Consider the following 131,370-nt stretch of genomic DNA (forward strand, 5'->3'; position numbering starts at 1 on the left):
ACAACCTCGTAATTTATAAATAAATAAATAATAATCATCTGTTCATCTAATGCACGTCGTTTTCATAAACAAGAAGCTGAGGCGACAAGCAAACTAATTAAGAATGAGAAAGGGAGTTTAGTACTTCATGTGATAATGTGGTTTGGTTACTGTACATATTAAATCTCCCTTGTCCCCCGCAATGACTAATTACATTAATGCAAGCAATTGAATATCATGATCAATTCCCCTAATTCCCAGTACTAGTCTTATAGCAAATAATGCCACACTTTGATTTAAAAATAAATAAATAAGTTATAATTAAAATGGAATTTAAAAATGTCTTGATCTCGAGTTTATTTTTTCCTCTAAAGGGGATCGAGCAATAATAGCCCTATGTGTGTGTGTGTATATATATATAGTGCTGCTACTAGTTCATCTTCTCGCAAGGTCATTGGCTGAACATGATGTTACCTTCTTTCTGAACCGAACCAATCTAAAGCTGCTTGCAGGGACCAAAAGGAAAAGTTGTTCATGAGCATACAGTTGTGGAAAATGAAAAGAGCAAGAAAAAGAAAAGAGAGAAAGGGATCAGATGGAGCATTAATATAGAGAAAATTACTCAAACAATAATATTAATTAGATCACGATTATATACATATGCAGAGGGTATACTGCATGCATTTATAATTAGTAAGTTGAAACTGCCAGAATGCATATGACAAAGCTAGCTTTAGTTAGTTTAATTTTGGCATCTTCGAACGTACTGTCTGATCACATGTGGACACAGTTTTAAGGTAGCATGCCTATGTACGGCAATCCCCGCACTTTGCTTTGTTAAATGAAAAATTCATTCTGCTCCCATCAGGAACTGCAGTAGTACTACTACTAGTACTCTGAGGAGCTGGTAAAGATAAACATCGATCATTTCTAGATCGTACCGCATTGCAATATTCCATACAGCACACATTAAAGTTATAATAAATTAAGTTATACGTAGCAGCTAGATGATGAATATTTAACCATGTTTAAGTCTATATATGAAGGATTTAAGTGGTGCAAGATTAAATACACTACAATAGAAAGGCTCTTTTAGGATGAAAATTTTCATCCCAAAAGATAGCCATAAATTTTTGCGACAAAAAAAAGTCGTCCCGAGCTCGTTCCAACAACACTGTGCTAAAAGGTATATTGAGATGAAAATCACCATTTCGTCTCAAAAAATATCTTTTAGGACGAAATTGAAGGAAACCATTCGAACACATTCGAACGAAAATTTCTTTTATCACGGTTAAAATTCGTCCTAGAATATCATTCGAACGAAAAAAAATTTACGTTCAAACAGTAGTAACGTGTTTGAACGATTGCAAAATAAGTTCGAACAAAAATAAATTCATTCAAACAGTAAGAATTTAGCTTTGCGTTCGAACGTTAAAGGGTCAGATCGAATGGTATATGGGTTTGAACAGTATAAGTTATGTTCAAACACTACGGAAATAAATGACGTTCAAACGTTGTGTGATCGTTCGAACACTACGAAAATAAATTGCATTCGAACATTATGTTAACGTTATTTGGTCGTTCGAACGATAACTATTTTATTTAAAATCAATAATAGAAAACCAAATAGACATTCATAATATTTGAAAAAATATATTAGAAACCGTTTAATACTCACAAAAGTTTTATAATAAGTACGAACTAAATACATAACCGTGAGACTGGCATTGTTCGTACATAAATAGATAATTCCAAAATCTGTACGCAAAAGACCATCAGCTGCTTGGAGGCCTGTACTGTTGCATAAGCTGCTGCATTTGGAGTTGTATCTGTCTTCTGAACTCTTCTTGTTGTTCTTCATGTTGTTTGAGGCGCATCTCCATATCTGCTAGTTTTGCCAATTGAGCCTCTAACTCATTCTGCCTTGCAGTCAATTCTTCGATTTTGGAATTCGCATTCTCTAGCGCTATAGAAGTCATAGATGCATTCTCAGAAGAAGAAGAAGAGGGAGAAAGCTTTACACAGCGACCTAAACCCCTCAAATATCCTGAACGTTGACTCAGGACTTGTGTAAAAATATCAATATCATTTGTTGATAAATTTTGATCTGACGTAGATTCAGCACGTAGGGCAACCATTTTATCCTAGACATATATAAGATAAAAAATTAATATTGTCATAAATATTCTAATATATTTAATTAAAACAGGTTATAATACTTACATAATTTTCACGGGCATAAGGATGAGTCCACTCTCCATTACGATAAGTGAGCGATGTAGCATATAATTTTGTCAGATCATAATTGGTATCTGAATCTTGCTACAATAAATGTGTTAAGATATAAAGTCATTATGATTTATCCAAATAATTAACTATATCCAATAAAAAAAATAGCAATACCAATTTCTTAGAGAGGCAATGGAAAGATCTTGACCATGCACGATGATTAATCTTCAATTTTGATCTATTTATTTTGTTTATAGAACTTCGCTCCTGCAAAAAAATTGAAAATATTATAAAGCAAAATGACAAATAGGACAAGTAAAATAATTAAATTTAATTATATCTGATATGATGGATCCTCAAACATGTTACAAAGTTTTTCCCACTCAGAAGGTCGGACATCCTGAAAAAGATGTTGGCCTGCATCTTCCTTCTTCTCAAACTTATTATAATGCTCATGACACCTCGCTTTATATTTTCGGAATGCATTACCCATAAACTCTTCCACAGTCTTACGCTCTTCTCTCCGACCAAAATTTAATTCGAAATCATCATTGAAAAAAATAGTCACAAACACATTATCATTTATAATATTATAAATTTAAGTAAAATATAGAAATTTATTCTACTAAATCAATGTTTTAAACATTACCAAACAACGCTTCTTGATAAACTCTTTAACATCTTGGGGACTTTCTTCCATAAAGTCGTTGCCAAAGGTGCATAAGTTTGTGTAAGAACACCCACATGCGATGCAAGCCAAGCTACTGGTTGTCCTTCGCCCCCGGTTTGTTCATCAGGAATGTTAACCTTAATCTTACCTACCTTACGATATTTTTCCAACGTCACCCTTCTAGTGGTGCCTCGACCTTGACGAGATTGTACTGTAGATTCTATAAAATATAACATTGTAATCAATTTCATTTATATATCTATTATAGGACCTTAATTAATAACTTTTATGAGTATTATATTTTTACTTTATTCTGTAGAGTCAATCTCTAAAGGTGAGTCTGAAGGAGAGCTAGGAACATGTGGAGATGGGTTGCGAACTTCCTTCCTCTTTGGCGGCATAATTTCAAACTACTAATACATTCAATAAGTAAAATATTTGTCATCAAGTGTAATGTTAACATATAATTGGTTAATCATAATCTGTATCAGATTCATTTGACAATACGCTCTCATCATCTGTAGATACTTCAGATGATTCAACATTTTTCTCAACTGTCGCATCAACAATTTCAGTTTCAATATCTTCTCTATTTAATGGAATCATCTCATACTGACTCAAATTCACAAACAAATTTAAGGCGGGTTGACTCTCTTAGTATGCTTCTTGAGTAGAGGGGTTATCTTCTTCTTCATTTTGTCCTTCTGCCTGAGGGATAACATCATATATATTTCTTGGAAAATATTTTTGTACTACTCGCCATTGATTTCCTAATTTCGGGTCATTTAAGTAGAATATTTGAGATGCTTGAGAAGCCAAAATAAAAGGATCATCTTCATACCATTTTTTGATATATTAACACTAAAGAAATATTCATCATCACGGACTCCAGTACGAGGATTGCTTAAATCCCACCAATCACACTTAAACAGATACACCGCAAGCTCTCCCAAATATTTCATTCTAATTATATCAACAATAACTCCATAGAAATCAATATTTTCTCCATCATGACTTTTTTCGACTAGGACACCACTATTTTAGATTTTCCTATAACAATCTCGATCCATTGTATGATACCTACTTCCCCAATAAATACATGCAGAATATCGAGCAATGCGTCTCGATGGATCACGTGCCAATGCATACAGTTCATCCGATATATCATTTGGATTATTAACATGTATTTATACAACCTACATATTGAGTAAAGAATATATTATATCAAAATTTAAATCAATATTTTTTCATTGGTTATTGAGTAAAGCATATGTAATGTCATTACCTGTTCTTCAAACCATCTCGGGAACTCCTCTTCATGTTTCTGGTTTATATCATTTACTCCCAGTTCCTTGAGCACGTTAATATGATCACTAAAATTGATTATTACCACAAATCTTTTATATTCTTAGACTTTTTTTTAAGTAAATGAGTGAATTTAAATTAAGAAAAAGTTATAACTTCAAGTAGTTCTCTATCTCAGGGCAATTGTTCAGCACGTACCACTGAGCTTTCTCGAACTCTCTTCCACACAAGTCATAACCACGCACTACACCAATTGGACGTACTTGTTGAAAAAACACAAAAAACACATTCCGTTGTCTTACTTGGTCAACGTCAAAGTTTCTTTCCGGCCGATCAAACTGAGTGTCAAATCCGTGGAAATATTTGGAACAGAAGGTATGCTACTCATTGTCAATATATGCTTCTACAATTGATCCTTCTGGGCGGGCCTTGTTACCCACTGTACGTTTCAACTTTCTAAGAAATCATTCAATGGGATACATCCATCTATATTGAACTGGTCCTGCAAGTCGAGCCTCACGTGGCAAATGAATGGCTAGGTGAATTATGACGTCGAAAATGACGGTGGGTAAATACTTTCTAACTTATACAATATTATGGCAATTTCTCGTTCCATTCATTCAAAGCTTCTACATTCAACGTCCTAGCACATAAGTCTTTAAAAAATGCACCCAACTCAGTCAAAGCCACGCGCACATCTCTCGTCAAGTACTCACGGATACCAATAGGCAAGATACGCTGTAAGAACACATGACAATCATGACTTTTTAATCCAGTTATTTTCCAATCATTTGTTCGCACGCACCTTGTTAGATTTGAGGCATAATCGTCCGGTAATTTTATCTTCATTAGCCACTCACAAAATGTAACACTTTCTTTCATTGACAATGTATACCACCCAATCGGCATGTAGACAGACGAACCATTTTCTTGCAATTGCATTTTCCGTCTTATTCCCAACCGCTTCAAATCCTTCCTTGAGTTTATTGTATTCTTTGTTTTTCCTTCAATTGACATCAATGTTCCCAATAAGGATTCGCAGATATTTTTTTCAATATGCATAACATCAAGACTATGCATCAATTTTAACTTTGACCAATACTGGAGTTCGAAAAATATACTCTTCTTTATCCAATTCAACTCATTCGTAGCTCATTTTCTCTTTCGTTATTTTTTACCAAATTCATTACAACCAACATCTATAAATTGTGCAAGTACATTTTCGCCAGAAAAATATGGTGGAGGTTGGCCCCATTCAATAGTTCCATCAAATATTCTAGAATATCCACGCCATCTATGGTCACCAGGTAAAAATCGATGATGACCCATGAAACATAATTTCCTCCATTATGTAAGCTATTCAGATTTGGTATGTTTGTTACAAGTTGGACATGTCATTTCCCCCTTAGTACTCCAACCTGACAAATTTTCATAAGCGGAAAAATCATTTATTGTCCACAACACTACAGCATGCATCTTGAACGACTTGTTTGTTGATGAATCAAATGTGACAACCCCATTCTCCCACAAATCTTTCAATTCTGTAAGCAATGGCTGTAAGTGTATGTCTATATCATTTTCCAGGGATCTCGGACCTGGAATGAGCAAACTCATCATGAAATATAGACCTTTCATACACTTCCATGGTGGTAGATTATACGGTATAAATACAACTGGCTAAGTACTATGACTAGTACTCATGTTCCCTAACGGATTAAATCCATTTGTTGCCAACCTAAGTCTTACATTACGCGGTTCTTCAGCAAATCATGAGTGTTCCTGATCAAATTCCTTCCACACCTGGGAGTTAGCAGGATGTGACAAAATATCATAGTTCCTTACTCTGTCTGATGAGTGCCATGTCATGTCTACAGCCATTGCGCATGACATAAATAATCATTGTAATCTAGATATCAATGGAAAGTGGGGTACGATCTTTTGCAAAACATTTTGCTTGTTCGATGTCCATTTTGACTCGTGTCATATGGGACACTCGTTCAACTGCTGATCCTCTCGCCAAAATAATATGCAGTCATTCTTACATGCATGTATTACGTTGTAATCAAATCCGAATCCTCGTTTCAACTTCTTTGCTTCATAGAAATTACGAGGTAAAGTATTGTCTGTCTGCAATACCTCTTTAAACAACTCAAGTAACATATTGACTGCCTTAATAGATAATCAACATATTGATTTTATGTGATCTTACGGTAAATGACAATTTACTGTGTCTTTTGCATCATGGATATAGCTCACACTATAAATCATTCCACAATCGTGTAAAAGTGTTATGGCCCCCATCATTTGAGCTTGATGTGTCCGTATCACCTTCATCCATAAACATTCTCACACTGACATCACCTAACATTTGCTCCATATCCTCATCGTATTCATCTCCAACAACCTCTGATTGTACATCTTCATTGATCTCTTCTTCTTCATGTGGAGCCTCAAATGAAGTTGGATATGGTTCTCCGTGTAAGACTCAATCAGTATAACCTTTATCAATACATTTGACAAACAGATGCTCTTTCACCAAGTCTATCTTATGAGAATGCAAATTCCTGCATTCTCTGCATGGGCATCCAATACGCCCATCACCATCGCATATACCCAATGCGAACTCCAAGAATTTCTTAACACCTTCGGCATAGACATTGTAATTCTGACCCAATTGATCGCTAACTCTCATCTAACTCTTATCCATACCGACTATATTCATTACAAACAATCACGTGTGCATCAGCAAACAAGCATGTATCATATATCAATCAAGAAGTATGCCACCTTTCACAGGGTAGTTAGTCCTATCCCGTTCAGAATTGTAAGATCATAGTCGCCAACCGATGATCTATTATCTGTCACGTCCAACAAAATTTCGGCAGCATCTCCCCATAGTTATCCAAATATGCTCGTTTGGTTGTGTGCACTGATGATTAACACGTCGTTGCACCATCACTGAAACTGCATATCTGGAGAACAATGGATGAATCTACCAAAATCATAATGTTGGACGACAACAAATATAGTTCAATAGTTTGCGAGAATGATCTAAAGTTATCAATCAAGCATTCATCCGGATTGATAACTCTTGAACGGGTCTAAGGTTTATTTTGATGAACAAACAATGCAAGATATGCTAATATATGTCAAATAATAACAACATATTATTTATACAACAATACAACAAAAACATAATTATTAGGTATTATTTAAAGATTTAGTAGTATTTTAATTTAAATATTTGTATTTTTTTTTTAATTTAGAATTAACTATTTAAGTGTTATTAAATTCTAACTATTTGTATTTTAATTTAAAGATTTAGTAATATTTTAATTTACAAACTTCATTTTATTAATTTAGAATTAAGTATTTAAGTATTATTAAATTTTAACTATTTGTATTTTAATTTAAAGATTTAGTAGTATTTTAATTTACAAACTTCATTTTATTAATTTAGAATTAAGTATTTAAGTATTATTAAATCTAAACTATTTGTATTTTAATTTAAAGATTTAATAGTATTTTAATTTAAATACTTAATTTTATTTATTTAGAATTAACTATTTAAGTGTTATTAAATCCTAATTATTTGTATTTTAATTTAAAGATTTAGTAGTACATATAATTTACAACTATCCTTATATATTTGTATTCTAATTGTAAAGACATTGAGGTATAGTCTACGTTCGAACGGTGCTAAATTATGTTCGAACATAACATACACGTTCGAACGGTAAGACTAACACGTTGAACGGATTCATTCTAGATTTCAATCGTCTTTAACAACGGAAAACCCCATTAATCACGAACTCACATCAACACAAGCAACAATATCAAGGATTCAAGAGCATACAAATTTCCAATATCGTAAAATATTATATTCAAACTAAAATAAGAATATAAAAGACATACCTAAATTTTTGGAGATGAAAATGCAAGGAGATTAGATTAAATGCCATGCGAAGAAGCTCTCTAACAAGTAGTAATCCGAAAATAATTGAGTGAGATGAAAACTCTTTTGAGTTTGGGGGCTAGATTGAGGAAGAATTATACCTGGTGTCGCGAAGGGTCTCTGTTTTGTAAGAGACTGAGAGTGGCGCGCCGGAGGAGAGCGAGATTGTGAGATTCTGTCGTGTATTTGCAGAAGATTCCTGTTCACTAACCGTTCGAACGTGAAAATTTGTAGCGGAAAAAAATTTCCTCCTAAATTTTCACATTCGAACGTATAAATAGTATATTTGAACAGTAATGGATGCATTTCCGCTCGAACATTAACCGTTCGAACGTTTATTATTAACAGTTCGAACGGTTTGGTAAATGTTTACTAATATTTTTTTTTATACTATACCTTCAAAAAAAAGAACAACATTAATATATATATAGACCTATTAGATGATACTATAGTTTAGTAACATAGTAATATCATATTATAATATATAATCAATAGTGTCATCTAATTAGACTATAACACAAATATATTATGTTAATATATTAGACTATATAGATAATACTATATTAGACTATATATATAACATATATATAGTATTATATATAATGTCATCTATAGTACTAGCATATATAGTATCATCTAATTAGACATAAACACAAATATATTATGTTAATATATTAGACTATATAGAGAACATATATATAGTATCATATATAGGGTCATCTAATTAGACTATATAGAGAACAACACGGGACACTCGAGACTACGTCTTCGTGGACATGTTCCAGACCCGGTTGATCCTCAGAGAGATGCACAGCTGGGAGATCATGGAGTATCGGCTGCTGGGACATCCAGACAGACCGAGGCATCAGTACACAGCGCTACTCGTGAGGACATGGTCGAGGTCGTGCGTGCAGCGATCAGCGGACAGACATCAATGTCGATCGATGCAATGCGTATGGAGGTCCGTTCTGCTGTGTCTGAGTTTCGTACAGAGATTATTGGTACCATCTCTGAGTTACGTACGAAGCTTAATGCCATGTCTGCGACTTAGGTCACCATCAGTACTCGATTGACACATAGAGGAACGCTTAGCTGCAGTTGAGGAAATTTGCAAATAGTTGAGTTCTTAGTACTTTTTATCTTTTATTTATTTGTTTTTTTTTTTTTTGTTTTTAGAATGGACAATATTTAGTGTTTTGTAAATTCAGTATTTAATTATGAATTAGTATTAGTTTATATTTTCTAAACTAATTATTGATTGATATTATTCCTATTATTTAATTGATAAATTTTTTATAATTACAAGTTAGTATAAATATAATTCTCTTAAAAAAAACATATGATCACCGTTCGAAAGATGCAAATAACGTTCGAATGCTGAATATTGTACGTTCGAACGGTAGATCAATCTCCTGCTATAATAATTATACTTAACCCGCCAAAATGTACGTTTGAACAGTGCCTCTTTAATCATTCGAACGGTGAAAATTATACGTTTGAATAGTAGAACAATTTTCCGCTATAATAATATTACTTAACGTGTCAAAATGTACGTTCAAACGGTTAAATTTAACCTTTTGAACGTTAAAATATTACATTCGAACGGTATCATTATTAGGGACAAAATATTTCATCCCTAATTATCTCGTTCGAACGTGTTCAAACGATTTTATTCTTTCGTTATTTTTTTGGGATGAAAAATGAAATTCGTCTCTAAATCTCACTTTTAGGACGATTTTCATTTCATTCTAAAAAAAAATCGCCTCAAAAATTTTTTTTTATTGTAGTGAGAGTTAAAACTAGAGCCAATAATGAATGGAGAAATTATTTCTTTTAATTGCAGAAAGGCGCTCTACCTCGTGATCATGATCTCCAATATATACTACGTACTACTTTGCTTCGTTTTGAGTAATTAATTGGTACAGAGGATCATGTAGTATATTAATTTCTCTACAAGGCCGGCTAAATCAATAAGGTCGTCCAATGGTCGCCTGATGGCGGTTTGTATTTTATTTGAGGAATGATAACTATTGCTGCTACTCTTGACATGATTAATGTTATACTCTTTACAATTAATTAGGATAGGCCGGCTAAAAAGCTACATAGATTTTTATATTTCTTTTTTCTCTAGCATCATTTTCTCAACCATCGCTGTCTAAATAAAATTATGAACATTCCAAGACTATGCTTATATATGTACATGTTTTTCTCGTGAATTTCTGTATTGATGATCTTGTGAAATTAATTGAATTTTTTTTTTTTTTCACCACATAGGCAAAAAGGGTTAAATGGAGGAGAAGAAAAGTTAATAGTACCCTCTATCTGGATACATGTGATCATACAATAAAATAGTAACACCATTAGTTGTTGTGAAAATCTAAGTTGCCGTATATGTTATTTTATTTTATTTTTTTATTAATGATTAAGAAAGTGATTATTAATAAATTCTTGTATTTTTTTAAATGCTTAAGATGTTTGAAAAATATTTAGAAAGAAAAAAAAAAGATATAATTGCAATAAAGGATATGTCGTGCATGCTGAGGGCAGGGTAGCATTGTCCTACTTGTCGATGGGTCTCTCCTAGACATGATACATGCTGACCATCAAAACTACATGCGAAGAGGAATTAATAATAATATGAAAGAACCCAATCATAGAACATATACATAGCATAAAAAAATTTATAAATTATATATAGATATATAAAAATAAATCTATATAGAATCGGGGCAATGAATAGCAATATTGGAACTCGATCATTAATGATGATCCACCTAGCTAGCTATATAAATAAAATAAAAGAAAGGTCGTAACTAAATGCTAGCTACTGCTGACACCATTATTAAGCTACAACATGATAGACTTCTTATTGGAGGGTAAGTGTAAGTATATGATCTATGTCGTTGTTGCTTAGAATGAAGCTAGCCAGACTAAGGACAAGATGACAGGTTTAATAATCTCTTGATTTGTAGACTTTCAATACACAATCAGGTAGCTGTGTGGGGAACGAGGGGACATGACAAGACCATCAATCCAATTTATTCCATATTCCACAAATAATTGAAGCCGTGGAAAAACATTAAAAAAGGGAAACGGTGATTAAAATAATCAAACATTTAAATTAATAAAAATTATGGTGTCAAGGCCGCTTCGCGTATTAAAAAAAAAAAAAAAAGTTATTTCTTTAATAATTTGATTTGATTTTATTTTTTAAAAATGTGTCAAATTTATACAATTTAAAATTATATATAACATTACTCTTTAATTAATAGCTAATCACTCTGATATATACTATAAAAAAAGTGAGCATATGTGATCAATTATTTGCGATGATAATAGTTATTTTCGTAAAAAATAATTAACCATAAATAAATAATTTTTTTGTAGTGATATAACTTCTATATATATTTGCTTATTGGAATTCATATAACACGAGCACACGCACAACAAATTAAGTGCTAATTAAGCAGAAGTTTGCCGATGTAAAAGTCATTAATCAAAGATATTGGCCTGACATTAAAAAAGATCCAGCTTATCAAAATTTCCAAAATCGTGAAGCTGCAGAGTGATCCACTAATGACCATTTTTTTTATTTTTTATTTTTTAATGTGTGTATCAACAACTATCAGAAAATTCAAGTAGAGAAGAAGATGGTTGAATATAGAAAGATTCTTTTTTTCCAGTTATGGCCTCTGCGTAGACAAGTTCGGGTCCCCTCTACTCCAGCCATGGATAGTATTGGCTTACAGCTAAAACCAACAGAATGAATGGGATTCGCAAGCTATGATATAGGGGCAATAGCCACCTAGCTTGGAAAGCGTTTGTCTATTACACGTACAAAAAATAATAATAAACTCCAAAAAGGGAGAAAGAAAAATAAGGAACAAAGAAAAAGAATGACTGGACTGAATCATGAGCATAAAATACAATTAGCAAGCTAGCTAGGTGGTGCATAACTAAAAAGTTCAGCTTTATTAATTAGTACTGAAAAAACATGGAAATTAATTAATAAATTAGATCAGTACGTACCCATGAATGATTCAATATTGGAGCAACGCAGGCAATTTTCTCATTCTATCAACTGTAGCATGCATGCATGATCAGTTGGATATATAGTTTAATTATCTTTAATTTACATGATATATTGATCAAAATTATGCATGTATGCAATTCATGACATTCTTATATATAGCTAAAAATCTTAATTTTATCTGAAATTTAATTGCGAATCGGTATAAGCATTAATTGTATGGTTCAATTCTTAATGTAAATTTTAATAAATTTCATCATCTAATATTGTAAATATTGGATATCTTATATAACTTTTGTGAAATTAATTAAAAAAATAATGTCCACATGTGGGCCGGGGGAGAATCATTCTCATCAGTTTACATATTGTACCTTTGATTCCTAACACCTTATAACAAATGATTATGTTCTCTCTTTTTAAAGTATGAGTGAAAAAAGTAAATAAGGATATGATTGTTTAATTAGGGTATTTTATTTTTCTTGGGAATTTTTTCGTGGATGGTGGGACGAAGAATTAAACAGCCTACCTAGCTAGCTTGCATAAGAACCTTGAAACGAAGAAAACTTGTCCCCTTTCCAATCTGGAGAAAACCACGTGATTTGCCTTAATTCCTTCCTCTTAATTTCAATTTCCACTATCAATTAATATCTTACAAAGTAGTACTGTTCTAATGTTACGACTATTATATATAGTATGACCAGGCTCTAGACTAGCATATATAACTAGCAGAACTTTATATTAATAGTTGTACTATAAAAGTGTTATGTCTACAAGGAAAACCCATTACAAGAATATATTTCTTACAAAAATAACTATTTTCTTATAAAATGAGCTTGTTTTCGTCTCAAATAATTATTTTTGTCGTAAATAATCCGTCTTAAATGTTCATTTTTCTTATAGTGGTACTTCTAATTAACTTGTCTTAATGTGAGACGGCGAATTTTTTTATTAAGTAAAAAAATTTATATCTTGTGCCATACCACATGGAGACATGTTAATTTATAAAATGAGTACTCATCCACAAAGGAATTACATAAAAATAATTTTACAAATTGACATGGTTTTATATGATCCATTATATCTACTTTACAATAAAAATAATTTTATAATCTCATGAATCACATCAATCTACGTCAGTTTGTGGGATTACTTTTGTGTAATCCATTTGTGGCCAGAGTAATTCTCTTATAAAATTATTTTCTATAATTCTTTTTAAGGACCGAGTATTTCTCTTAATTGTGATCATCCAGTAGACTTGTATCTGTTTTTCCCTATTCTATTTTATCATAAAGCTAGCACCACTTGCTAGAACCATTAATCCCCTATGGCCTCCTAATTAATTAGGTGATCTTAAAGTTTGTTTCTTTATTTTCTTGTGATCACGAGTTTCCTTATCTTTTACATATCAGATTGCTTCCCAAAAAGCACAAATTAAGGCTAGGAAATCTTATTTACCAAATTAAAGGAGATCGATGCCGATGATTTTGGCTTTTCAAAAAACTAATGCTAGCACCGTTGAAAAAGTCGAAACAAACTAAACACTTATATAGTAACTCATGGGTTGAATGGAGGTTCAATATTGCTAATTTCAACTCCAACAGTAATATATAGTAAAGGCTCGAATTAACAAGTGTGCGAGAAAAGGAAGGAAACAAATTAATTTGTGAAATAATAGGGACAATGTGCAGTATAAAGCTAGGAAGCGAAAAAAAAAGGGGTAAATTGGAAAAAGTGATATTCTGATAAGCAAAATTAGTTATAAATAACAGAGAGTAAAAAGAATAAAACCGATTAATTGTTGACATGATCATTAGTTTTATGACATGTTTTGATGATCAAGTTAATTAATTAACTAATGTGTAGAAAAGAAAAAGTAACTATAATTAATTAGCAAATGCCTACGAAGCTATGCACTCCATGCAACACAGAATGAGGGGAAGAAAGAGGGATACATGACACTTAAATTAGACATGAGCAAGACATATGATAGAGTGAGATGGTGTTTTCTGGAAGTTGTTATGATAAGGATGAGTTTTGATAGGCCATGGGTTGAGCTTATCATGCAGTGTGTGAGCACTGTAAGATATTCAATTTTGATTAATGGAGCACCATAGCAAGAATTCTCACCCTCTAGAGGCTTAAGACAAGGGGATCCTCTTTCCCCTTATCTTTTTATCCTATGCTCAGAGGTGTTAAGTCATGTGCTGGATGAAACTGAGAAGAAATGTCACATTTTTGGCTTTCCTTTTGCTCGAGTGTCTTTGCTTATTTTTTTTTTAAAGATAATAGCCTTCTGTTTTGCAAGGTTAATCCATTAAAATAGAGCAGGTTATTCAGGCTTTTGAATTCATATGAAATAGCATCAGGTCAAAGATTAAACCTAGACAAGACTTCAATCTTTTTCAGCAGGAATACAAGACAACATGCAAAGGAGTCCAGCATTTCTACTACAAGGTTGAGAGTATCCAAGTCTTATGAGAAATATTTGGGCCTTTCTTCTTATGTGGGAAAACAAAAATTAATTACTTCAGGCCTATACTGGACAGAATCAAGAACAAAATGAGCAACTGGAAAGTAAGGTTCTTATCTCAGGCTGGCAAAGAAGTCATTCTCAAGTCTGTTATTCAGGCTATCCCAACATACTAGATGGGTATATTCAAGACTCCAAAGACCATTTTAAATGAGATCAATAGAATTATGCAAAAGTTTTGATGGGGGCAAAGGGAAGACAAATCTAAAACTCACTGGTTGTCATGGCAGCACCTAAGCAAGGCTAAATTGGCAACTGGACTTGGATTTCAAGACTTTGGAAATTTCAATCTAGCCCTACTAGCTAAGCAAGGATGGAAAATTATTCAACATCCTCACTCTTTGGTAGCTAGAGTTCTCAAGGCAAAGTACTCTATAGATCAGACTTTGTTAATGGCAAGCTGGGCAGTAATTTATCTTTCTTATGGAGAAGTTTTATGGCATCTAAGCAGTTACTTAGAGAAAGCCTAATTTGGAAGATTGGAAATGGTGAGTCTGTGAAGATATGGCATGACAGGTGGATCCCTCAACCAACTTCCTTCAAAATTCAATCACCAGTGAGAATTTTGGAGGATAATTCTCTGGTTAAAACATTAATTGACACTAATTGTAATGAATGGAAGGTATCTTTGCTGAAAGAAGTGTTTTCTGAGGAAGAAGCAGAGTTGATTAGCAAAATCCCCATCAGTCTTTGTATGCCCCGAATAAGCTCACTTGGAGATGCACAGGTAATGAAAAATTCTTGGTTACAAGTGCTTATTACTTGTTAGGAGACATTCAAGAAAGCAAAAAGGGGTCAATATTCCAGGAGTTCCTCTACCACAGGGTTTTGGTCTAAGATTTGGAAGTTGTAGGCCCCTAATGCAGTTAAGGTTTTTCTTTGGAGAGCATGTCACGGGTTTTTGCCTACAAAGTTGAATCTATCTAAGAGCAAGATTTTAGACGCTTCAAATTGTCCAATGTGCAACACAGATCAAGAAACTGTTACTTATGCATTGTGGTCTTATATCTCAGCTCAGGATGTATGGGGATCTTGTTCTAAAAGGTTTCAAAAGGGGTTGGTTATGGAGAAACCTTTCAATGAAGTACTGTCATATCTATTTTCTATCCTCAATGAAGAGGAAATTGAAGAATTGGTAGCCATAGCTTATCAATTTTGGAGGAGAATGAATAGTTTTTTTTTTTTTAGGAAAAATTTATGCCTCCATGTAAAGTGGCACAGTTGGCCCACCAAACTGTTATTGAATACAAGGATGCTGTGAAGAAATTGCCTAGTGGAGAAGCTCTTAATGTCCCAGTTGAGCAACAGTGGAGTGCACCTCCTCTCAATACCTTCAAGATAAATTGGGATGCGGCCATTGATAAATCACATTGCAAAGTGGGAGTGGGAGTTATAGTTTGAAATTGGGAAGGTCAAGTGGTGGCAATAAAAGAATATTGAACACAGTTGTGTGTTTTGAAAAGAAACTGTCACACCTTGTATTTCATGAGTAATGACTATATATACACAGCTAATGTTAACATAAAAGGAATGAACACATTAATGTTGCTTTGCTGTACAAAATATTACAAGAAACAAAATAAGGCAAGTAAAAAACAGAGTTGACTCTAGGAATGGTGCTCAGCCTTGATCATGGAAGATTTGTTGTGCATGATTTTCATTATCATCCGTTATGCCCCCTCAAGATGGTGCTCCCATCAGTGACGCCAATCTTGGACCGTAGAAATTGAAAACGTGGCCATTATAAGGCTTTGGTCATTAAGTGGGCAAGCTGGTCGTGGGTGGACACATGAGCGACTTGCAAAAGTCCTTTGCTGACGTAGTCCCTCACAAAGTGTAAATCAATTGCAATGTGCTTCATCTTCGAATGAAGCACAGGATTGAGACTCAGCTGAGTGGCACCAATATTATCACAAAGAATTTTTGGTGGTGACTTCATGGTGATCCCAAGTTCACAGAAGAGAGATTAAGCCATGCAAGTTCAGATGTGGTACTAGCGATGTCCCTGTATTCGGCTTCAGAGGATGAAAGAGCCACGACTCGTTGTTTGTTAGTGCACCAGGAAATAGGATTAGCGCCAAGAAAAATAATATAGGCTGAGGTAGATGTTCTATCATCAATACTCCCTACCCAGTCAGCGTCGAAGTATGCGAGCAAATGAGGTGCAGTCGAACGACGAAGCTGGATACGATGATAAATGGTATGTTTGAGATAGTGTAGGAGCCTCTTGATTGCTGTCCAATGAACTTCAGAAGGAGAGTGCATGAATTGAGCCAGCTTATTGAATGGAAAAGCAATGTTCGGTCGAGTTAGAGCAAGGTACTGAAGTGCACCAATTACACTTCTATAGGTAGTGCCAATAGCTGGGCTTGAACCATCATTAAGCTGAAGTCGATTTGAGGTGGCTAGGGGTGTGGTGACTTCTTTAACGCCTTCCATTCTTGTTTTGTACAAGAGATCATGCACTTATTTGTGCTGTGTAAGGAATAACCCATCGGAGGTGGGAATAACTTCAACTCCCAAAAAGAAATGAAGTGGCCCGAGATCTTTTAGAGAGAAATGAGCGCCAAGCTGCGTAATAATATTGGTGATAAAACCAGAATTATTTCCTGTAAGAATCAAATCATCAACGTATACAAGAAAATATGCCACAATGTTGTGTTGTTGATAGATAAACAGAAAGGGATCTGAAGCTAATTTTACAAAACCAATGCCACAAAGGCAGTCATGCAGAGAATGATACCAGACTCTCGGTGCCTGGTATCGAGATGGAATCATGATGAGGATAGGTGGAACCAATAAAACCAGATGGTTGGGCCATGAAGACATCCTCAGTTAAACAACTGTGAAGAAATGCGTTGTTCACATCCAGTTGACGGAGGGACCAACCATTCATTATAGCAAGTGACAAAATGATTCTAATAGTTGCAGGCTTCACAACAGGTGAGAATGTTTCCGTGTAGTCAAGTCCAGGGCGCTAATGAAATCCCTTTGCAACAAGACACACTTTATAACGATCAATAGAGCCATCTGGTTTACGTTTGATGTGAAAAACCCATTTTGAGCCAACTAAGTTCTGTCGTGAGTTGCCAGGAACCCACTTCCAGGTACCATGTTTGACAAGAGCAGTGAACTCCTCACTCATGGCTTGGCACCAATGAGGATCCTTGAGGACTTGATAGACACCAGTTGGTTCCAAAGTAGATGGAATTGGATGCTTGGTTGCAAGGTAGAGCCTTTTGGGTTTATAAATATTGTTCATGGAGCGGGTGACCATGCGAGTTGGTGGAGGAGGTCTTGGGTCAACAACTTGGTCAGTGGTTGAGAGAGCAGAACCATGCGCGAGGTATCACTATTAGAAGAAGAGACCCCAAGGGTGACACTAGTGCAAGGCAAGGACGACAGTTGTTGTTGGCTAGCATTTTCCAGTATGGAACCCGAGATAGGTGGGCCATTGGGACAGGATGTGGAGATAGGAGGCACAGAGAGGACAAGTGTCAGTAGTGACAGGATTGGAGACACAGACGAGGGTGTTGGTGCAGCTTGTGAGTTTGAAAAATAAGGAAAGACAGACTCATCGAAACGAACATGGCGTGATAGGAAGATCCTATGAGTGTTGGGATCGAGACATTTATATGCACTTTGGGAGAGTAACCAACGAAGATACAAGGTCGGGACTTAGGTTCCAGTTTGCGCTAAGAATACGGTTTGAGCCATGGAAAGCATAGACATCCAAACACCCAAAGTTTCAGATAATTTGGAAGGGAGCGAAATAGAACTTCGAAGGGAGATTTGAGAGAGTGCAGAGGTGTGGGCATCCTATTGATTAGATAGATGGCAGCCTGAAATTCCAAACTCCAGTAGGTGGGAGGAAGATGTGCTTGGTGGAGTAAAGTCATGCCTGTTTCCACAATATGCCGATGACGGCGTTCAACCACCCCATTTTGTTCAAGAGTGTGAGGAGCAGTGGTCAGATGACTTATTCCATGTTGGCTAAGATAGCCTCTAAGCGCAACAAACTCACCTCCATTATCAGAGTAGAGATGTTGATGGGAAGAGAAAATTGCTTTCAAGTATTGTTTTGAGTTGAGGAAAAATAGTGGAAACTTTAGATTTTAGTTTCATGGGAAAAAACCAACAATATTTTGTATGATGATCAACAAACAAAACATAGTATCGATATCCTTCAAGAGAGATGTGAGGTGCAGGACCCCAAACATCAATGAACAAGTATTCAAGTGGCAAGGAACTCGAAATACTAGAGACATGAAACGGTAACTTTTGACTTTTATTAATAGAGCATGAAGAACACAAGGAAGTAGAAATATGATTATTTGCTGGTAATTGAAAAGCTTTGATTAAATGAGTGACAAACTGCCTAGAGGGGTGCCCCAAACGGTGATGCCAAATTTCAGAAGAGACATGTGAAGTTGTGAAGGTTGCCTTCGGATTGCCAACATGACAGGAAGATGCTGGTAGTGTGTGTATGCCTTTTTCACATGGCCATTGCATTAGTGTCGCCCCCGACGTCGGATCCTTCACAAAGAAGTGATAAGGGTGAAATTCAAGAACAAGATTTTTGGTTTTGGTAAATTCTTGCACTGAAATGAGATTTTTATGGATTTCAGGAACACAAAGAGTATTGGTTAAAACAACACTTCAAGTAGGTAACTGAAATTTGATGGTGCCAACATGTGAAATTTGCAAACTTGATCCATCACCTATTATGATCTCATCGGTTCCATCATACTCTGAATGGATAGATAGTTTGGACATATCAAACGTGATGTGGTGAGATGCTCCAGAATCAACCACCCAAGACTTGTTTGCAGTAGAGCCAGTAGCAACACAGTTTGCGGTTGGAGAAGATGGATTCCAAAATTTTCTACATTGGCGAGCGTGTGACTCAGAGTAGCACAGAACTGACATACTATAGATGACCTGTTCGAAGAGGAATTTGAGTGCTGCTGCTGTGATGATCGCGGATGAGACCGCGAGTTGTGATTGCTCCTATTGAGTTTTCCTCGATGGGATGAAGAAGAATGAGTTTTCTTCTGGTGATAGTTGGCAGTAGCAACGGTGGTTTGCTACAGTGTCTCAAGACGATGAAGATAGGTCTCATGACTGACAAGTAGGTCATGCAACTCTTCAAATGTGAGGGGATTTTCACGGGTGCGAATGGATCTTGCAATATCACGGTATTCAGATCCCAAGCCGTTTAGAATGTATAGCGTGAGATTATCATTGGTAAGAGGAGAATCCACTAATGCTAGTTCATCAATAGTGGATTTTACTTGCTGGAGATAATCTGTGACCCTTTTGGCACCACGATTCAAGGACGTGAGTGTGTCCTTGAGTTGCATGACCCTCTTTCTGGAATGATTGGCATAGAGCCAGGTCAGTTTGAGCCAAGCTTCTCTGGAAGTGCTAGAAGCAGCAATAAGTGGCATGATGCTTTCAGAAACTAAAGCGAAAATGCCATTGAGGAGAAGTTTGTCTTGGCGAATCCAGCAATTGCGAGCAGCAAGAGCCTCTGCAGTGGGGTTACTCCCAAGTATGGGACAAGGATTGGAACCATTGATAAAACTCTGTCGGTCATACCCAATGACAAGGCTAGCAAGTTGAGCATGCCATGCAAGGAAGTTGGAGGAGGTCAGTTTGTAGGGAAGCTGGGCATGTGCGTTAATGGAGATGATGTTGGTTTCGGTAGGAGAGATGGGACTGTTGGAGTTGGTGACAGAGGGAGATGTTTGAGCCATAGTGGAAGTGAAAAAAAAAAAAAGAGACAAAATCAACTCGTTTAAGAGGAAAGGGCTCTGGATACCATAAAAGAATATTGAACACAGTTGTGTGTTTTGAAAAGAAACTGTCACATATTGTATTTCCTGAGTAATGACTATATATACACAGCTAATGTTAACATAAAAGGAATGAACACATTAATGTTGCTTTGCTGTACAGAATATTACAAGAAACAAAATAAGGCAAGTAAAAAACAGAGTTGACTCCAGGAATGGTGCTCAGCCTTGATCACGGAAGATTTGTTGTGCATGATTTTCGTTATCATCTGTTAGGCAACACTCGAATCTTAAAGGAATATATTTCCTGATGCACACACATGGGTGAATCCTATGCAGCTCTTAAAGCTTTGATTCTATGCCAAGAGTTAGGATTGCAAAAAGTGATTCTCGAGGGTGATGCATAGTCAATGGTAAATGACATTAATAGTTCTCAGAGAAGTGGGCCTCAACAGGGTTGATTATTAGAGATGTGAAAAACTGTCGGGCAAGATGTCTCATTGGCCTGTTAGATACATTCCTAGAATTATTAATGTTGTGGCTCATGCACTTGCAAAGAATGCACTTAAACTCTATGAGGAGAGCATTTTGTTGGAGGACATTCCTTCATGTATTCATTCTTTGATTTTCTAGTATGAATAAGAGCAATCTTTCCTTCAAAAAAAAAAAAAAAAAAATCTCGGAAGGAAGACCAATCTAATACCGGCCGTCAACCCATTTTCAATACCACGTGTCGTCCCCTCAAATCCAACATCAGTGGATCCATTGACCAATGTCAGAAATTTTGCAATATCATCGGCATGAGAAACAAACTTCTATATATGTTCTCCTTTGTTAGGGATTAATTAAGAGGAAGAGAATTAATATGGATATCTCCATTGGACCTTCGTAAACATCAAAGTATATATAGTGCATCCCAACTCGTTACAGCAGTCTTCATCCGCGATCCATAGCATCGCAGTCTGTCAATTGGATTGTATTGAAACCGTAAATCAAGGCAAGTACTCCTCCATGGTTTGACGAAGAAACGTTGAAAATTAGAGTTGGCCGGGATCAATTTATTGTGTCTATATTAATGATCCGTTTATTTGTATTTACTTTATTTACATTCACCATGTTTATTGTATTAGCTAGCTATAGAGTGTTTGTTTGGCTGATCTCCACCTCCTTAATTTTATTTATTTTTTGATCATGAGGCCAGCCAGGTAACTTTCTAATATTCTAGGAAAGATTGTCCAGTTTGAATGCATTAAGGGAATTTAGATGCTATGAGAAAATATATAGATCATTTCCTTTGATCAACTCTCTTAGTTTTGATTGTATTGAATTCTCAGCTTACCGATCAAATATAAAGCATGACATAGCCTATATAGCTAGCTAGTTCATGAGTAAATCATTCGTACAGAGGCATATATCCATATATATATAATTTGTGGTCCTTCAATCTGCCACTACAAATTCCTTTTAATTCAGTGAAAAGTTAAAACCTTAGCAGCGTATTGGATCCATTCCCAAAGGAAAAGAAAGAAAGAAAAAAAAAATTGAAAATTTCTAAATGTCACTGACCAGGAACCATTAAACAATATGCTGTCTGCACTAATTTATCATTTCCTTTTCGGTGATTGACAATTTGACATCACATAAGATAATAAAATTAATGCTTGTTTGAGCAAAATGTTAAGTGGATGTAGTCAGCCGTACACTTAATTAATATAAATCCACAGTATATAAAACATGTCCTAGAGAAGTGTGAGTTCGAGCTCTTCTGTTCCAATTGTTTCATTCCTTGTCCCAATGCACCAATTCCGGGCTGCTCTTCCTTCTTCTGAGCAATCACACTTCCAATGCCGTGGCCGAGGAGGATCAAAGACCAACGACTTCCCACGGTGACAGCATGCGGTTTTTTTGGGCTTCGTAAAATCTAAGGTTTCGATTAAATGTCCTTTTTCATCACGCAATCACATATATCCACAACGCAGTACTTGAACATGAAACTATTTTACGTAGAGAAAAGCTCTGATTTCATTACTAATTACAGTATTTTGTTCTGTGCTTTTTTTCTTCGTCACGATGATCAGTTGTCTGATCTCGGGGATTGGGCAACCCATCTTTGAAACTGGTCCGGTTTTTGTACTTTTCCCGGTTTGTTTTTCTCTGTCACTGGCCTGCAAACACGGGTTGCAAAACATGTGCACTTCTACTGAATCTCGAGGAATCATAAATGACGAGCCTTTGCTTCCCAAGGAGGAATGCTGCAATAATGAAGAAACAATGGGAGCAAGAAGCGAAGGCAGATTCGTTAATGGCTTTCTCCGATGGCTTCTACTGCTCAGTGGCTCATTCCGAACGCTGCCACTCACAGAGGTACTTTCTCTCTTTAGCATGTACACAAGAAGTGTCGCTGCTGTTGTATAGGCATGGAAGTTTAGAGTTCAGGACATGTTCAGAGCACAGTCATGGTCATGGGGCATGAAGATTGGATTATATGATATCATATCATAAATATATATATATATATATATATATATATATATATATATATATATATACTTTGGAACAAAACAAAAATAAAAAGGCACAAAAGGAGGATGGAAATCAGAACTCCTTCCATATCGTTCAGAATAAAGGGTCGAGAAAACTGTCAAACCTGTCATCGTTTACAATGAGAACCATTTTTGTAGTCTTGGATTTAGATTTTTGGGCAAGCGAAAGTTTTACAAGTGGGATTTATGATTCCTTGCCTTCTGGTGGTTTCATTTTCTACCATATAAAATCCTAAAGGAAAAAGAGATGAAAGGGGGGTGCAGGTTTGGAAAGAGACGCTCCATTTCCTTATAGAAAAAGTTGTCCAAGTTACCATTGCTTTTTTGTATTTTATTTTATTTTTTCAAATGTGTAAGTACGACTTTATTAGATTAATTAAGTGAGGGAGTGGCGGGTCCCGCTGTTCAAATACTTTCCTGCATAATACATCTTGCCTAGCTAATCGTATACATGTGAGTTCCGGACCGAATTGATTGGAGAATACCTAATTTGTTAATTTGTTTTGGTTGGGGGGTGGGGAGGCATAGGTTTGATATTTTTAGAGAGCGGAAAATGATGTACCATAGACTTTTTCCTAGCTTGTTATGTTTAATGAGGAGATAATTTCTTTAATTTCCGTTCAATTTATTAGGTAAGCCCGTTTAGATAGTGAAATAAGATAAAATGAATTGAGATAGTTTGTGAATAGTAATGAAATTATTAGTCAAAATTAGATAAGATGAGATGAGATATCATTAGACAACTCAATAAAACAATTTAATATTATTTGATTAATCCACTTTGTTTATACGAAGATGAATGGTACTCTAAATTTATTAATAGAAGAATACCATCTACAAAGAGAAAAACTTGGGAGTACTTACAAATAATCTACTTCAATAATAATGCGTTTAATTACTCAAAGTAATTGGAATTAATTGGACATCATGATCGATCTGATTGATTTTTTTTTCATCCTCTAAAAAATTTAAAAACCTCAACATATTTATGTAAGAGAAATTCTATTTACAATCCTGAGTATGAGACTGTGTGTGCATGCAGTCTCATTGATTAATAGGGATAAAAGGAGAAAAAGCCTCATTTTAAAAAGAATATTATTATAATTTTAAAATTTTTTTAAATATAACTGTATATGCTTGCCTGAATAATCCCCATTTGGAGATTGCATGTAGACTAACTCTTTCAATTTACATCTGTTATTGGTTGTATGCTCCATGTTTATTTTCTTTTTACATTAATATAGCGTACAATGGCTAGACTAGTTTATATGCAAGGATAGGATTACACAAAGAATTAGTCTACATACAATCGTCAAATGGGAACCTTCATACATTTCATGTGAGTGTAGTTAGAATAAGGAATCGATAGCCCTTTTCCTATTTGACGTTTTAAGTACCAAGAGAACTTTTGTTTTTGACTTCTTGGGACAAATTAAAAGATTTATACGAGTCCTGTGCAAACTTCTTTAAACAAAGAAAAATAGAAGCTGAGAAAAATTAACTACCATTCTCAATTTTTTCATAGGACTTGCATGAACCATTGAACCATGTATCTAGCTAGCATCCCCGCTGTATGAAATCCTCTACGAAATATTCATGTGCAAATAGACACGATGAGAGCAAGTTGGCGGTCATTGATCTGCCGTTAATAAATTGTGCAAGCTGTGTTTAGTGTATGGTCGTCGTCCCAAGTAATTTAGGGTTATCTATTATCTTTCTTGTTCCCTTTTCCATATGATCTCAAACGAATCCAATAGATTAAAGGTGGTAGAAACATGCATGACTTATAAGCTGGGGATCAATATCTTATTGGTTATATGCTTGTAAACTAAGTATATCTATACACGCTAATTTGAAAATTGGATTTTGTAAAGAGCATAGCATTTATATAGATCTTTTTCTGATTTGGTTTTATTCAAATCCTGCACTGACTTTGACCTGCTTAAGAATTCTTTCCCCCATTGGGAATTGGATAAATTAAGTTTGATTTAAAAATCACATGCCCAAAATCATGGTTGATATGGCTAGAATTTGGAATCTACATAACATAAGCCACCAACTCACCAAGCTTCTTTGCAGCTTTGACAATTGGATTGTCACTTGGCCAACCTTAAGTAAAAGGTTATTGCAGGTAGGTTTGGTGCTCATCATGCTTGTATGTGGAGGTGGTGACCAAAAATTCATGATCATAAGGAACCTGCATGATCACGCACTCTCCTTGCTGCTTCATTAATCCGAGCACTCAGTTGTGTTTGTACACGTTTCTAAAGAAGCCACACGTTCTGTATTTCTACTGAACTTGTGCACACTCTTTCTGCTTAGTGAACTCCTGCACTTGACATGCATTTGTACACGTTACTGATCGATGCCACGCATTGTGTATTTCAAATGGTCCAATTCCTATGGAAATACTTTGTCTTTTAAACTTCCCAATGATCATTTCCTATTTTCACTCTAAATGAACAATGTCATCAATTCTTGCAGATGGGAGAAGAGGTTCAAGCATTGGGGAAGATTGCAGGGCCCATCGTGATGACAACCTTGCTTTTATACTCGAGGTCCGTTATTTCCATGCTCTTCTTGGGTCGTCTTGGTAAAACAGAGCTGGCTGGCGGCGCACTGGCGATTGCCTTTGGGAATATCACAGGCAACTCAATACTCAAGGGCCTGTCCACAGGGATGGAACCAATCTGTTGCCAAGCCTATGGAGCCAAGAGATATTCAGTTCTCAGCCAAATGTTTCAGAAAACTCTGTGTCTCCTCTTACTCGTTTCCATACCCGTCTCAGTCCTATGGCTTTACGTTGACCCCATTTTTCAACGTTTAGGTCAGGACCCAGACATCACAAAAGTTGCAAAGGTTTACATGATTTTCTCCATCCCTGAATTGCTAGCTCAAGCTCACCTCTACCCACTAAGGATCTTCTTAAGAACCCAAGGCTTAACCTCCCCACTAACAATAGCTGCCACTGTTTCCGCCGTCCTTCACCTTCCCATTAACTACTTTCTCGCCACATACATGAAATTAGGGGTCAAAGGTATTGCACTGGCTATTGCTTTTAACACTGTAAACTTAAACTTGGGCTTGATAATATACCTTATTGTCTCTAAAAAACCGCTAAAACCATGGCATGGGGCCACATTTATCTCAGCATTTCAAGGGTGGGGGCCTTTGCTAAGTTTAGCACTGCCTAGTCTTATTTCAGTGTGCTTGGAGTGGTGGTGGTATGAAATTATGCTGTTCTTGTGTGGATTATTGAGTAATCCGCAGGCTAGTTTGGCTGCAATGGGCATCCTTATTCAAACAACAGGCTTGTTATACGTGGTTCCAATCTCTTTAAGTGGTGGTTTAACAACCCGGGTTGGCCATGCTCTGGGCGCTGGTCAACCGTCCCGGGCCCAATGGACAGCCATTATTGGACTTAGTGTGGCCTCTGCTTTTGGATTCTCGGCCCTCACTTTCATGATTATAGTGAGGTCTGTGTGGGGAAAGTTGTTCACAGACGAGTCTCAGATTCTGGATTTGGTTTCAGCTGCACTTCCAGTTTTGGGGTTATGCGAACTCGGAAACTCTCCCCAAACAGCTGCATGTGGGGTCTTAACAGGCACTGCACGTCCTAAGCTAGGTGCCCGGATAAACTTGTTTGCATTTTACCTCATCGGATTACCCGTGGCTATTCTCATTACTTTCGTGTACAATGTTGGCTTTCTAGGTCTATGGTTTGGGTTGCTATCAGCACAGTTTTCCTGTTTGTTTATGATGGGGTACACATTGATCCACACAGATTGGAGGTACCAAACTAAAAGGGCTGAGGAACTGACTCTTGCCATAGAAGAAAGGCCAGATAGGGATGATTTGGAAAGTGGCCTACTTATCACTGTTCCCTAAATTCTAAAAATAAATCAAGTCGGTCGATGGACCCATTTTTTGGCAGAGTATCGAGGATAAACCAGGATATACATAACTGAGTAAAAATTGCGTACACCTTGGTCATCGTTATACGCAATCTTGACGTTGAACAGATACAAAAAACTACTTCCATCCATTCATGTGGATCATGATCAAATGCATTGGTAACTCGTTGTCTAGGATATTCATATCTTTTTGCTTCATATTTTTATTTGTCCATCTTTGTAGCAAGGTCGGCGACAACAGAAAATGCGTTCCCTCCAATTAAGAAACACGCACTCGTACACGCATGCATGCCTTTCTGATTTCTTAATTCCCATGCATTATTATACATAATCTCTTTTTCAAATGGTACACTTAATTATATTGCGATTCGCAAGTAGCCAATACTGAGTTTGCGGAGGAAAGAAAAGGGAAGGACAATGCGTTATTTTACTCTCAGTGGCTTAAACTCCATCTCATCCTCACCGGTCACCTCGATCCTTCCGATACATGCATGCCAAACATGAATACATTACGTACCTTGCTAATGACTATATCTAGATCACTCTAATGTTTCAAAATTAGCGCTCGAGAGGATGAGAAGAAATGCAATTAAAATAATTCCAAGCCTGCAAATCATGTCCTTCAGTCCCATGCTGAAATTAATTTCTGTGAATTAATTATAACCCGGGGATATTAATGCTATATCATATTGCCTTCGATCGGCAGTCGATAAGAGCCTCGGGGTCATTTTGGAATGAAAAAATTTGGATAATATTTAGGATCATCGGGCATAATTTAATTTATAGGCACTTGTGATGTGATGAACAATTTGGTAGGAAGGGTGCACCACCCATGCGTGAGTGCCAGTGAGAAGTAGATGTTCGTTCACTCCCCAAAGTAAGATCTTTCGAGAGGAAAAAATGATGAAGACCAACAAAAGGTAAATTTGCGTCTATGGTAAATTGTTGTAAGAGATATAAGAACTTTCCTTAGTTTCAAGTACATGGAAAACGTCATTAAGATGAAATATTAAGAGTAGAGAGTATGGGTTGTCCCAACATGTTTGACACTGATCAGATCAAGACCATTGCCAACACATATATGATCATTGCCCGTATATTAATGTTCCGATATAATTACATTCAGATCTGCATGCTATAATGTTAGACTGTGGGTTGCTCTTAAATCGACACATGACTAGTTGTTTTTAGCTGAGTTAGTATCTACTAGGGCTGAATTATGTAGGATTCCCACTAGTACGGATGATAACAGGTTAGAGCTACATGCCCCCCCCCCCCCCCAATTTGTTGCAGACTTGATAGGTAAGTCGATTTTGAATTGAAGGTTGTTGAAAAACCACAACCACATCCCTACCTCCATTATATTCTTCAAAGCACCATTTGTTTGTTTGCCTCAGCCATATGAGTTTAAAGATCAATGGTTTCGAGAACAGTGATTTTGTCATAGGAAGAATGACTACAATAGTACCAGCTTAAGCATCCACCACAATTTGAGGAGACAAAATTAGTGACAGTACTGGCACCTCTAAGGGTTTTGTGTATAAGAGAAGGAAACAATTATGTGGGAATACTGGCATGCACCTTGGTCAAGAGAATAGATGTTTGGAAACCCATCTTGCGTAATAATGCAAAGAAGGAAACAGAACCCAGGGGTTTCGTAAGAACAATTGCAAGTTGATGAGTAGAGGGAACATGCAAAGTCCAAATGAGACCAGCATGGAGTTTATCACGAACGAGATTGCGGTCGATTTCAATATGGTTTGTATGCTCGTGTAAGACGGGATAGGTGGCAATGTGAAGCGCAACCTTATTATCACAGAAGAGTAAAGTTGGTTGAGGGTGTGGAGTGCGAATCGAAGATCCTGGAGTAAGTGGCGAATCTAGGTGAGTTCACAAACAGCAGCAGCCATGGAGCGATACTCTGCTTCAACAGATGGATGAAAAACCGCTTTGTTTTTTTTTTTTTACTTCCAGGAGATGAGAGAGTCTCCTATGAAGAAGACACAAAACCCATTGACAAGTTGGTGAGTGTAAAACATTTTGAGCATTAGGGGTCACGTGGTTTTCAGCGAAAATAATTGCTCTGCTAGGGTTTTCTTGCTCTCTGTGCGTCATGGCTGTCGCCGGGGCCCCCAAGGGCAACCCGGCACCGACGATGAGATCATGGTCGTTTGCGGACATGGTCACGCAGTCTCCTCTGCATTTACCCGAGGTGGACATCCTGCTGAGGCCTCCAAAAATGATAGATGCGGAGTTGTGTGTAATGTTCTCTCCAGAGGAAATCCACAAATCGGCTCAGCCTTTTGTCTTCTCTCTAGTGATGAAATTCTTGCGTCAACGGCCTAGCTTGGATGTGATCAGGTCCTTCGTGCGTAGCCGTTGGGGGCTGGAATCTCAACTCGTGGTTTCCAGTATGAGGAAACCAAGAAACGTGTTTCTCAAATTTTCGAAGGAGGACGATTTCCTAAAGGCTTTTTCTCGGGAAGCTTGTGATGTGGAAGGAGTGCCATATAGATTTTTCCATTGGATGACAGATTTCTCCGAAGATGTGGAACCTGCCTGTGTTCCAGTTTGGGTTATTCTTCTGGGTTTGTCCCTAAACTTCTACCATGAGTCTTTCCTTCGGAACTTGCTTTTGCCGATTGGAAGGTACATCCGACAGGATAATAGTACTCGGTGTGCAACACGCACAGATGGTGCCAGGGTCTGCGTAGAGATGAACGCGACAGCGGAACCTCATCATGGGTTTTGGATTGGTGCTCCCCGGCAACCAAACAGCAGATTCCAGGTAATCAAATACGAAACCTTGCCTGCCTATTGTGTTCATTGTAGTATCCAGGGGCACAATAAAAACACCTGTAAAAAAGAATTCCCAAAAGAGAAAAGTGATGGGGGAAGGGGTGAACGTGAAAATGAGGGCCTAAAGTGGGTGAAAAAATCAGGAGGTGAGAAGAGGGACATTGCTGAACTTGAAGAAGGGGAAATAGAAATTGAAAAACAGAGTGGGAAGGAATTGTGTAAAGTTTCAAATTGTGTGGAAGATATAGTACTGGATGGAGACGAGTTTCTCTATCCAGGAAGTGGAGGTAGATGAAGGTGTGGTAGTCGAGGATGTTGGGAAAACTCTAGAAGGTATGACCATTGCTCTCAGTGGGACTGAATTATTTAGGCAGGAAGGTAACTCAATGGGTGAAACGGATATAATTGGTCACGTAGAGGATGTGGTTTGTAGGAGTTCTGGGACAGTGTTTCAAGTTCGAGAATGTGATTTTAGTGAGAACAGGGGCCTGTCCCACTCACTTTCTGCGGGGGAAGGGAATATGGAAGGGTCTCATATACTAATGGAGAAGGATTTTTTGTCTGACAATGAAGAGAGAAGCCGGAGTGCTGGAGAAAAACAAGAACCGAAACTAGGGAGTTCTATTCGGGCTAAAAGCAGGCCGGCAAAGCTGAACCTATGATAAATCTAGTCTTGTTTTGGAATATTGGAATATTAGAGGGCTTGGCACCTCTAGGAAAAGGTTGATGAAAATGATTAAAGAAAAGAAACCGAGCATTATAGCTTTAGCAGAACCTTTTGGTGATCTTCTTCAATTGAAAAGGTTACAAAGTGACATATCGTTTGAAGGAAGTGTCTCTAATATGGAGAAAGGAGGAAAACTGTGGGTGTTGTGGGAGAAAGGAGTTCAGATTTCTGTGATGGGGCATTGTAATCAGAGCATTACTCTGGATATCAATAATAATAGTAGCTGGATTTTCTTTGTATATGCCAAATGTAGGTATAGTGAGAGAAGACCTTTATGGGAGGAGCTTCGAACCCGGGGAACTGTACTTGGATGGTCCTGGGGGATTTTAACATAATCAGGTTTGATAAGGAGCAGATAGGAGGTAGGCCTAGGCCCCACATAGCTAGAGAGGAATTTAATTCCTTTATAGACAGTGCGGGGTTAGCAGATTTACAATTCAATGGCAACCATTTCTCATGGTGTAATGGACACCTTGGTAGATCTAGGAGCCATGCAAGGTTGGATCGAGCTCTTGTAAACTCAGGCTGGATGTTGGAGTTCCCGAGGAGTAGTGGTGATTATATGTCCAGGTTGAGTTCTGACCACGCGCCTATGATGGTTTGTATGGAACCTGTGGCCTGCAAACATGGAAATGGCCTTTTTAAATTTCAGCAAATGTGGACAAGTCATGATCAATTCAGGGCATGTGTACTTAGCGCATGGCAGTCGAGTCAAACCTCAGTGGGAATGGTGAGACTTGCTAGAAAGCTTAAACAATTGAGGGGAGTGCTTAGAAAATGGAATCGGGAAATCTTTGGGTGGACGACAAACCATATCCGTACACTGGAGGATAAGGTTTGCCTGCTTGAAGAGCAGCTGTAGAGGGGCTTCTCGAAGGCAGTGGAAATGGATTTGTTGGCTTCAAAAGTAGAGTTAGATACTTGGGTTAGCAGGGAGGAAACCCGAGTAGCTCAACAAGCGAAACAGGATTGGATTAATAAGGGGGAGGCTGATGCAAAGTTCTTTATAATTATGGCTTCAAAAAACCTGAAAACAGTGAAATAGATGCGGATTAATGATCAGATTTTGTTGAAGACTCCTGAGGAGGTACATCTGGGTGCGGTTGAATATTTTAGGAATTTTTTAGCTTCTAACCATCACTCCTCGCCCCCGGATTTGGGTAATCTGTTAGAGAAGATGGTGCAAACAGAGGATAACCAAGCCCTTTTACAGCTCCCTTCAATCCAAGATATAAAAAAATACTTTGTTTTCTATCCCTACTGATAGCAGCCCAAGACCGGATGGCTTTGGATCCGGGTTCTATAAGGCCTGCTGGGATATAGTGGAGGAGGATGTGGTGCTGGCTGTCCATGATTTCTTTAGTGGTGGCATTATCCCCAGAGAGTTCACCTCCTCGTTTCTGGTACTTATCCCCAAGGTTGATCATCCCAAAAGTTTTGATAAGTTTAGGCCTATCAGCTTGTGTTTGGTATTTTACAAGATTTGCACTAAGATTCTGGTGAGTCTTCTTTCTCCCTTGCTCCCGCGGATTATTTCAGAAGAGTAAGGTGCTTTCATACCAGGGAATAGTATGCTTGAGAATGTGAGCCTAACTCAGGAAATGATTCAGAGCCTCAACAAGCCAGTTCGAGGAAGGAATGTGGTGCTGAAAATTGATATGGCCAAAGCATATGATAGCATTGAGTGGAATTTTCTGATTCAGGTGTTGGCGGCTTTTGGTTTTTTTGAAGACTTGTGCAAACTGGTTCGGCATATGATCTCCTCCCCTTGGTATTCAGTCGTCATAAATGGGGCAGCCAAGGGTTTTTTCCAAGGGGCACAAGGTTTGCGACAAGGGGATCCTATCTCCCCTTATTTGTTTATTATTATGGAGGAAATATTGTCGAGAATTTTAAAAGGAAGATTCCAAGAAGGCCGGATTGTCCATTTTTCTCTCCCGAGGGGTGCTCCGACTATTACTCACCTTCTTTATGCGGATGATATAGTGATTTTCACAAATGGGAGTAAAGCTTCCATTAAGGCTATATCAGTCTCTTGCATGTTATGAGACATAGGCTGGTCAGAAAATTAGTAAGGAAAAACCCTCTATCATCTTTTCTAATCGTATCTCAATAGCTAGAAGAAGACAAATATTGCAATCTACTAGCTTTTCAGAAGGTTCTTTACCTTTTAAATATTTGAGAATTCCAATGATATTTGGAAGATTAAAATCGATTCACTTTGATGACCTCATTGGGAAGATTAGTGCGAGAATTGGAGGCTGGATGTCTCGCTTACTATCTAGTAGGGCAAGATTGTTATTGGTAAAACGTGTGCTTAGCAGTATTCCAATACATATGTTGTCCATCTTTCAGGTCCCGAAGACAGTTTTAAGGTCTCTTAATCGCTCCCTGAGTAATTGCTTGGAAACTATTGTCTACAGACTCCCTATGGTCTCGGTTTTTCAAAGCCAAATATGTGAAAGAGGGTCACATCTCTCTTGTGAATCCTAATAAAGGGTCTCGATTCTGGAAGCTCATAACCAATTATATCCTAGAGATCATGGAACACTCAAAATGGAAGCCAAAGGAAGGAAAGCTCTCCTTTTGGTTTGATAAATGGGTGGGGGAGGATACCATTGCTTCAGTTTCGCCTGTTATGATGCCTAGCCTAATTTTAAAAGAGATATGGCTAGAGGATGGCTGGGACTTGGACCTATTGCATCGGCTGGAAGACTCTCAAAAAGCTCAAGAGATTGTTAACAATTTCAGTGATAAGAAAAAAGAGGAGGATATCCTAATTTGGTTGGCTAAAGAAGATGGAAAATTCACCTCTAAGAGTGCCTGGGAGTGTATTCGAGTTAGAGCCCCAAAACTTAGATGGTCAAATTGGATTTGGCACCCGAGCATCCTAAAGAAGATGGTCATTACGATGTGGAAAGGTTTTAACAATGTACTTAGTTTGGATGATAACATTCGTAGGTTGGGCATCCCCTTGCCTCAAAGTGCAATTCTTGTGTTAAGGGAGTCTATGAAGATTTGAATCATGTCCTAGCTAACGGGGAAGTGGCTCAGAGTATTTGGCGGAAGTGTGCTATCCAAGTTGGTATACTGAGACCAAACTTCAGCACGTGGAAAGAGACCGTGTTTGCATGGTTTAATAGAGCTTCGAAGGCGACGACTAGAGGGATGCTTATTGGCATTATTCCAGTCATTGTAACCTGGGTCCTATGGCTTCGTCGATGCAAAGTAAGAACGGAAGGAAAATCTGAATCCGTGGAGGAGACTTGGCGATGTATTAAATTCTGGATAGCTAAACTAAGTTTGAAGTTTCATGCTACTAAGCCATTATCCACACAAGATGAGAAGATCCTAGAAGACCTACACATTCACCCGAAAATTATAAGAAGGAAGAGAATGCAGGTTATTCATTGGCTTCAACCACAGCATGGTTGGTATAAACTGAATGTGGATGGAAGCAGTAAAGGTAACCCGGGGAAGGCATGTGCAGGGGGAGTCTTGCGGGATGCTTTAGGTAACATGGTTTTTGCTTTCTCTTCTCCACTTGATCATGGTACAAATAATTTTGCAGAATTCATGGCACTCCTCCTTGGAGTGAGAATAATCTGTCAAAAAGGTTTAGACAAGATTGAAATAGAGATGGATTCACTAATTGTGGTAAACTGGTTTCGAAATGCAAAATGTCTTATTTGGTACCTTGTTTTCAGACAAGGAAATGCTCCAGCTGACTACTTGGCTAGGCTAGCCTCGGAGGACTGTGGAGGATCTTAGACTGAGATGGCCTCTGCCCCACCCCTGTTAAGGGGTTTGATTCGGATAGACAAAATAGGAATTCTTTATGTGAGAAATGCTTTGTAGTTTAGTTTTGGTTCAGTGGTTGTCTGCTGTCATAACTGAGGAAAACTGGGTTGTAATTTGCTGGTCTTTATTTTCTGGTTGGTTGTTGCCTGAGGTCTAAGCTGGGTTATATTTTGCTCACTCTATTACCACAGTTTCTCAGCCATAAGTGAGCTTTAATCAAATACTGGAGGTGTTTTTCTCCTTATAAAAAAAAGTTGGTGAGTGTAAAGGTAAGAGGCTCAATTAGCATTGGCAAAGGCCTTAAGATGAAGGCTAGATGTAGCAAAGGCCTTAAGAACATGTTGGGCAGCATTGAGATGAGGTTCACGAGATGCTTTTAGATATTGACTAAGAGCATGCACAAAAAAAGTGAGGTCTAGACATGTAAGTGTTAAGTAGAGCAAGTAGCCTATCAAACATCTGTAAGCAAAAGGATTAGTAAGTAAAGAACCATAAGTTTTGCTAAGTTTCAAAAACCAGTGTCTTCTAAGATGCCCAAGTCATATTTCCTTCGGCACTAGGAAATACCCTTCGCAGATCGGACAACTTCTATGCCAAAAAAACTTTAAATGACCAAGATCTTTTAGCTGAAACTCATTATGCAATAAGATTTTAAATGCAGAGATTTATGCTTCATCATTGCTAGCAATTAATGTCATCAACGTATACTAACAAAGTAATGAAAAACTTTTCTTGAAGTCTAGTAAGAAAGATAGTAATGCAGAGATTTTGATTGGGTGAAACCATTCTTAAGCAGAAATGAAGAAAACTTATAGAGTCATTGCCCAGGGGCTTGTTTCAATCCATATTGTGATTTTTGTAACCTACAAACCCGAAACTCCCCTTTAGTGCCAAAATCAAGGGGTAAAATCATATACACTTCCTTGGTAACCTCTCCATATAGGAAAGTATTATTACCATCCAATTGAACTAGGCATTAGTCATGAACAACAGCTAGCTAGCTAGAGAAAGTAAGCATCAAACTATGACCATTTGGCAACTGGTGAGAATGTTTCCAAATAACTTAAGCCTTCTTGTTGCATGTATACCCTTTAATAACTAAACGGGTTTTGTATTGTTCAATGGCCCCATCAAATTTACACTTGAGGCGATACACCCATTTACATCCTATGGCAGACTTACCAACAGGTAGATCCCAAAATGAATAAAAACAAGTAAAGCAAAGTTTTTATGAATAGGTGATAATCGTGAGTAAAAGAGATGGTAAGAAATATCATGAGATCTATCTGGACCATTGCTGTAAGAAGACTACACATGCATAAAAGAAGAGATCACCAAATAATAATGCTAGTCATGCAAGTAACCACAGGATTTGTGAGTAAGAGATAACCTACATAATGGGCCTATATATAGTTTCAGTAGTAGAAGGTTGTGGGTCAGTAGAAGGGTTGTGTTTCTGTAGATATGGCACTAGCTAGGTATAGTAGTTAATGAAAAGAGTTCAATAGGGCCATGATCAGGAATGATATGAGGTAAAACAACATTAGGAATTTTCGTAGGAGAAGAATGTTGATTATCTGAAAAGGAATGGGATGGGAAAATATGTTCATGAAAGTGAACATCACGAGATATAAGGGTAGCAAGAGTGTCCAAATCAAGGAGTTTATAGCCTTTAACCCTAAAAATGATAACCAACGAAAGCACAATTTTGAGCTCGGGATCAAATTTGGAATGATGAGAAATTAAAGTTGAGGCAAAGCAGAGACATCCAAAATTAACACACATAAATGATTATAAAAAGGTATTTAATTAAAGAGGAGAGAAAGAAACCTCAATTTTATTAATAAATTCTCTTCTTTTTTTAAAAAAAACTTTTAGGTGGAAGAATACCTTTTCTAAAAATTAAAAAAAAAAAAAAAAAAAAAAAAAACTCGGGTTACAAGAATCCAAAACCAAGCCTTTGAAACGTATAACTGATAAAATAGGCTAATTACACAAAGTATAGAGTAGTTTTAAAAAAGCCTAAAGTAGTAAAACTTAATTATGAAAAAAGAAAACTAATTAGACATACATAATTATCGAAAGCATGTGTAGTTAAACTGTTTGCTAAGATACCCACCAAGTGATTAGGCAACCGACAGGGATAGTGGCAACAAAATTTGTTTCCATGCAAGATCGAGCACCATGTATAGTTAAACTGTTTGCTAAGACATTTATTTCTTTATAAATATGGACTATATTGATTGGAAAAGAGGCATGAATCTGCATGATGCCACCAACAATAAGCTCTAACACACTAAGTTGATTGCACAAAATCAAGTCAATTCTCAATGTTAATGGTTAACAAATGTGTTCGTGCCATTTCCGAGGAAGCAAAAAAGACCAAGGATAAGAGAACTTGATTTGGAACTGCTACAGCTTACAATTGTAATTCAAATCTATACATGTAATAATTCAGAGTACTACATGTTTGAATGTAGCACAAAGGAGATAAATTAATTACCACTGTTATGCTTGATCCTCATCTTTTAGCAAGAATGTCTATTTATCTGTTGTGGAAGAGATAAACATGACTTGGTCTAATGCATCTGGAAGAGATAGACATCATGATGCATGTGTTTGATATAAGAACTGACCCAAAAGCTAAAAGAGAGGAGTAAAAGAAGATAAAGTGGAGAAGGCCAAAGGGGACATGACCTTTTACATGATCCTAATCGTTACTCCAAAGTAAAAGCATAATATTATTATAACATATAAAATTAACTAAATCGATCGTGAGTATTAGCTCTACAATGGTGCATGGGATGGGTTTGGATCATTAATCCAGCCAGGACCAGGATGAGATTGTGGAAAGAGACTGGCCTACTGTTACTGTTGATCATTTAGCTGATTGGCTTAATTGTTTCCATTAAGATCGATTGATTCTTTTTGGATGTTAAAATTAATTAGTTAAAATCATTTGTTAAAAGCAGTGAATTAGTTTGTAAATAATAATAAATAATTTGTGAATAGTAAAGAAATAGTTTGAGAATATCTGATAATAATTGTGTTCTCAAACAGACCCTAATAAATATTAAAAATTGAGTTTCAACATATTTCGATTTGTATGGGTCTTAGTCAAACTAATTTATAACCCATGCAAACAAACGTTTTGTTCAAACATTACTACTCATGGCTATAGTAGTAAGGTTGGCAGGTATCACATATATATATATATATATATATATATATATCCCATAAATAAAAACTTATGACTCATGCAACAATGAACATATATACATAATCAAAACATCTAAAGTAGTAGATCATCATGTTTATGAATAGTCAGATATAATTTATTCTCAGTGTAAAAGGAATGACAAGAAAATTATAAGATGCATTTTCCACAAATTAGGTTTACAACAACTTGTTTAATTGTGCTTATTCCGTATCTTCAACGCTAAAATAGTAAACCTGAAAATATCTTTCAAAATCGTCGAAATTGTCAATGTTCAGAAGTTTGAAACCTTGACTAAATCAACATTCCATAAGTACAAATTTACGACTACAACAGTAAAATACTTACGCACTCACGACTGTAATTATGATTTCTCTTCTTTTTCATCCCTAACATTGTGTTTAATGCTAGTTGTCACAATTTTCATTTCTAGATAATGACAAAAATGGGAATTACATGAACCAATTCATTTATACTGAAAAAGGAAAAACTTATTACTGACATATTTTTTAATAAAAACATGTTCAAGATGTGCCAGTTTCGTGGTGCATGTCCTATAAATAAATAAATAAAAATTATAATAAAAAGTGAAATTTTTTTCTAATATTCGATATATTTAATTTCTTTAAAACTAGATTTATGTTCACAAGGATCGTACATTTTCAACAAGTCATTTACGAAGAAACAAATGCAAATGGGATCAGTGAAAACATGGGGGATGAGGATGAACCCATTAGCCCGTGTCTGATGTCTCGGGACAACACTTTCAACATATAAAATTAATTAAATAGTCTGTGGATATAATATTCTCTGGCTGGCTACCTTTGTACTTTTGAGACCCCCACCAAAGTGGCGTCCGCATGAGCTACGTTGAATTTGGGGCCCACGTAATGTTAGATTTGATATTTCAATTGGGTAGCTTTGTAATAAAGAAAGGGTCACCTTTTTTTTTTTTTTTTTGGCAGTTGAAGAGGTTGAGATGATCACAACATAGGTTGAGTCTGTCTATCATCGTTTGCCGACATGTATTCCACCACTATTCTAAGATAGCAACCCCCACGAAAGTTCGTCGTTTTGTTTAGTTGTTCCCGAAGCATATCCACCACTGTCGGAGAGCCACATATTTAAAATTCTCATGCATTATTGCTGTACACGTGGCTTTACTTATTAAATCATCCCTACTTTTGAGAACTTGTACAACATTTTCAATCGCATGTGGATTTTTATCCAATTAATCACCTATTATCTGCATGGAAATTTTAGCAAACAAAACAATACATTTTGGAAATGTTTGCATCACAGGAAGAGTAAGGTTAGATATTGTGAGGGCGTAACATACACCAGATTTCAAGATTAGGTCTAATCTATCAAGTTATTACTAAGAGACAAAATAAGAGAGAGATGAGATAAGAAGGGACAATGAAAATGAATGTGTAAGGAGACAGGAGATGTCAGGAGAAAATAAGAAAGGGAGAGACGGTTAGACACGCAAAGCAGATATCCTCACTACTACTGAGGTGCACGAGGAAAGATGGTCAGATAAAAGCAAGAGGTCAAACGACTCAAAGGGGTTTTCTTCTTCGACTTCCTCTTCAACTTCTGGAGGAAAAGCTCTAGAGAGAATATATTCTCCAGCAAATAGATCTCCAGCTCTCATTATACAGTAAGAAATGAGAAGTTATGAAAGACTATAAACAAGTATATTATAATGAATTTTTCCTTTCCAAATGTTTATAGACGTAGGCAACATACTGAACTACATAAATTTGTGTGTCTCTTTCGCTTTATTTTCTCTATACTTATTTTCTATTCACCATTATAAATATACGTATCGACATCATACAGCTATATCGGACCACTGTCGAGAGCTCTACATAATACTGAACGAGATCCAACTCATCATAGCATTGAAGTACTATCAAGGTAGGAAGTACTCCATCTCTCAAGGCAAAACTAATTAAACATTGAAGGTGTTTTTTGACGCTCTGGGCCACCAAGCTCCATTGAAGCTCGAACGCGGAGGCCGATGGTGCGAAACACGTGTTTAAGGACCCATTCAATCTTGTGATTCTTGTCCGCAGTAATCCCAAAACTCTGGAATTCTTTCATAACTTCCACCATGAACGAATATGCCAATCAATGATTTTTACATTAACACATTTTTTAAGGTAATCGAAGAACAGGTCTCAAATCCATGCATACATATAACTTCAAAGTGATTTCATAGAACATATTTTAATATTTTTTAAAAATAAAGATTGTAAACAAATCAAGAACTCAACTTGAGTTTGATTTGATTAATTCATGAATAAAGCTTGCATATAAATTTTAGGTCGTTTATAAACTAGCTAATTCATATAAACTCATATAATATCGTATTTTCTATTATAGTATTTTTTTTAGCTTTATAATGAGAATATTCAAAATATTCAAAAGGATTATAAAGAACCACATTTCTAGTGCGAGTTATGTCGTTACAAGTTTTTATGATTATAACTCTTGATATACATATGCATGCATATGTAGGTCTTTCCTTCCAAACAACTTTTTTTTTTCCTTTTTTCCTTAATTTTTAAAAATTAAATTATTATAATCTTATTTTTAGTATGATCTGTCTTCTTGAAAAAAGATTATAGTATTTCTCTCGTGGCAGTGTTACGAATGTTGCATCTTTTAGTTTAAGGCTGTGTTTAGATGCTTGAATGCACTCAGATTATCTCAATTGTGTTGAAATTTAGACATAGTCAAGCATCCAAACACGCAAAAGTGCACCAATTGCTCAAATCAGTCTTTAGAGCATTAGTAGTGGCCTAACCAAAGTTTGGCCAAAATTTGGTTAAAAAATTTACTTTTATAAATTTAACTGGCCACTTTTCAATAACATCAAATAACAAACTCTCTAAATCTATCATTATTCTATTAAAATACTTATTTTGACCTTTTCATTTATTTTAATTTTAATTATAATTTGAATATTTATTCGTTATAAAAAAAGTACACATTAATTTTCTAACAATTATATTATTCCAATGGATATAATTCTCTAACGGTCTTTGTTTTTTTATAACGATCTTCCAATTAATATATTTTTACAATGGTCATATTCTTCTACTATAAAATATAACATCTCCTTATTATTAATTATTGGATGCATGAACTGATAAGGAATGCAATATAGATGAAATATTTGATATAGAAGGATTCACTTGAAAGAGCTCTAAGAATTTTTTTATTTTTGTTTTTGTTTTGGTCTTTTCTTTTAAAAAAAAAAAGGCTAATTGAATGACCTCATTCTGAAAACACATTGAATCTTATTTTCGAGATAACTAACAAGATTCCACGTAAAACCATTTTGAAAGGTAGCAATCTATTATTATAAGCAAAATAAGCCAACTGGTGTAACATGATTTATTATTATAAGCAAAATCAACAATTTTTTATGCAATGAAATTATTTGGCCAGTAAAAAAGAAAAATGTGAAATTTATTGTACATTCATTGAATTTGATAGGAAGTATTTAATAAACTATAGTTTGGCCAAAATTTAACTTTGGCGAGGCTGTTTCATGATGGAACAACTAAACTGACAATGTGACACAAGTAAAATGAATTCGTCACCCCCTCTCTCTCTCCCTCCCGTGACCATTGAAACCACTTCTTCTTCCCCAAACCTCTATATATAATGAACCCACCCTTCCGGTGTTGTCCGTCTGGAATGGTAACGGCATCAAGATTTTTTTATTTATTAGTAAAACACATAAGTAAAATACTTATTCTCTCAATTTTTTTTTTTTTTTTGCAATATAATTATTCTATCATTAAATTCACTGATAGATGTTGATGTGAAAACAAATTCTGGAATAAACTGGAGCAAGTCCTAGATAGTCTAGGCATCATGCACCAATGGTGAGAAAAGAGGGGAGAGAAATAGATAGTTCCTTGGCGAGGAATGGAGAATCGAAGGATGTCCTCGGAGAATCTAGAGATGGAGAATTGCAGAACTCCTCGGCGGATAGAAATTATTGGCCAGTTTCTCGAAAAAAAAAAAAATGATAGTTAGATTGATTATATTGCGCATTTATATCTACACGTAACATTACTCTGAAAAAAAAAATAAAAGAAAAGAAAGAAAGAAGGAAACAGACGAGAAAATAAGAGCAGGACTCATCAGTGACGAGAGAGAAATGATCGGAATGTGACAAGTTTCTCAATTGTGATGGTAGGGCACAGTTAATGCAGAATGACTCATATACAGTGACGTCGAACTCTTGCAAGACACATATCAAATGCATACGCTTGATGACCTAACAAGAAATGCAAAGGCTACCCAAGAGATCAGTCCCTATATATACCCCAAAGGTTGCAAGTTACTATCTGTGATCACATGTGTGTTTGATGTTGAAATCAATTTAAATCTCAAATCAGTCATTGTTAGGATTTATTATTTTTTTTAATTTTTTACAAAAGAGTTCAATTCATCTTAATCTATTTCATACATTCAATCACACATTTCAACTTATTTATATTTAAATATATTTCAAGGAGACCTACAAAATATTTCTATTTGTAGAATATCTAAATCATCTGAGATCACCGCATCATCTAAACATAGCTTTAATCTCTATATTTATATATATAAATTACAATCTAATATGAGTGTCATTTACTTTGTCACGTATGGATGACGAGATGGTCTCATTTCATCTCAACATCGAAATATCATTTAAATATATATACTTTTCAATTTTAAATCTTAACTTTTCATCTAAACATTATTTAATCATTTTAATTTTTCTAAATTTTCAAAAAAAATACAAAAATAATTAAACTTTTTCAAATTTCGAAATAAAAATAATATTAAAAAGTTATATTGTGATAATATTTTAATTTTATAATATTTGTATTTAACTTTTTATTTTTCATTTTTTAAAATCACATAAAATATTTTAAATCAATCTATTTAATTGCTACTATCAAATTATTTCATTATTATTGATAAATTTCTCGTCTCAATGTGCAAACGAGGCCTTGATCGTCTCTATATTTGGTTGACTATATTTCGTGAAAGCAGTTCCCCTACTAGATCAAGCTGACTATATTTCGTTCTTCTGCATGGCAGACGGAGTTGGATCCAGTACTAACGAGAAACTGTATTAACACACATAAATATATAACGATTAGGGTTTTTTTTTTTTTTTTAATTGAGCTTCTCCTTATCCTGTATTGGATTATTAATATTATTATTGTTTTGATGGTATTAAAATATTATATTTTTAAATACCACCATCCCCAAACATATGTTCAATATTATATTGATGTCACTGGTTTGGACAAACAAACAATTTAACAATTTATCTTTTAATACAAGTTATCAACTACCCGCTTTGATGGTCTTTACTTTCTTTATTTGCTCTCTATACTCTTGTTCGTTCGGAAGCTCGAAGCTTTTAGGCTGCGTTTGAATGTTTGAATATTGAATTAATATTGAGTTATTTAGTTGAGATGATAAAATATTATTTTTTAATATTATTATTATTTTAAAATTTAAAAATATTAAATTGTTTATTATATTTTATATTGAAATTTAAAAAAATTATAATGATGAGTTGAGGAAGCAAACGAAGCCTTAAAGAGACACGGGTGGATGAATTAACCATGAACTTCACACTCGTCGAAACTCTGTGCCTGGAATACACTTGTTTATATTATATAGTTGAGGTGAGTGGAGATGATTTTAAATGAATTGAATAAAATATTGTTAAAATATTATTTTTAATATTATTATTATTTTGAGATTTGAAAAAATTGAATTATTTATTATATTTTGTGTGAAAATTTGATAAAGTTGTAATGATTAGATGAGATTAATTGATGTGAGTTTCAAATCCAAACGAGTTGAAAGTATTTTATCTCATTTAATTTTATTATTATAATTTTTTTAAATTTTTACATAAAATATAATAAATAACTCAATTTTTTTAACTCTTAAAATAATAATAATATTAAAAAATAATATTTTAATAATATTTTATATAATTTTTTATTTTATTTCAATTCATCTCTTCTCATCTCTCAACTCTTTATCCAGACGACAACTTCCATGAAGCAGAGATCAGGATATCTATAATTTCAACAACCTAAACAACCAACCTCCACTTCATACAGACTCCAATTCATTTATAGCGTAGCTCTTGAATAAAGGATACTCTTTTTTTTTTCAGAGATCTTGTCCTTTTTTAAATTAAGTAGAAAAATATTTTGGTTATAAAAAATAATTTCTTAAAAGTAAATTCATCCTCTTTTCTTTATATAATATGTTAGACTATAAAATTATTTTTATTATAAAATTAATTTAACACAACATATAAAATCATATCAATTTATAAATTTATTTTTATAAAACTTCTTAATTAAATATATTATTTTTAAAAATAATGTTAAATACAATCATAAATTATGTAAATACTGTACATTTATTTTAATAAAAAAATTTAATCTATAATTAAAAAATTAATTTTTTTTATATAAATATCATATTTATTTATATATATTTTTAAAAATATACTATATTTTAACGGTAATTTTAAGAATATTATACGTTTATTGTTTTTTAAAATTTTGTTTTTATTTATCTTTTCGAGTGATAATAGTGTCGAGTACCACATTTTCGTGAGTGATGGTTGAAGTGAAAGATAACGAGTACCCTTTTTTTTTTATATATATATATATAATATAGAAGAGTTTGGAATTTTTTTTTTTTTTTCCATTTAAATAATGTTAAGAAGTTGCCACGATTTATAAAAAAAGTTAGAAAGGAAAAAAAGGGAAAAGAAAGCCGTCGGCTGCATTTATGATTAATGGAACTCACTCACACGGATCATCTGAATGTCAAAAGATTCACACACCCAAAAAGTCTCAATCAGAAGGTGATGGGTGAAATTGGAAAAATTAAAAGAAAATTGGAACACGACAATTAAAGTCTACAGTATTGGTCCCAACGTAGCCTACTCTATAACTTTTTCTACCTATGCATTATGGTCACGTGGCACACCCATGCTAATTCTTTTAATATTTATAATTTATTATTTTATTTTATTCTTATCAAAATAATTTAATTGTTTTACTTATTATCTATAAATAATATATTTATTATAAGGAAAATAAAAAAAAGTTAAAATAAATAAAGTGTATAGTGTATAAGAATGATAAGTAAAATTATTCTTTTTATTTATAAAGCACAAATCACATTTTCTTGTTCTCGCCTTACAATTTATTTATTTATTTTTTAAGCATATATACATATAATTTCTTAGGCACTTAAAAAATAAGCTTCACGTTTTCAATTCTGTTTGTTTATCCAAATATTTTGTCGATTTCATCAGCTCAAAAAAGGCAATTAGAGGTTGATCCCAATCTACCGTAAATGCATTTGAATACCTGATCCATAAAAATTTTGGAATGTTGAAAACTAATCCCAATTTATGAAAACATAAAAGTTTAAACTATTACTTTTGTAATTAAAAATAGAACGAAAACATTGGTAGGAGGAAAATTAAAATTGAGGAGTGTGGGAGGTTTCTTTAATTTAGCGGTAAAGGGTTGTTTGAAATATGTTTCATTTCATTTTATTCTTAAATATAATTTGAATTTAAATATTTTTTAATTTTAAATATTTAATTTTTTAATTTAATTATTATTTAATCCTCATTTATATAGTGAGATGTGATGAAATAATTTTAAATAAAAATTAAAAATTGAATAAAATATTATTTTTTAATATTATTATTATTTTGAGATTTAAAAAAATTGAATTGTTTAGTATATTTTATATGGTAATTTTAGAAAATTATAATAATGAGATCAGATGAGATGAACCATTTATGTATACAAACGAGACTTTAATCATTACAATTTTATCAAATTTATAAACAAAACACAACAAAAAATTCAACATTTTAAAATCTCAAAATAAATCTAATATTAAAAAATTATATTTTAACTTTATAATATTTTTATTCAATTTTTTAATCGAATAAAACAGCATAATTCAAATTATTTTATTATTATTATTCATAAATTATTTCACTATTATTTATTAATTTTTTATCACATCTTATTCTGTAAATATCTCCTATCCCGTGTCTTTTAACATGAAAAGAAAACAGAAGATAAAAATGTGTTATTAAATAGAGCACGAGGAAAATAAAGTGGAAAGAGAGGGCAGGGATAGGGAGCCGAAGAGAGCCGAGCCGAGAAAGGAAGGATACTGGAAGTGGGGTCGTGTTTTTTTTGAGTTTTGTCTCTCTACTCAGTACGAGTGCTCCATTTCAGCATCCTCGACCATCAACGTCCAAATCGCTGATACTGCGACCTCCAGGACCAATTGCTCTCCACGTGGCCTACTACCATTCGCCAATCACTTTTCTCCAAACATCACTGGCCCCTCACCTTTAAACCCTCGTCGGAACAGATACTCGGAAAAATAAATTTTCGCTTTTCATCGGAGCCCCCCTGTTCTCTGTGCTGAGAGCTGAGAGAGTGAGAGAGAGAGAGAGAAGGATTTTTAGGGTTTCTGAAATTATAAACCTAGTTAAACTTTTGTATCTCTGAGAGTTGCCGTTGATGCTTTTACCTATGGTTTCTTGGAAAAATTTTCTCGGGAAAATTTAGCGTCGGCTGTAAGTTGCTTTTATCTTATCTTTCTTTCCTTTGTCAGGGTTTCTTTTCTTAAACAAAGCTTATAACTCAAGCAAAGTTCTTGGGAGTTTGAAACGGAGGCTACTTTTTAAGGAGAATTAGTCGGTGAGAAACTTAAGAGTCTGTCTATGAAGATTATTCTTTTTTGCTCTTAAATATAAATGGCCATGAAGTTGTATTGGTGGTGGTGCTAGTACCACTGAATGGTTCGTTTGGAACAGGAAGTTACAAGATTAGGAGGAATCGAGTTTTTCGGCTTTTTTAATATATGCTTTGGAAATTGAAAGGAATAGTGGATGAAAGCTGACCTCTTCGAACTCGGATGATGTTAACTGTGTAAATACATGTATTTTGAGGGGATTGAAATGAGAAATTCGGGTATAGTTTGAGGTTGCAACCATGAGTTGCAGCATAAAGAACAGTGGAGGCGAAGAGGGGGAATATGAATCGAAATCGGTCACGCAGAATGGGTCAGTAACGGCGGAACAGTTTACCATCGATGAGAATCTGCTAGTTGATCCGAAATTGCTTTTTATCGGGACGAAAATCGGTGAGGGAGCCCATGGAAAAGTTTATGAAGGAAGGTCAGTGCAAACTTACGCGAAAGTGTCTTGTGTTTGTTATCTTACATTGTTTCTGTGGCAGCCTGGGAATCTAATATGTATTTTGTTTGGCTCAACTTAATTAATTTTATGTTAATCTTTTTTCTTAACACTGCCAGGAAGTTTATGTGAGCTCTTCTTAATACAGGTTTTTATGGCACTGTAGTTCGTATGTAACAGGATCTGAGGATAAAAAGCTTAGTTAGCTTAAGTTGATGATTAGTATTGCGCATGTGCGGTCTGGATTTTTAGGAAACTGGTCATTCTTAGTTTTACTTCATTTGGCTGGTATCTATCATCTACAGACTTACGATTCCTCTGAAAAGAATTATATGGTTTACTACATGTATTTGCATGAATGTAACTGTCAATCGTTTTGTGTATATAAACATTACCTTTTTGTTCCAATGTCATTGAATGAGCTGTAAACATTTTTCTTTAGCACTGGTTCTTTCTACAAGAAAAGTTTGTCTGGCAGTTATTGTCCTCCTTACCGTGGTCTAGAATAATATCTTTCAGGTATGGTGATCGAATTGTGGCCATTAAAGTCCTCAATCGTGGGAGCACTTTTGAAGAGAGAGCTGCCCTCGAAAGTCGTTTTGCTCGGGAAGTTAATATGATGTCGCGTGTTAAACACGAGAATTTAGTCAAGGTAAGTGTTTCCAATCAAACATGTCTGCAATTTACTGATATTCTTTTTACTGGTAGGTATATGCATATTTATATCTAGTTCAGTTCTTGGAAGTATTTTCCTTTTATGCATACGTGACTAACTGTTTTTCATATATTTCTATCTGGCACATTCTTCTCACTTTGCATAGTTCATTTCTGGCTTTTGCAGTTTATTGGAGCTTGTCAGGACCCTTTAATGGTGATAGTGACAGAGTTGTTACCTGGAATGTCACTCCGGAAGTATTTAAATAGTATTCGTCCTAACATATTAGACCTCTATGTGGCTATAAATTTTTCCCTTGATGTTGCTCGAGCCATGGAATGTCTTCATGCCAATGGGATAATACATAGAGATCTGAAACCAGGTACTTCCCAATAATATGGTGTAATACACAAATGAAATTATTTCTTAATGTATGTTTTCTTCCTGTTCCTATATCTCTTTTATTTTCCCCCATAAAACTCATACCAATCATATAAAGCTAATGATTAATGAGTACAAAGCTATTCCCGTTTTCCTTAATTGTTATTTAATCAATCCTCTGTTATATTGGAACTGGCTAATGATAGATGCATGGTACTGACTTGTTTATTGTTTGTATACATTTTTATCCATTCTATCCGATATGGTTGTTATACTGATACTTTTAAAACTATAAAAAAAATTATTTTATCAATCCTCTGTGCTGTGCATTATGCAATTCATCCATGGACTTGGCTCTTAGTTAATTTAAGTTGGGTTTTTAATTATATAGGATTGTTCTTTTCATTTGTTACAGTGGTTACACTTGATTCAACCTTTGTTATCTCAAAAATTAATATTCGTTGATGTGGAAAGCATGCTTGTATTGCTAGATGTAAATTTATTTAGTTGCTTTTAAGTTGAGTTCCCAATTATTCTTATTGAAATTCAAATTAAATCCAGTTATGTTTGAGTTATAATTTGTGGATTAGTCATTCTTTATAGTTCTCTATGTAAACAACCTTATTCTTTTTACCTACTAACAGTTATTTGTTTTAAAAATAATTATTGCAGATAATTTGTTGCTCACTGCAAGTCAGAAGTCTTTGAAGCTTGCAGATTTTGGTCTTGCAAGAGAAGAATCTGTGACAGAGATGATGACTGCAGAAACTGGGACCTACCGCTGGATGGCTCCTGAGGTTTCTCTCTTGTTAAACACGTTTTTTTTTTTTTTTTTTTTTTTCATTGTCCTTGATTATACCATGTACGAGGTAAATGGATAAAGGAGTCTTTGCTGGAGGGTGGGCAATTGATCATTAAGATGGAGAGATATTCACGATTGTCAAGGCTAAATCATGTAAACAAAAACATGTATGCATTTAAACTAACAACCGACACACATGCATTGCAGAGCTGGGGCAAGTCAGCTAGGACTTATATTTTCAATCGAACTAGTTTGTGATAATTACCTTGGAGAATTGGTGGCATTAGTTTGGCCGATGTCATTTGGGGTGTGATGAATTAGTAAATTGGATTTAACTGTGATTAATGATACCTCAGTAATACGTCATACGTCATTTTTTGGCCGTTAGTCTCGATCCATGGTCCATGTGGTTCCCCTATCTTATGGAATATTATTTTCTAAACCTAGTATCTGATGATAGCTTATGGTAATTTTTGCATACGTACTGAAGGAATGTAGATCCATATGGATAAATGTAAATGCATATCCATCTGCAAGTCAACTCCATGTAAGTCACTTGTCAACCATTATCACAAGCTGTCATCAATCAAGGGCACATATTAAATTCCTAAATAAGTTCTTGTTTTTGTGGTTTCATATTTCTGTTCTCTGCTTTGTTAAGCTCAACTACACTGGTTGACATTATTTTTTATGTGAGGGCTGACTTGTGAAGGGACTAAGAAGTGTGGTTTGATGGTTTAGACCATTTTCTTCATTTATTGATATTATCATCCGCATTTGTCTCAATTTTATCTTTACTTTGGCTTAGCAGATGTCAGTATTAACTGCAACAGTTTATGTAACTTTGAGTTAACCCTTATTATATATTTTTCCATTGTCCTTTGATTTTTTTGTTTTGTTATTTGCATGACCCCATGAGCCATAAGCTTTGGTTCAACACATTGCATTCAAGCACAAACTTGCTGACAATCTTCCCTTGGGATTTGACTAGTGTCAATTGAGTTTTTCTGTTGAATGGTTGGGGAGAACTTCCTTATTTTTAGGACTGCTCTTCATCAAGACTGCAGGAGTTTTATGGATTTGCTTACATTGCATAGAACCTTTCCTACCAATCGTTGGAATCTTATACAATCTATTCATGTCTTTGCAGTTGTACAGCACTGTGACATTGCGTCAGGGAGAGAAGAAACATTACAACAACAAAGTTGACGTCTACAGTTTTGGAATTGTTTTATGGGAGTTACTAACCAACCGCATGCCATTTGAAGGCATGTCCAATTTGCAGGCTGCTTATGCTGCTGCTTTCAAGGTGCAAAAAGTGTCATTTATTTTATTTGCTTTTGTTGCATATGGTCATCATGTTATATTTGCTGTCCCGTTGATATTGCATGACTTGCGTCAGAGCCGATGCTACTTTATCGAATGCAGGTTCAGAATAAACCATGCCTCTGTTCACGTTTGAAACATGCTTATGCATAATGAATGCTAAAATCAACATCCTTTAGTTAGTAACTAGATTATTGTGAATTTGAGATTGCAGCAAGAGAGGCCTAGTCTTCCGGAGGATCTCTCTCCTGATCTTGCCTTCATCATACAGTCATGTTGGGTTGAGGACCCTAACCTGAGGCCAAGCTTTAGCCAGATCATCCGCATGCTTAATGCATTTCTCTTCACACTCTCACCCCCCGCATCATCCTTACCGGACTCTGATACCCAGGCAGCAGCGACTAGTAATGGTACCATGACTGAATTTTCTGGACGTGCGAGAGGAAAGTTTGCTTTTCTTCGCCAGCTCTTTTCTGCCAAGAGGACCAAGAACTCACAATAGCGGGTAAAATTTTGAATATTTTCTTTTTGTTCCAACCCAAGAATTGGCATGCAACAGTGCGTATATATCCCAAGTGAATTGTGGTTAATTAACTAGATGTGATGACCTATTAAACGATGAAGATATTGAAACAGATTGATGTTAATGGGGAAACTCATTGGGAAAATAAAAAAAGAGACGGAAGACTTGGCAATCGGGCAATGTCTGGTTGATGTCGACCTGATGTAAAGGAGACCAATGTGTAGGACATATTTCTGTTAATAGATGCTACTCTTATTGAAGATGCTTATTAATGAAGCAGCCTAGGGTTTTCATTTTTGGTAGGTGATGAAATTTCTTAGTTTGGCCAGATTTTTCTGCATTGACTCCATCTCTTGCGTACCCAAATCCAGAATGTGCTCAAATGTGCTTTGTATTCACGTAACCAATCATCTCCCCACCCCGCGCCCCCCCCCCGGTTCTAACTTTGGTGAGGACAGATCAACCATGCAACTGCTATCAGTTCAATCTAGACCACGATGATGAGTCTACAAGCCTTTACATCATAATGTAAAGTAGACACCAAAATTCGAATTTCAATTTGGATATAGGCTCGAATTTGTTATCTTCATTCATGAAGTTTTTCCTCCCAAGTAGCAAAATGTGTTCTTTGAACTAGCACCAAAATTATGGAAGTGGAACTTTTGCAGGTTGCCGGATGTCATAGGATCCTAAAGGCCCAACCGACCTAATGGATACTAATTTGATTAAGCCTTTGACTCTCATGATTATAATATTTCACCACGCTTCCAAATTTGATATTTATGGTGGCTCATTTTATTGATATTGATCTAGTGATACTCATTTTCCTTTTGGTAATTTCATTTATCTATCAGTGTTTAATAACTTAAAACCATGTCCAGATATGGTATAAAGGCATTTTAATCTAGCTAATAAATCACTCCCTTTGACTTGAACTCGTGATGTGGTTCTTGCTTTGATATTAATTGTTAAAAATTCAAAAGTCTTAGAACTGTTAGATACTAATTTGATTAAGCATTTAACCCTCAAGATCATAACAGTCTCACTAAGGCTCATTTAGAGAGTGAGATGAGATGAAAATTTTGTGAATAGTAGTATAAGATAGTTTGTGAATAATAATAAGATAGTTTGAATTGAATATTTTTTTAGTTTTGAGAAATGAGAGAAAAAAAAAAGTTGAATAAATGTTATAAAGTTAAAATATTGTTAGAATATAATTTTATAATATTATTTTTGTTTGGAGATGTAAAAAAAATTGAATTTCTTTTTATTTTTTGTTTGAAAGTTTCGGAAACTTGTAATGATTAGTTTGAAAATTTTGTATTTGAATTATGTTTAGAAAGAAAATAAGATGAGATAATAATTTTGAGATGAGATTTATTTTCAACCAATCCCTAAACACTATCTTTTTCTAATGTTTGCCTTTAATTTTTTATTAGGAAGTCTATTCTCTAATCAAGCAGTGGAGATGGCTATAGTCGCGCGCAATAAATGATATAATTTTTTTAGCAACGCATAATTTTACTCACAATATATGTAATAGTCTTATTTTATCAGTATTTTTTTCTAATTTGAATTTTAAATTTCAGACTTTAAAATTTTCATCATTTTCAATAGCTGGCACATCAGTACGTATAATTATGTAAATAAAATTATAAGTATAGATAGCATTTTTCATAATTTTTTTATAGCTGGTAATTAATTATGGGAATTGAGAAATATTTGGTCAACACAAATTTTATACAATAAAATTTACAAGCTGACGTGATTTAATAAGATTCATTATATTGTAAGTTTATTTTTTTTTGTAAAATATTTTAATATATTATATTAAGTTACGTTAACTTGTAAATTTTTTTTAATCTAATATTTGTACGAGATGAGTTGAAATGGTTTGTGAATAGTAAAATAAAATATTATCATAATATTATTTTTTAATATTATTATTATTTTGAGATTTAAAAAAATTAAATTATTTATTATATTTTATATAAGAATTTGAGAAAGTTGTAATAATAAATTGAAATGAATTGAGAGAAGTTAAAGTGAATTTTTAATCTAAAAAGCGGTGCCTTAATACTTCTCGTAGGCTAATCATACCAAAGATGATCTACTAACAATTACTCCCGTTCTAAGAAGAATTTAACCATTTTTTGAATGAAAATAATAAATTTTCCAATTAAAACTTCATTTTTATTAATGAAAAGAATGAGAAATTTTGAAACCCAGGTGTGAATTTTCAGCCAATACGACTTTTTTTTGTTTTGACGTCTGACTTTGACGATTTCTAAAAGGACCATTTAAAGGAATTCATAAAATAATAACATTCTCGCACTCCTGAACCACTGGATTAAATTTACACATCCATGTCCTTATTAATTATGACTCAACGGTCAGGATATCAGACAAGTGTACACGCAAAGAACAGCAGGTTTTCGTAAGGGGAAAAAAAAGACCCAAGTCAATGCTCCTCAATTCTATGATTTATAATATGGTCAAAAGAAAATTTCTATGATTTATAAGACAGCATAAGTGCCGTTCAATTTTTTTTTTTTTTTTTTTGTAAAAAATAAATATAAAATTTACCAAAAAAATTAATTTTTTAATAGAAAATTTTTTAAAAAAATAACTACATGATATTTACGCTATACAACATTGCTCCATTTCTAAATAAAATAAATATAGATAGAAGTCACTATTAGAAGTATCTATTTTACACATATGATATGACATTATCTAGACCACACATCTCTCTAAATAAATATTGATAACAATTAATTAAAAATAACTATATAATAAATATAAAGTATATACTATTATAATAACGTCTCTATAACATTACTCTTCTAAATAACCAAACAAATCACGAAAGAGAATAAAAATTGGATATTTATAGAAGTTAATATAGAGATGTCATACTGAACGAAATGTGAGGATAACCGGAGCGAGATTTTTTCGGATTTATTCAGATTTTAATTTTAATGTCCACTTCCAAACAAGGACAATATTTACGTGTATTAATCTAAAGAAACCTCGGTAGAAGAAAGAGAGACCCTGGGAGAGAGAAACAGACTTTGTAGAGAGAGAAAGTAGGAGACTTTGCAGAGCGAGATTGCACACGCAGTAGAGAGAGGGGCGGGTGTTTGATCTTTACTGGATTCAAGATCTAGAGGAGATCGCCATCGATTATTGCTTCGAGTCTTCATAGGGTCAACTTATTGGTAGAGCTAGAGAGGAGAGGGAAAGAGAATCGTTTGATCATTCGTTTTACTTGGATTCGTGAATTAAAACCAAAACACTTCAATTTCTTTTGGGCTTTCATGATTAAGTTCAATTAGTCAATCAGGGAACTGGGTCTTTTATTTGGGTGTATTTCACGAACTGGGTCTGCTTCTGATAAAAGAAAAAGTCAATTTTCTGATGAGAAAATGGAGGACAATGCAGCAGCCTTGCAAACTGCTGTAAACTCTGTACAGGCATTAGGGAGAGGCTTCGATGTCAACTATGATACGAGGTTGCTCTACTGTAAAGGAACGGCTGGGTCGAGGGTGGTTGCAGTAGACGAAGAACACACTTGGGATCTTCCGCTGTACGATGATATAGTTGTTTCCAATGTTCCCAGGGACATCAAGAACTCTCAGCAATCCCCTGGTCGCCAGATTTCTGGGGTTTGCAGTTTCCATGAGGTATGAATTTGTGTATCCTTAACTCTCTGTTTAGTTCATATATTTGATAACTTCGTCAAAATCTTGGATGTTAAAACGTAAGTCTTTTCGCCAATATTGGTCTTTTATTGTTCGTTTGCATTGTATCTTGTTTGGGGATTTATTGGCAACGTCATGCAAGATTAGGGTTTAGGATTTAAATCGGGATTGAGTTAGAGTCTTAGGCATAGTAGATCGACCGTGAATTGGAGACGTTGCTGCAGTACATAATACCCTATGAAGAGGGTGTGCAAGAAATCCGTTCATAGTTACCTATTAAGCAAGGAGGAATTTTCAACACCAGCTTTCCCAATTTGAGTATCCTGGGTAATTGCGTCTAACAAGGGAATTTTTATTTATTTCTTCCCAATACTTGTGTTAAATTAGCGATATATTTTTATACGCTGATAAATAGTCGTCCAACTTTTATCATCCGATTTTTCAATTATTTTTTAGCTTACCACAAAGAAACTGGAGAAAGACTTGCGCCTAATTGAGAATCTTACAATCCTCTAAAAAGAAACAGAAAATTTTACAATACTTTTTTTTAGTATTACTTATAAAACTTATCTTCAAAATGTTCGTCTAATTAAACAGGGTCCAAACAAGAGAGTCACCTATTTAGAAATAGAAAAAGATACAAGAAAATCAGTATGAGTTAGCCCATTACAGTCATTAGAGGCTGTCCAGAGGAAAAGAGTATTAAAACATTAGTTTTGAGCTCCTCCAGCATATGATTATGATCCCTCAAAGTTTGTATTGTTTTGTTCAGTCCAAATATACAATATTACGCAAACATGAACCATCTTCCACATTGTTTCAATCTGTGGGCTTCCTAATTCTCTTCGAGAGTAAAAAAGGTCAACTACTCTTCTGGGCATGACCCAAGCCAAACTGACTTGTTTGAAGAAGTCATTCCAGAAAGCACTTGCCATCTCAGTAGCAGTCATCTTAATTTGGTGACATGATACTCTGGTAGATATTACTTATCAAAATGATTTTTTTTTTTTTTATAAGTAATGAAATTTTATGCATCGAATGCAGTAGGCGAAGCCCATATACACATGAAGTATACAAGTGATACACCTAATTACATTCTAAGATTGGGAAATGAAAACAAAAACTCATGAACAGTCCCTCCACTGAGTAAAATAGCTGAAACCCATTGAATATTACTTATCAAAATGATAGTCTGATGGATATAAAAAATGACAGACTTTTCCTAGCAGTTATTTTTTAATTGCGGCAAAAGAAGAAAATTTTGCTCTAGAGATCAAAATTAATGGACTGTATCGTTGTTATCCCATCATATAGATTCTTAATCCTTAAAATCTCCTTGGCTCACTGTGCACTCATCTTAGCATTTTCACCAGCCAGAACATCAAGCTATCCCCTTGAGAATTTATTAAAAGGACATACTTAAAAGGGAATGACATGGACTTATTTAGGTCTAGTTGTATTGTAAGTGTTGATAGGGATTTTTTTTTTTATAAGAAAATTGAAAAATGCGGGATGCAACATGAGGACTTCCCAGGAGTTCACCGATTCTCGCCCAAGCATGCTTAACTGCAGAGTTCTGAGTTTTTTTAAGGGACAACATGCCTGGGCTTGTGATGGTGCGTGAGCCTGGGCTCAGTCTCCCAGTTTCTTGTTTTTGTTGTGAGTTTAGTGTCTGGGTTCTTTGTTCTTTTTTTTTTTTTTTTTTTTTTTTGGGGGGGGGGGGGGGGGGGGGGGGGGGGGGGGGGGGGGGGGGGGGGCAATGGTGAATGGGGCTGTTTATAGAGAAAGAAAGGATGAAATGCGGAATAGACGGTGTAAATATATTCTGAAAGTTAAAAGTGCATTTTGTACCAATTGTTAATGCTTTGAATGGCAGTTGTTGTAACATACTTTTACTTGTCAAAAAAAAAAGTTGTTGTAACATACTTTTATCTTGAATAACTGCAGATGGTGGAGTATTTTAATCAAAAGGCTAATCTATCTGGAAGTTTTCCACTAGGTAGTTTTAATTCTGCATTTAGTTTCACTGGTTCAAAGAATGTGGATGTTGTCACCACAAAGACCCTTTCAATGGATGGCTTTTATATTCCACTTGCCAAGGTTCAGCTTATGAAAACCCCATTGGTGTTGCAAGAAAATGTCAAGCAGGCGGTTCCAACTTTTTGGGACCCACCGTCCTTGGCGAGGTATGAATGTTGATATTTTTATAAGGCAAATAATGATTTCCTATCTCTCAATTGCTCATAGTTAGTATTTCTGTTTTTGACAGCTTTATTGAAAATTTTGGGACGCATGTCATTACATCTATAACTATTGGCGGTAAAGATGTCATTTATGTTAAGCAGCATAAATCTTCCCCTTTGTCAACCATGGAGATTAAAAAGTATATTCAGGATATTGGAAACCAGAGGTTTTCTGACATGGAAAGCTATACAAGTTCAGGTCAAATGAAAGTCAAGGATAAGGTTAGTTCCACGGAATATCTTCTTCTTCTTCTTCTTCTTTTTTCCTTCATTGGCTTTGGTAACTAATGACCTCTTTGGTAACTCTTTTGTTTAATTATCATTACAATATTTTATTTTGCAGGGTGTTGATCCTGGCTTGTTCAACAGCCAAGGAATATATCCTCAACCCACTGCTGCACCATATCTTACTGGGAAAGAAGTATGTTGAAACTTCAATTATTTATTTATAGACTCACCAGCGCTCTTGATACACCTTTTTCCTTTTCCTATTTTTTTTTTTTTTAAGTATTTGTGTTCTTTTCAATGAGCTTGTTCATAGGAGCTTTCATTTTCCTTTACACATTTGCATGAAATGCACTCGTATCTTCTTCTTTTCCTTTTTGGACAAAAAAGATACTCTGCTGATGAATATTGCCCTAATTTTTGTAATTTTGAGATATTTTGGTGCTGGAGATTGGATAATAATATTTGCATGGGTGGCAGAGCCCAAGTTTTTGTTCACGGTCAGGAAATGTAATTTGTTTCTCATTAGTCATTGAATCACTAACTGTACTTGAACTCATGATTTTATGGAACCTTAACTGATTCAGGATGTGACAGTCATCTTCCGGAGGAGGGGAGGAGATGATTTGGAACAAAACCATACCCGATGGGCAAGAACTGTCCGGTCTTCCCCAGATGTCATTGAGATGAGTTTTTCCCCTATAACAGCTCTCCTTGATGGAGTGGCAGGAAAGGAGCATCTAACTCGTGCTATTGGTCTCTATCTCGAATGTAAGGCACCCTGTGCTTAATGATTGATGAGCTGTAGTTGTTTAATCTCATTTGCTCAACAAAGATTCCTCACAAGTGTCTTTTTTTTTTTTTTTTCTTTTTTTAATTCCTTTTGAATAATTGTGCACAGATAAGCCTCAGGTTGAAGAATTGAGATATTTTCTAGAGTTTCAGATTCCTAGGATATGGGCCCCTGTACATGATAGGATTGCTGGTCACCAAAGAAAGGAACCTGTTTGCCCATCTTTGCAATTTAGCATAATGGGGCAAAAACTTTATGTTAGCCAAGAGCAGGTATGAACTTTGGCAATTTATGACACAAAACATTAGTCTCACATTTTTTGGAAGGCTTGGAAAATACTTTTTCTGTCTGTAATAGGCATTCCAACTCCAACTCCTGACTCAGTGGATTTAAGCAATTTTTGCCTTTATGTAAATGCAGATATCAGTTGGGCGTAGGCCAGTAACAGGCTTGCGATTATTTCTAGAAGGAAACAAACAGAATCGCTTATGTATCCATCTTCAACACGTGGCATCTCTTCCAAAGATCCTTCAGCCATACTGGGACACCCATGTGGCTATTGGTGCTCCCAAGTGGCAGGGACCTGAGGAGCAAGATAGTCGATGGTTTGAGCCAGTAAAATGGAGAAAGTTCTCTCATGTAAGTACTGCACTGGTTGAGAATCCTGAAACCTTCATAGGCGACCTCGCTGGTGTCTACATTGTCACTGGAGCTCAGCTTGGTGTGTGGGATTTTGGGTCGAGAAATGTCTTGTACATGAAGCTTCTGTATTCTAGGTTGCCGGGCTGTACAGTACGAAGATCCTTGTGGGACCATGCTCCAAATGATAAGTCAAAGAAAGTTGTGTCCACGGATAGTAATGGTAATACGGATGACTCAAGTTCAGGTTCAAGGGGAAACTTGGCTGGAAACAAGTTGGTTAAATTTGTTGATACATCAGAGATGAGCAAAGGGCCAGAAGATCCTCCAGGTCATTGGTTGGTTACTGGTGGAAAGCTTGGTGTGGAGAAAGGGAAAATTGTCTTGAGAGTCAAATACTCCTTGCTAAATTACTGAGTTATCTATATGGTTTTGTATGAATGATGTGCAGTACTGGCTTTTGTTAGGTACAGCAAATGCTATTTTTGATGCGTATATAATTGTGTTCATCATGCATTTACTTTTGCAGTGTAAGACCGACCGAGTCGAATGAGGATATCTGACAGGACAGGATGTGTTTTTAGGTGGTTTTGTAAATTCACTTTTGGTGGCTGGAATCTGTAGAACACTTCAATCTCTCTATTTCCCCAAAGGACCAAGAAATTTTCGGTAGTCAAACCTAAAGAGGGTGTCCTTTTTTCTTCCCCTCTGCAGAAGAGTTTCTTTCTTTATAATGTTTCCGTTTTAGCCAAGTTACCGGCTCCAGAAATTTTGCAAATTCCGAACAGGACAAGATGAAATAAAAAAACAAAGGGATCTCCATCTTTTTTAGTTATGGGTCCTTGTTTTTTCTTTTTATAGAAAAGGTTTGTACACGTACGTCATGAACACTAATTCTGTTCCCTTCATCAGTGTACGTCCCATGCATGCATTCCATTCGTGCATGTATCGGATATCTTTTTTCTTTCTTGATTTTTGTATCCTTCCCTTTTGGAGTAATAAATATGTATTAGTATTGAGTAATATTATATACAGTGGTGAGTGTGTAAGTGCTATCTAATTATTATGAAAAAGAGTGAGGTCTACTATTAAAAAATTAATTTTTTTTTTATGTAAGTCACGTATTTATTCATTTTTTTCAAAATGCTTGTGCGGCGCTTGCACACTTACGACTGCAAGGAATTTGACAATAACTTAAGCCCGCAGTTTCATAACTTAAGGCCGCAGTTTCAGTTGTTTTGAGGATGTTTTTCTTTCTCTTTGGATGTTGTGGAATTGTGGATGGGGTTATCGTTTCCAATTTATGGAATGCTTTCGTTCAAACTTCTCATTTCCCTGTTAGGGCGCCCATCGTTCTTTCAGGAAACTGGACCATCCCTCTCAAACTGAAATATAGCATAAACAGAGGAGGAGGACAGGAAGAGGAAGAAGAAGATAGCATCCTAATAATTGTAATATAATTCAAAATTCAGGTGGATGAAATTGAAGATACTTATTTAACTCAACACTCAGTTTCAACCAAGTTACAGATTTTTATTTTTATGTTATAAACAAGCCTAGCAGGAGCAGGCTTTTTGTCCCCTTGGCATTAACTTACCAATTATATCTGTACTCTCTCTCTTCAGTACTCTTTAAACAAGTTTTCATCAACATTCAGTTTCTCAGGGGTACCTGGTTTCCTTCGAAGGTCTGTCCGAATTCCCAACCGGACGGCGCAACATCGTAGCTAGTGACGGTCCTGCCATCACTGGTGGTGACCTTGAAGGAGAGGCTCTGGCCATTGAGGTATGAATTGCTCTGCCAATTCTGGCCCCAATTTCTTGACATGGTTTTCCATCCTGTCTTAGACCCCTTGATTGACACCGTCCGGACATCGCCAGCACCCCCAACATTTGTTATCAGTACCAAGTTGAAGTAAGAATGGCCATTGATGGTGAACCTTATGCCTCCTTTCTTCACACACGGGATCCTGATCACAAAGCATACACATGCATCCATATTTATTTGAGGTCGTTGCTTAATTTGAAACAAAAACTTCAAGAATATATATATATATATATATATATATATATAATATGATCGATTTACCTTCTGAAGACTACGGGCACAATTCCAGCTCGATACTTAGCAATGCGCAAGAAAGCAGGCTCTGCCAAATCGAAGTGTTGTAGAGGGGGGTTGCACCAGCCACCATTGTCGTTAGAGAGAGCATAGTTAGGAGGGCAAAAGTTGGTGGCGGTGACGGTGATGGTGCCGGGGAGGCACCATTTGGGGTCGTCATTGCATCTCAATTGGTAACAAGCTCCGCAGCTGAAGCCATTGTTGAATAGAACAGTGCTTAGAGCTGCAGTGCTAATCCCATATCCCTGGCTGTACAAGTTGCCATATCCGCATGCTCCCCCTGCATTAACACGACTACTTTATATATAAGATATTCGTACCACGCCATGTATATTGATATATATAAAATCATGACAAGCTTTAGGCATACGTACCCATTGTGCCAGAAGCGTCACTGCCGCCGTAAAACGTAGCGTGGGCGCTGTGCCAGCCACCGTAGTCTCCATAAACGCCATGAAGACTTAAGTTGAATAGAAACATGATGAGTGGATAGAGAAAAAACTGCATTCCTATGGCAGCCATAATCGCAAATGTTTGCTTCTGTAGGTGAGTCTGTGTATGTATGTGGGGATCTAATTCGATCGGTGAAGAGAGAGCTACTTATAATAGTAGCGCTCATGATAAAAAGAAGAAGAGAGGAAGCTAATTTATAGTACCAGTGAATTAAGAGTTAGAGTGGGGGGGTGATGATGAGAGGGATCGAAGAAGATTGATCAAAAGCAATTAATTAATTAAGTTTAATACAGACCATGAATGCAAGGTGGAGCTTGATCTAATGCACGTTTAAGCTGCAGCTAGCTAGCCAGCCGATCGACCAAACTGCCAATGAGGTGAGTTAATGAATATTAATTATTATTAGGTGAGTTTTATATATATTCATAAATATTGCCAGCTTAAGCTTGTACATATATACATACATATATAAAACTATCATGTCATATTGTAAAATCAGTATTAATATGTGGACTTAATTAATCGTCTAAATTTTGTAATGACTGTATATATATATTTGCTTTTACATGATTAATTACAACATCTCTTCTTATTAAAATTTTAAATTTAAACGTAATAATATATTTATCTTTAAATTAAATATATTTTGAATATATATATATATGTATGTATAAATATATTCTTATTTAATTTCTCTTTTTGAAGAAAAGAATCATGGTCAAAATGGGATCTCCTCCTCTTCTTTTTTTTTTTTTTAATTTTCCTTTCTAAAGCCGCGTGCATATATAAATATATCATTACGTAAGCAAAAATATTAATTATTTACCTATTATAAATTGAGATGGCCGCCTGCAAAATCATGATCTGTACGTGCAATATATATATATATATATATATATGATATTAGGTTTGCGTCTTCACTTTAATTGGTCAAGTCCATAATCCCATCAAACATGTGCATATGATCCCCCTTCTCCCAAACCTACAAAAGCTAGTTATCCGTGAATTTGACCTGCAATTTGAATTATTTGTCACACAAGCAGACAATGTCATGAAACGTCATGACATTTTGCCTTGGTTAATGAAATGTTAAGCCCTACGTACGTACATTGGGTGGGTGCGTAATAGGAAATTAGGAATGCCATATACGTACAATTGAGTTCAAACCCATGGGCTTAGTTAATTATTTGTATCAAACGTGAAAATAAATCTCACTTAGATTCAGAAAGTATATCATCTCATCTCATTATTACAATTTTTTCAAATTCTCTCACTTAAAATATAATAAAAATTCAACTTTTTTAAATTTCAATTCAATTTTTTCAAATTTTAAAATAATAATAATATTAAACAATAATATTTTAACAATATTTTTTTTTAACTTTTATCTTTTATTTAAAATCATTTTATCTCATCTCTAAATCTAAATCAGAAATTATTGTCGAGACGTACAAACGCCATAACAAAAAAAAAAAAAAAAAAAGATCACCTTTAATTTGCAAATAAAATGGATCGAAGACTGATCATCTGTTGATCTCAATTGATCAAAAAGCTATATATTATTTCGACTCTCGAAGAAAAATAAAATATATTAGAAGATCATCTAGAACTAATGGGATCGAAGTACTACTGTATCATATATGCACGATTAATTAATGAGCCACCAAGATTATCAGTCTTTAATCCATATATTAATACGCTGCATTAATTTGGAAAATTTTATATATGAATTACTACTAATGCATGTATAAATTAATATATATTTTATGCTTATTCAAATTAGGATAAATATCCAACCGATCGAGTGGTCAAACCTAGATGATCAGGCTTTGAAATTAGAGTCACGAGAGATGGCAAAGATATATATCATGTTACACCTGTACATAGACACGAGATTTGACTGACGTGTCCACTGTTCGTTGGAAAGTTAGTCATATGTAGGAGTCATTGATTGGGTGGCCGTTGACATGCTGGCCGGCCAAATAAGGATGTCCAGTTGGGAAGGTGGCTACGTGTCGAAGATGCTAGCTGCTACGTACGTACGTACGTACGTGCATCACGGGATATTATGTGTACGTGTTAATGATCTTCCCATCCAGCTTGTTGCCGCAGGTTTGAGAGGTGAGACAAACCTCTCAATTGAACTTATCATTGTATATTTTTTAAATCTTCATATATAATATAATAAATAATTAACTTTTTTAAATTTCAATTCAATTTTTTTAAATCTCAAATAATAATAATATTAAAACATAATATTTTAAACTTTCAAATAAAATACAAAATTTCCATCTCACCCTTAAACAATTATCAATCTTTCACACGTACATATATATCTATATCTATACTATATATAATAAGTATCGATAGCCATGAACAGGTGTTTTGTCATCCTCCGTGTAGCTGTCATTTTTTGTGTGTTTTCTCATTTTTATCTATCTATTTTGGTGTTTTTGTCCGTTTAACTGGGGCTATTTTGGTCTTTCAGGGTATTTTAGTCTTTTTATTATTTCCTTTTCCGAGATATATACCTGGTTTTAACTTAAAATCATCTCTCTCTCTCTGCCTCTATTGTTCGATTTTAACTCTCTCTCTCTACCTTTTTGCTTCCCGAAAGCTCTTTCTTCTCTCTTTTCGCTCTGCCTTTTCCCTTTCCGAAAGCTCTCTCTTCTCTCTTCTTTGTCTGCATCTGGGTTGTCTTCTCGCGGCTCCTCTCTTCTCCGAAAGCAATGCTCTTTCTGTCTGGCTTCTCTCTCTGGTTTGTTTTTTTCGATTTTTTTTTCCTTTTCGGTTCTGTTGGTTTGGGAATTTTACAACGGTTTGCTGGGTTTTTTTTTGGGTGTCGTTCGTTTAGAGATTTCACATGGGTTTGCATGTTGGGTGTTGTTTGTTTGAGAGGAAATGAAGTTTTCTCTTCGCATTTACATGTTGTGGGTTTTTTGTATTTTTTTTGTTTTTTACAGAAACATTAACTTTTTTCTTCAGATTTGCATGTTGCGGGCATGCATGTTCTGGGTTTTTGTATTTTTTGTGAAAAAATATTTTTTTTCATGGGTTTGTTAGGTTTTCTTTTTTTATGTTGTTTGCTGTTTATTTTTTCGTGTTTTTCATTTCGTTGATGGTTTTTTTTGTGATTTCTTTATCAAAGATATAATTTTTTTGGTTGTTTGATGGATTTTTTTTTCCTTTTTTTGTGTATTTGCATGTTGTGACTTCTTTGTTTTCGGTTTTCTCTCTTCGGGTTTGTTATTTGTGGCACTGGGTTTGTCTCTGTTGATTTTTTTTTTTCTGTGGATATGCATGTTGTGAGTTATTTTTTCTCTTCGTTGATAGTTTGTCTTCGATTTTTTTGGTCGTTTGATGTTTTTTTTTTTTTTTTTTTTTGTGGATTTGCATATTGTGAGTTATCTGAGTTAGGGTTTACTGTCTTCACATTTGTTATTCTTTGTTGATTTTTTTCGTGTAAATTTGCATGTTGTGAGTTATTTTCTATTCTTTTTTTTTTTTTTTTTGTTATTCAAATGTTTTTGAAAAAATATATTTTTTTTTCTCTTCGTTGATGGTTTGTCTTTGAGTTTTTTGGTTGTTTGATGGTGTTTTTTTTTTTTTTTTGTTTGATGGGGTTTTTTTCCTTGTAGATTTGCATGTTGTGTGTCGGAGGTTTTTTTTTTGTCGTGTAGTTAGATGGAAGTCAGTTTATGTTTAGTTATTTGCTTTCCTTTTGCCTGTTATTTGCTTGCATGTTGTGGTTTTTGTAGCTTTTTCTGCACTGCATGTGCACTATTAATTTTTTATTTGCTTTCCTTTTGTATGTTATTTCCTTACATGTTGTGGTTTTTCTGGCTTTTTCTGCACTATATATGCGTTATTAATTTTTTATTTGTTTTCCTTTTGTATGTTATTTGCTTGTATGTTGTGGTTTTTCTGGCTTCTTCTGCACTGCATGTGCGTTATTAATTTCATGCACTAGATGTAAATTTCTTGGGCTATTTAGTTTGGGGATTGTGTTTGTAAATTTTTTTCATTTCTATATAAATCTTTGGTGATTTTTTGTTATAATTTTATAACTGTATTTATAAAATTAATATATAGTATGGAACTGATTTTAATAAATAGATTTCCTGTATATAACTGTTTTATATTATTTTTGTTTTATTAAATTGTTGTCTTTTTCATTTGATGTTATGATGAGTAACTGGTTTTGGCCTTTTGACTAACTGGTTTTGATCTTTATTTCAGGATGGTGTCTCATTTTTTATAACCTTTTGTGATTTGTTTGCATTATTTTATTATTTTTTATTGTGAATATATTTATTGTGTGACATTAACTTTTTGTTTATTTTTTTTTAGAGGGTTTCTTACAATAGTATTTACATTGGAGTTTTACTTTAAGGTTTGTTTTTCTCAACTATTTCGTTATAACATGTGATTATTAATTTATCTATCTATATCTATACTTCTATATCTATCTATACTATATATAATAAGTGTCGATAGCCATGAACAGTGATCTTGTTGTCCTCCGTGTAGCTATCCTTTTTTTGTGTGTTTTCTCCTTTTTATCCATCTGTTTTAGTGTTTTTGTTTGTTTAACTGGGGCTATTTTGGTCTTTCAGGATATTTTAGTCTTTTTATCCTTTCCTTTCCCGAGATATATACCTGGTTTTAATTTAAATCTCTCTTTCTCTCTCTCTACCTTTATTGTTGGATTTTAAGTCTCTCTCTCTCTCTCTCTCTCTCTCTCTGCCTTTTCCTTTCATGCATTTTTTAAGTTCTGCTTCATTCATTTTTTTATTCAGCTGTTCATACTTTTTTTTCCCCTTTTTGAATTTATGCACTTGATTGTTTAGTTCTTTGAAGGAATTTGGGTTGTGGATTTGGATATTATGGGTTTATGTGTTTTGCCATGCATTTTTTAACTTCTTCATGTACTATAAATATCTTTTTCTGTAGTAACTATAGAAAATATAATTGTTAACTATGGACCAGAAAAAACATTCTATATTTTTATTTGTTAATAAAAATGCTTTTATAAATTGTGATTCTATTGTTGGTTTTTGTTTTTCTTTGAATTTATGTACTTGATTGGTTTAATTCTTTGAAGGAATTTCTTTTCAACTTTGATTCATTTTGTTTTGTGGAGTTTGAGTTGTGTGAAGTTATTTTTTTAGGTGCAATGCAGTGTTGTGTTTTCCTGTTTATATAGGGATCGTTTGGTCTTTTTTGAGGGGCTATAGGTTTTGCTTTAATGAGACCCCATCGATGTGGCAGGGTAATCCTCACTTAGATGGCTATATTGCAGTCTATGGTACTTTCCGCAGAAGGCAATCGGGGTTTGGGTGGGGTTTTACAGCCATTCGATGCGAATGGTTCTGTTGCTTTTGTGGTCGGTTTTTTTTTATTATTCTTTTTTTATGGCATTTTTTATGTTGCTTTTTGACTTGCGTTTTTTTTCTTGTTGTCGATGATGCACTTCGTTATTCTGAAAAGAGGTAAGTGGATTTTTGTCCGGCAGTCCCATGTTTGTGGTGTTATTTTTTTTTTTTTTTTTTTTTTTGTAGAAGTTTTGATGAAAGATATGATTTTTTGTTTTTATTTTAAAAAACTATGATCTTTTATCATTTAATGGATAGTATTTGTTTGTTTGTGGAAGAAATATATGGATTCTTTTCGTTTGCTATACTGTGAAAGATAATTCCACTTTTTTTTAAAGATTTAAAGCTTTTTTTTTTAAAGACCGGTTTAAATAAGTGTTTTGATGCATATCACTTGTTACAATCAGCTCTGATGGCAACGTCATGTCTGAGACACGAGAATTTTTTTTGTATTTCATTGCTCGTTATTATTATATTGGTTATGTGATGTCTTTTTTTTTCCCTTGTTTGTTTATATTTTCATTTGTGTATTTTTTATTGCAATGTTAGGTTTTTTTTCCCCTGTGAATTTTTGCTGTATTTCTTTTTGAAGTTTTTTTTTGTTGTGTCATTTGTTGTTCTGTTTTTTCGTCTCTTATGCTGTAGTATTTTTTGAGGTATATTTACCAATTTAAAGTTTTTACATCTGAACTTGTCATTCTGTTTGCTCCAAAAGAAAAGAATATAAATGATGAGAGTTTTCAAAAAATGATGAAATTTTTTGACCTAGTTGTCTACGGTAATCATCTTCAAATGAAAGAAGAAATTGTTATGGTGTCATTTCATGATCTGATGAAAATCCTCCTTATTTATGTTCTTTCTATTGGGATTAACAGTTTGATGAGTTGGATAGTGCGTGATGTATACTTGGTTTGTATGTTATGGTTGTTGTGTGATATATTCTTTCAATCGAATAAAGGATACCATTTGTTATTCTGTTTGTTCTGTAAAATAGAATTTAGATGATGAGGGTTTTCATGAGATGGTGAACTTTTTTAGTGTAATTGCTTGCAATGATAATCTTCAAATGAAAGAAGAAGTTGGTCTTATTGCACCATCTGACAAAAATCCTCCTCATTTGTGCTCTTTGTATTGGAATTAACAGTTTGATAGAAAAACCTTGATCATTGTTTTCTTTGAATTTTTTTATTTATTAACTATCAAATGCTTTTATGTGAACATGAAAGTATCAAAATTGTGTTGTTATGTAAATATGAAAGAATTGGAATTCTCTATTATTTACTTTTAAGGCTTTTTTTTTTTTTTTTTTTTTTTTGGCTTTCCTTTGTTTTGTTTGATCTTTTTATTTTTTAATATCTCTTTGTCCTCCCTGTAATCGTTCATTTGTTCTTAAGAATCATTTTGTGAGCTCTTATTTATCTTATGTAATATTTTTTGTTTTTTGGAAATTTTCAGATCTGTAAATATTTGATTTATTTTTATTTGGAATTTATATGATATTGAAATTTTAATATACACTCTAATTTTTGTAAATGTGTATATTTTCTTCTGCTTTAAGGTGCATGCCTATTGGTTGTGTTGCACAATTTGTTGTTTTGTTTGTCGCAAAAATTAATTATCCATGAATCAACTTACATGACTTTGAAAATAAGATTAATTTTCGTTATAATTAATACAACATAGATAATAAGATTAATTTTTGTTATGATTAATTATCCATGAATCAACTTACATTTTCCTTTAAACATCAAACTGTCAACGACTTTAAAAATAATGTTGAGTTTGAAAATAAAATATGATTGTAATTTCAATTTCTTAATAACGTATAAAATATATTATTTTTCTGCACAAATATTTCCCGTTCGGCTATGTTATGGGCATATAGCAATAAAATATAGTCTCTAAAACGATGTGAACGTTCGATTTGCAAGATTCTATCCAAAATATTTGATTTTTCAAGTGGTATTCAAGATGTTTTCGTTTAAATTTTAAAATTTATTGGTTGAAATTATATTATCTGATTGCTTAGGTAAATTCCTTTTACATATATTCTATGTTGACTCCTTACCTAAGGAAGAGGTCCGAGAGATTGCTATCGACTCTAGGTGAGCCCAATTACTACTTTCCCGCGCTTTACATATATTCTATGTTGTCTCAAGTAATCAAATGGATTCTAATTTTCTTTATCAATTCATAATAATATCACCATCAATGTAAGAAATGGGTTAATTCATATTCATGATTTGGGTCAATTCATTTCTGGTGTTCTATGTGGAAATTGGATGGAACTCAGTTTGTGTTTAAGAGATCTGTTCTGTTGTTTTTTCCAAGTTTCATCTTTATCTCGTCTACATGGCATTATAACCATAGGAGGATCATTAAGGAACAGACGATGATTACAATTTGCACCATGTATGAATTTGATTCATTTACTTCCTCGTGGTTTCTTATATTCATTATTTTTAACCATCCCTTTCTCAATTGCCCCTCCCCCCCCCCCAAAAAAAAAAAAACAAAACAAAACAAAACAAAATGACAAGATTTGTAGTGATGGCACACAGGATAAATCGGTAGAATACTCTGCTTACAACTTGGTTAAAAGATATGCTGTGAACATTTTATATGTGGAAACATGGGTGCCATTTTTAATTTCAGATAAAGTATGGACTGTTTGCTTACTTTTTATTCTGGCTTATGTAATTACACCTTTTGTCAAAGTGTGACATTTATAGATTCTGTTTTTCTATTCATATGACTTGCCTTTTATTTTTAGTTGCAAATGTAGTTTTTTTGGGTTTTTTTTTTTTTTGTTGGGGGGTGGGGGGGGGGGGGGGGGGTGGCGGGGCGTAGTGTTGCAGTTATCTGAAGCCATGGTTAAAACAACACTCATATAATGGTAAATGCTCATGTGTGTTTCTATCTTTAAAAAAAAAATAGAAATAAATTATATTTATATAAGCCACTTATCATGTGCAGATCCTAATTATTTTAATATTTTATTGCCTTTTAGGTCTTAGAGCTGTGTTTGGAACACAACAAAAGTAGAATCAGGGTCAATAGTTGTTGTTTTTGGCCTTGGGACCTTTGGCCTTGCTGTAAGCTTGGTGTAGATTTTTTGCATCATGTTCTTTAATCAATTTTAATGATTGATTAAAGAAGTAACTGACAGGTCGCAGAGGGTGCAAAGGCATGGTATTCTGATCTGACCTATTGTGAATTTTCCTAACTTACATTTTGGCAATTAATTTTTATCCTTGGATTAAAGTACAGTGGAAAAGGCCTTTTTTGATCTGGCCTTTTCATCTTTCTGAGTCAATTTGTGAAGAAATTCCTGTGCTTAATACACTAAGGCTTCGTTTAGATGATCAACTCATCTCAACTCATCATTACAATTTTTTCAAATTTCAACATAAAATATAATAAACAATTCAACTTTTTTAAATTCTAAAATAATAATAATATTAAAAAATAATATTCTAACAATATTTTATCATCTCAACTTAACTCAACTCAACTCAACTCAACTTACTTCAACATCCAAACGCAGCCTAAATTTATTTGAGATCTCCTAATTTGGTGAAAAAATTGCTGATTATGTGGTTTCCTTGACTTCTTGAAAAGGGTGATGTGAGTTGTCCATTTATGTGGTTTCCTCAACTTCTTGTGTTTATACTTTGGATTGTACATACCATGTCATCTATACTGTCCATCCATAGCTTAAGTTGCATTTCTAGATTAAAAATGTGGATATACTACAAAAATCATGTTTTTTTCTCTTATATTTGTATTTATTTCTTATTAACTTCGATGTTTGTGTAAAGTTAATTTTGCCAACTATGGAGTTCGAACCTTAATATTTTCATTTAGCTCTTTGCCAAATGGCTCTTTTGTCTTGGATTTTTCTATCCATAGGTCCTTCTTGCAATAGGTTCTTCTTGATATTACAATATATCCATTTTAATTTGTTCATCATGCAGTAGAGCGGATAAGTCTACCACAGCAGAGCCTGAAAGAGCTCAAAGGACAATTTTCTATGTCGGGAAAGTAATCGTGTTCAACTAATGGACACGAAGAAAACCCTCAGTCGATCTCCATTGCAGTAGATCTCCGTCACTGGTTGCTCTGTAAGTATTACGGATATTACTGCTCCATCACCGGTTGCTCTATAAATCTTATAATGCCCTAATCTAGAGATTTATTGCATATAGGGGCTAATGTTGTGAATCAGGTTGTGAATATATATGGTGTTGAATCTGGGTTAGAGCATGAGAGCGAGAGTTTTAGGTTATAAAAATGCCTTATTTAATTATAAATGTTTGGATCACGAAACAATTAGAAAGCATGCCATCCAACAATTTAATAAATGGATTTAGATTATTTTTTCCTTGCATGTCGTGGTTTTCTACAGCGTTGGGTTCATCTTTACACATATTTTCCTCTAAGACTCTCATTTTCTTTGTTTCTTTTAATTTTAATGTTCAGCAACTACTCTTTTAGTGTGGAAAATAAACACGATGTATTATTTACTGCAGTCAAGATGAGCTTTTACTCGGGAGTCGAGTAAAAACACGTTTGAGCGTTTACTCAACACATCCTCATATATTAGATTTGTTGTTTTGTTTGTTTTCTCTTCTATTGTGAATCTGCACATTAATGAATGGATGATTGTTTGGTTGGTTTTTTTTTTCTGTTAGAACAGATATTCATGTTTATTTTTTGTTTCTTTTCAAAAAATTAATAATTGGATAAGATCCTCATTTTATATTTTCTGTTTGATCTTATATTTTTTGGCCATGCAGTTGCAATTGCAGTGACCATTATATACGTAAATCACACTGGATTTGATAAACCAAACATTAGAGTGGATGCTCTAGAAAAATACTTGTTTTTTTTTTGAAATTTTATTCTTGTAATCCAAACATTAGGCATGTGGTGTGGTTGTTATAGTTTGTCAGCATTAATGAGTTCTTGAAGCCTGTCTAAGGAGAAAGGTACTACAGCCCAGGTAGTCGTGGCAGCCTCATTCTAGGAAGTATTGCAACACAAACTTTCCAAAAAGATCGGATGATTCAGCTTGGTGCAGATATAGATCAACTCAAGCAACGGTATAAAAATTCAATATCCTCAATAAATCCTACAAAAAAGTACACAACATGCAAAATTATGTATTAAACTATGGTTCATATATCATGTGTACTGCTTTATTTTGGAAACTTGTATCAAACATAGTTGACATTAGGCATGTATGGTATTTTATTTTGTAAACTTGTATTAAATTTTGTTTTTGTTTCTATGCATTAAATTATTTATTAATTTATTTTTTCCATCTATATATAGTTCATATATATATATATATATAATTAACATGTATATTTTCTCTCCACTGGGCAAACGTCCCTTGGACGTTTCATTACTACTAGTGATATATATATATTTATATATATACACACACTACAAGATAAATGGTTTTTCACCCCATTTTTGTCTCAAAAGTATTTTTGAGAAGAAAAAAATTCATCTCTGAGTTGTCTCAAAAGGTTTTCTTAAACGAAATTTGATTTTCATCTCAAAAAATTACTTTTAAGGACGAAATTTGGAGGAACCAGTCGTAGGCATTCGAACGAGAATTTTTTTCTAAGATGAAGTTCGAATGAAAATCCTTTCGTTCGAACAACTCTCATCGGTTCAAATAGTATAGAAACTTGATTTGAACGACTGAATAGATTTGATCATGTTCGAACAGATAGAGTGGGTTTGTTCGAACAGACAAATTGTTGTTTGAATACAATTAATTTGAACGATTGCAGCCAATTCGAATATAAAATGAATATTTGAACGGAAGTCCAGTCGAATGCTAGGTTTTGCGGTTCGAACGGACTGGATTTTTCTGAGGTTGTTTGAATGGTTTTGTTTTTTGATTCGAAGGCAAGGGAAAAATATTTACCGTTTGAACTGGGTATTTTCCATTCAAATGGTACTCATGATACATAATTGATTTTAATTAAAAATATGATACTAATATTAAATAATATAATTTAAACATTTCATTTGTTCAAATGTTCTAGGATAGAATAATTAAAACAAAAATGAAGAAAAATAAGTTCTAGGATTGTGGTGGTGGCATAGAGTTTTGGGACATCATTGATTGCCACTGTTCAAACATTTTTTGGGATTGAATCTCCAGATTCTTCTGCATGTTTTCTTCTAATCTCGCCTCTAAATCTGCTACTTGATCTAATCAGGTCAGCAACTCTTTTTTCTCGGATCTCAAATGTTCTATCTCAAGCCTTGCTTCCTCTAATTCCTGAGTTTTGTCAATCAATCTTACTTGAGAAAAGGATGATGATGTTGATACTGGCTTCACACAACGTCCTAATCTCCTCAAATATCCGAAACGTAGTTCAAGAACTTGAGAAAATATCTGAGAATCAGTGATAGATGATTCATTAGACGGATCCGCAGCAGTTTCCTTAAGTGATATCACCTTGTCCTAAAAAAAAATTAAAGTTAGTATAAGTAATAAAAATGTTATTAGACAATTGAATTAAGAAAACTTAAATTTACATAATTTGCTTCCGTTTCGGGACTGTTCCAAACACCATCACGATTTTTATCTGTTTTAACATACAATTGGGTTAGATTATAGTCAATAGGACTTTCTTCTTGTTGCAAAAGGGAATTCTATATTAGAATTTAAATCAAAAAAGTATATATGTTAATATTTAACAAGAACTAGTATAACGTTACTATTTTTTTAGATAAACGATGAAAAGATCGAGAGCTCGTATGATGATGTTTCGTTAAATTTGATCTATTTAATTTATTCGCAATACTCCGTTGCTAATAACAACATTATGTTTATATGTTTAATACATCAATCATATATTATAAAGAAAGATAGTAGCGAAATTACCTGATAAACAGGATCTTCAAACATATCACAAATATTCTCTCATTCGTTTGGTGGCACTGCTTGGAATGGATTTTGACGCACCTTGGTTGCAGTAGTGAACTTCTGATAGTGTGCATGACATCGACTTTTGTACCTCTAGAATGCATTGAACATTCACTCCTCAACCGTTAGTCAATCATCACGCCGGCCAAAATTAAGTACAAACTTTTCCTTCAAAAAATTATAAATAATTAGTATAAATACAAGCTAATATTAAATTAACATATTATACTTAATTTTTATTAAGTAACTTTTTATCAGACAACGATTTTTGATGTGGTCTTTCACATCTTGAAAAACTTTAGCCCAAGAGGATGTAGTCATTAGTGCATATATGCGAGTAAGGGTACCAACATAAGAAGCAAGCCAAGTTGTTGAATCTCCAGAGACACTAATGTGATCATCAGGAATATCAATTTTAATTTTTCTCGTTTTCCTTACTTTCTTAATGTAGACACTCCTTATAGTGCCTCGACCTCAACGCTGATCACTTACAACAATTATATATACGTACAGTAATTAAAGCACATTTTAATTAAATACTAATATATTAAAAATGTATATTACTTAAATCCATAATAATTGTAGTGTTTAATTTGGTAAAATACCTTCTTTTGAGTTTAGTGATTTTGGCCTACTATTCATGGCAGGTGAACTAATTGGGGAGTTAGTAATGGATGGAGATGGCACACTAGTTGCTTTGTGTTTGAGAAGCATATCTGTTTGAAACTGTAATAAATTATTATCCTAAAAAATGTTACATATTTTTATAACAATGATACTTACACAAACATGACATCCTATGTATCTTTATTACAAACAGGACAAGCCACTCTAACCAAATAAGTTTTCGTATGCTGAAAAATCATTTATTATCCACAACACTGCAACATGCATCTTGAACTCCCACGACAAGACCGCATCATATGTACTGACACCCTGATCCCACAACTCTTTCAGCTCTACAATCAGTAGCTGCAGATATATGTCTATTTCGTTCCTTGGTGACTTTGGCCCTGGTATTAGTAGAGTCATCATAATAAGGGTCATTCATGCACTTCCAAGGTTGTAGATTATATGGCATTGAGATAACATGCCAAGTACTATGATAAGTGCTCATATTGCCAAATAGATTAAAACCGTCCGTTGCTAAACCAAGACGTACATTGCGAGGTTCTTCGGCAAACCATGGGTACTCGACATCAAATTTCTTCCATTGCAAAGAATTTACAGGATGCGAGAGGAAGTTTTCATTTCAGACTCTTTTTGTGTGATGCCAAAACATATCTTTCGAAGTCAACCGGAACGTAAACAATCTTTGAAGTCGAGGAATTAATGAAAAATGTCTTAACATTTTTTGAGGTACATTACGCTTATCAGATGTTCATCTTGACTCATGACACACTGGATATGAATCAAATTCTACATATTGTTGCCAGAAGAGAATATAACCATTCTTACTTGCATGAATGATATTATAATCAAATCCAAACCCTAACTTCAATTATGTCAGAAGAGAATACAACCATTCTTATATGCGTGAATAATATTATAATCAAATTCAAATCCTCACTTCAATTGCTTCTATTCATAAAAATTATGAAGTACCACGTTATCCTGTCGGAGAACTTCTTTAAATAATTCAAGCAACATTTCGATGACCTTTGTAAAAATACAACATATAAATCTAATATGGAGCAACCTCACCGTGAAAGACAACTTGCTATGATGGGTGCATCCCTCGTACAGTTCTCATTGTGCATCCTCCCACAGTCTTCCAAAATTTCCATTTCCCTCAAATAATTGTGTAGATATCCCTTCTCCATCCCTCGCCCCAAACATTCCTACACCAAGATCGCCTAACATCTCTGTCATATCCTCTTCATTATCATCATCATCATCAGAAACATCCACATTTATGTCGATGTCGTTACCTTCCTCCATTTGATTGGACTGACTATCAAATCTAACACCCTTAGGAAATGGTTTGACATGTAAAACCCAATGTGAGTATTTAGAATCAATTCCATTTACATATAAATACTCCTCCACTACCACCATGTTATAAGAACTTAGGTTTTTGCACTTCTTATACAGACATCTTATAAATCCTCGACTGTCAACACTCCCGCGAGCAAATTCTATAAAAAACTTCACCCTTTGTGCCTACTCCTTATAGTCTCGACCAAGTCTACCTCTAAACAACATCTAACTCTTTATCATTATATTTCCATTACTCATCGACTGTCTCTAAAAAAAACCTAATTCATGGATAAACACTATCAAGGGTCTTTTCATATTCACTGCTTCTATTTTAATAAGGTAGTTGATCATATCCCATTCAAAAAACTATCATCTATATCGCATATATACTCAATCTAAAACTCTCATGTTAATCGAAATTTCGACAACATTTCGCTACAATTCTCAAAGTATGCTAATCGTGAAAAGTCCTCGACCCTATCCATAGGCCGAGCAACTTATGGACCACACACCCGAAGAATATAAGGAAATATTGAACAAAAATTTCTGAAACTAACACAAGAGTTTAGATTGAATATATGTGCCATATAGATGATATAATCTCAATCTGTCCACTTTGGACAATTCAAGAGTTGTACTCAAATATTCTTTACGAGAATGTTTAGCCACAAATCTCGAACGGGTCTAAGGTTCACTCGCACATGAAAATGATACTAACATTCCTACTAACTAGTAAACCAAGCCACTAGTTTATATAAAACATAAACTTAGAGAAATCTTATTTTAATTTGGGCATTTTATAGAAATTAATAGGTACTTCAATGTATTTAATTAGAGCATTTTAATGGTTTATATTTTAATTTGGTATTTTATGGAAATAATTCATATTATTTGAATTTGGACATTTTATGCAAATTATTCAAAGTATTTGAGTTAAAAATAGTTTAATATTTACTTCAATGTATTTAATTAGGACATTTTATGCAAATAATTGTGCATCTTTATATGTAATTGGTTTTTTAGTTTATATTATTTTAATTAGGACAAGTTAATGGTTTATATTTTAATTTGACATTTTAAGAAAATAATTCATATTATTTGAATTTGGACATTTTTTGCAAATTATTCAAAGTGTTGGAGTTAAAAATCATTTAATAGGTACTTCAATGTATTTAATTAGGGCATTTTATGCAAATAATTGTGCATTCTTTGTAAGTAACTGGTTTGTTAGTTTATATTATTTTAATTAGGACAAGCTAATGGTTTATATTTTAATTTGGTATGTACATTAAAGTTAATAAGAATACATTTCCGGAAAATAACATCTTTAGATTTTAATAGATGTTACACGTTGCAATTAACATCTTTAGTTTTTATAATAAATGTAAATCTACATACTATACAAGAATAACTAAATTTAATATAAAAAAAAACTCTGTTGCTAAGCAACCACACAGATCAGACATCATACGAATAAACCAAGCCTTAATTCTATATATACACATGAGATATAATTTGTAAATATTCTGCAAAGCAACTCCCAAATACCCAAATGATATTTAAAATGAGTTCTTTGGAACGGCGACTCCTATTTTGTGAGTTTATCGGCATCCAATAGAGAATTGACAGATCAGGAGTCCTTATAAATAATTGTTGCACCTCATCACAGGATAGCAAAAATAAAGCTCCTGCTGCACCCGTGTACCTCTCTCGCCATTTTCGCATTCCTGCCTCCCCCCTCTCTCTCTATCTTCCTCTCTCTGTCTCTCCTCTTTGAGCTAGTATGTGCTTTCAAATGTAAATTTTTCAAGAATAGAGAGTGATTTTTCAGCCAAGGGATATTTTTTTCTCAAAGCTTCAAAATGAGTGTAAATTAGCCAGTGTAAATGTGAAGATTTTCTCATTTAAAATACAACCTATATTCAGCAAATTGTATTTTAATCGAAATGATATTTTCCATTTCTTCTGTTTCTCCTCTTTCTTCTTTTTTCTTTTCTGCTTCTGTTCCCCACAAAGCAATCCTTACCTCATTTACAAAGCAATTCCTCTCACTCTTGAACCTCTCCTCTCTCTATGGAGGCTCTCCTCTCTCTCTAGAACCTCTCCTCTCAAGTTGCTTGCTGCCCTCTCTCTCTGTGCAGTGTCTCCACGACCGAATGAAGGAAGTAAAATGCAATATTCCATTCGAATGGATGTATATTCCTTGGATTTGGCGCCAAGTTTCCCTCCAAACGCATTTTATGAAAAAATTTCATTCAAGCAAAGTCTGATGCACTACTCTAACTATTTGAATAACATACTGGTCCATTCGAACAAATATATTATACTATATAATATATAATACTAATATATTATATATATATACTATATAATATACTATATTTCTACTATATATATACTATATAATATTAATACTATACTAATATAGTCTATTAAACAAGTGCTCACCTTGAAACAACTATTATAGCCCACTATATATATACTTATATATATATATATACTATATAGTGTTAGTATATACTATATATATCTACTATATATATACTAGCATATACATTATACTATATATATATACTATATACATATACTATATAATATTCATATTAGCATTATAATATTCATATATACTATTATATATATACTCCAAGTGTTCGAACAGGTTAAGATACTCTCAAATAATTTATTACCCTGTTCGAACAACATTCTTGTATGTTCGAACATAGTTAATGCATAAGACGTCTATTCGAATGTCCTATTTTCAGTTCGAATGAAACTATTCCATACAAGTATCCAATTCGAATATTGAAAGGCAGAAACTCCTCATTTCCAATCCGTCCCTCGCTGTCGCCGCCACCAACTCCGCCATTGAAAGCCCTATCTTCTAGGAGGTATGCCCTTAATCCATTACTGCTAAGTAAATTTGTAGAACAAACATGTTTGAGATCTGTGAAGGGGTCGGGTTTCGAATCAATTTGACTCCATTTAGGTGTTTTCTGGCCGCCACACATAGGGGTGTAAATTTAAATCAGTAAACTGGAAAACCGGATCGGACCGGACCGAACCGGAACGGTTGGTCCGGTTTTTGAACCGGTTCGGTCCAGAACCGGTTCCTATATTTTGAAAACCGGCCGGAATCAGTCCGGTTTCGGTTCCATAGTTTCTGGGACCGAACCGGATCGAACAGGACCGGTTGAAAAAATATATATAAAAATTAATTTTATATATTATACAAAATATTATATATATAAGTTTTATATATAATATGTAATTCTATATTAAATTTTTATATATAATATATATCATATATGAAATAATTTCATATTATAATTTATAAATTATAACATGAAATGTTAATCTTAAATATGAACATTTGTAATTTGTTTGATTATATGTTATTAATATAATTATATATAGGATAATGTTATTATAATTTATAAAATAAAAGTTTAATCTTAAAGATGAGAATTTAATTGATTATATGCTTTAAACATAAAAAATATATATTAAATTATTTATAACATTTTATCATAAGAGGTAACACTTTATTATATATTTTTACATTTTAAAAAAATTGAAAAATCGGGCCAGACCGGACTGGAAACCAGTAAAACCAGAGATACCGGTTTAGGAGGGTAACTGGGGCGTAATCGATTTTAAAAAATGTAAAACTGGTACATACCGGTTCGTTCCTAAATTTTGTCCAAAACCGGACCGGACCGGACCGGTTACACCCCTAGCCACACGCGGCAAATGATGGGTTTCACTCCTTAATCATTTATACCGATTTAAACAAAGGATTCTCAAGATTCATGTAGTTTTCATGTTCAGCGCTAAGTTGACTCAGCTATGGCTGTTTGGCAAGTTTTTGTACAAACGGCTTCAAGGTTGTTCGAACGCTTAATTACCAAGCAACCATTGTATTGTTCAAATATGATAGTACCCATTCGAACGCTTATGATTTACATTAAGAATAGTTCGAACGGATATAATTTTTGTTCGAACTTAGATGTCCTTTTGGCCAAATAGTCAAGATTTAGTATTGTTGGGCCAAAATAGAACGTATAATTTTCCTGTCCGAATGAGACTCTATACCGTTCGAACAGATGTGTGTTTAGTTTGAGAATGAAGCACTCCTGTTAGTCGAAGGAGTAGGAAGCGCCAAGGATGATGGATTGCTATGCAGGTTAGGAGAACTGCTTTGTCACTACAAGGTATACTCAACTTAGTGGTTAGCTTTTAGATTGTAATTATGGTTAGTTCGAACGGGTTGTTTCTTTAATATAATATAATATAATTACAATTTTATTTATATTTTTTGTGGTTTTATGATCAACAGTGAACTAATGGCAACTAGTGGAAGAAAACGTGGGAGAGAAGCCGGCCAACCTAGCGGAGAAGCTAGTGCTTAGTCACGGAGAGCGATATTGGTCGAGCATGAGATCATTCTAGATGATTTCCACGATATTGCATGGGATGGATAGAGCATTTACTCCATCATCACCAACCAGAGATGGGCACCGATCTGTCAGCAAAAGGGCTTTGCCAACTTGCATATTCAGACATGGTCGATGAGTTATACCGTACTATGGGTGAGATGGAGGTTGATACAGATATCATCACATTTATTGTGCGGGGAGTGAGTATTACTATCTCACCTTTTGTTATTTCTGATCTTATTGGTATCCCGCACGTAATTGGTGCATACCCTACATCGCCTGTGCCGGATGCAGGGACAAATGATGAGGGTTATAGTAAGGATGATGCTCCAGCAGATGACGGTCTCACAAACAATGAGGTTCTTCAGATGATGCTGGACGTTTCGGCTCCTCCATATGATAGCAGTAAGATCATTAGGCAAGTAGACTATACAACATTTTTTACAATGCTAAATTTAATTGTTTACACTAATGTCGAGCTGAGGAAATACAAGACAAATTTTGGCATCAAGCGAACTAGATTTATGTTACGAACAGCTTGAGGAGAGCCGGTTGATCTGCCAATATATTTCTTCCTCCAGATTTGATCTGAGTCACGTCATTCTAGTGAAGGCAGTCTACTATTTGCACTTATGATCTCTAATCTCCTAGTCCAATTGGGAGTTAATCTGCAAATGACTGAGAAGAGCCAACCACAGATATAGCCTTTTAGCAAGATGACATTCGGCAAGAGCGAGGGTCACTTGTTGAAGACTCGAGCTAATATTCCAGCAACACAAGATAGCAGCACAACGAGTGGTCCATCTTCTACTCCTGCTGGTGTTCAGAGATAGCCTGCTGGAGCTACTTTGGATGAGCTACAATCTCTACTCGAGGAGGATTTTGAGCTACTTACCAGATAGATAGTTTTAGTTTTTATTTTACTTTTTTGTGTTGTATCAAACATTATACTTTTGGGATGTAATTAGTGTATGATTTTTATTTTTGGTGTTTGCTAGCTTGTTTATTGTCAAAAATATTTTTTCTTATTTTGCTAAAGTAATATTTATTTAACTAAAAATCTTGTTTAACATAAAAGAACTCATTAAAATATTTTTAAATTAATTACATAAAATTAATTTATGAATATGAAATACTTTAATTCACCATAAATAATACTATATAATATATCTATATTTTTTTATATTTTGAAAATAATAAATTAAAAAATATTTATTTTTAAGGTATTTTGGATGTCTTTCAATATATTATTATAATTAAACAATCACGTTTGAATGCTTATTTAAGCATTCGAACTAAGTTCATGCTGTTCGAACCAAACACTTCCATTCGAACAGTATTGAATCAAATCCTCGCCAATTTATATATATATATATATATATATATAATTTCCCACTAAACAAGTCGTTTGAATGAATAAATGTGATATTCGAATTAGTTCGAACGAATTTTTTTTTGCATTCGAACTGTCTTTCAATCATCTTGCCAGATTTCCTCAGCAAATATCTTCTGTTCAAATATAAAAATTATGTTCGAACGGTTTTGAACTTCCCCTAACTAAATTATATGTAATTTCCTATCAAGATTATTATTCAAACAAAGACTAAACCATTCGAAGAGACGTTAAGTCTCTGTTCGAACATATGTTTACCCATTCGAATGTATTTATATTTTTGAGATGATATATTTCATAACAAATATATATTATTGTTATTATTATGGTTATCGCTGATTGATTGTTTACTGTTCATGTGCACAAGTTTAGGTTTATTAATTATATAGGAAGCAATAATATTCAAAGAGCGCCATTGATCACATCGGTCTGTCGGTTACTCCAAGTTACCGCCAATAAACTAATTAGTGCAACGTACTAAACGTGGTTTGAGCTTGGCCCCCCATTCGTATACGTGCTCATGTACTCTCCTACCATTCTATATATGAGGTTTGAATTGAAGTAAAACACCGCAGAAGTAGAAGCAGCCAATATATATGTATGTTATATATGGTGCTCTACCGGCCACTCAGTTGGGCTTTAATACTGATGGTTCACACATCTATTACTACCAGGTGCACCTTTGCTTAAGCTTGTGGCAAAAACCTAGCTAATCAATTCCCAAAGACCAGAGAGAGAAAGAGTACTTTGTTCGTATTTGGGTACAGATATTCTGTATCTCTCTGTCTGAGTTGTAAAATGTATCTGAGTTGTCAACTTTTGCAGCAACTGAATGAACTTACGCCAAAAAAGCTTAAAGGAACGCTGAAAACATGGAGGAAGTGCTTAAAAAAGGGGTAACGTTCTTAGGTGCTGGTGGAGTTAGTTTCCTTATATCTATATCTGTTATACATTTATATTTAAAAAAAAATTTAAATTATAATAATATCTTTTTTTAAAAAAAAAAATTTCTCTTTTTATCTCTGAAACGGCACACAATTTGATTGAAAATAGATTTTCTCGGTGTTGGTGACCTGATGGGTGGATATCATATCTGTGTATACAGAAGCTCAATCCAAATTGAAAACCCACTAGGCCCTTGCCCAGGAAGGAATGGGCTCAGCCTATATAATATGCATCTTCCAGGCCCAGTACACGAGACAAAACCAACGTGAATTAAAAATGTGTACGAATGACACTGACACAATATGAAAGGTGTCTGATGATGCGTGCACCGCTCCACCTCCTCCAGGGGATGCATTTCAACTACTTGCCTCAAATCTAATTAATGAATGGGGGCTCCAGAAAATACGGCAATCTTTGAAATTAGGAGGCTCCATCTCTCATCTGACGCGACTGCCGGTGGCACCCATACTGCTGAAATTTGCAACTCTGACCCAACCTCCTCATTAAATGCATGCACCAGTTACGCCATTGCCTCCACAACAAATAATGCCTGTCGGTCTGATCCTCCCTGTGACACGTATACAATAAGCAAGACTCTGTTTGGAAGTTGAGTTGAATTTATAAGATGAATTGAATTTGAGTTCCGTTTCTAAGCAATCGGGCTGATATTAGAAGGAAAGCAATCCTTTTTTTATCTTCTGCCACGTCATAAATTATACAATAATTTTAATAGTCTCACTCGCACTGAATAAGAAACATCCACGAAGAAAAGCTTGCTGCCCCTCCTCTTTGCTCTGGTTCTGTCACGTTGATTTCTACCGCCATTGATCCATTGCCTACCATCCCAGTCCCACCAGCAATTCGACGCCAACCAGCTGGTGCAACCACCTACTCTGACGTAGTCACCATTGTCCTACCATCGTCCTCCAGTCACCGTAGGAATGATTTTATTTTTTTTTCTGTCAAGATGGCAGATCTATGATTTTTTTTTCTATGCCAAATCTCCATGCGATTTATTTTTTCCAACCCAAATAAAATGCAAGGCATTATCTAGAACAAACAAGGATGGGCTACGTGATTTTATTTTTTCCAACCAAAATAAAATGCCAAATCTAGCAGCATGCAATATAAAAAATACAAGGAATTATCTGGAACCCAGACAATTAAGAACAAACCTAACATTTCTTGTGATAATTTGGGTGGGAGGCGTCAATGGGACTATAGGAGTTGTGGAAGAGAGGAGAGATGGGGCGACGTTGATGGCTATGATCACGCAGCAAAGTCATGAGAGAGAGCAGAGTCATTGAGCAGATGAGGGATTTGATTTCCTTCATGGCTTTTTTTACTGTATGTCACACATCTATTATTAATCCATAAATAGGTAACGTGGCAGAAAATTATTGAAAGTTATTTTCAATCTAATAACAGAACATCGTTGAAAAGATATTCTCATTTAATTTTTTTTATAAATAGTGAATTGAACTGATAGAACGAATTTTGTGAAATTTATTTAAGATAAATTTACACGTAATTAGATGTTAAGATAACTTTAAATATATTTATAAAAATAAAATTGAAAAAGGTTATGAATCTCTCGTATAAAGATCAGGTATTTAGTTTAAAAAGATTGTGAGTATAACGTGTAAAGAAATTTTAAATTGAAATAAGTTTAATGATTCGAGAGTTATGTATTTAGATATTAAATTCATGTTAAAATTGAATTGAATTGAATTAATCACAATTTAATCTAAGTTCCAAACGGTCGTTAATTAATCTCTCTTCATGATCACTCATTTAAACGGGAATTTAACGTTAAAAAGACAGATATATATATATATTATATATTCATCCTTTCTTTTATTATTTTCATCGCACTAATCATAATCATGACATGTCACATATTAATTTATTATCCTTTTGACAATTTTATATATAAAATCATTTAAAGTTTATCATTTCGACATGACTGAAGATAAAAAATTTCCAAATAAATACTAACATCATCCAATCGATTGAATATTCTAGTTGTACTTTAAGATTTTTACGTCAACTTTAGAATTTTAAGTGAAACTCATAAAGTGGACAGTTAGGTCATATATATAAAATTTATTGAACAATTTATTCAAAAGCGTCAATATCTTACGACTCATGTTACGTTTATCTCTCTCTCGTACTTTAAACACAAAAACTTTAAAAAAATCTAAATATGCGGACAATTAATGATGATCAACCCCTGCAATTGTTGCGTTAAAAAGCTGGCCGGCCGGCGGTATAACACAGAATGGATCCACAACTTTCACACAAATTCGTTAACCTCACGATCTCAATTTCATTTATTCTCTATTCATAAAAATTACCATCAAGCTAGATTTTTGCGTCTAAACATCATCATTTGAATTCGAACAAGATATTTTATATAAAGCCCTTGAACAAATTTACGTGTTGATCTGAGACTAATGGGATCCGTACGTACGTAGAACCATAGTCGACGAATCAACAGGATTATTATTTTTTCTTTTGAAGCTTTGTGACATTTTTTTAATATATTTTAGATTTTTTTAAGTTAAAGAATATTATCAAATTGGAAACTATAACTTTTATATTCATTTCCGATACTTAAGGGTTTCATAAATTGAAAAATAAATGATAAATACAATTTATTCTAGAAATATAAATAATCTATTTTGTTATTGTATATTGTACGTATTTGCTTGAATTTTATGCAGTTCTTAATTAAAAATAAATAAATAAATTGAGTACCTATAAATTGTAAATTTTGTTAAATGTTATTATGAAGATTAAATTTTCTCGGCCATATAATATGTATAATATATAACTACAATTGAGTTTAATTTCTTTTTTCTTCCTATACATTTTAATTATGATATTTGTGAACAATATTGTCCTTTTTAGTTATAGATAATGAGATTAATAGCTTTTATTCATTGAATAAGTACCAAATTCAAATAGTCTAATTGATTTTTCTTTAACATCCAAACTTGAAACTTATAAAAATGAATCACTTAATTTACATGTCCTTTAGATAATTGCATTGTATGCTAATTTTTCAACGTACGCAAGCAAAATAATACAAAAATGCATGCTTTTGTATAATACCTTAAACATTATATAATAATATATAATAGATTATCACCGTAAAATATTATATATTGCTGAGAAAAGGCATGGGATTGCATTCAATGAACCTCAGTCCAGTTGGTCCTGATCGAGATGGCATGCATATATGCATTGAAAATTAAGATGAGTTATTTGCCAGAAGGGTGCGGCTACTATGCCGCCCTACCGTTCAGCGTAAAAAGTTTTTTTTTTTTTTTTTTAATATTTTTAAATATATTTAAAAAAATATATATTAATATATTTAAAATTATTTTTTTAATTATTAAATAAAAAAAAATTAGTCAAGAAAAATAAGCATAACAGTGTTTTTCTTGCCAGAAACAGTAGCCGACTTTTAAATTAGATAGAAAAATGCTAGATCTCGTTGGAGGCGGTGTAGCAAGTGTATTTTTATGTGATTTTTAAAATTTTTTTTATATAAATTTTTTTAACAATTTTAAATATTTTAAAAAAATAAAAAAATCATAATATTATTATTTTTTAAATCACGAAATAAAATAAAAAATCATAAAAAAATATTTTTATAATTTTTTACTTTCCTTCGGAAGTATTTTTTAATAATTTTTTTTTTACTTTCTGATTAAGAAATTATTTTTTTAATAATATTTTAAATTTATTTTATTTTTTTAAGATATTTAAAAATATTACAAAATTTATATAAAAAATAACTTAAAAAAACACATATAAAACAATAATACTACACTCCAGCGGGGCTATAGCATTGTCGTTATTGATAACCTAACATTTAATGGTGGATGATCAGAGATGATAAAAAAAAGAAATATTAAAATAATAATGAATAAAATTTTTCAATAAATTAATAGGCGTGTTCATCATGCATGCACGATCAACACTTTCCCTCGACATCAGTCATCAGAATATAACCATTACTACATAGAGAGCTAGCTAGCTAGCTAGCTGCTCGATCTATGAACAAGTTAAGTATCTTCGTGAGATTTGCTGATTCGAAAAGCAAAAGAAATGGAATAAAAACTGTAGATGATTGGTGTATGAAAACGTCGCATATGTCAAATTATGGGTTCAAAAAATAAAACAAAAAAAAGGTGGAGGAGGTCTACGCATCTGTCGCATCGATTGTCGGTTAGAAATGGCATGGAACACTGCGTCTATCTGCAACCTGTTGTCATCATTATTACTGAGAATCACGAAATCCAAAAGCTACCAAAAATAGGCATATAGCAAAGACCAATATTCAGCTTAACTTTGCGTAATCCAATATTCACCTTAATTTAGTTAAAACTCATGATCTCTCTATCTTCTTTTATTTCAGAGACTCACCAGCTTTCCACGTAGTGTGAAAATATCGTATGAAAAGCATCAGTACTATAAATGAACATTTCGTATGAGATGATCAAAAGCATTGGGAATAAAATTCCGACATAAAAGACAAACTGAAAGAATGCCATGTATATATGACAATTAGGCACTGCATGAAATAAATAATCCATAAAAAAGAAAATGTTTAATAGAGTGCAACATGAGACATGAAGGGTAGTCCAACAATAATATCATAAAAATTGAGTAACGCATGCATCTTTTGCCAAAACATGATGGCCTGGGCAATAACATTGATCTCTCTTCTAACATGGTGCACAGACCACTAGGCGAAACTCCTAAGCTTCTTATTAATTTCATTCACAAACATACTAGTACTAGTCTATGACTCCCACTAAAAAAAAAAATTATTTTTTTGTGACTAGTTATTTTTAATAAAAATAATTATTTTTTGTCAAAATAAATATATTTTTAACACATATAATCGTTATTGTCGTAAATAATTCTTCAGAAATATTTTTTTTTTTTGTACTGTCTTCTGCTTTAGTAATTAGAGAATCACACCCTCTAGAATAATATTCCTATCACTATGAACATTATTGTCGAGATCACCTTCAAAATCCATCCATCAAGATTTTTTAAAATTTTCAGTACTCCACCTTCGTGGGACTAAAGCATGCAGATATTCGATCAGGAGAGGCGCAAACAAATTAATTAGTAATCACTATAATAATTTTTTAACTATCCATATGAACACCAATTAATGCTTAATTAGAAGATAATAGATTGGAGTGAAGCTTAATTCTATATATATATATATATAAAATAGATGCCCTATGAACTTTAGGACCATGTCAAGTGCCCAACACGTGACAATCAGGTGGTCATGTTTAGGATAGACACTCGCCCTATATGGGCAGATTAGTTCACATGCATTGCCAGCCCAAGATAAGTGCAGGCAGCCTAACATTTTGTGACAACTCATTGCCTAACAGTACCCAGCTTGGTTTGAACAGTACCAAGACATTTACAAGAACCGACGTTGCTACTTCTTATCATTTATTGGAGGGCCCTCCCTCGTTTATCTAGCCAATACCTACCTACTCGATCGCCACAATTTTCATTTAAGAGGGAAATAGTTTCTGGAGGAAAAATTTTTCACATTAATTATTAATTATTATTTTATATTTCATATCTTATAAAAAAATATTAAAAAAATATAGTTACCGGATGTATAAATTTTTTTTAATAAATAAATTTTTTTATCAATTATTATTTATTATTTGACACTCTATATCCTGTATAACAACCATTCTTTTTGGGCAGAGTTTGAGGGGGAGAGAAGTTGGAGAGAGAAAGGCCGAAGAGAGCTTGATGAGAGAGTAGAAGAGAGAGCTTGAGAGTTTGAGGAGAGAGAGGTGTTGAAGTTGAAATATACAATCAAATATAACAAATAATTTAATTTTTCTAAAATTTAAAATAATAATAATATTAAAAAATAATATTTTAAAAATATTTTTTTCAACTTTTAATTTTTATTTAAAATCATATTAAATCATTTCAGTATTCAAACCACAGCTGAATCGTCCCACCGTCTCTATGTATAATTGAAAGTTGAAAGGAGCGGCCAGCGTCGTCCTCGACTCCTTGACCCAGGAGTCAGGATAGCCCCGCACCGACACGAGCCAGTACGTACCCCTAAATGGGACAAAGTGTCCTGTATAGGAAGTTTTGATTCATCTTGAGGTTTTTTGGTGCTTGCGGAACTACATTAATCTATGGGGTCATGGTCCCAACATTTATTTATAATACCATGCATATAGAAAATGTCCCCTAAAAATATTTATAATTTTCATATAATCTTTAAAATTTTCTAAATTTCTAATATGCATAAAAATGCATCTCTCCAAATTTTTCATGTAATCCCAAAGTTTTGTATAACTATTATATATTATCTATTTTCAAGATTATGGCTGAAAAATACAAAGCACACGATGAATATTTTGGTTTCTGCATAGGAAAACCAATATTGCATTGACTTTAATTTTATACAAAGTGTAGTGTACAAGAATAAAGAAATATACAATCAAGAGAATAACGATGAATATTTTTTTCATTATGTACAGCTAGATACAAATCTAAGTATTAATGCAGCAAGTCAATGGTTGGATATTTCCTTGTGAGTCTTGATCTGCAGTGAGGTCCTTTGACATAGGGATGCTATGATCTTGTTGCCATAGCTGGAGTTGGAGTGTTGATCTACATATCTGTTAATATCCCCCATGTAACGCTCCGGTCCTGCAGGGATCGAAGAGTTACTCCCTATAACTTAAAACTCACAATTCCTCAATACATTTACAGACTCCAAAAATATAAAGTCATCAGAATACTATGAAAATTTCTTAATAAAATCCGTCGATTCTCAGAAATCCTCTATGAGTAATCCACCATACTTAAATAATCATCTCACCGATGCTCCATAATCTTGATTCTTAGCTGAACTATTCAATATGGAGATAAGGGGTGAGTTATAAACAACTCAGTAAACAGAGAACATATACTAGCGTGTAAACATGAGCGTTTTTACAGAGTTCAGAATGCATAAACAAAACATTTTAGTATCAACATGGAAATCTCAAAAATACATATTATCAGAAAATTAGGATGACTTTTCAAACATTTTATATTCAGAAACCAACTTTTCATATTCAAAAACTTCTTTGGCACAACATGATTGAACATCTTCATCTTATCATATTATATCAGAGCATCATATCAGAACAGATGAAATGTTTAACCCTCGTGGTAGGGTTGTGCATTCTGCGGAAAGCTAAGCAGAACATAAATCACCATGCTATCAAAGCGATTGCACTCAGAACAGAAAACCACTATTATATCCCGTAGCTGGCCAAAGGTCACTATTAAATCCCTTGACAGGGCTAGATGTCACTATCATATCCAGTGACAGGGCCAGAGGTCACTATCATATCCCGTGACAGGGCCAGAGGTCACTATTATATCCAGGAACAGGGTCATACATCAAAGCAAAACAGAATCAGAATCAGAATCAGAGTCAAAACATAATCAGAAGGTCATGCCAAAGGTTTTTCAGAAATCACATAAGATTATATTAGAGTACAGAAAATCTTCAGAACAGAACAAAATCATATCACAATATAATTTATGCACAAAATTTCATATTCGCTCTCTTTTCAAAGTTCAGAAAGAGAATGTCAAAAATAAGCTCATGTCTACACCAGTCATGACAGAAAATATTTTCTTCTTAAATAGAATCTCATGAGTAATGCAGAACAAATATCTGAGGTTATTTTCAGATTTCTTTTCATAACAAAATATGCACATTTTCCAAAAAGGACCTCAATTCATTTTATTTTATGCAAAGTCTAGCATAAGAACTCCCTTACCTGGATTTCTTAACTTTTTAGGAATTTCCTCAAAATGCTGAATAATTATTAACTGTCACCTATAACATAATAACGTAATTCTCATAAATTTTCAATTAATCACGTATTTCGACATTTAATCTTAAGTTTCTAAAATAACCTATTTAATTTCTCAAAACCTAAAATTACAAATCATCACTTTCTAAAAATTATCAATGTTGATTTAATAACTTTGGCCTAAACATTTATAAGTCTGACCTATTTATTATTGAAAACAACTTATAAAGTTTAATAAGAGATAATATACTTATCCCAAAATATTTTAAAATAAACCATAACTATTTTTTAATAGACTAAATCATATAAAAAATGTAAAAATAACATTACACCAATATGGTTTACTTTTAAATATAAAACTTTACTTAATAACATGTTAAAAATAATTTTCTGTAATCATAATTAAATAAGAGTTTATTAACACATAATAAAATTTTTAAAGCACCTTAGCATAACCTGCAATTCAAAGGGTAAAAAAGTAATTAATAATATTAGTATAAAATATAACTTCGAACCATGTAGTATACTTACGTAAACCGAAACTATTTGAAGGAAACAGAGGCTACGTACACGATATGGAGGTTCACCGTGACTGAAGGAGGTCGCGGCGGGGCAGGCCAGTGGGAGGTGGCGAAGTCACGACGGCAGAACACTGAGAGAGAGAAAGAGATGAGCGAGAGAGAGAGAGAGAATCAACCATCAGGAGAGAGGTTACGGGATGAGCAAGCCGAGCGTGAGAGAGAAAATAGAGAGGGAGATTACCGTGGGGCGGAGGTGGCGAGAGGCGGACCTGGGGTGACAAAAATCTTCGTCGGCGGTTTCTGGGGCCGTAACATGCAGGAGCCCTCAGTGGGCAGTTGTCGCAGTGGCTCAAGGTAGGAGGAACGCATCCTCTGTTTCGGGAGTGAGGAACAGAGGTTTTCGCGGGATGGCTAATGGTGGCTACACTAGTGCTTTCATGTCTGGGTCACGGTGGTGGCTTATGGCAGTGTTGTGGAGGAGCATGCAGCGGCCTGACCTCCGGGAAGCTGCAATTCCCGTGTGATGGTTGAGTAAAATCGTGAAACTGCAGACTGGTGTTTTGGCCGTGCGTGGGTGAGTCTCTTACCGTGCGATCCGTGGACTCGGCGTCTAACGTGGTGCTACCCGTGGTGATGCTCTTCCTCTGCTGGCCGTGAGTGGCATAAGTGCACGGTGGGGGGGCGGAGGACTGTGATACGAGGGCTTGGGGAGTGCTAAGCGGCAGCATGGAGGCAGCTATGCGTGGGTTGCTGCGGCAACTTCTTATGAGAGAAAAACATGCATTTATAGTTGATTAAAACCCTAGATGCGAAATAAGAATAAAGGTAACCGTGCTTGTGAGATGTGCATGGCATCAAACACGGAACGTGAGGTGGTTCCTGGCTTCATGGGCTTGGTTGAAACCTCAAGGGTTGGGCTGGGGACCAAAATGGGTTGGGCTCAAAAGAAAAAATAAAATACACTCAAATAAGCCTAGTCCGAAAATATAAGGGTCCCATAAAAGAAAAAAGCATAATAAAAATAATTAAAGTCCAGCAAAAAAATAAAAAAAATTATTCATTAAGGCAAAAAGCAAATTTAAATACAAACAATAATTAATATCAAGAAAACACATCAAAATAAATTTCACAACTTAAAAAATATAATATAAATGCAACGAGAAATCCAATAAATTTAAAATAAGAGAACTAATATTTAATCAACTTAAAAAAAATTCTTAAAAAAAATGCACTAAAATACGGGATATTACACCCCAGCAAGCTAATGGATGGGAGACACATTTAGCTTGTCTCTATGTAGCAAAAATCGAGCAGAAGTTAGGCATTTGGTGAAGATGTCTGCAATTTGTTGAGCAGTGGGAATATATTAAATTGAGATATCTTTTTGCACTACTTGTAACGGATAAAGTGGTAATCAACCTTGACATGCTTAGTATGAGAATAAAGGACAGGATTTGATGCCAAGGAAAGAATTCCAAGATTCTCACACCGAATGGTAGGAATGGTGCCAAGAGGAATTTTGAGATCATGAAGTAGCATGCGAAGCTAAAATAACTCAGCTGTGGCAAGGGCAAGAGATTTGTATTCAACTTCAGTGCTAGACTTGGAGACAACTGGCTGCTTCTTTGCATTCCAGCTAATGAGACAAGGTCTAGGAAAAATAGCATAGCTTGCCCAATCTGAGTCACTATATGCATTCGGTTTGAGAGAGCCTTTGCCAAAAAATAACCCTTGAGTGATAGAACCTTTGAGGTTACGAAGGACTCTCTTGGCTACTGTCCAATGTGTAGTGGTACAATTGTGCAAAAATTGGCACAGTTGGTTCACTGTGAAGGCTATGTCGAGCCTTGTCATTGTACAATATTGTAGTTCTCCAACTAAGTGGTGATATTCAGTTGCATTTTCAAAAGGGTCACCATCATATTGAGATAGCTTGGTGCCTGCAGGAATTGAACTCTTGGCAGGTTTGACTCCAATCATTTTGGCACGATCAAGAATCTCATTAATGCATTTGGCTTGTGAAACGTGAAGTCCAGCATCATTTCTATGCACATGAATAACAAAGAAGAAACTTAAGAGCCTAATATCCTTCATGGCAAATGTTTGCTTCAAAGAAGAAATTAAGAAAGTGATAGCTAGCATGCTATTTCTAGTCATAATGATATCATCCACATAAATAAGAAAGAATAGATGAATGTTGGACTTCTAAAAAATAAAAAATAGTAGTCAACATTTGATTCAATGAACCCAAGACTCATGAGTGTGCCTGCCAGCTTGTTTAACAAACTCTAGGTGCTTGTTTAAGGCCATATATGACCTTATTAAGCTTACAAACATGTTGTGGGAACTGTTTGTTAAGAAAGCCAGTAGGTTGCTTTATGTATACTTCGTCTTTAAGGAATCCATGGAGGAAGGCATTGGATACATCCAATTGTCTTATTGGCTAGTTAAAGTGGACTGCAAGAGCCAATATTGTTCTAATGGTCAAGGCTTTGACTACCAAACTGAACATTTTAGCGAAGTTAACGTCATCCTTCTGCTCAAAACCCTTGGCCACTAATCTTGCATTGAATCTATCCACACTTCCATCAGCCTTTTGCTTTACTTGAAAAACCCACTTGTTCGTGATGATGTTTTTGTTGATTGGTCTAGGACACAGGTCCATATTTGATTGTCCTGAAGTGCTCCAAACTTTTCTTCTATAGCTTGGCACCATTAAGGAGATTTTTCTACTTGTGAGAATTGTGTTGGTACAGTAGGTAGGGAAATGGAATGAAAAACTTGCAGAGGATGCTTGGTAGAGTAGTGCATGTGGTATTCTGAGAAGTCTTTCATTTTTTGAGAGCCATCTTGAGATATGGTAACCATAGTATGTAAAGGTTGGGTAGAGACTTAATTGGATTGAAGAATTGTGTTGTGTGGTTCACTGTCTTCAGTTGCAATGATAGGTGAATTTGAGCTGGTTTCTTGATCATTGGATTCCAATGGTTCATGATTAAGAGAAGTGGGAAAAGGTGAAGCTTCCACATTTGAATCAACCAAAGAAACATTAGAATGAATATGCATTTGTTTGTCCTGAGGTAAAGGACTTACTACCTATGAAGTGCAAGTTGCTGGAGGGCCAGTATCTTTTGCAGACGGAAATGCTTGAGAGGAGGTCCAATCTTGAGCTGGAGATGTGTGTTCATCAAAAACATGTGCTCACGATTATTTTGCGAGACACAGGATTAATACATCTATAACCTCTGTAATTTGAAACATAGCCAAGAGAAATGCAACTTTTGGATCTGTAAAACAACTTGTTCTGATTGTAAGGATGAGTAAGAGGAAAACATGAACACCCAAAGACTTTAAGAAGACTGTAGTCAGATTTTTTTTGAAGTAACTTGGCATATTTGGATTGATTTTGCAATACTGTTGTGAGTAACCTATTAATGAGGTAGACAGTAGTGTTAAAGGCATCAACCCAATATTTTGAGGGGAGTTTTGAATGAGCTAGGAGAGCCAACCCACACACAACTATATGTCTTTGTTTTCTTTCTCCTAAGCCATTTTGTTGAAGAGTATGAGACATGATAACCATCTCATGATGCCATTAGATTCAAGGAATTTAGTGAACTGATTTGAAGTGAGTTTACCTCCTCCGTCTGATTGGAATGTTTTAATTTTGGTGGCTAGCACATTTTTAGCCATACATTTGAATTTAATGAAGCATTCAAATGTTTTAGCTTTTGAGTGCAAGTGGTATATCCAAGTGAATTGAGAGAAATTGTCTATGAATGTCACATAGTATTTGCAGCCATTATTAGAAATAATAGGTGAACTCCAAAGATCAGAATGTATCATTTCAAGAGATGCGGAGGTTACATTATCTAATTCAAAAAATGGAAGGGAATTTAGCCTTGACTAGTCGACAAGATTCATAAAAAGAATTGTGTTGACCAGACTAAGTAACAAGAAGTTGAGCAAGACTCTTTATTCTATCAAAAACAAGGGAAGAGAGATGTCCTAATCTTTTATGCCAAGTGGCTGAATTTGTTGTGAATCCAATGAAAGCTTTGATTTTCTTGACTTTGTTTATTGACTTGGATAGGTAGATTAGATAGAGTCAATCATTAATTTGTCCTTATAAAAGAATTTGGCCGTGCATTTGTCATTCACAGAATAGAAGGAGTCGGTCAAAAGGAACCAACAAGAGTTGCCAGCACAAAATCTTTAGATGGATAATAAATTTGCAGCAGTAGAAGGACAATGAAGGATGCTATTCAATTTAAATGATTTATTAGAGTTATGAAGCACAGTGGAACCTCTATTGGCAATAGACAAACCTGTACCATTACTTACTACCACCTTTTCATCACCTTTGTATGGTTCTTGAAGTGACAAGTTTTCCAAAGCAGTTGTTAAATGGTTGTTGGCATCGCTATCTGCATACCAAGGCTATTCTTGCATTTCTTCTGTTGCACAATTGGTTTTAGCTGCCATGGTAGCAAGCTGAGCTGGTGGATGTTTGCCTTGATAGGAAAAATTCATATGTTGATAGCAATCCAAGGCTTGATGACAAGCTTTTCCATAAATTTGGGAGGGGCATGATTGGTTGAATCACACGAAAGGGATTCTTGGAGAAGTTGTTGCTGTCTGACTTTTTTGGTTGTGTTTAAAGTGATTTTTGTTCGTCCTGAAGGCTTCTGTTTGTAATGAGAACTAGAAAGGTACCTGAGTCAGTGTTGAAAGGTTGTTGATTTCCCAGTAGAGCCTCGAAGTTGAGAAGTTGCACTTGAAAATGTTGAAATGAGATGAAGAACTCTCGGGTGGCAAAGTTGAATGATGTTATGAATGCTATGTATGTAGGATTGAGTCCACCAACAATGTAGGAGATTAGATCATCATCTTCTACTGGCTTTCCCACAACCTTTAGTTGATGAGACCAAGATATTCAGAACAGGTCCGAGAACCTTGCTGCAATGTTTGAAGTTGGCATTTTAGGTAAACAACTCTAGATCTTGATTGAGATGCAAACCTAGAAGCCAAATATGTCCACACTTGTTTTGAAGTGTTCAATCCATAGGAGGACAAAATACTGTCAGAAAGTGTGGTAGTAAACCAGCCAAGGAGTTACTGGTCTTTCTTTTGCCACATAGTGTAATCTAAGTTGATTACAATGGTTATTTTTCCAAATTCATCAAAAAGGAATTAGGATGGGCATGGTTCTGAGCCATCAACAACACGATCAGAGGAATGGGCAGGAACTGTGATACCCAGTTCAAATAATTTGATCCATCCAATTTGGTGGAAATGTGGTGTGTAATGCTAAGTTAGGTGAAGGTGGTTGTGGTAAAGAGGATTCCATATTCAAAGCACGATCAGAGGAACTATCCTAGGACAGCTCTGATACCAAGAAGAATACAAAGCACACGATGAATATTTTAGTCTCTGCACAACAGAACTAGTATTGCATTGATTCTAATTTATACAAAGTGCAGTGTACAAGAATAAAGAAATATAAAATCAAGAGAATAACTACGAATATTTATTTATCATGTACAACTAGATACAAATCTAAGTATTAATGCAGCAAATCAATTGTTGGATATTTCCTTGTGAGTCTTGATCGGCAGTGAGGTCCTTTGATTCAGGGATGCTGTGATCTTGTTGCCATAGTTGGAGTTGGAGTGTTGATTTGCATATCTGTTAACTGTGGCTCCACCAAAATTAAATTAAAACTAAGTTTAGGAGAAATAATAAATATATTAATATAGATTCCAAATTTTTTTATTATGCGTTTTAGACGTCTTAATATAAAATTAAAAATGAAAATATAAGAAAAGTCATATAAGGTTGATGATTTCTATGAAAATAGTTTAGAAGGTTTATCTTTTAGACTTCATTGAGAAAGAACAAATTTATTTAAGGTCTCAATTGTAGCATTATATACTTCATTTGATACAAAAATATTTAGATTTTACATGATACTTGGTAAATTCTACCTTACATACTAGATGAATGAAAGATGACATTCTAAAAGATCAGTTGATAGTTTCTATGAAAAAAATAAGTTTTAAATATTTTATTACAAAAATAATAATAGATGAATATCATTTGATGAACATTGCTGTCAGATATCTGAAATAAATATTAAGTTGTGTTTAGAATTTTATTTCTACATGATGTATGTAGTAAATTATTGGCCTTGTGATTTTTTGTGAAATAAATATTAAGATTTGTCTCTTTTTATTTTACATAAACTTATTATACGGTAGAAAAGTTGGCTCCCTAAAAAAAATATTCTCGAATAAAATAGCTTGGGAACAACAATTTTGAATAAAATAGCCTTGGAATTTGAATTTGTTCTCAAATTTTGATAGAGGATATAAAAATTAAATGATGTTCAGGGATGCATGTAAAGTTAAAGTTATGATCCTAGCTATTAAATATGTTGTGTGTATGGTTAATTTGCAAATCTAATATTATTTTTTAACATTACGGTAGAATTTATAATTATAATCATGATGTAGATTTTTTAATGTGAAGTGCTTAAGCCTGTCATCATTATACCAAAAATAAAAGAAAAACTGAATTGAGTATATAAAGAAGTATGACTAAAAGAAACATTTTGCATTAAAGGTTACAAATATTTTTTTTTTTGGAGTTCGATATACATTGTCTTGTTTACAATTTATTGTTGTTCATGGATTCATGTAAGTTTAATGCTTATTCCTAATAATTATGTCCTATATATGGTTTACAAATCTAATATTTCTTATATATTGGGGTGGCAATTACAATATTCATCAACTTTTAAATTTGTTAATTCTCAAAAACAAGTTCTTTTTTATTTTTTTTATAACAGTTAATGGACAGTATCAATCGCCGGATTAGAATATATTAATTAAGCATATATTTTCCGTTGATCCAAATTTAAAACAGATATTTTATATATAATTACTTTTATGTATTTCTTATATATTTTATTAATGTGATTTGTTACATATTTTGTAAGGATCTTACTCCGATGCATTTAGGTATATAATTTTATGAGCTATTATAATTTGTTAAGTAATGCCTATTTCGTTTGGATGATTAATTCATCTAAATTTTTTTCAATTTATTATTATAATTTTTTTAAATTTTAACATAAAATATAATAAATAATTTATTTTTTTTAAATTTTAAAATAATAATAATATTAAAAAATAATATTTTATCATCTCAACTTAATTCGTTTTAACACTAAAAACACAAAAGAGCTCAACAAGAATTTAAAACGTTCTAATGGGAACGCACAGAGAGTCATAAAAGCATTGAATGGTCCCAACCACGATCTGACACCCTCCTCCTGCGTCACACGTACATTTGGCCCTTTGGACCCCTTCGGTACAGAAACACTCTAACCTAATTCATTTTATTTTATTTTATTAAATTTTTATATAAAATATAATAAATAATTTTTTTAAATTTATAAATAATAATAATTTTAAAATAATATTTTAATAATATTTTATTCATTTAATATAAAATCATTTCAATTGATCTGAATATTTAAATGAAGTCTTGACTTCTCTTCACAAAATTTATCAATAATGATAGACTTATTAATTCTTATCACTCATATATTATTTTTTTAATTTTTTATTTAATGGTTAAGAAAATAATTATTAATAAATTATATATATTTTTAATTTTTTAATAATTAAGACTGTTAAAAAAATATTTAAAATAATTAAAATTTCAAATACAATGAAGCTTGCTAAATATAAACGATTTAATACAACATTTATATAATTTTTTTATTATAAAATAATAAAAAAATATTTAAAAGAAGAATAAAATCCTCTATCTTATAAAAATTATTTATATTTTTAATTTCTATTATTTTATTAAATAAATAACTTAAATTTAATATTGATATACGATTTAGTACAGAAAATCACTTATAAGAAGAAAAATGTCAAGTTGCCTCCTTCTCATTTTTATTGCTGGTATATTTTTTTTATTTTTTTAATAGTTAAGAAAAAGATTATTTATAGATTTTTTATAAAAATATTTAGAAATATATATAAAATATATATATAATTGTACGGGCAAAATTATAGAGCTGAGCAAGCTGCTAAGCACGCTTGTAAAACAGATAGCAATAAAATTAAAAAAAAAAATTAGAATTGAGATGAATTATAAATAATAATAAAATAAATTATAAATAATAATAAAATTTAATGATTAAAATTAATAAATAATAATAAAATAAGATGAGATAGATCGTAAATTCAAATCGAAATTAAAACCACCCCCATTTGCACCTGGTAGCATTACTCCTCTAGAGTCTATATAAACAACACACCTGTGTAACCAAAACTCACTCACTCGAGCATTCAAAATCTCTACGAGCTTCATCACCTCTCTCTAAAATTCCCCTCCTTTGAGTGACTTAACCGTCGACAATATGGCTGGCTCCTTGGTCCTTAAGCTCTCAGGCATGGTGCTTCTGTGCATGGTGGTGGCTGCACCCGTTGCAGAGGCGGTCATAACATGTGGGCAGGTGGCTAGCAGCGTGTCGAGTTGCCTTGGGTACCTCACGGGTAAGGTTGGTACAGTCCCTCCAAGCTGCTGCAATGGGGTCAGGAGCCTCAACAAAGCGGCCGCTACCACACCTGACCGCCAGGCCGCCTGTGAGTGCCTGAAAAAGACCGCTAGTTCCATCCCCGGACTCAACCCTGGTCTTACTGCTGGCCTCCCTGGCAAATGTGGTGTCAGCATCCCTTACAAGATCAGCACCTCCACGAACTGCAAAACGTAAGCCGCCTTGCAAATGTTGTGAATCTAACATTTTGTTTAACTAAATTGTTAATCCGATCGGTATCCCTAATAATGGGCCTTTTTAATCTTTCGCTATGACAGTGTATGCTGTCGCAGTGCAGTACTAACTGTTTTTAATTACCTCCCACTTAGAAATTGAAAGACAGAGGACTGATCCACAAGAACATCATGTCTACAGTTTACTGATGTTTAGTTTTGTTTCTTTGGTTGTTTGTTTTTGTGTTGCAGTGTGAAATGAGGCCGATGGAGAAGAAATTTTTCAGCCACAGGATATAACTAAAGTAGCTAGCTAACTAGCTTGGGATAAATAAAAGAAAGGGTGTTTGGACCATGTGAGGCTCCTCATGAGGGAGCCTCGTATTTATATATGTACGAGTCCTGTTGCTGTTTGTATCGATTACGGACGCTACGTGCTACTTCATTTTCTGTAATAAATAAATATATATCTATGTATTAAACAAGATCCTGTGTCTACATCTTGCTTTCTTATTTCTCTCTGTTTTATTTCTTTTTATTTGTCATCGCTCGATCAAAATAACTATGAGTTATTTTGTTGATCACCTTTCCGGCCTAAATCCCTCTTCCACTATCTCAAGTAGAAAGATAAATGATAAATGTAATTGTGAATATTTAAGTATCCTATTGTAAATTGAAAAAAAAAATAAATATTAGATTATATAAAAATATTAATTTTTTAATAATAATATATTTTTTTAAGATGTACGATATTTACACCATTTCCTAAAGTAAAAAAGGGTACTTATAAAGTGAAAAGGGCAATGCGATCTTCTCCACGCATTTTTGTACCCACTGGCAGTATGTGAGTAGTGGTGATTACTGTACTTGCTAGACTTTGTCGGTAATGACGTACATCATGTGTTACAGCGAGCTTCCCCACAGCTAGCTATTTATATATATACTCGTGAGGAGGTTACGTGTAAGGCACGTATGCCCTTGTACGTAGCTTCCTGTTGGAGAGAAAAAGAATTTCTATAAAAATAAATTTTTTTTTATAAAAACATATAATAATAACAATTCATTAATTAAATAAAAATTTTTTAAAAACAGATTATGAACAATACCTAATTAAAAATATCATGGGTCAATATATAAAATTACTATTCAATTGATAAGTTCGAGAGTTGCATATTTAAAATTACCAAATTTATAAACACAATTTTTTACATAAATATTATCAAGTTTATAATAATAATAATAATAATAATAATAATAATGCATGTAGAAGTTACAATCAAATATAATTGTCTAATATTTGCATGCCAACATGTATAATGTCGTACAGTATGTAGTAACTAAAACTCAATGAATCCAAATTTGTTTGTTCAATAAAAGAATCAGATAAAAATAAGATTAGTGAATCGTGTAGTATAGGTTAGATTTATAAACTGATCGACATTGCAAATGACAATCTACAAGGCAAGGTAGAAAGGATAAAAACGTAAATAAGATAGAGATTAAGTAATAATGGAATATGAAATAAATAATTTGATTTCACTCACCAATTACGTGCATGCCAGCTAGCTACATGATTTGATCGTCACTACATGATATACATAATTATATGCTAGCTAGCTTTTTTTAATTTAATTTGGACTCTTCTCCATAAATATATACATGATAACATATTTAGCATTATTCATAACAAGATATACAATTCACTGACAGCAATTTTCAAAAAAAAAAAAGAAAGGAGTGGCTCTACAGCCACCGTTGCTTTGTTGAGGGCTCCCGCTAATGTATTTCATGTGTTTTTTGTTTTTTTTTTTGCTTTTTCACAGGCTGCCATTTTCAAAAGAAAAAAAAAAAAGTAGCTCTACAGCCAACTTTGTTGAGGGCTCCCGCTAATGTATTTCATGTGTATTTTTTTTTTTTGCATTTTTTCACATGTATTTTTTTTAACATTTTTCAATATTTGTTTTTAAAAAAATAGACAACATCATTAAAAAATATTTCTTTAATTACCAAATAAAAATAAATATAAAAAAAATTCCGGAGGGAAGCAGCAGGAAAACTAACATTTTCCAAAAATAATTATGCCTGCCAAGTATATATATACGTATGAATTTATGTGACTATGTCATATTGCACGCACTACAACCCATCTAAAAAAGTCAGTATCATTTTTTATCATTATACTAAAAGAGTTCAAAACTTTTAGAAGATGAGAAAATATATTTGTAACCGTAAATTGTGCAACTGTTGCGTAATCGTTTTGAAAAAGTGAATAAAACATATACATGAAAAAAATTAATTTTTTAATAATGAACTCCACTCTTTTTCAAAGCGATTACGTGATGTTTACATACTTTACGATTGTATGTAGAATTACTCTCAGAAGATATTACACGACAAATGATTTTTAATGATAATTTTTATAATTATACTAAGCTATTTATGTACTTTTTTGGAAAACTGAAGACCTAAAATAATACAATTGTAATAATAGTAAGATATACAAGGGTATTTGTGAAATAAAAAGTATCCAAAGTAAACACTATTTATTATTGTTTGGAATAAAAAGTGTCTAAAGAAAATATTATTTATTACTATTTATCTTATTGTTCATACGTTGACAGACGCTTTTAAGATATAGGATATAGGAGATATATTTCAAGGACCTAAACCTTCCATCCTTCCTTCCAAATTGAAAGATGGCATCATGGCACCAACCTTTTTCACCGACTCATTTTACAATCACATTTTAAATTATGAATGGCATTTTAATAAAATAACTAAAAAACTAATTATAAAAATAACATCATTTTATTATAAATATTACTTTCTTTTAAAACATAGTTATAAAAAGAATTATATATGTATATAATTAGGATAAATATTTTAACCAAAAATAGATCTTAAAAAAGGAAACTCACAAAATATTGATATAGTTTGATTTGATACGTTAAATTGTAAAATTATTTTTATTCGCGTAAAATAAATCTAATGTATCATGTTAAATTTTTTGTGGATGTAACATTCTCACCAATTTCATATTCTTACAAATTTCCTATAACTATTACTATTCTTAATTACAAATTTCCTCTCCGCTTTTCTATTTGTGGCTGTCAAAACAAGATAAAACTTATCAGATCCATGAAATGGATATTAATACCGACTTTTCCATATAAATAGAATCTCAACTTTTTATTTGATTTATTGAAGACAAGAAAGACGTAAGACTAAGAGAGAGAATATGAAAAGTTGAATTGAAAAGTGCTTTTAAGTCGAAAGATGAATAGATTAAGTCGAAAAAAATACTTCAAAAATTTTCGGAAATTTGTTTAACCTTCAATTTCCCACACGGGACATGACGAGAAATCCTCACAGCCGGCTACTTTCGAAGGGAGCCATTGGTCTACCACTACTACTCAAGTGGAGTTGGAATAGATGATATGGGATCCCTAATTCAGAAGTCATGATCTTGCCTGGCTCTCGATTGCGATGGCATTGTCAACTCTAGGGAATCGTGGAGCATGTTGGTTTGGATATTGCAATGTTTTGATGGGGTTAAGGTTCCCTTTCAGTTGCCCAATCTAAGACATCTTGCATTTCTTGGACATGGCCCTGTCCTAACTACTCCCTTCCCCAACACTTCGAGGACTATGTTGTCTGTGTGATTTGATGACAAACCTGTGATTTGATGACAAACCTTAGAGGCCGTAGAAGAGGAAAGCCCAAACCTTACCGTTTGTGAATTCTTTTCGTCCACAGCATGATGAGAATCAATGCAGCTTTTGTCTCCGAACGGGAGAAAGGGTTGTGCGTTTGGAGCCTTGTTATTTGCATGTTAAAAATTGGAAAAAGAAGTATTTCTTTGCCTCTAGCATTGGATGAGAGTAACTTGTGAGTGAGGCTGGTCGTTGTGAGCTTCCAGTTAGGGCCTCGTGGCACGGTATTTCGGACGGCTTTAACTCCAATGTCACTCTCTCTAGAAGGGAGAAAGAACGTTTGAATGTTATTTATTCGTGGGTCGAAGATAACCTGAATGCCTTGTGGTCCGATGCAATCATCGCCTGAGAGAACATAGACCATTTCTTGGTGCCATAGGACTGGTCGCGAGCCGTTGGCTGTTAGGCCCTTGGATCGAAGGGACCAAAACCTTCTCATGGGCGAAAAGGTCTACCCCATTCTCCGACAATCCCTAAAGGGAAGGAGCCCTATAGTGAGGGTTGGGGCTCGCGATGGGTCATATACCTGCTGCGATCCCCCTAGTCCAAAGAGGGGTTTTGGATGTCCCTGATTGCCCAATGTCCCTTTGTCCCGTGCTCATAGAGAAACTCAAAGCTCCCCCCTCCCCCCCGTGCTAGCACTCCTTGACTGCCTTATCGAGATCCTTGACCGAGGGGTGGAAGACACGGACTTGGTGTTAGACCCTTCATTTTTCAACACAATTCCATACGTTTTCCAGGGCTCTTCCCTCGAGGCCTTGTTTGAAAGGTTTGAATTGTCATCATATTCCTTGGCGATGAGTGACTCTATGGAAGTATTGGAAGTTGGTGGGGAAGAGCATCTCCTAACTTTCAACGAGATTGTGGTTAAGGATGTTGAGGTGCTGTTGATTTGCCTTAATCAGCACAAGCTACAGTTTCCAAAGGAGTACGAGCAAGCTGTGCGAAAAACCGCTTCTTTTTTCCGGTTTCGCAACAACTTGGGCGAAATGGGGTTCTACCGGGAAACCATGGATTTTTTAGTTTTCGCCATTGGTTACTGGTCGAGCCACTGGAATGGAATGAGATAAGAATCTCTGGAGATCTTTCCTCTCCACTTACTCGTAACAGGCTTTCCCTCTGTAGAAGACTTCTTCCGAATGGCATAATTGTCCGATTTCTTCCTCGATCTTCAAAGAAGACTGACTCCTACAAATTTCCCAGGGGTGGATTCCCTCTCGTCGTTTCCCATAGGGTGGAATTTTTTGTAGCATCTTTGCCCATCCGTGTTTCCTTGCCCGATATGCCTCTTGGTTAGGAAACTCCATTGGCTCCCTTTCCCAAGGGGGTTTCCTTGCCCAACCTTACTCTTGACGTGGAAATGCAAGCTAATGACGAACATTGGGAGAATAAACTCGTGACTTCTGTGCCGATCTTGGGGAAACTCCCTATTCCGCCTTCTCCAATTACTTCTTCGACAGCTCCTGTAGAATAGGCGAGCCGTAGTTTACTTGGCACAACCACAAGGGAATCTAGTCTTTGCCCATAATCGCCTCTCTTTCCCCCGTTTGACCTTCTACATCTAGCTGGCCCACGGGAAATTGTTTAGATCCTTCAACTGGCTAGATTGTTCAAGAACTCGAGCACTTTCTTTCGCCAGTATGTAACCTCATCACCGATTTGTGCCATTTCTTTCTTTGTGTTGTTATCTAATCTGTGTCCATGTATCATAGGGATTAGCTTTTTGGCCCATTGGATTGCTCATTGCCAACCTAACTTAGAGGAGCAAGTGTGGTTCTCACACTCCTTCAGGGAGGGAGCTCACCAAGTTGTTTCAGAGGTGATGGAGGTGAAGGAACAATGGGAGGATGCATACTCCCGACTGGGTTTTCACTTGTGTGTCCATGAGGTTGAGATTGTCATCCTGAGTGCTGAGGTTTCTGGCCTCCAGCGTGCTTTGGAGCTAGAGAGATCCTCCTTGGAGGGGGAGTTGAGTGAATTGGCCTAGGTGCAAGAGTGTGAGCAGGAGGCCAACCATGCATCCATGCTTTTGGAGCATGGGTTAGACGCCGAACGTGATCGTGGTGATAAATTGGAGGTTGATTTATAGGAGTCGAGAGGTGAGAGGGCTTGGTGAATGGCATGAGATGTGCTTGATTGTTGTTTGGGTGAAGGCTAACCCACATTGTGTGTTAGTTGTTGGTTTTTGATCACCCACTGCAAGTCTTAGCCCCAATCGCATGCGCGTTGCTAACACTTGGCTTGGTGAGGGGTGAGAGATTTACTCGACTGCTGCTTGAGCAAAGGTTAACCCCGATAGCATGCGTGTTGTAAGCCTTTAATCGTCGAGTGTGAGTGTTAGCACTAATCACATATGTGTTGCTATCACTCGACTTAGTGAGTGGAGGGAGATCAGCTCGACCGTTACTTAGGCAAGGCTAAACCCAATCGCATGAACGTTTTTAGCTTGTGATTGTTGGATGCGAGTGTTAGTCTCAATCGCATGCATGTTGTTAACGCTCAACTGTGTGATTGGCATGAGATATGCTCGACCACAGCTTGGGAGAAGGCTAACGCCGATCATTTGCATGTTGTGTGCCTTTGACCGTAGTTGCGAGTGTTAGCCTCAATTGCATGAGCGTTGCTAACACTTGGCTTGGTGAGTGGTAAGAGATGTGCTCAACCGCTACTTAACCCTGGTCGCATATGCACTATTAGCCTTTGATCACCGGGTGCGAGTGTTAGTCCCGATCGCATGCACGTTGCTAATGCTTGGCTTGGTGAGTGTTGGGAGATGTGCTCGACCACTGCTTATGCGAAAGCTAACCCAAACCGCATGGACACTATTAGCCTTTGATTGCTAGTTGTGAGTATTAGTTCCGATCGCATGCACCTTACAATCCTCTGTTTGGTGAGTGGCGGGAGATGTGCTTGATCGCTGCTTATGCAAAGGCTAACCCTGATTGCATCCACGCTGTTAACCTTAGATCTCCGAGTGAAAGTATTAGTCTCGATCGCATGTGCCTTACTAACACTCAACTTAATGGTCCGAGGGATGTCCTTGTTGTCTTAGAAAGTGGCACATAGTAAGTATCTGTACAAAAGATTGCAAACTCATAGGGGACGTTACTTTATTGCATGTTCGTATTACATGGAATCTTCTTAACAAAATATCTTTTTAAATGTTCTGTGTTCAATGGGGGGTGAAGTCTCTTCTTGTTAATATCCACCAAACAGTACGAGCCTGGTCTGTTTCTTGCTACCACCACATGTGGTCTTTCCCATTTGGGTCAGATCTTTTCTCCTTTTATTTCTTGGTCGTCGTTCCTACACCAGGTCCCCAAGGTGGAATGGCTAAGGCTTGACGTTTTAGTTGAAGTACAGCATGATTCTTTTCTTATAGGCTACGACCTTAGTTCTGCCTCTTCCCTCCTTTCTTCCAGCAAGTCAAGTTTCTCTTTAAGCTTATGGTGCTTATTTATTTGTAGTAAAGCTAGACCTCATGACTTGGCACACCAATTTCTATTGGTATCATTGCTTCACTTCCATAGGTCATTGCAAATGGTATTTCCCTAGCTGGTGTCATTACGGTGGTTCTGTAAGCCCACTCAGGCTCCTTTTTAGTTTACTAGTCTTTTTTTCACCATGCTGAATACGGTCTTGTTCGTTACCTCCACTTGATCGTTAGCCTAGGAATGGCTGGGAAATGAGTATTTAACTTTGATTCCTAGTTCGGTGCATCAGTCTTTGTACAAATAATAGTCAATAATGAAAATAATATAAAAAGAAGAGATTATATAATGAAAATATTCTCAATATATATTATGAGAATATTCATTCTCAATAATTATATAATATGAATAAATAGAGTTGAAGAAATGTGAAACTTAGCAAGAGGAAGGAAGAGAAATTAATTAAAAATGTTTATAATAATGAATAATATTCTCTACATCTAGAGGTTTACTGTAACAGAATGTAAAAATATCTTTAAAATAGAAGATTCAATATAAGGCACTTTTGTGAGCATTTCTTTATATTTAAAAAAAAAAATGTATTATAAAGGATGCATTGAGAATGCTTTTAGTCACCTACTGTCACGTGAGCCTCGTATGAGCATGGCCTTTGGTCGCCCGCTACTAATTTCTCTCCTATTGAATATAATTGGGCCAACTAGCTACCCAAGAGGCCATCGTACCAAGCACGTCCCCAATCACGTGACCTATGCAAAGAAGGGCCAAACCGTTGTGTGCAAGAGTACTCATGTGCGATTTCAGTTGTACCCAATTGTCATGAAGATTCGCTTTGCCATTAGGTGAGCCCCAAGCTCCTCCCACCTCTGACCAGTCCTCCATCCCTTTGCATAAGGCAGCTTTAAGTGAAGCAACATGCTTTGCTTTAGGAAACCAAAGCACGACATTATAGGAACTCCGCAATTGCACCGGCTACGCCTCTGCTTCCCACATATGCCCATGCAGTCTTACGTCACCTAAAGTCTCCTTCTGTTGTGTCCTGCCTTCCCCTAATCGATGCAACAAACCTTCCAAGCCAATATGCCTCTTGAGGCATTGCGCATTGTCAATTGCACCGAAGCCATCCTAGCCACGTATATCCACTACACCACCCCCACCCCCACCCCCACAGCAGCTCTCTTCGTCTATAGTTCACAAGCCAGCCTTCAACACCGTAGCTGCCCGACCAAGCTCTCCTCCAAAGGACGCTCGCCCTCCCTCTTTTGATGAAGCACTTTGTCTCATTCTCCATGCGGTAATACTCTCTTTCTCTCTCTCTATGTACCTCTCCCTCTTTACGCACCTCTCCCTCATGCACACGTGCATGTTAAGGGTGGTCACACTTTTCTGGTTCACAAGGTCAGTATACTGTAATTTGCTATTTTTATATATAAGCTGACTGATTAGTGGATATGCATGAGTCATGCAACTAGGGTTGAAGTGCTTAATGGACCAAGTAGGGATTTGGACATGTGTGGGTCATGCAAGTTACACGTCAAATTTGAGTTATAGGACATCTTTGTGGGTTGATGTAAATTATAGAGTTGACGTTATTTTAGGGTTTAATAAAGCTAGGATGGACCATTGGGACTGTGAAAATATGAGGATTTTAGGTTTTTAGGACATATAGATTATTTTAGTATTTCAAGTTTTAATTATAAAGTATGTGTTTGATTACAAAATGACCTAAGTTACATGCTTGTTTTATACGTAATCAGCTTTGGCCCAAACATATTAGATTAATGCTACAGGATAAATTGCATGATAACACCCTTCCACATATATACGATAAATGACATGTTCTTTTAAAAAAATATTAGGTATATATAACTTTCATTGAAACGGGTGCCCCTTTTTACATACCAAGTTATGATATGATGAAAGTGAGTTCCAATGTGATGTTTATGTTTTACATGCATCATGATATGTTTTCATCTATACTTACGATAAGTTTTGTCATTATGTAACTTGGTAAGAAAGATAAAAACAAATTGGGAAAGAAGTTTTAAGAATGGCCATAAGAGATGCATGGTAACAATGCAATTCTTAGTAGATGTGCAAGCCACAAATCTAAGCGTGGTATATCTTAGTATGTTATGATAAGTAAAGCAGTTCTCCTTATGTACATAGACAGTGGAACCGGTGCACAACCCAACACATAGGGTTTATGCATTGTACATGTTGCATCTTTATGTCAGTATAAATACCAAGTATGCACGCTTTCAAGAAAGCTCTATGTTGATTATATGTAGTATATGATGTACTAGTTATTAATAATTCAACTCATTGTTTTGTATATTTTTATACACTCGAGGTAAGAGTCTTTATAAGGATGGAGTTTAAGGACAAAACTTGGCCTAGGAAAACGAGGCAGACGCTTAAATCATATACAAATAAAGCTTTTAAGTTATGATTTTTATAGTACAAAGTTTGAGAAATTATAATAAGTGATTCCGCATATTCTCTTTTATATTCATAGTATTTAAATAAAACATGATTCTATTTATGATATAGAATCTTTAAAACCTTTTTTTTTTTGAAAAATACCTCTATATTTCATTACTAATTGTCATGTGAAACACCTTTGTCACTATCCAGACTTCTTACAATAGAATCTGGTATGTCCTCTATCCAAACAGTTTTTTCTAACAAGCCTAAAGCTGACTTAGCTAAAGTATGAGCCACTATATTTTTTTCTCTGTATGCAAACTGAATATACCAATCTGGTCTATGTTTAAAAAAGAACTTTACATCATCAACTAAAGAACCATAAACTGAGTTTTCTTCTTCACAACTCTTCACTGCCTCTATGACAACTTTTGCATCTCCTTCAAAAACAGCCTTGTGTATATTAAGATCGCTGCATAGCTCTACAGCCATCCTTAAAGCCAAGCTTTCTGCCACCATTGGACTGTCAACATTTGTCTTCTGATCACAAACAGCAACTAGAGCTTCTCCCTCCTCATCCCTGATAATGATCCCAGCCCCCATTCTTCTTTCTTTCAAGTTTATAGAAGCATCCCAATTCACCTTCACCCATCCACACTCTGGTTTTTCCCATTTCAGAACACTCTTACAGTGCTATTTTGCCCTTGACCTGCTTGCTTTGTAAGGGTCTGAGCTGTCTTGTATTCAAGCAAACCTTCAATTGCTGTCTTCACTAGTCTCTTGGGGCATCCTAGCTTCTTCTCAAAAACAAATTCATTCCTGCGCAACCACACTTTCCTGAATAGAACAGCCGTCTCTTCTAGTTGCTTTATGCTCATCCGTCCCATGAACTTACCCCACAGCAGCATGAAATCATCTTCTGTTCTACCCCATTTCTGCACACAACCTCCAACTTCAAACCATATATCATTAGCTGCCGGGCATTCCCACAAAGCATGCATAACAGATTCTGTTTCTGCATTGCAAACTGGGCACCTTTTGTCTTCAATAATTTTTCTTTTAAAAAGATTCTCCTTTGTTGGCAGTAGATTGTTTCCCACTTTCCACAAAAACAACTTTGTAACACTTGGAACTTCAAGGTTCCAAATATTTTCCCATCTCTCATCCCTTCCAGACCCCACTGAGCATTCTCCTCTAATGTTCTTGAATCTGTCCAATTGTAGAAAATAAGCACTCCTTACTGAAAATAGCCCCTTCTTGGAAGGACCCCAAATCATCTTATCTTGAGCATGGCCTCTACTTAGAGGTATGCTAAGAATCTGGGCCGCCTCCATCTCTGAAAATACTTCATGAATCCTAACCTCATTCCATTCCCCCTTTTGCTTGTCGATGAGTTCTTCCACTTTAGCATCTTTGTGCAGTAAAGAGACAGGTGATTGTATAGAAAAAGAGGATGGAGTTGACAACCATTTTGAACCCCAGATTTTTATCTTACTTCCATCTCCCACTCTCCATCTTAAACCATCCTTTACCAGGTCTCTAGCTGACCAAAGACTTCTCCACATTAGTGATGGCCGTGAGCTTAAACATGCATCCAAATAACTGGAATGTCTATTGTACTTCTCTTTGAAAATTGTGGCAGCCAAAGACTCATGATTCTTAAGTAGATTCCATCCTTGCTTTGCTAGGAGAGCCAAATTGAAGCTTTCCAGATCCCTGAAACCTAAACCACCCTTCCCTTTTTGTATGCCCAAATTTTCCCATCTTTTCCAGCAGATGCCCTTTCCTTCCTGCTGTTTACCCCACCAAAATTTCGACAAAAGTCCATTAATCTCTTGGCACAGCTTCTTAGGGAGCTTAAAAACAGACATAGTAAAGGTGGGTATAGCTTGTAACACCGCTTTAATCAGAATTTCTTTACCAGCTTGTGATAAGAAGATGTTTTTCCAACTTGTGATTTTCTGCCATATTTTCTCCTTCAAGCTTCTAAAGGTGTTGAACTTTGATCTTCCAACAAAAGCAGGAAGACCTAGGTACCTCTCATAGCTACTACAAGCTATTGAGTTGCTGACTTCCATAATCATCTTCTTTTCTCCTTCCTTTGTATTGCTGCTGAAAAAAACTGATGTCTTGTTCTTATTTAAAACCTGCCCCGAAGCCTTCTCATAAGTTTTTAGCACCTCCTGAATCGTATTCCATTCTTCCAACTTTGCCTTTCCAAAAAGAATACAATCATCTGCAAAAAGCAGATGATTAATACTAGTACCCCTCTTGGCCACTTGCACTCCTCTTATAAATTTTTGACGTTCATAGAAATTCAATAAAGTACTTAAACCTTCAGCACAGATGATGAATAGATAGGGTGATAGGGGGTCACCTTGTCTCAATCCTCTTTTGGGCCAGAAAATATTCCCTGGTATCCCATTTACCAAAACTGAGTAAGAAACAGTCTTGACACATTTCATGATCAGCAACACCCATTTCTCATTGAAACCAAGTCTTTTCATCACAACTTCTAAGAAATCCCACTCTACCCGATCGTAAGCTTTAGAGATGTCTAGTTTTATGGCCATACTTCCCACCTTTCCCCTTTCCCTAGTTTTCATAGAATGAAGTAACTCAAAAGCCACCATTATATTGTCATTGATCAGCCTACCAGGCAAAAATGCACTTTGAGTTGGCGAAATAATTCTAGCAAGGACTTTTTTCAATCTATTTGAGATGGTTTTTGACACTATTTTGTACATAACATTGCATAGGCTTATGGGCCTATATTCACAAACTTTCTTAGGCTCTTTACACTTAGGAATCAGGGCTATGTAAGTGTAGTTTAGGGAAGGTTCCAACGGGTCACCATTTAGCACCGAGAGAGCAGCTTTACACACCTCATCTGCAACAACCTCCCAATGATTTTGGAAAAAACAAGGCCCAAAGCCATCTGGTCCCGGGGCTTTAAGAGGAGCCATTTGTTTCAAAGCCTCCTCCACCTCCATCTTAGTAAAAACTCTGCTCATAGCTTCATTCATCTCAGGAGTGACCTTTCTGTCCATACCCACCAAACACTGCTCAAAATCTTCACTTTCAGGATTTGAAGACTGGAAAAGTTTCTTAAAATAATCTGAAAAAGTATCTTCAATTGCCTTTTGTCCCTCAGCCCTTCTACCATTTTCATCTTCAACCTCTCTAATGTAGTTATTCCTTCTTCTTTGATTAGCACAGGCATGGAAATATTTTGAGTTCCTATCTCCCCCCTTATACCAATTGCATTTTGCTCTTTGTTTCCATTTAAGATTTTCCATTTCTAGAAGCAAGTTCAGTTCTCCTTTTAGCAACCTTATCTCTCCAATATTGTTGCTGCTCTCTACTGCTTGTAGTCTTTGTAATTTTTTAGTCATTACTTCTATCTCTTTAAAACCCCCCAATCTTCTCTTCTTACTCCATCTTTGCAACGCAAACCCACTCTTTTGCAATAGAGCACTAACTTGACTTCCAACATTCTCTTTTACCTTCCAAGCCTCCTTTAAAACCTTTTCACACTCCTCTTCAAGTGCCCAACTAGCCTCATATTTAAATACTCTCTGCCTGCCCCAGTTTTTTCTCTTTTCCTTCAGTACATGCACCATTATGGGTTTGTGGTCTGAAGTACTAGTCACCAATACTTCCACCCATGTATCTCTATAAGTATTCATCCACTCAGGAGTTGCCACAGCCCTATCTAATCATTCTTTAGTAAAAGATTCATCCCCATGTGAATTACTCCAAGTAAATTTATCACCCTTCCATCCAAGGTCATAAAGGTTGCTCTCATTCATAACCTCCCTGAATAAATTCATTTGCCATTCAGGTCTTACTTTTCCTCCCCATTTTTCATCATTTGTTAGGATTTCATTGAAATCCCCCACTGTGCACCAGCCAATACCAGCTTCAGGTTTCAAGGATTTCAACAAAGACCATGATTCCTTTCTTCTATTAGTATCTGGTTGCCCATAGAAACAAGTAAGCAGCCATCTTTTCTTCCCTTCATCTTCTATCCACACATTAACATGGCGTTGAGAAAAATTAACAATTTCAGCCCTCACACTTGAATTCCAAAACAGAACTAAACCTCCTCCTTTCCCAACTGCTTCCACTACAAAACAGCCTTCACAATGTAACCTTCTTTTCAGACTATCGAAATTTCTGTTTAAGATCTTAGTTTCCATCACGAAAACTAAGCTGGGTTTATTCTTCTCTACCATATTGTAGAGATCTTGAACTGTCCGAGAGTTCCCCAACCCTCGGCAGTTCCAACTGAGGATTTTCATAATGTTTGGCGGGGCTGGGATTCAGCCTCCGCCACTAATTCAGTACCAAAATCCCCAAAAACCTCATTGTTCCCCTTCCCTCTCTTATTCACATTACCTATCTCACCTTCTTCTTGTTCTTCACATCCTCTTTTCCTTATTTTGGCATTAACACAGTCAGCAGTCATTTGCTTCCCTTTAGCTCTTGCTCTCCGCTTCCATTCCCCTTTTTTTCTCGAACTTTCCTTTCTCCCCAAACTCACTCCACCTTCTACTGAAACTTCCACTCTATTTTCTGAGGCCACTTCTAGAAAATTTTCAGAAACTTCCTCTAAAGCCTTATCCATCAAATCCCCGAGAACCCTTACTGCTTCAATAGGTCTAAACTCCCTTCTCTCTTCTCCCCTTTGTTTCACCCCTTCATCCATACTCCTGTCCATCCCTTTTTTTACCCCCAACCCTTCTCTTACCCCACTGTCACCCTCTGATTCTTGCCCTCCCCCATATCCTTCCCTTCCTTTCTCCCTCTCCCCTTTTTGACCCTCCTCCCTATCACTCTCAAAGACCTTCTTTCCTTTTTTTAATCCTTCATTGCTCTCATAATTTTCCATATTTTCACCTTCACTTCTCCAGTTACTGCCCTTCTCCTTCCACCAATTAAAACCATTGTTACTTTTTGATCTAGTGATCTGTTTTGCTCTTAACCAAGAGCCGTATTGCTCAAAGTTCCCCTCATTGTTCCCTTGAACTCCACCACACCCATTCACTCCATGAACCATACATCCACATGAGAAGCAAATTTTTGGCAACTTCTCATAACTGAAAGGTACCCATAAACTACTCCCTCTCACTGTTAGGGTTCTCCCTCTTGCAATAGGTTTAGTCAGGTCCAAGAGAACTTGAACCCTCAAAAAATTTCCCCATCCACTCCCATCTTCTTGAACATCTACCCTCTCTACCTTACCCACCGTACCCCCAATTTGTTCACCCTTAGTTTTGGTCATGCAAGAAATAGGCAGGTTATGGATTCTTACCCAAAAGCATTCAGTATCGAAATTTACTCTATGAAGAGGTTTGTATCCCTCAAATTCCTTCAGCACTAGAACCTGATTGTCAAACAACCAGGGTCTCCCTTCCCATACTCTTTCTTTATCAGCCACATTCTCAAAAACAATCGTAAAAACATTTGGACTTACCTCTGTGAATTTCGCAGCCTTGCTGATTCTCCACACTTTTGCCATTGTCTTCTCCACCACCTCCTTGCTAATTGATCTCGTTGCACATATTTTCCCCAGCACAGATCTTTGTTCTTTGTAGATTAAATCGGTCGAAAAATCTTCTTCGAGCTCAATACTCACTCTCTCCTCTTCTAAAAGTCTGAAACCCTTCCATTTCTCCTCTAGAGATTCCATCATCGCTCATTTCCAGCAAGAGACAACCACCTCGCACCACCGTAACCTTCCAAAAGCCGCGCCCACTTACTGACGCTCCACCGGGAAAAAAACTCCCACACCCTGGACTCCCACCAAAACCCAGTTCTGTTATAACTAACTGCTCGTTCCACTACCCCACCCCACTTCACCCCTTTTCCTTGAGAGAAAAGAGAGAAGATTTGATTAAAGTTGAAAAAACAAAAAAAAAAAAAAAACAGAATCTTTAAAACCTTGTACTTTATTATGAATAACAAATTTAAAGGTAAGGTTAATAGCACTCTTGTTCCCCTAGATTTTTAAAAATGATTTTATTCTTAACCCTAAAGGATGGAGTGTTACAAGTCTTCTCTCTCATTCTCTCTTTTTTACCAGTTTGACTCATTATAGCTTTCATTCCAGTTTTTCACCATTGTTTTACATCTTTCATTACATTAGTACCATTCAAAAGTAGTAAGTTTATAAATTAAAAGCTGTAATTAATAATATTCTTGGTTAAAATACAAATCACATGCACCCTTGGATTTTTATGTTGGTGTCTATTTAGTCATTTCACTTTTAGTTGTGATAATAAACCCTTATGTTAATATAATATTTGACCCAAAACGTGTAGCATGCATATATATAGTGATCTTCGAAAATATGATCATCAACTAGTAAGAAACGAAATCTATATAATATTCTTCACCAACTGTATCTGTAGTTTTCATTATAGTCACCTTAGTCAATTCTCTAGCCATTTCATCTCTTTGGTAATAAACATATCTGTTACAACTATAATATGTTGCAACAATAATCTATCATTAAAAATAGATTACATAATAGCAACAAATGTGCAAATTATCGTGGAGATAGCACCAACGATCATAAATTCAATTTGTTATGATAACATTTCATTGTAAAATGTGGCAACTTGCAATGAGAAAATATTTCCATTGTTGGGTGTATGTAGAGACTGATTTTGAAGCTAAAAATCGAGAAACAGAGTATTTTCTTGATGTACGCTCGAGAGAAACTCAACCCGTGAATTCGCTCGATACACATTCGACACTCCGCTCGAGTGAATAACATAGATTTTGCTAGATTAGGATTTTCAGTGTCGTTTGCTATATATATGTCATATTTGACTTGTTTTATACGATTTTCAGCATATTTTGAGAGAGAACAATTGTTAAGTGAGTGCATATCGTGTGAGAGAGTAAAAAGTTGTAGAGAGTATAAGTTGAAATTGAGTGAGTGTAATCACATCTGGTTAATAATATTTCTCCAGTTTTGTGGATGTAGACAATTTGCCGAATCACATATATTGTGCGTTGTATGCTTGATTGTGATTGATTTTACTTTATTTGTCATCGGTTATGAGTATTTTGCACAACATTACACAACATTCTTTGTATTGACATTTGCCAATGTGGTATTTGTGACTATGGACCAACGACCATTCATCGTTGCAAGTAGTCTTTTACAACGAAAAATAGGCTACTTGTAACGATTTTTTTCCTTACAAAAAGTTTAATATTGTGTAGTGTGTAACGGAAAATGAATGGAAGAAACATAAACAATCTTCCAATGGAAAAATGGTTAGATTAGCCTATTTTAGTATTTTGATTTAACAACATAGTCGATTGTAAAATAAATACTAAAATAGTATTTAGTCCAAGGGATGATATTTGTATTTTCCCCATTGCTTGTTAAAATAAATTCTAAAATAGTTTTCATAATTTGGTACATAGATTAGCCTCCATATTTTAATTTTGAATATTTTGATCAAATCGGTACTGTGTTAATTGATAGGTAACAATACATCAAAATTCCATATATATATATATATATATATATATCAGCACTAATGACTGCATTGAATTGTCCCAACTACCAACTGATACCTTCCCTCTCCATCACATGTACACTTGGCATCTCTTCAGACATCCCACCAATTCTATATAAACACCATACGCGCGTAGCCCAAAGTAAGTCACTCAAGCATTCAAAATCGGTTAAAGCTGCATCACGTCTCTCTAAATTCCTCTCCTTCGAGTGATTTAATCGTCGACATGGCTGGCTCCTTGGTCCTTAAGCTCTCAGGCATGGTGCTGCTGTGTATGGTGGTGGCTGCACCAGTTGCAGAGGCGGCCATAACATGTGGGCAGGTGGCTAGCAGCGTGGGGAGTTGCCTTGGTTACCTCAGGGGTACGGTTGCTGCAGTCCCTCCAAGCTGCTGCAATGGCGTCAGGAGCCTCAACAAAGCGGCCGCTACCACACCTGACCGCCAGGCCGCCTGTGAGTGCCTGAAAAAGACCGCTGGTTCCATCCCCGGACTCAAGCCTGGTCTTGCTGCTGGCCTCCCAGGCAAATGTGGTGTTAGTATTCCTTACAAGATCAGCACCTCCACTAACTGCAAAACGTAAGCCCCTTGGCCTCCTAATTATATTTGGTCGTATAGCACCTCCACAATATGCACCTCTACAATTGTTTTTTTAGTGGTGCGGTGCTAGTATGCAGCCTGGATAGCTCATCGTGCCGCTAGTGTAAATTTGTACTTTCATTTTTTTCACATTTTATTTCAAATATTTTTTAAAAATCTTTAAAAAATAAAAAAATTTCAATACACTAAAATTTATTTTCTTAATCTTTAAATAAAAAAATAAAATACATGAGAGGTCAAAATAAAGAGTAAACTCAACGACATGCTAGCATTTTTTTTTTAAATATTTTCAAATTATTTTATTATTATTTATTGTAATTCACAGATTATTTTACTAATTTTTACACATATTTAGAAATAATTTTCTTGGTATCTGAAAAGATATTTCTACAGTTGACTGATCATGTTTAGTTTTGTAATTTCTTTGGTTGTTTTTTTTTTGTGTTGCAGTGTGAAATGAGGCCGACGGAGAAGAAAATTTTCAGCCACAGGATATAATTAAAGTAGCTATATACTAGCTAGCTTGATATGAAATAAATAAAAAAAATGGGTGTTTGGTCCATGCAGTGGGGGCTCCCCACGAGGGAGCCTCGTATTCATGTAAGAGTCCTGTTGCTGTTGTATCGATTACGATATGCGCTGTGTTATTTTGTGTAATAAATATATCGAAAGTACTAAACAAGAGCCTCCGTATAGCTACTTGCTTTACCTCCGGTGCTGGACTTTGTTGTCGGTGATGCGTACGTATATATAATGGTTCTTCCCTAAATTAATTAATACAATTAATTACATGAATGAATGAATTAGTTAATGTTTTGAGACTATTTCATGCATATATTTCAAGGACCTAAAGATCATGAAAAGAAAATTATTCAAAAGAATAAACTTTTAACCTAATTAACTTCTTCATGATCTGGAACCTAGAACTCCTATATATATAACTCGCACCCATAGGAGAAGTAAAAAGTCAGCATTAATATCGTTTTCCAGCTAAGGTCTGCATGCATTAATATCAATGATGTCCTCTGACATCAATATTTTTGGAAGTTGTTATCGGTTTCACCGATATTGTTGCTGCATGCTGGTGATCTATCTCATGAGTAGATGGTAAAAAGGAGTTTTAATTCTTTTCTTCCTTTAAAAATTGAAAGATATATATGCAGGTAATTACCACAAATTTTTTTCACTCTTTTTAAAATTTACAATATTCACGTACCCACGTACGCAGTCATAAAATGTCATTAATTTTGCATCTATAATTAGTATTCTTATAAATTTCGTCGCCGCTTTCCTATTAATTTGTAGCTATCTGTCAAAATTAACAAGATAAAATTTATCAGACATGGATTATTTTAATATGCTGACTTTTCCGTATAAATAGATTTTTTTTTTTATTTGATTTGTTTATCAGTACAAGATAGACGTAATAAAACAATATATAAGAGAATATGAAAATTAGTATAAATGTGTGTTTTTTTTTTTTTGGATTGAAAATCATGATCATAAATTAACTAGATTCAAGTTGAAGAAAAAATCTGCAATAAATCTTGAAAATTTTGGTTAAACAAGTACTGTAACATTCAATTTCTTGTGATCTTCTATCTCATTCTCTCTTTTTTTCCAGTTAATTCACTATATATAATTTTGTATTCCGGGTATATTCCAGGTAAAACAATGGTCGTGATATACCATGAGTACTATATATATATATATATATAGTTTTACATCTTTGATCAGTTACAATATTAGTAATATTCGATCATCAGTACATATATTATAGTTTTGTTTGTGTACGTACGTACTATAGGCCAGTGGTATACATATGCGAGACATCTTTAGTCGGTACTATTTATGGCGCATTAATGAACAAATTAATAATGGAGCTGCACAATTTGATTAAATGCACTATTTGGCCTCCAAAGGACACTGTACCTTATCATATATAGCAACCTTTATGTATTATTATTGTACCTGCACAAATCGACAGACAACTTACAAAGTTTTCAGCAATCCCACGTTTGCGAATTAAATTTCAGTACTTGTGAAAGAAGATACGTACAATCTTCTCTCCCTGTGTGTATATATATATACACATACACATACACGTACTCTCCACCTTAATTTAAAAGAACTAAGTTTAATTAAGCTCGATCTGTAATTAACTAATGATATTTTGGTTAAAATACAAATCACAGGACGCACCCTTGGGTTTTGATATTGGTGTCGCGACTTCGTTTTTAATTTTGATAACAAGACCTTCTGATCTTACAATTTTTTTGTTAATTAGCTCTGAAAAGATCCAGAAAATGTACGTACGTGCACATGATCTTCGAACGCATCATCAAGATGTAAGAAACGGCATCTATATATACAAGACTTCGCCATCTTAATTTACAAAAAGAGTACTCATTTCTTGTGTAGCTGTAGTCAATATTATCGTCTGTCGGCGCCTCCAACGCGATGGATACTTTTATCTCTCCCAACAACATGCGCCTCATGAATGGAAGGACCAAAGCATGCATGCTGTTTATGAGGAGGGATATCAACTACCTCCATTGACAATAGCTTTCAGAAAAGGTCGAGTGAAGCCTTTGTCTAATGGGAAATAAACTGAAGAAACATAAACGTCTATGTTACAATGGCATAATGGCTAGGGATACTGGAGGTGGATGGTAACTGAAAATGGCCATTTTTCACGAGTGATTTTGTTGCAATTAATCCATATTTTTTTTTCAAAATAACTTTTTTCCACCATTTCAAGTGTTAGTTGACTCCTCAGAAATACGTGGCAACTTATAGTACTTAAAGTTACAAGTGAAATATATATCAGAAATATTCTTATTTTTGACGATTTTTTTCTTCGCAAAAAGTGTGCCAACCATAATTAATTAGGGTTGGAAATACTTCTCTACCGCGGTGAAAAATGTGGAAAATACGCATTTGCAACCAAAAAAATATTTCCGGAGATTTATGATTGCCGGAAATAGTCTTTTATGAAAAAAAAAACTAGTATAACAATATCTCAAACTCACAATGAAGAAACACACAATCAGTGTCACTAAAGTCACTAATTGTTCAAGAAACAAAACAATCAGTGACCTTGCACCCTATAGTATCATCCATAAAAAATTAATTTTTGAACCTATCTGCATGTCACCTTTACAGACTTCAATTATATAGTGATGGCAAGAGATATTTGGGAGAAATGAATCTGTTATAGAGACTATCATATATAGAAAAACTGAGTTCTTAACTTACTAGGATAGTTTAAAACTTAAAATCCAACTTTGGTTTTATGTACAACTTAAAATTTACATAATGAAGAAACTTAAAGGCTATGGATTACTCACAATAGATTCTGATACTCTGTGTAAAACAATTCCAGAAAACACTGCTCAACAGCTTCTTGTTTGTCTACAAGGATTTCACAGGTCTATGCAAAAGTATATATTTAATTAAATCCAAACAATCCCAGGAATTTACTTCGGAAGTATATGCAACACCCAACATGAAATACACATACTAATCTGTAGTCCATTTAAACTCCACATAAAACAAACCAACACAACCCCATACTTCAGAATCTCCATGCTTCACTTACAACTCTATTTCAATCCACACTTAGCAACCATTCACAACACTCCACTTTACACTGACCTAAATTATAAAACCTACTAATCATGTATACTGCCCATGTGCATCATTCCAATATCAAATAATCAAATAAATCTAATAGCCCATAAAAGGGAGGGAAATAGATAGAGCTATACAAATCTAGGGCTACCAAAAGAAAAAAAAAGGAAACAATACAAAGCACATGACATGTTTTCTCAAAGCCAAACAAATTTCAGGTGAAGCAGTTGTTGCATAGAAGTTGTTTGCGTCAAGGCTTCATTCTTCAATGGCGATGATGACACGAGAACCAGAGCAACTAGGAAAATGGATGAATTTCCCAATGACAAATCAACCAAGCACAAACAACTGAAGAATTACTTTCGTGGCTTATAAAAGTAAAGTTCTAAGCAACTTACCCTGCTGCTAAAAAAACACTGGGAAAATGCATGAAAGTGCTCTCCTACCTTCAATTATAAGCACAAAATTAGGTCTTAGAACTAACTAAAAAATACTTTTCAAAGCGATTTTACTGCTAAGAAATAGGAGAAACACTTCATCAAATGCTGATATAGTTTTGAGAAGATGAATGTTTGATTCTCATTAATTTTCAAGAATAATACAAGTGGTGTTTAAATACACAGCTGTACAGAATCGTTGTAGGCAAAATAGCAAGCGGCTGGTAGGCACGCTGTTGTACAGAGAATATTTGCAGAGTTTGGTACAAAGGACGCCAAGCCAGAGCACTACACAACAATGACACTTTGCCAGGGCACTACACAACATTTTCATCATAACAGAATCAACACACAATCAACCTAGTACTTTATGTGACTCCTGAACCTTCTGGAAGCTTGGCTGCTGAGATGGGATTTGATGGATGAGTCATCTTTGAGCTGGAGGTGAGAGTGAAGTAGAGGAGTTCCCATTATGTGTTGGGCCTTGGAGTAGAGGAGTTCCCGTCCGCTTGTCCTTCACAAGAAAAAAAAGTCATGAAACTCAAAAAATACAGAGTTGTCACAGCGAAATTGATTCGCAGAGATAAGATTTTTTGTAATTTGAGGAACATGAAGCAGATTTTGAAGAAGAAATTTGGAGTTAAAAGTTAAGAACTGAGAATCACCAAAATGGGTCACAGAAAGAGCATTGCCATTGCCAACTTTAATGTGTTCATCACCTAAGTAGGGCTCTGCTGAGATGTTGAGATTTTGCATGTCGGAGGTGAGATGGTTTGTAGCAGCGGAATCATGATACCATTGTTTATCAGTGAAGGACTGAGCACTGGTATAGTGGGCAGAGAAGGATTTTGGAGGTTCAAACTGGTATGCTTGATCGAACCTGTGGTAGCATTGTAGTGCAACATGCCCAACTTTGTTGCACACCTGACAAGTGGGTTTGTTAGGAGATTGAAGAGACTGTTGAAAGGGATTAAACAAACGACCCCTCGAGTTCTTCCTCCTCGATGACCTTGATGACCACCTCGAGAGTTACTTTGACCACCACGTGAGGAAGAAACAATGGTGATGTTTGCAGAGGGCTGAGGAAGAAGACCTTACTGGATAGAAGTAAGAGAAACACGACTTTCAAATGTAAGGAGAAGATTGAAGAGCTCAGCAGATGTGATAGGGGTTGGATGGGTAGAAACAACAATGACAAAGGCTTCAAACTCAGAATTTAGACCATTGAGGATGTAGGAAACCACTTCAGAATCTCTTAGTGGTTCACCGGCAGAAGTCATGGTATCGGGAAGGAGACACACTTTTTGATAGTAATCAGTAACTGAGAGAGAGCCTTTTTTTAGGTTGGTTAGTTGATGGCGTATTTGAAAAATTTTGGCTTGAGATTGAGAGGTGAACACGGTTTCAAGATTGATCCAAAGTTCACGGGATGTGCGAGAAGCAATGGTTTGAGCAAGAATAGGTTCGGTGAGAGATGAAAGTAGGGCACTGAGGAGCATCTGATTTGTGCGACGCCATTGGAGGTAAGCTAGGTTTGTTAAGGGTGGAGAAGTGAGTGACGATGAGGGAGAAGAGGTTGGAAGTACTGGAGGTGGAGATGGAGAGGAGCCATCAACGAAGTTGTAGAGTTCTTGGCCATGGAGATAGGGGATGATTTGGGCTTTCAAAAGGAGGTAATTGTCTGAGCTTAACCTAACGAAAACAAGATGAGAGAAATTGCTGGGATGATCGAGGATGGGGGAAGAATTTTTTTCAGAGGTACCCATGGAGGACGTTAGTTGTTTTTCAGCTCTGGTACTATGATAAAGTTTTGAGAAGATGAATGTTTGATTCTCATTAATTTTCAAGAATAATGAAAGTGGTATTTAAATACACGGCTGTACAGAATCGTTGTAGGCAAAATAGCAAGCGGCTGATATGCACGCTACTGTACAGAAAATATTTGCAGAGTTTGTTACAACGGACGCCAAGCCAGAGCACTACACAACATTTTCATCATAACAGAATCAGCACATAGCCAACCTAGTACTCTATGTGACTCCTGAACCTTCTGGAAGCTTGGCTGCTGAGATGGAATTTGATGGATGAGTCATCTTTGAGCTGGAGGTGAGAGTGGTCTGCTCAATAAATGCATTCTAAAAATTACTAGATAAGATATATTTATGCCTGTACCTTGCAATGTATGGAAGCCATGAATCTCAGTGCCCACAAGCTGCCCTTCCATCATAAAAACCCAGTATAAATAGAAATTTGCCCCTAAAAATTATTTTTTCTCGGATCTTAACTGATAACCCCGTATCTTAAACCTTATCAGTTTTCAAGCCATGGAAAAAATGATGCTATCTACAAAAAAAACCAAACATCTCTATCAATATTTCTAATACCAAAACACTCAAATGCTATGGGTTCTGCAGGTGAGTGGTGTTGCAATGCGATATTGATAAATCTTAAAGCTGGTTGGAGTTGCTGTGATTTTTGTTAAGCAGCTTTTACGTTGGGCACATGAGAAGAAAATCAACTTATGTTGGGCGCAGAGGGAGTGGTGACGGTGACGCGGGGTGCTGGGCAAAGGATGGGTGATGGAAACGCGAGGTGCTGAGTTGATGTGCGATGACGACACGAGAACCAGAGCAGAGGAGGGCTGATGGCTGGATGGTAGGTTTTGAAAATGGACGACATCGAGAGAAAGATGCGGGAATTCAGATGGGATGAAGAAATGGAATGTCTGAATAGGTTTCAGAAGTTTAAAAATGCATGTTTTGAGAGGGAAAAAATATGACAAGTTTTGCAGAGTTTCAATATCCCCGCAAATAATAAAATAGCTGCCGCAAATAATCAAATATCCATAGTTTTGCTTTATGAAACTATTTGCGGCGATGTAATGTTCGCCGCAATAGGTTAGCATTAAAGAGGTAAAAATTTATTTTTTGCGACAAAGTATTTTCTCTACAAAATAATTTGACACAAAAAGTAATTATTTACTAGCAAATAAGAATTACCGACGGTTTCTTGTTGGTCAAAAACAAAAGAATGAAAATTTAAAAATTGACCTTTCGCAACAAAATTTCTATCACTGTAAAAAAATATTATGTGCGAACTTTTTCTGATGAATTTAATTTTGTGGGTAAAAGTCTTTAATTATCACAAATTAAAACTCGTGACAAATAAAATTTGGTCTAATATAATTATTTGCAGTGAGAATTTTCCGACGACATGAATTTGGTGACAAAACATTATTATTTGCTATCAAATAGTATTCGCTGGAACTGTAATTTTTTTGTAACCAACCAAGTCCATCACTAATGAATGAATAGGTTACCGTAAAAAAATATTATCTACAAATTTTTTCTAATGAGCTTAATTTTGTAGAAAAAAGTTTTTAATTTTCACAGATTGTAACTCATGACAAATAAAATGATCCAAAATAATTATTTGCGGCGAGAATTTTATGATGACCTGATTTTGGTCACAAAAAGTAATTATTGTTACCAAATAGCATTTGCGGTAAAAAATTCTGTCCCTAAAAGCACTATTTGTTGTAGTGTGGAGACTTGCATTGGATGAAATGGGTTAATATTTGAAAACACCAAGGAAAGTAGAGTCATATTCTTTCATTGTTATTAATGATGATTCACTTGTTTATGCTCGATGCATGATAATTGTATTTGTTAAGACAAGAGTATTTCTTCTAAATTAAACCATGCAATATTAGTAGTATTGCAATCATGTATATTAGTCATTTATGCACAGAGTAAATTAACACTCTCATCTAAGCCCAAGGGTCTAGGGATGATATTTGGATTTTCCCCTTTTTATGTTCAATTAATAAATATGTGTTAAATACTAGAATAGTGATGCAGGGGGCCCGAGTCAGATGATGTTGAGTTGTTAGATTGCTTGTTGACGGCTTTGAACTAACTCAAGACCGTAGGTCAGCGCAAGTCAAGCAAGAAACAATGATTTTTTCTTGATTTGGGGCAATTTTGAGCATGTGTCGGTATTTTGGTCATAACTTTGGTTATAAATATTGGATTTGTGCATCTGACCCCAATTTAGAAAGCTTTTTTTCAGTGTGCACGCTGTGGTCACCTAGTTATGCTTGATGTGCATCGTTTTTAGGCCTAAAATCAGCAATTTTCTCCTTCAAATCCCTAATTTTAGATATTTTTTTGCACTTTATGATAATGTTTTGTTTCTTATTTGGAAGTGATTTTGAACCCAATTTTGGCATATTTCTTCTTTAATTATGTATTTATTTTTGGTGTGTTTATTATGATTTTACAATTTTTGGTAACATTATGATATTTTCGAATTTACAACTATTTCAGTCGAGTTTGTGGGTTGTGGGACGATTTTTGAAGTTTTGATAACTTTTTATTGAAAATAGAGATATTTCCGGCGAACCTCTTGTCTTCCCTTTGTTTTCCCTGTTTCAATTACCTGTTGAAACTAGCCGCCAGAATTAATCTAAATTCTGTCCGGCATCAATTGGCATCAAAGCTTTAACATCTTTCCTGGGGTAATATCTCATTAGTTTCCATGGCTGGTGGTCATGGTTGTCGTGGACAGGTTCCGAACAAGAAACTCCCTCACCGTGATCGTAGTATTCAGGATTTGATGATTGAATATTTACAGAGACAGATTGCAGAGTTAACCCGACGTCTAGCAGCGCAGGATATTGGTAATCATGAGATGAAAGACCACGATTCCGATTCTAGTTTCTAGAACCTGTATCACAATTGTGCTCTATTTCGAGAGTACCGTGGTAGGGGAGTGTAATGGCGACCTCAGGTTCAGAATGGATCTGCCTGAGTTTTCTAGTACGTTACAGGCTAGAGGTTTCATTGATTGGTATTTGGTTGCATGAAGTTGAGCGGATTTTTTTTTTTTTTCTTATAAGGAAGTCTTAGATCATGTGAAGGTGAAAGTGGTCATCAAACTAAAGGGTAGAGCATTTGCTTAGTGGGACTAGTTGAAGTGATCTTGAGACAGGCATAGCAAGGCCAAGATTACTGATTAGAAGAAGATGAAGAAAAAGATGAAATGTCACTTCCCTCATTTCGGCTACATTCAAACCTTGTTTCAGCTTCTTCACACGTTGAGGCAAGGCATAAGATCAGTTGATGATTACACTGAAGAGTTCTATCCATTGATGGCCCAGAATGATTTGTCTAAAACAAAGGAGCCGATGGTGGCCTGGTATTTGGTTGGCTTGCGGAATCCCTAGTAGGATGTCCTTCGTCTTCACTCTCTATGGACAATTTTTGAAGCATAATAGTGTGCACTCGTTGTGGAGAAACAACAAGGTAGGAGCCCGATAACCAGAAGCTATCAAAACAGTTGAGTGGTTCATCTTTTGGAATCCCATCCTACACCTTTGCCACTGCAGGGAGAAGGTTCTAATTCCAAAATCAAGATGTTTTAGATGTGGTGAACGAAGACATTGAGCAATTGAATGTAGAAAACCCACTAATCAGAAGGGCAAAAACCTCCTAATCAAGGAAGATTTGGTTGAATAGACTGAAGAAATTGGAGAACCTATGTATGGCAAGGAGGAGGAGGAGAGAGATGTGTTGTGTGGTGATGGCCATGAGACCTTAGTTGTTCGCAAGAGTCTACTCGTTCCCAAGTGTGATTTAGTAGACGATTGATTGAGAACCAATATTTTCACACTACCTATATAGTTGCTGATAAAGTTTGCAAGATGATAATTGACCATGCAGTTGTGAGAGCCTGGTGTTTGAAGAGGTTGTTTAGAAATTACAATTGAAGATAGATCGTCATCCAAAGCCGTAGAAACTGTCATGGCTAAATAAGGGCAACGAGGTAATAATAAATAGAAGATGGTTAGTATTTCTTTCGATTGGCAGAAAATATTTTGATAATGCTTGGTGCGATGTAGTCTCTATGGATGCTTGTCATGGGTTATTGGGCAAGCCTTGGAAGTATGATCACAATGTTATTCATGATGGGTGGAAAAATATGTATTCCCTTATCATCAAAGAAGATTGTGGTGGCACCTCGCCGGGAGGGAACCACTCATACCCCAAGAGCCAATTGTAGTAACCTACTTTCCATGTCTAGGTTTCTAAAGAAGATTAAGTGTGAAGATATGATTTACGCTTTGCTGTCTTGTGGGAAGATCTTCTTCTTGGACTGTCACCTATTAGGGATATTCAACACTAGGCTGAATTTGTTCTGGGATTGAGCTTGCCCAATAGGCTTGCGCATCGCCTTAGTCCTAAGGAATCTGAAGAGTTACAGTGTTAGGTTATGGAGTTATTGGAGAGAGGCTACATCTGTGAGAGCATGAGCCCATTTGTAGTTCCTGTCCTTTTGGTACCGAAGAAAGATGGGTCTTGGCATATATGCGTAGACAGCTGAGAGATCAATAGGACCACAATCAAGTATAGATTTCTGATTCCCCGCTTGGATGACATGTTGGATCAGATGTCCGGTTTTAAGATCTTCTAAAAAATTGACCTTAAAAGTGCATACCACTTGGTCAAAATAAGGCCTGGAGATGAGTGGAAGACAACGTTCAAGACACAACATGGTTTGTATGAGTAGATGGTGATGCCTTACGGACTATTCAATGCGCCCAATACATTCATGAGATTCATGCATTAGGTTTTACGGCCTTTTATGGAAAATTCATTATTGTTTACTTCGACGATATCCTCATGTATAGTTCGACATGGGTGTCACACCTAGATCACCTCTGAGCTATTTTTGAGATGTTGAGGAATAAGTGTTTGTTTGTCAATTAAAGGAAGTGTTCTTTCTTTACTGCTTCTGTCATTTTCCTTGGTTTTGTTGTGTCTACTGATAGTGTTCATGCAGATCAGTCAAAGACAAATGCAATTTTGGAGTGGCCCAAACCTAAAACCTTGCTCGATGTTTGGAGTTTCCATTAATTGGTATCCTTCTATTGTCGGGTCATCAGGAATTTCAGCACTTCGATTACCCCTATCACAGAGTGCCTCAAGGGAAGTGCATTCCTGTTATATGAGGAGGCAGAGGCCGGTTTTCAATTGGTCAAGCAGAAGATAACAGAATCACCAATTCTTGCTTTTCAAGATTTTGAGAAGCAGTTTGAGGTTAATTGTGATGGAGAAATTTTGAGCACGTGTTGATATTTTTGCCATAATTATGGCTGTAGGTATCATATTTGCGTGCATGCGATAGTTACCTAGTTGTGCTTAGTGCGCATCATTTTTGCCCCCAAAATTAGCTGTTTTCCCTTGAAATCCATAATTTTAGATTTCTTTTTGCCTTTTATAGTAATATTTCATTTCTCGGTTAGGAAGTGATTGTCCCGATTTGGCCAGATTTTCAACAGATTAATTCTTTAATTATGTATTTATTGTTGGCGTGTTTATTGAAATTTTGCTATTTTTGGTAAGATTATGATATTTTCAGATTTTAAGCTATTTCAGCTCAACTTGTGGGTTTGTTGGACTATTTTTGAAGTTTTGAAAATTTTCTATCGAAAATAGAGTTGTTTTATCTCTGTTTTGGTCGAATCTTTTGTCTTCCTTGCTTCGATTATTTGTTGAAACTTATAACAGTTTGCCAGAAATTCAGGAGATGAATTTCTATAGGCTTTAGAAATCTCGTGAAAACTCCGTAAGTTTTCATGAATCAATCAATCGCGTAGATTTTAGTCTGTCAGCATAATCAGTGTTACCATTCACCATGTTGTCAGAAGTGTGATTTTATTTATTTGAGATAGTTGGAAGAGTCAGAATGAGATATGGTTTACACCATTAGACTCAAAGAAATATTTAGGATTTTATGGCGCAATAAACCTATTTTTAGTTTTCAGACAAAGCACTTGTTGGAAAATACGTTTTGATTATTTCGAGAGCCAAAATTTGATAAAAAAAACGTGCACTATTAGGTTAGTATGATTATTTAAGATTTTACAGTGTAAAGTTTATTTTCATTTTTTTCAGAGTGAATAGTAACCTCGATAGTAGCACCAAATGTAGTGTTTTCAAAATCACTGTGTGGAATGTCCAAAATAAGTTCGAGAAGTTTTATTTAAACAGTTGGAAAGATCTTAGCCACACTTGTTAATAATATTAGATACTTGGCACCAAGAGGAACCATGAGATAGAAATATGAAGGAAATCAAGGTATGAGATCATATCACCTATGTAAAATACTATTCCATCCAACTAATTATTTTGTGCCAAACCAAATAGGATTCAACCCTAGTAAGCCATAAATATTTACAATCCAAATGAAACCACAAAATCTTGGAGGAAACCAAACCCTAAACGGTTTCCCCAAACCACAAACTTGATTTCCAAACTCTAATGGATCCAATTTTTAACATTATGTTCAATCATTTAATTAAATCACTTTCACATGCTATTAATTTCTCAAATTCATGTTGTGATATCATTGTTCGATCCTTTAAACCTTGAGAGTTTGATTGGGCCAAGAAAATTTATATTTCGGTTTGATAGCATCTAAAACCCTAACCAAACCCTCTGTAAACCCTAAAATGAAGCCCATTCGGTTAATGCTCATTAGGCCTACGAATTTTGGCCACCTTGGCAAAGCTTCTTGAGGAAGTTTCCACCCACCCACTACTGACCACCCACTGCTCAAGACAACCCTCAAATAGTCCTTGATGGAAAAGCAAAGGCCACCTCACCACAAGCACCTACATGGCACCTTAAGGTAGCCCATACCATGGGCAACTTGTCCCTATTTTTGGCCAAGAATTCCATCACTCAAGTGCCACTCATGGCCTCGCTCCACCCTTCAGTTTTTTCTAAGAAAGTGCAGAGCATTCCCTTTCTCATTTCATCTCTTGCCCCACATGTTTTCTAGATAGGAACTTAGAAGCTCTCTCGAGCAGTTTTCTAAGTCTTTTTTGTTGTAGTTTTTGAAATCCTTGTAAATATTTTGTTACGATAATTCATTCATGAAAGTTGTAAATCGACTGAAGGGATGCTTATGGAATGAGATGAGATGAGGATTTTGTGAATGATATTAAGATAGTTTGTGAATAGTAGTGAGATAGTTTGAGTTAAGTATTTATTAGATTTTAGGAAAGAAGAGAAAAAAGTTGAATAAAGAATATTATAAAGTTAAAATATTATTAGAATATAATTTTTTAATATAATTTTTATTATAGTATTTGAAAAAATTGAATTGATTTTTATTTTTGGTTTGAAAGTTTAGAAAAATTGTAATGATTAGTTTAAAAGTGTTTGTGTTTGAATGATATTTGGAAAAGAAATGAGATGAGATTAGATGAAATGGGATGAGATGGAATGAGATAGAAATTGTTTCCAAACATTCCCTTAATCTCACCCAACGAATTAATGAAACCTTAAGGCTGTAGAGTACTAGGAAATTTTGGTAAATCAATATTGAAGCCTAGGTCTTCATGTTGTTCCTCCCGAACATGGTGCTCTCGAAATACAACACGATTGTGATACAGGGTCTCGAAACTAGAGTCTCAATCATGGTCATCCATAGGATCCTCCAAGTTCTGCACCTCTAGACGCTGGGTTAATTCTGTTATTTGTCTCTACAAATTTGTAATCACATCCTATAAGTTACGATTATGGTGATGGGCTTCCTCATTCAGGGCCTACTCATACCGATCATGAACTTTACCACCAGCCATGAAAATTGATGTTAAATCGCTCTAGGAAAATGGTAAAGTTCTCATAGCAACTAATACCAAATGTAGTTAGGATTATTCTGACGGTTAGTTAATCAACATAAATTAGGGATTAGGACTGAGAAAAGATGGAAAACATAGAGAATAATCTGATAAAGATCGACTAAAATATAAGATTTGCAATTATTTCGTGAAGCCCATTACTCGATCTTAAATAGGTTCAAAATTTAAAATTATGAGAATTCTCACAATGAGGGAAAGTCTAAATTATTGCATAAAAATTAAATACATAAGTAAACAAGAATCTTGTCAAAAAATTGACCAAAATTTAAATCATAATTGCTTCCAAAACTTGGAATGAAATATTTTCTAAGTAATAAAAATCAACGTAAATAGATTATTTGGGGAATAAACAACTGATATTGCTCTAGTCTAAGCAAGATATTAAGCTTTTCTTTTTCATATTTGTGTAAATTTACCTTCTTAAAGTAGTTCAGAATAGTCAATTGATCTGGTTTACATCATTTTCACAAAGTCTTGAGAATTCTAGCTTGTTCGGATTGATGAGTTGATAGTGCAGCTAACTAGATAAGAAACCGTATCGTTATCATCCAAAACTTGCGGTTCGAATGGTTTATTAGAATCAATAATAATTGCACTTATGTGGACAACGGGTATCAAACCATACCTTAAAACTTAATGGTGAAAAACTCCTTCCTTAATTTGTTGATCAGCTTTGTAATTCATGATTGGAACATGCAATCTTCTTTTATAAAAACTTAGCAAATTCTCTTATAAAATGGATAGTGTTAATTATTGAATATGAAATATAAAATATTTGATGATTGTATTCTTCTCTTAATATCCGATCAACCAATGTTTCTTTTGAGCCTCACTAACTTGATGAACGACCTTCTTCTTTAAATGGTCCATCATTGTAATTTACTGCACACAAAAATGACTTTAGTGTTAAT

General features: G+C 34.8%; 8 protein-coding genes and 1 long non-coding RNA gene across 12 annotated transcripts; 6 read left to right on the top strand and 3 right to left on the bottom strand.

Annotated features, from left to right (window-relative positions):
• Positions 1–17,675: 17,675 nt before the first annotated feature.
• LOC121265934 (uncharacterized mitochondrial protein AtMg00820-like) lies at positions 17,676–17,975 on the bottom strand. Its single transcript, XM_041169592.1, has one exon. The coding sequence runs from the start codon at positions 17,973–17,975 to the stop codon at positions 17,676–17,678; it is 300 nt and encodes a 99-aa protein (XP_041025526.1).
• Positions 17,976–22,480: 4,505 nt separating this feature from the next.
• Positions 22,481–27,151, top strand: LOC121264470 (protein DETOXIFICATION 53-like). The gene is made up of 2 exons (XM_041167647.1): positions 22,481–22,860; positions 25,524–27,151. Exons 1-2 carry the CDS (start codon positions 22,567–22,569, stop codon positions 26,925–26,927), a joined length of 1,698 nt encoding a protein of 565 aa, XP_041023581.1. The 5' UTR covers positions 22,481–22,566; the 3' UTR covers positions 26,928–27,151.
• Positions 27,152–29,028: 1,877 nt separating this feature from the next.
• Positions 29,029–41,549, top strand: LOC121265935. Its single transcript, XM_041169593.1, has 3 exons — positions 29,029–30,016; positions 30,556–30,563; positions 41,413–41,549. Exons 1-3 carry the CDS (start codon positions 29,067–29,069, stop codon positions 41,547–41,549), a joined length of 1,095 nt encoding a protein of 364 aa, XP_041025527.1. The 5' UTR covers positions 29,029–29,066.
• Positions 41,550–45,845: 4,296 nt separating this feature from the next.
• LOC121265950 (serine/threonine-protein kinase STY13) lies at positions 45,846–50,780 on the top strand. 3 transcript variants are annotated; one of them, XM_041169614.1, is made up of 7 exons: positions 45,846–46,298; positions 46,415–46,777; positions 47,300–47,447; positions 47,637–47,832; positions 48,504–48,628; positions 49,784–49,942; positions 50,174–50,780. In XM_041169614.1, the coding sequence occupies exons 2-7, from the start codon at positions 46,593–46,595 to the stop codon at positions 50,459–50,461; spliced, it is 1,101 nt and encodes a 366-aa protein (XP_041025548.1). In that variant the 5' UTR covers positions 45,846–46,298; positions 46,415–46,592; the 3' UTR covers positions 50,462–50,780. The 3 variants fall into 3 exon arrangements, with proteins under 3 accessions (XP_041025548.1, XP_041025547.1, XP_041025549.1); XM_041169613.1 differs by having other exon boundaries at positions 45,846–46,777; XM_041169615.1 differs by having other exon boundaries at positions 45,850–46,777; positions 47,315–47,447.
• A 2,734-nt stretch (positions 50,781–53,514) lies between these two features.
• LOC121264909 (MACPF domain-containing protein CAD1-like) lies at positions 53,515–58,581 on the top strand. Its single transcript, XM_041168268.1, has 7 exons — positions 53,515–54,168; positions 56,134–56,372; positions 56,456–56,651; positions 56,773–56,850; positions 57,242–57,425; positions 57,556–57,719; positions 57,868–58,581. Exons 1-7 carry the CDS (start codon positions 53,911–53,913, stop codon positions 58,501–58,503), a joined length of 1,755 nt encoding a protein of 584 aa, XP_041024202.1. The 5' UTR covers positions 53,515–53,910; the 3' UTR covers positions 58,504–58,581.
• A 969-nt stretch (positions 58,582–59,550) lies between these two features.
• LOC121264910 (expansin-A8-like) lies at positions 59,551–60,840 on the bottom strand. The gene is made up of 3 exons (XM_041168269.1): positions 60,582–60,840; positions 60,175–60,487; positions 59,551–60,055 (listed from the first exon to the last, which is right to left on the bottom strand). The coding sequence occupies exons 1-3, from the start codon at positions 60,727–60,729 to the stop codon at positions 59,740–59,742; spliced, it is 777 nt and encodes a 258-aa protein (XP_041024203.1). The 5' UTR covers positions 60,730–60,840; the 3' UTR covers positions 59,551–59,739.
• A 37,652-nt stretch (positions 60,841–98,492) lies between these two features.
• Positions 98,493–117,352, top strand: LOC121264642 (non-specific lipid-transfer protein 1-like). 2 transcript variants are annotated; one of them, XM_041167915.1, is made up of 2 exons: positions 98,493–98,950; positions 99,203–99,435. In XM_041167915.1, the coding sequence occupies exons 1-2, from the start codon at positions 98,601–98,603 to the stop codon at positions 99,210–99,212; spliced, it is 360 nt and encodes a 119-aa protein (XP_041023849.1). In that variant the 5' UTR covers positions 98,493–98,600; the 3' UTR covers positions 99,213–99,435. The 2 variants fall into 2 exon arrangements, with proteins under 2 accessions (XP_041023849.1, XP_041023850.1); XM_041167916.1 differs by lacking the exon at positions 99,203–99,435 and adding an exon at positions 117,128–117,352 and having other exon boundaries at positions 98,502–98,950.
• On the top strand, positions 116,213–116,660 carry LOC121264643 (non-specific lipid-transfer protein 1-like). The gene has a single exon (XM_041167918.1). It carries the CDS (start codon positions 116,307–116,309, stop codon positions 116,658–116,660), a length of 354 nt encoding a protein of 117 aa, XP_041023852.1. The 5' UTR covers positions 116,213–116,306.
• Positions 117,353–118,029: 677 nt separating the features above from the next.
• LOC121265980 lies at positions 118,030–123,540 on the bottom strand. The gene is made up of 4 exons (XR_005940721.1): positions 123,267–123,540; positions 122,920–123,086; positions 120,195–120,204; positions 118,030–118,041 (listed from the first exon to the last, which is right to left on the bottom strand). It is a non-coding gene; the product is annotated as an uncharacterized LOC121265980 (long non-coding RNA).
• Positions 123,541–131,370: the final 7,830 nt, after the last annotated feature.

The sequence above is a fragment of the Juglans microcarpa x Juglans regia genome, chromosome 5D (genome assembly GCF_004785595.1).
Source record: "Juglans microcarpa x Juglans regia isolate MS1-56 chromosome 5D, Jm3101_v1.0, whole genome shotgun sequence".
Taxonomy (NCBI): Eukaryota; Viridiplantae; Streptophyta; class Magnoliopsida; order Fagales; family Juglandaceae; genus Juglans; species Juglans microcarpa x Juglans regia.

Bases quoted from the DNA above. Each gene is read 5' to 3' on its own strand.
- LOC121264910 (XM_041168269.1), bottom strand. From the start codon at position 60,729: ATGGCTGCCATAGGAATGCAGTTTTTTCTCTATCCACTCATCATGTTT. The intron at 60,488-60,581 runs GTACGTATGCCT...GTGTTAATGCAG, and splicing joins TGACGCTTCTGGCACAATGG to GGGGAGCATGCGGATATGGC. The intron at 60,056-60,174 runs GTAAATCGATCA...CTTTGTGATCAG, and splicing joins GTGCCCGTAGTCTTCAGAAG to GATCCCGTGTGTGAAGAAAG.
- LOC121264643 (XM_041167918.1), top strand. From the start codon at position 116,307: ATGGCTGGCTCCTTGGTCCTTAAGCTCTCAGGCATGGTGCTGCTGTGT.
- LOC121265934 (XM_041169592.1), bottom strand. From the start codon at position 17,975: ATGGTCACCCGCTCCATGAACAATATTTATAAACCCAAAAGGCTCTAC.
- LOC121265935 (XM_041169593.1), top strand. From the start codon at position 29,067: ATGGCTGTCGCCGGGGCCCCCAAGGGCAACCCGGCACCGACGATGAGA.
- LOC121265950 (XM_041169613.1), top strand. From the start codon at position 46,593: ATGAGTTGCAGCATAAAGAACAGTGGAGGCGAAGAGGGGGAATATGAA. The intron at 47,833-48,503 runs GTACTTCCCAAT...TAATTATTGCAG, and splicing joins ACATAGAGATCTGAAACCAG to ATAATTTGTTGCTCACTGCA. The intron at 48,629-49,783 runs GTTTCTCTCTTG...ATGTCTTTGCAG, and splicing joins ACCGCTGGATGGCTCCTGAG to TTGTACAGCACTGTGACATT.
- LOC121264909 (XM_041168268.1), top strand. From the start codon at position 53,911: ATGGAGGACAATGCAGCAGCCTTGCAAACTGCTGTAAACTCTGTACAG. The intron at 56,373-56,455 runs GTATGAATGTTG...TGTTTTTGACAG, and splicing joins GACCCACCGTCCTTGGCGAG to CTTTATTGAAAATTTTGGGA. The intron at 57,720-57,867 runs GTATGAACTTTG...ATGTAAATGCAG, and splicing joins TTTATGTTAGCCAAGAGCAG to ATATCAGTTGGGCGTAGGCC.
- LOC121264470 (XM_041167647.1), top strand. From the start codon at position 22,567: ATGATCAGTTGTCTGATCTCGGGGATTGGGCAACCCATCTTTGAAACT. The intron at 22,861-25,523 runs GTACTTTCTCTC...CAATTCTTGCAG, and splicing joins GAACGCTGCCACTCACAGAG to ATGGGAGAAGAGGTTCAAGC.
- LOC121264642 (XM_041167915.1), top strand. From the start codon at position 98,601: ATGGCTGGCTCCTTGGTCCTTAAGCTCTCAGGCATGGTGCTTCTGTGC.